Raw genomic sequence first — 144,179 nt, 5'->3', positions numbered from 1 at the left:
ACCGATCATACCTTGGGGCTGCGGACTAAAAAATTGTCTGAACGCATCGGTCAGACGGCCACCTTCTCCACCGCTCCTTCTTTGACTGACTGAAGCCTCAGCAACATATTGTCCAGAAACAGGAGTTTGTAACCTCCCAGTCTCTGGGAAGGCGTTGCACAGACCTTTCTGCAAGGCCTCCCAAAGATGTTTCATCCTCTGCTCCCTCTGCGATGGCAAGATAAGGTCCGCAACCTTACCCTTGTAATGTGGATCAAGGAGGGTTGCCAGCCAGTAATGATCCCCCTCCTTGATACCACGAATATGAGGATCCTTCCGCAGGCTTTGCAGGATCAGGGAGGCCATGCAGCGTTGGTTTGCTGGCTGAGCCATTCGGTCCGGAGTCCTCTGGGTCACTAAGGACGACATGGTCCGCAGCCACCTCCTCCCAGCCACGTACAAGTCCATGTGTTTCATGGGACTGATCCCTTAAAGACTGCTGATGATGCTGAGTGCCAAGCTCCACCTCCATACTGACACAATCCTCCTCCTCCTCATCCTCTTTCTGTGTGATCTGCAGGCACGCATGAACACTGTCTGGATAAAGGGGGCCTTGAGAGCTAAGGAAGTCCTCCACTTCCTGCCTCTGTTCTGCCTCAAGTGCCCTGTCCACGGCGCGCAGTGTGTGCTCCAACAGGTGGACAAGGGAGACAGTGTCACTGATGCATGCACTGTCACTGCTCACCATCCTCGTGGCCTCCTCAAATGGTGATAGGACAGTGCATGCATCCCTGATCATGGCCCACTGGCGTGGGGAAAAAAACAAGCTCCCCTGACCCTGTCCTGGTGCCATAGTCACACAGGTACTCATTGATGGCCCTCTGCTGCGTGTGCAGCCGCTGCAGCATGGCCAACGTTGAGTTCCACCTGGTGGGCATGTCAGAGATTAGGCGGTTCTTGGGCAGGTTAAACTCCTTTTGGAGGTCTGCCAGCCGAGCACTGGCATTATATAACCGGCAGAAATGCACACAGACTTTCCTGGCCTGCCTCAGGACATCCTGTAAGCCCGGGTACCTGCCCAAGAACCGCTGCACCACCAAGTTAAGGACGTGAGCCAAACAGGGCACATGGGTCAGTTGTCCCTGTCGGATGGCAGAGAGGAGATTGGTGCCATTGTCGCAAACCACCATACCTGCCTTAAGTTGGCGTGGCGTCAACCACCTCTGAACCTGCCCCTGCAGAGCTGACAGAACCTCTTCCCCAGTGTGGCTCCTGTCCCCCAAGCACACCAGCTCAAGCACCGCATGGCATCTTTTGGCCTGCGTACTTGCATAGCCCCTTGAATGCCTACGGAGCACCGCTGCCAGCAGAGTGACCCAATGCACCGTGAAACTTAGGTAACGTCCCTGTCCATGCCTGCTGGACCATGAGTCAGCTGTAATATGCACCTTACCGCTGACCGCCCTGTCCAGCGAGGCCGAGACATTGCCTTCCACATGCCGGTAGAGAGCCAGAATCGCCTTCCGTGAGAAAAAGTGGCATTTGGGTACCTGCCACTGAGGAACCGCACATTCCACAAACTCACGGAAGGGGGCAGAGTCTACCAACTGAAAAGGTAGCAGTTGAAGTGCTAGCAATTTTTCCAAGCTAGCATTCAACCGCTGGGCATGTGGATGGCTGGGAGCGAACTTCTTTCGGCAGTGCAGCAGCTGGGGCAGGGAAATTTGCCTGGTACAATCTGACGTCAGTGTACCGAAAGCAGATTGCCCACAAGTACTTGGCTGTGACACACCTAATTCTACACCTTCATTCCTCTCAGTGCAGGTCTCAGAGAGGACTGAAGGTATAGTGGGGTTGGATCTCAGCTGATGAGGAGCAAGGAGAGGTCCTCTTTGTTCTTTGGTGTGGGTCTTTTAGATACGCTTGCCAATGAACTGCATGGCAGGTCAACATATATCTGGTCAAGCATGTGGTCCCCAAGCGGGAGATGTTTTGGCCATGCGAGATACGCTTGAGAGATATGTTGCAAATAGCAGCGGTGCGATCTGATGCACTCGTCTCAAAAAAGGCTCACACCAAAGAACTTTTAGAATAACGTGCAGAGACAGCAGCGTCCTGCACATGCGGAGCTTTGAGGTGTGATGCAGTCAGTGTGCTGCCCTTAGGCTGGCCCCTGGAGGGCATCCTGCCTCGTTGGTGATGTGCCTCCTCCTCCTCCTCCTCCTCCCTCCTATCAGGCACCCACGTTGAGTCAGTGACCTCATCATCCCCTCCCTCCTCATCACTGGAGCAAACCTGGCAGTATGCTGCAGCAGGGGGAGCATGACTGCCAGATTGCTGTCCTTCTTGGGCACCCCCTCTGTCCGTGCTTACGTTACTGCCTTCATCTAGCTCAGTATCATCATCAGAGCCTTCTAAACTCTGGGCATCCTCCTGGAGCATGTACCCAACACTGTGGTCAAACAGTTCGAGGGACTCCTCAGAAGGACATGGTGGGGCTAGGGAAGGAGTCACTGATGCCATTGAGCCGAGGGAAGAGGCCGCGTTGGCAGCTGCTTTGCCAAACAAAGTACCCTGAGCATTAGTGAGAGAGGGTGAGGAGGGCTTGGTCATCCACTTGACCAAGTCTTCCGCATGTTGCGGCTCAACATGGCCAGCTGCTGAAAAAAAGGCCAAGCGTGTCCCACGACCACGTGCTGATGAGGATGCACCGTTTCCATGACCAGCACTGTTGCCTCTAGACACAGAGCCTGCTTGCCCTCTTTTATTGGCTTGTGACTATCTGCCTCTCCTTGTTGGCCTTCCAGACATACTAATGGCCTCTAGCTGCACTAAGCTGGGATATATATATATATATATACATATATATACTGATACTGCAGCTAGCAAAATCAACTGCCTGCCTGTAGTATGAGAACACCACCAACCTTCTACAGGTAGCTTTAGCTGAACACTGTGCAGAGGTCGCACTACACTAACGTGTAAATATTTTAGCTGCCTGCGGTAGTGATAGTATCAGGAAAACACCACCAACCTTCTACAGTTAGCTTTAGCTGAACACTGTGCAGAGGTCACACTAAACTAACTTGTAGCTTTAGCTGAACACTGTTCAGAGGACGCACTACACTAACTTGTAGTTTTAGCTGAACACTGTGAGGAGGACGCACTACACTAACTTGTAGCTTTAGCTGAACACTGTGCAGAGGTCACACTAAACTAACCTGTAGCTTTAGCTGAACACTGTGCAGAGCTCGCAAAAAACTAACTTGTAGCTTATTTAGCTGCCTGCGTTAGTGATAGGATCAGGAAAACACCACCAACCTTCTACAGGTAGCTTTAGCTGATCACTGTGCAGAGGTCGCACTACACTAACTTGTAGTTTTAGCTGAACACTGTGAGGAGGACACACTACACGAACTGGTAGCTTATTTAGCTGCCTATGGTAGTGATAGGATCAGGAAAACACCACCAACCTTCTACAGGTAGCTTTAGCTGAATACTGTGCAGAGGTCGCACTAAACTAACTTGTAGTTTTAGCTGAACACTGTGAGGAGGACGCACTACACTAATTTGTAGCTTTAGCTGAACACTGTTCAGAGGACGCACTGTACTAACTTGTAGCTTTAGCTGAACACTGTTCAGAGGACGCACTACACTAACTTGTAGCTTTAGCTGAACACTGTGCAGAGGTCGCACTACACTAACTTGTAGTTTTAGCTGAACACTGTGAGGAGGACGCACTACACTAACTTGTAGCTTTAGCTGAACACTGTGCACTACACTAACTTGTAGCTTTAGCTGAACACTGTGAGGAGGACGCACTACACTAACTTGTAGCTTTAGCTGAACACTGTTCAGAGGACGCACTACACTAACTTGTAGCTTTAGCTGAACACTGTGAGGAGGACGCACTACACTAACTTGTAGCTTTAGCTGAACACTGTGCACTAAACTAACTTGTAGTTTTAACTGAACACTGTGAGGAGGACGCACTACACTAACTGTAAATAGTCTAGCTGCCTGACTGTGGTACTAATAGGATCAAAAGAACACCAGCAATTTTCTTCAGGTAGCTGTAAATACTGTAACAACACAAGCCTGCCTGTCAGTAGCAAGATAACAGGAATGGATCTAGCTAAACTGAATACAGTGTATATATATATATATATATACAACACCTGGGATGCATATATATACACAATATACTGTAAGTGCAGCTAACTCACTGACTGTCCTGCCTAATCTATCTAACTTAAATCAAATTACACTGTCTCTCTATCTCTCAACGCCGGAACACACACTACACAGGGCCGCCGTGCAGGCGGCCTTATATAGTGTGGGGCGTGTACTAAATCCCCTGAGCCATAATTGGCCAAAGTCCCAAAGCACATAAACCCAAGGTAAGTATAGTCCTAGTTGCAATCTTGGAACACCCAATAAAACGTTAATATGCGACCGGTCTAAACATGTGCCATGTTCACCATTACCAGGAGCCTGGCGGAAAAGATGGGTGAACTAGAGATACTGTTGTACGAGGTGCTCCTATACTTACCTTGGGTTTATGTGCTTTGGTCAACCTATCACTAATGCCCCCAGTACTACCCTCTGGAATATGCTCCACGCTAACTATCTCTTCCTCTGGACCCTCCCCCATTCGCCTAGTTTAAAAACCCCTCTAACTTTTTGTCCATCTTCATTCCCAGCTGATCTGCACCCTCCTCATTTAGGTGCAGTCCATCCCTTCTATTGTACTAGTAGGTTATCGACCGAAAAGTCGGCCCAGTCCTCCAGGAACCCAAACCCCTCCTTACTACACCAGATCTTCAGCCACTTGTTTACTTCCCTAATCTCCCTCTGCCTTTCTGGTGTGGCTCGAGGTACCAGTAGTATTCCTGAGAATACTACCGTGGAGGTCCTTTTCCTCAATTTAGCTCCCAAGTCCCTAAAATCCTTCTTTAGGACACTCCATCTGCCTCTGACTTTGTCATTGGTGCCAACGTGCACCATGACAGCTGGGTCTTCCCCAGCCCTTCCAAGTAATCCGTCCACCAGATCCATGATGTGCCAAACCCGAGCACCCGGTAGACAACATACAGTTAGGCGCTTGAGGTCTTTGTTACAGATTGCCCTCTCTGTCCTTCTACCACCAGAATCTGTCTTTCCTTTCCCTTCGCTTCGCCCCCACTCTCACTGGAGGAGTTCTTCCCCAGGCAGCTAGGAGAGTCCCTCAGCTCCAGCAGTGCTGGTCCCTGATGCTGGTCACTCAATGGAGTGTACTTATTGGGATACTCCAGCCCTGGATCAGCCTCCCTGGCACTTCCCCCTCTACCCTTCCTGACTGTCACCAACCTACTCTTTCCTAGTGCTTCTTTGTCTCCACCCACCTCTGTGCTGGCCCCTGCCTGGCTCTCCTTTAATATGAAGGGACTTCTCATTGCTGACAGTTGCTTCCCCAGTTTCAGAACCTGGGCTTCCAGGGAAACAATGTGCTTACATTTTGCACAGCAGTATTCGCCCTCAATTGGATGATCAGGGAACGCATACATGCCACAAGATGTACAAAGAGTCACCTCTCCACACCCGCCGGGCATCGTACCTATTAATTTAATAAGAATTGGGGATTATACCCTGTCCAAATTACCTAACAACTAGCTTCCACTTGTGTTGCGTTACAATGTAACATATATGCATTTTAACGCAACACGTGTGAAACTCACGTCACTGCAGGACAACGCAAGTAAAGGAAAAGAAAACTTTGCCTTGTCATTACTTTTGTCTCTAACCCACAAACAGAAACAGGATGTGCTATCACAGGAAACATACAAAATGCGTAGCTTTTTAACGATTGCTAAAATGCAAATCAATGAGCATTTAAATGCACATAAAATGGATGGAAATGTACGTCCGGTCTCCCTGCATTTTACTGCAAGTCATTGTGAATTTATCCATTCTCTCCTTTCCTCACTTATCTACTGCTTTATTCTATTTATTCTACTGTTTGGACCGACTGGGGGGGGGTCCCCGTTCTACTCCCGTCAGAATGGGGATCTGTTTGTTAACATACACCGATTCCCCTACTGCCTCTCTGTGGAGCGATCGCTGGCCATGCGCATTGGCTCCGACATCACGCCGCGGGCCCCCCCGATCACTCCTAAAGTGTCCAAAGTATACCTACGGCGATTCGTGCAACTGTGCCAACCTGCCGCAGTATTATTATGGCGGCTGGTCGGCAAGTGGTTAAACCATTGGAATCTTCTGGATAAATATGACCTTATGACATCACAGAGCTAGCATATACAGATGTGGATCAGTGATGGCATCCTCAGTCCTTCCATAATGCACCATGGGTTTTCCTCAAGTTTCCATAAGATGCTTTATACAGTGCTGTGAAAAAGTATTTTCCCCCTTTCTGATATTTTTATTTTTTTGCATATTTCTCACACTTAAATGATTCGGATCATCAAGCAAATTTTAATATTACACAAAAATAACCCGAGTAAATCCAAGATGCAGTTTGTAAATTATTATTTCATTTGTTAAGGGAAAAAAGCTGTTCAAACCTGCCTGGCACCTATTTGAAAATGCAATTGCCCCCTCCCATGCTGAATCACGAATGAACTGTGATTAACCACAATTTTTTGGAAAGCTGAGTTAAATTTCACTTGCCACACCCAGGCCTGATTACTGCCAGACCTGCTGAATCAAGAAATCACATAAATAGAAGCTGTCTGACCTAAGTGAAGCACGCTATCAGATCACAAAAAGCCACACATCATGCCACAATCTAAAAATTCCAAATTTTGTTTGGGTACAGCGTTGCACGACCGCGTAATTGTCAGTTAAAGCTACGCAGTGCTGTATCGCAAAAAATTGCCTGGTTATTAAGGGGGCAAATCCTTCCGGGGCTGAAGTGGTTAAGGCCCCCCCAACACACACACACTTATATGATAAGATAAGAAAAGATATGTAGATTAACAGTGCTGACTTTCCTCTGAGTTCTATGTGCTGCACACACACTTAGAAAAGATATGTAGATTAACAGTGCTGACTTTCCTCTGAGTTCTATGTGCTGCATGCATTTTTTTTCCTCTAGTTCAGTAACTTCAGAACTCAACACAAAAGTCGGCCATAAACTTAGTATTTTTAGGAGGTCAGCAATGGCATGCTGCATGTTTGTGTCCGTTTTCTTTAAAATGACCCTTCCCTGCAACCTCCAACCTGACTTGTTGAATCTTAAAGTGATTGTAAACGATCACCTTGTAAAACAATCCATTCAGTTTAAAACAGAAATGAAAGGCAAAACATTTTTGTATAGATGAATAAAACATTATAAATACCTTTTTTTCCCTTATTATCACATTCCCTCTTTTCTCAGTTGCATAAGAGCTGGGGGGAGGAGACACAGCAGCACACTGAGCTTCCCAGTGAATGGCTGTGCAGCGGGGGCATATCAGGACATGTCTGATCATTGGAGAGCAGGCCGAGTTCCCAACATAGCTAGAGAACTGACCACGATTTGCTCTTCTGCTTAGTGTGGTCAGTTTTTAATAGGAAAGCAGGGGGACTGTTAGGAACACCGGGGATTTCGTACAAAGGAAGCAATACAAAGAGAACAGGAGACTTTCTCATACAAGTACATGGTATAGCAGGCACATATCAGGAATATGAAGTGTTGGGGTAACAAACAGTGACAGAACTAGATGTATCACGAGGCACAGCTCTATCAGTGATATGTGATGAAGTCACATATTCAACTATTCCTAGAATTTCAAAGTGTTTTTTTATCACTCCAATTGTCAAAGTGGTTCGGGAATGAGAAAGGGTGACTATGTTCCAGGGAAGGGTCATTTTAAAGATACATGCAGCATGCCATTGCTGACCTCCTTCTAAGAATACTAAGTGCATGGCCGACTTTTGTGTTGAGTTCTGCAGAAAATAAAATGCATGCAGCACATAGAACTCAGAGGAAAGTCAGCACTGTTAATCTACATATCTTTTCTAAGTGTGTGTGTGTGAAGGGGCATTTTTTGCGATACGGCACTGAGTAGCTTCAACTGACAATTGTGCGGTAGTGTTGTACCCAAACAAAATTTATGTCCTTTTTTTCCCCACAAATAGAGCTTTCTTTTAGTGTTATTTGATCACCTCTGCGTTTTTTTTTTTTTTGCTCTATAAACAAAGACAAAAAAAAAAAAAAAAAAATTTCTTCATAAGTTTAGGCCAATATGTATTCTTCTACATATTTATGGTAAAAAAAAAATCGCAATAAGCGTATGTAGCACCCTCTACTAATAGGTAGGTGCTAGTAATAGGATTTTTGTTAAATAGACTGTCAGCACAGGTAAATTTAGGCAGGCCTGTGCTACAAGCTAGGCCTGTCTGTTTTGATCTGGGGGCTGGGAGTGGTTAGAGTAGCAGTGGGTGTGGCCACCTGTGCTCTAGTTCTGAGGCGCCTCCCTTGCTTCCAGGGAGAATGTTCTGGAAGAGGGGCAGGGCCTGGAACTGGAGTGGCAGGCAGCTCATGTGGGAGTCCTGATCAATCCCCAACTGGAATTGGCAGGGGGCGGGCCTCCTATATAAGCTGAGGTAACATGCCACTGGGGACCATGGTCGGCTGAGTGAAGTGGAAAATGGAATACTAGACAGCAGCAGGAGGGCACCCCCATCGGGGGGGGGGGTGAGCCAATCGCAGGAGGAGGCCCGGGGAGAACTCTGAAGGAACATTGCCTTTACACGGTCATTGCCAATGTCCTCATCATTACACGGTCATTGATGAGGAACTCCTGGAGCAGAGGGGCAGGTGAAGCTGTCGGAACGTATGGTCCGGTCAAGTTCTCCATCAAGGACTTAGGGCAGTGAAAGGTCGTGGGTGTACCACAGTGGAGGGAAGTCTGTGAGGGAACTTTGCCTTTACATGGTCATTGGTAATGTCCTCATCAGAACATGGTCATTGATGAGGAACTCCTGGAGCAGAGAGGGCAGGTGAAGCTATTGGAACGTATGGTCCGGTCAAGTTCCTCATCAAGGACTCAGGGCAGTGGAATGTCGGTGAGTGTTACCACAGTGGAGGGCTGGATGTGCCAGGAAGTCTGTGAGGGAACTTTGCTTTTACATGGTCATTGGCAAAGTCCTCATCATTACCCGGTCAATGATGAGGAGTCCTGGATCAGAGGAGAGACTGTGGGGATATTGTGTCAAATCTATGTGGCCTGAGGGCACAGGATTTGCAAGCTGGCTAGCTGGGAACAGTAGACCACTATCCAACATGTGCTTTTAAACAACTAGGCCTCCTGGGAGAGGTGCTGCAGGCCTCTGGCCTAGTAGCAGCGAGCAACCTGAGCCAGCTAAAGGAACTATTCAGAGTGGGTCCTTCTTGCTTACAGAAGAAGATTTAACATTACTTTACTTCAGGATAAGTTTGTGCAGGAGGAGAGGAGTTCTGGGAACATCACCCTTACACTGTGAAGAGTGATGTCCTCATCCTTACACGGTAACGGATGAGGAAGTCCTGGAAGCAATAGTCTGTAGGAGTTAAGCAGAGGAGGAGCAACAGTCTGCATATTGATGCAGGAGAAAGATCATAGCAATTAAATATGCACATCATCTCTTCTGGCTCTAATTATGTGCTAATCTGTGAAATCTTTAAAGTATGAAGGCGAAATGAACTATCCTATGGGCATGCCATATACCCCTTTCCCCCAACCAAGTTATGAAATGGTGGATGTTTGTTACTAGTGGCAACTACACCGCTACACGTATATTGAATGATTTGCGCAAAAGTTATAGCGTCTACAAAATAGGGGATAGATTTATGGCATTTTTATTATTTATTTATTTATTACTAGTAATGGCGGCGATGTGCAGTTTTTAGCGGGACTGCGACATTGCGGCAGACAGATCGGATGCTTTTGACACTTTTTTGGGACCATTGACAATTATACAGCGATCAGAGTTAAAAATAGCCACTGATTACTGTATAAATGTCACTGGCAGGGAGGGGGTTAACACTTTGGGGCAATCAAGGGGTTAAGTGTTCCCTAAGGAGGTGTTTCTGACTGGAGGAGGAGAGAGATCGCTGTTCCTGATCACTAGGAGCAGTAGATCTCTCTCTACTCCCGTCAGAATGGGGATCTGTTTGTTAACATACACAGATCCCCGCTCTGCCTCTCTGCGGAGCGATCCTGGGTGGCCGGCGGCTATGCGCATTGGCTCCGACATCACGCCGCTGGCCCCCCTATCACGCCTAAAGTGTCCAAAGTATAACTACGGCGATTCGCGCAACTGTGCCAACCTGCCGCAGTATTATTATGGCGGCTGGTCGGCAAGCGGTTAAACTATTGGAATCTTCTGGATAAATATGACCTTATGACATCACAGAGCTAACATATACAGATGTGGATCAGTGATGGCATCCTCAGTCCTTCCATAATGCACCATGGGTTTTCCTCAAGTTTCCATAAGATGCCAGTCGCTTTATACAGTGCTGTGAAAAAGTACTTTCTCCCTTCCTGATTTTTTTAATTTTTTTGCATATTTCTCACACTTAAATGATTCAGATCATCAAACAAATTTTAATATTACACAAAGATAACCCGAGTAAATCCAAGATGCAGTTTTTAAATTATTATTTCATTTGTTAAGGGAAAAAAGCTGTTCAAAACCTGCCCGGCCCTATGTGAAAATGTAATTGCCCCCTCCCATGCTCGAATGAGTCACGAATGAACTGTGATTACCCACAATTTTTTGGAAAGCTGAGTTAAATTTCACTTTCCACACCCAGGCCTAATTACTGCCAGACCTGTTGAATCAAGAAATCACATAAATAGAAGCTGTCTGACAAAGTGAAGCACGCTATCAGATCACAAAAAGCCACATATCATGCCACAATCTAAAAATTCCAAATTTTATTTGGGTACAGTGCCGCACGACCGCATACTTGTCAGTTAAAGCTACGCAGTGCCATATCGCAAAAAATGGCCTGGTCATTAAGGGGGCAAATCCTTCAGGGGCTGAAGTGGTTAAGACCCCCCCCCCCAACACACACACACACTTAGAAAAGATATGTAGATTAACAGTGCTGACTTTCCTCTGAGTTCTATGTGCTGCATGCATTTTTTTTCCTCTAGTTCAGTAACTTCAGAACTCAACACAAAAGTCGGCGATGCACTTAGTATTCTTAGAAAGAGGTCAGCAATGGCATGCTGCATGATTGTGTCCATTTTCTTTAAATTGATCCTTCCCTGCAACATACTCACCCTTTCTCATTCCCAAACCACTTTGACAACGGGAGTGATACAAGACACTTTGAAATTCTAGGAATAGTTGAATATGTGACTCCATCACATATCACTGATAGAGCTGTGCCTCGTGATACATCTAGTTCTGTCACCGTTTGTTACCCCAACACTTCATATTCCTGATTTGTGCCTGCTATACCATGTACTTGTATGAGAAAGTCTCCTGTTCTCTTTATATTGCTTCCTTTGTACAAAATCCCAGGTGTTCCTAACAGTCCCCCTGCTCTCCTATTAAAAACTGACCACACTAAGCAGAAGAGCAAATCGTGGTCAGTTCTCTAGCTATGTTGGGAACTTGGCCTGCTCTCCAATGATCAGACATGTCCTGATATGCCCCCGCTGCACAGCCATTCACTGGGAAGCTCAGTGTGCTGCTGTGTCTCCTCCCCCCAGCTCTTATGCAACTGAGAAAAGAGGGAATGTGATAATAAGGGAAAAAAAGGTATTTATAATGTTTTATTCATCTATACAAAAATGTTTTACCTTTCATTTCTGTTTTAAACTGAATGGATTGTTTTACAAGGTGATCATTTACAATCACTTTAAGATTCAACAAGTCAGGTTGGAGGTTACACACAGCTTTTCCCCCGGTCCAAGCAGTAGAATAAATAGAATAAAGCAGTAGATAAGTGAGGAAAGGAGAGAATGGATAAATTCACAATGACTTGCAGTAAAAAAAGTTTTTTTTTCCTTTACTTGCGTTGTCCTGCAGTGACGTGAATTTCACACACGTTGCATTAAAATGCATATATGTTGTAACACGACACAAGTCAACACAGCATTGTAGTGTGAATAGGACACATCAAATGTATATTAAGGTTAGTCATTGGACTTAGTCCACAGAACACAGGGTTATATGTGGTTGCTTTGTCTTTATATGTCAATACCCCGAAGGAATGGAATTTTTCAGGATATTTCGCATTTGTTTGTTTTGCTTCATTGCAGTACAAGGTGTTGGATGTGTGAACCTCATCTGCCCTCTGGGATATACTATTCTTCCTCTGCACCATCGGCCTATACTTTCCACTCTCTGCTTTAAGTGAGTTTTTGAACTTTTGATTTGTGTCTCTACACACCTTTTCCGCCCATTTCAAATATGATTGTTCTGTCCACCAGATGTCTTGCTGATTATTTGTACCTTATTTGTACCTGTGTTGTCAAATTTACATGCAAAATGTGTAATTTACTTAAGACAATCATATGTGGTGTGCAGGCTCCATCTAGCGTTCCTTTTTGGTATTGCTGCAGTTCTGTTTTTGGTTTAATGTATGTGTAATTAAGGAAGTTGTCAGCAAGCAGGGAATTCTGGGTAGAATCTTAACAGGAAGTGAACCAGCCACCATTCTTTTCAACACATTTCAGGAAGCAAGACATGTCTTTCTCAATCTATCACCATCACCCCTTAGATAACTTAAAAAGTAAGTTTTTACTATCACATCTTGTATTGTATTGATGTCCTATGCCAGCACACTGGCAGACACCGGATTGTCAACAGCAGACACTTTTGTTCCAATACCTTTGTCAGCAGCTGCTGCTCTTGGCTCAGCCTCTCTACCTGGGGGACATTACACTGTCAGCAGTAATGGTCTTCGACCACCATCCTAATTCAGGAAGGATCAGGCGTACCTTGTGAAGGTGCCCTTGCGGCTCCATGTGCTATCCCTTGGCGTCCCTTCTGTCACCTGTGGACTTCTACAACCAGCACGCTGACACTTTTCTGCTTGTTCTTTCCCCATGACATGAGCTTTATTTTAGACAAGAAATATGTATTCTTCACCCATCTGTATGTAAAACAATTCCCCTGAAGAAGGAATATACCATTGTGACTACGGTCCTTTCCGAAACATGTTGGGAAATATGCATCAGCCACCCACCCCCACCAGTTCTACTTCATTTAGGTGACGGTTCGGGGTTGCTGGCATTGGGTGATAATATTCATGTATGCTCTATATGTCTTTGTTAATATTCAAACCTACTTTATATTGACTGTACACGTTGGTCTTGTCCTTTAAATATTATTATTTTATTTTTGTATATCAATAAAGTTGGCACCTTTGTTGCCTTTTATGGTTAATACTTTCTCTACCTTTTCTGCCTATAAAATCCTAAGGGGCGTCCCCTACATGCACTCTGTTGCAGACAATTTTCTCTTAATATTTTGCAGGATGTTGGCAGTATTATTGCACACCATCATGGTTTCTCATAATCTTATCTAATATTGTATTGTACATAGTTGTTTCTGCAATGTATGCTGTATTGTATGCAATGTTATACTTAGTGAAGTCTATTTCTGTTATTTGTAGTTTCACCTGGCTTGTTCTAATAAAACTGAGATCAAAGAAATATGGTATCTACAGTTATTGGGAAAAGGAGGTTTAGCTAGCTGTCCCAGAGACAGAACAGTGAAATTTTTAAGCTGACCTCTGAAGGGAAGATAAGTTGACTTCGGAAGTCTGTACAGCCCGGGGCTACGCAGTATCCATACAGTCAGAAGCCTTAAAGAAACAGGCCTGCAGCAGGCGAAGCAAGCAGCCACGCTACACAGAGACACGCTCTGTCAAGCAGCATCGACACTAGAACAGTCTCTATACAGCAAGACAGCTTCTTCCCCTCAGCCATGTCTCACAATGGGACATCTTCTTCCAAATGACGTTCACGAATAAGCTCAGCAAGGTCATCTGTCGCAAATGCAGCAGCTATCGCCCGTTCAAAAGCTCAAGCAGCAAGAGCCAGGGCCGCATTCGCAGACCAAGAGCTACAGATGAAAAAAGAAAAGGCCCACCTTGATGCAGAAAAGGTGAGACAGGAACAAGAGAGAGAGAAGGAAAGAGTACGCTGGGAGCAAGAAAGTACGCATGGAACAAGAGAGAGAGCAAGAAAGAGTATGCATGGAACAAGAGAGAGAGCAAGAAAGAGTACGCATGGAACAAGAGAGAGAGAAGGAAAGAATACGCCTGGAGGAAGAGCTAGCCCAGCAGGAAGCATCTCTGAAATTGCAGCAAGCTATCTTAGAAGCTAACATGGAGAAGCTGGCAGTAGAAAGAGACGCTGCCGCCGCCATTGCAGAAGCTGAAGCTTTAGAAGCAGCCGTCTACGACGAGCCAAGAGTAGGCAGCAGCATACCGGGTCTAGAGGAGGACCAACAAGATTCTTCACGACGCACGTCAGATTATGTCCACCAGCACTGGGACCCAAGCAGCATCCCACAACAAGAAATCAAACATAACGTCAGTGAGTCACATCAAATAAAGCAGCAACAAGATGACCTGGGAACCCAGTGCTACAAGCAAGAAAAATCTGACAGAGTGTCAGACTTTCCAGTCCCAACCAATCCTTCTACTCCACAAGGTACCCAGCCTTCATACAAACATCAAACACCAGTCTTCACTCCAAAGGTGTATGCAACAAGCCAGTACGAACTGCCAACCTTAAGCAAGTTTGAACCCAGTGCGCCTAAAGAAGAGACTTTTACCAGGTATGCCTTTACACCGCACCACAATACACCAGCAGCCTACCCCAATGTCAATCAGGCTACTGTAGACTTTGCCAAGTTCCTGGCCAAAAGAGAGTTAGTTACCCAAGGACTTGTCAAATTCAGTGATCGCCCCCAACACTACAGGGCGTGGCGATCCGCTTTCCAGAGTGTCATTCAAGGTCTAGATCTATCCTATAGGGACCAGATAGACCTCCTCATAAAGTGGCTTGGCAATGATTCTGTTGAGTATGCCAAAAGGATCAGAGACATTAACATAAACCACCCTGAGATAGGCCTTACAAACATCTGGAATAGACTGGATAGATGTTATGGCTCACCAGAGCCTATAGAAAGTACACTGTTTAAAAGGATAGAAGACTTCCCAAAAATACCTAGCAGAGGTTACCAAAGACTCAGAGAATTCAGTGACCTGTGTATGGAGTTACAAGTTGCTAAAGCAGAAGGAGACTTACCTGGCCTTTCTTATCTTGACTCTGCTAGAGATATTAACTCCTTAGCACAAAAACTTCCTTATGAGTTACACAAAAGATGGATTACTCATGGCTATAACTACAAACGAAAATACAATGTGCCTTTTCCACCCTTTTGTGAGTTTGTGGACTTTGTAGACAGACAAGCGGGAATGAAAGATGACCCCGGCTTCATTTTTCCAGTGTCTTATACCACTTCTTCTGGCCCTAAACAACTCAGAGCCCCAGTAGCAGTGCACAAAACTAACATTTCTTCCCACAGATTTGCAGATTCTCAGCCAGAGGATCAAGACAGTGACCCTACTAAGTTCTGCCTTCTACATAAGATGTCACATCCTCTTCTGAAATGCAGAGCCTTCAGGACAAAGACCATCCGGGATCGCAAAGCTTTCCTCAAAGAGAACATCTGTTACAAGTGCTGCTCTTCGTCCAAGGACTGTAAGGTCGGTGTCAAATGTATAGAATGTGACAGCACAGAGCACAACACAGCTCTACACCCAAGGCCTACTCCAAGAACTTTCCCACCTGTTCATAGGGACAAGGAGCAAGGCGGGGAGACCAAAGACTCTAGTAGAGATGCCATAGCAATCACTTCACAGTGCACTGAAGTTTGCAAAGGAAGTACAGGTGGCAGATCCTGCTCTAAAATCTGTCTCATGAGAGTTTACCCAAAAGGACGCAGGGACAAAGCAGTCAAGCTCTACGTCATCTTGGATGATGAGAGTAACAAGTCACTAGCTAGATCTATGTTTTTTGACATTCTAAACCTTAAAGGCCCAAGCAGTCCTTACTCCCCTAGGACTTGTGCAGGTACAGTGGAAACGGCGGGGAGAAGAGCTGACGGCCTACAAATTGAATCTATGGATGGTAAGACATGCCTACCCTTACCGACCATAATAGAGTGCAACCAGATGCCAGACAACAGATCAGAGATCCCCACACCAGACACAGCAGCTCACCAGACTCACTTGAATCACATAGCCCATCTCATACCAGAACTAGATGATCAGTCTCAGATAATCTTACTCCTAGGAAGGGATATCTTGCAAGTCCACAAAGTAAGAAAACTGATCAATGGTCCTAAAAATGCCCCGTATGCCCAAAAACTGGATCTCGGGTGGGTCATTATAGGTGATGTTTGCCTGGGAGGTGCACACAAACCGGCATCTGTTAATAACCTGCTCACTAGTACCCTCGAGAATGGTTGTCCTGCTCTTTTCCAACCCTGTCATAATCACATCCTCATAAAGGAGCTACCACACAACAACCCTGTACCTCTTCCCTTCCTAAGTCCCCTTTGTGACAGCAATACCTATGACAACAACCAAAGCGACTTAGGAAGCACAGTGTTCAGGAGAACAAAGGAAGACAACCAGGTAGCAATGTCCATGGAGGATAGGCTCTTCTTAGAAGTTATGGAAAAGAGTTTGGAGAAAGACGAGACTAATAGCTGGGTAGCACCTCTAACCTTTAGACCACAAAGACGACATTTGCCTAACAACAGAGAACTAGCATATAAACGTCTCACTTCCCTAAGACACAATCTTCCAGGGAAACCAGAGATGAAAGAACATTTCTTTTCCTTCATGGAGAAAATATTCCAGAATGGTCATGCTGAGATAGCCCCAAACCTCAAAGACTCAGAGGAATGCTGGTACTTACCTATATTTGGGGTCTATCACCCTAAGAAGCCAGGACAGATTAGAGTGGTGTTCGATTCCAGCGCCAAACATGATGGTGTCTCTCTAAATGATGTCCTTCTCTCTGGCCATGACCTTAACAACAGACTATTAGGAGTACTTCTTCGCTTTCGCAAGGATTCAGTCGCATTCATGGCAGACATACAGCAAATGTTCTATTGATTTCTTGTTAAAGAAGAACACTGGAACTTTCTGAGGTTTCTCTGGTTCAGGGACAACAACCCCTCTGGAGACATCACAGAATACCACATGAGGGTACACATATTTGGCAACAGTCCTTCCCCTGCAGTTGCTATGTATGGCCTCAGACACTCTGCTAGAGTGGGAGAGTCAGAGAATGGGTCAGATGTCAGACAGTTTGTGGACAAGGATTTCTATGTAGATGATTGCTTGAAATCACTACCCACAAATGAAACCACAATCAGTCTCCTCAAAAGAACTCAGGCAATGCTTGCGTGTTCCAACTTAAGACTCCACAAGATTGCTTCCAACAGTAGAGAAGTTTTAGAAGCCTTTCCTGTCCAAGATCATTCTAACGAGTTAAAAGACTTAGATCTAGGCACAGACTCACGTCCCATGCAACGCAGCCTTGGTTTGCTTTGGGACTTAAGATCTGACACGGGGGCGTGCCCGGAACCTGCATGGACACATGAACTCATAGCTCTCCTCTAGCCCACAGCTTAAAGGCCTGAAAGGGGGATTTTCAGCGACGCTATATGGGAGGAAGCAGGAGAACTAGATCCTCTAAGACCAGGGGATCGTCACAGCCACCATCTGGCTCCACTACAACCCTCCACGAGTATTTTAAAACGTCCTCCATGTCAGAGGACGAGCGGGACAAGATGGCGCCGACGGCCCCCTCTTCCTCCACGAGGCCGCAACCACAGCAGCCCATGGCAGCACCATCACCATCCCAACATACAGCGGGCCAGGCTGGGGAGATGGACGGACTGATCGGCACGAGAACTACAGCGGTGAGTCCGTCCCCACCTCACCCTGCACAAGAGAAACCTCAGAGTGCACCCTGGGACACTTTACTAGGCCTCACTGCAGCTTCGTACACGCAGTGTTCAGAGGCCTTCCCGCAGCTGCTGCGCTCAGCGTCAGACCCATTCTTGCCTCAGGGAGGAACGATCTCTCCTACCCCCTCGCTGCAATCAGGTGAATTACCCCCACTGCCGGAACCAGAGGGTGCTTGGGGCCACAGTAAAGTATTAGAGGCACAGTATGGTGGATGTACCCCCCAGCAAGTGTACTGTCCCCCCCGACTCCCCCCAACCGCAAAGGCAAGCAAGCCATGGTGCCTCCAGACCCATAGAACAGCCGACAGGTCAGACAAAATCATATGCCCAGGTGGCTTGTTCGCCGAATGGGCCCCCTATGGATGCCATGGTGGGGGTTCACCCCCCTTCTCCTATGCAGAGGCCTTTATGGGGAGACTTGCAGGCACCACAGTTCCAGTCCCAGGACTCACGGAATCCCATACTTCCCCCTGCACCCCACAGGGAATCCTCCCCTCCACGTCACCCACAACATTACAGTCCACGTTTTCAACAGCCCACCTCATGGCAAGATTGTTTTCAAGCCATCCCTACCAAGGAGGACTTTAAACTCCTCATTGAAGAAGTTAAATCCGCCTGTCGGGCGGAAATTCAAGTTATCCATACCAATCTTAAACATCTATCTGAGAGGATGGAGATGGCGGAGGAGGAAATTCAAGAGACTAAACTGGCAGTGCATCGTAGTCAAATACAAGGGGTGGATCACCATCTAATGCTCCGGAACATGCAACGCCATATTGAAGATCTAGACAATAGGGGGCGCAGAAATAACATCCGAATTAGGGGCCTAACTGAGTCAGAGGGCCCCGAAGATTTCCATGAAACCCTGCAGCTATTGTTTAACAATCTCCTGGGGGACCCCCCAAATAAACCTTTAGAAATGGATCAAGCTCATCGAGCCCTGCGCCCTAAGGGGCCGGCCTCCAGACCCCGAGACGTCATTTGCAGGGTCCACTCCTTCCCCCTAAAGGAAGATATTATGCGCAAAGCCCCACCAGCCCGCACCACAAAGAAAGTGGTATTCCAAAATACACAACTCCAGCTGTTTCCAGACCTCTCCTGGATCACTTTGCAAAAGCGAAGACTACTTCAACCCCTGCTCATCTTGCTCCAAGAGAATGACATTACATACCGCTGGGATTTCCCCTTCAGCCTTACAGCCCGTCGGCAGGGAAAATCTGCAGTTCTGCGTTTTCCGGAGGACTTGGATAATTTTTGCGACACTTTGGAGATTCCTGTCCCTCGTTTGCCTGAATGGGACCTAGTGGATTTGCCAACGTCACCCCCAATGGTTTGGCAGAAGATACCCTCAACTAAACGCCCCAGGGATAGGGACTCTCCCCGAGGATCTATTAAACCTAAACCTAAAAAAAGCTGACTGGCATGATACTTACTCCTGCCCCACTTATTATTGTTATATGCATTTCCCCTAAGGCCTCTCATCAGTTTTTTTTTTTTGTTTTCAATATTGGGCACTTTTTTTTATTGGAGACTAGTCAGTGGTAGTTTTTTTTTCGGATCACTAGTCCCCCTAGAGGTTTATCCTACTAAAGTTCCCCTTTCTTACTTTGTTTAGATAGCTTGAACATAGTTGAACTTGCTCTGAGTGGTTCTCTATGCCCCCCCGGACTGAGCCCTGGTTGGGGGCTTCGGCTGGGGGGTCCTACTGGAACTTTAGTCTGCCCAGGCCCACAACGAAACGTTTATTTCTATTTGTAACGTTAATAACCATTTTTTTTCTTTGTTCCTTCTATCCCTCTCTATCCTTTCTTTTCCCTCTCCTTCCTACTCCTCACCTCTCTTTGGCTCGTCGCGGGTTTGGGATGGACGCCTGGTCGCACTTAACCTATGGATCTCCTCGCTCTCTGGACTTCGTAGGGGTCTCCCAGCTGGACAGGCTAAGTAAACGCGTGCACACATATACCAATCACCATGGCTAGGCTCATGTCATTTAATGTTCATGGGTTGAACTCAAATAAGAAAAGACATCTTGCGTTGAGAGAGCTCAGGCGATCAGGGGCAGACATAGCTCTGCTACAGGAAACACATTTTGATAGGGGGGATGCCTTCGCCTTCGCATCCAGACAATACCCTCAGGTCTACCAAGCGTTTAACCCCTGCAAACGAGCAGGTGTGGCTATCCTATTTAAGCGGGGTTCCCCGTTTAAATGCTTTGAGTCTTTCATTGAACCAAGGGGACACTACATAATTTTGCGGGGCCAGTGGCAAATGCAGGCGGTAACTATTTGTAATATTTATGCTCCTAATACCCATCAGATACACTTCCTATCTAAGGTCTTTACGCGTTTGTTTAGGTCACCCAATGAATATTTGATCATCGGTGGTGATTTCAACCTGGCTCATTCAATAGGTCTAGATCGCCACGTAATCAACCCTACAGCCCCTCAGACCCGAGCCGCCCGTGACTCCAAACTATTTAGACAATTAACCAGACGTCATGCTTTATTTGATGCATGGCGAGCACTACACCCAGGAGATAGACAATACACATTTTTCTCTGCCCCTCACCGCATGCATTCCCGCTTAGACTATTTCTTCGTCAACAATGCCACCTTACGAGCCACAAAGACAGCTCAGATCCTACCCATTTCTTGGTCTGATCACGCCCCAGTTATTGTATCACTAGAGATGGGAACCCCTACTCGTAAACCTAGTAACTGGCAGTTAAATAACTTTCTCCTCCAACACGTTCCGTCTAGATCGGAACTAGAGACGACTTTGCAGAACTACTTCTTAGAAAATAACACTTCCAATGTCTCCCTTACAACTCTCTGGGAGGCTCACAAGGCAGTCCTTAGGGGACGGTGTATCGCGATCTCTATTTTTTGGATTATTTGGAGGACAGTGGACTTCCCAAACTCCAGGGGGCGGACCTTGTGTCACTCAACGCTCCAATTACGGAGGAAGAACTAACGGACACTATTCAAATTTTGCCTGCACACAAATCTCCCGGACCGGACTATCTCCCTTATGAGTACTACAAGACATTCCTCCCGATTCTCCTACCCTACATGTGTAGGATGTTTAATGCCTTTTTTCTGAAAACTACTATTCCCGCGGACATGCAGAGGTCATTTCTCACGTTGGTCCCCAAGCCTGACAAGGACCCTTCAGTATGTGCCAGTTACAGGCCAATCGCACTTCTAAACTCTGATTTAAAAATTTTCACTAAACTCCTCTCCATGCGATTGAATCTGATACTTCCTTCCTTAATACACAAGGATCAGGTGGGTTTTGTCCCCCTGCGTCAGGCGGGGGATAACACGAGACGAATTATTGACCTGATAGACGTGGCGAATAGGGATGGACTAGAAGCGCTGGTTCTTGGTTTGGACGCTGAAAAGGCTTTTGATCGCCTTGGCTGGCCTTTCCTGTTCGCCACATCGAGCTACATGGGATTCCGGGGCCCATTTCTGCAGGCTATTAGACATTTATACACTAATCCCTCATCCCAGGTGAAGACTCACTTTGCCTTGTCGTCGGCTTTTTCGATTGCGAGTGGAACTCGTCAGGGGTGTCCGCTATCACCGCTACTATTTGCGCTGTGTGTGGAGCCTCTGGCAGCGTCCATTCGAAAAAACACGAACATACATGGAATTCCAGTGAGAGGTAGGGAATTTAAGTTAGCACTGTTTGCAGACGATGTTATACTTACCCTGACTCAGCCTAGGATCTCACTGCCCAACCTACACGCTGAACTTGACCTGTACAGATCTTTTTCGGGCTACAAAATAAATGCAGCTAAATCTGAAGCTCTACCTATTAACATCCCAACACAGGAGTTCCAACACTTACAACAATTCTTCCCTTACCACTGGAAGACATTATCCCTGAAATATTTGGGAGTCCAGATTACTCCCTCCTACTCCACCCTATATCGAGCTAACTACCCCCCCCCTCTTTAAAACTATAAGGGACCTCCTACGGAAATGGAGGGCTTATCATGTCTCCCTATTGGGGAGGGTGGCTTCTGTTAAAATGGTTATTTTGCCAAAGCTGCTCTACCTATTCCAAACACTCCCCATCCCAGTTCCGATGGTAGAGCTGTGGAAATTTCAGGCGGACATGATACGCTATGTCTGGAATTATAAGAGGCATAGAGTATCACAATCGGTCCTGATGGCGTCGCGAATGGACGGCGGGTTGTCCTTCCCTGACCTAACTATATATTATCAAGCTGCCCAATTGCGAGCCCTGGCCTCCTGGTTCACCCAGCGTTCGTATAATAGGTGGACAGAAATTTAAAAAATATGGATGGCACCATTCCACCCGAATAGTATGTTATGGAATGCGATGGTGAAGGTAGACTCAGCTTCTGGGCCCCATGCTCCACCTTAGCTCACTCTGGCGCAAACTATCACGAGTTCATAAATTATGCTCAGAGAGGTCACCCCTTACGTCTTTCCTTTACAATCCCAGATTGCCTGCAGGTCTTACACATCAGATGTCCTCCCCATGGGCGACAAGAGATCTGTTCCATTTTGGTCATCTGGTACACCCATGCACGCGCAGACTACTTTCCTTTGCAGACCTTCAAAAAAAATTTGACCTCCCACGGCAAGTATTCTATGGATACTTGCGGATTAGACATTATGCTCAATCAATAGCCCCGGATTTACAATTCTCAGCTCCAACTACATTTGAGGGCTTGATATTGGAAGGTTCGGCTAGACGTGGGCTAATTTCCGATATATACCAGATACTAAATTCCTACAGCTTCACGGACCAGGATAAGCACGCATACATGCTCCACTGGGAGAAGTTTTTAGGCGAGGAGATTCCAGAAAACACATGGCAGATGATCTGGTCCCAGGCAGCCAAGAGTTCACTTTGTACATTGTATAAGGAGAACGCGTATAAAATCCTTTTTTGTTGGTACATGACGCCTGAAGTTCTCCGAGCCATCTACCCTTCCAGTTCGGACAGATGTTGGCGATGCCACAAAGACAGAGTAACCCTATATCATATTTACTGGTCATGTCCTAAAATAGTTCCGTTCTGGACGGAGACTCAATTACTACTAAACCGCCTATTGGGGGTGCAGGTACCTAAAGTCCCGAAACTATTTCTTCTTGGAGTGTCTGGACTGTGTGTACCCCGACACTCCAGGAAACTGCTTGGCCATGTTCTTACGGCGACGAGGTGCTTGGTCGCCCTGCACTGGAAGAAACAGGCCCCACCTACCCAAACAGATCTCTATACCAGAATAAAAGATATAGAGCTAATGGAAAAAATGACAGCCCGACTACAGGACAGATTGGAGGCACATGATAAGGTCTGGCAGTACTGGCACAGGCGAGAAGACCCATCCTAGGCTGGCGGCTGAGCCCCCCCACTCCCTCCCCCCTTCTCCCATCCTATTCCTTCTCTTTTCTTTCCCTCTTTCTTTTCTACCCTACTTTGTTTTGTTAGATTTTTATTCAGATTAAAATGGACATACTTTGGTTGACAAGTATAGGTGATAGGGAATTTGCTACTTTACTAATGTATTTGGATGAATATATTCTGATATCTACTGATCACCAGTTTGTTTGTCCGCCAGATGTACTTTGTTCCTTGCGATTTCAACGTCTTCTGTACTTATATATATTTGTACCTAATAAAAACTGTTATTTGAAAAAAAAAGATCTGACACGTTTACTTTCCAAGTAAACACAGAAGAAAAACCCTTTACCCGTAGAAGTATCCTGTCTACCATAAACAGCCTGTATGATCCCTTAGGCTTTGCAGCACCTGTCACCATCCAGGGTAAGGCACTACTTAAGAGACTTCACCTGTGAGTCACTAGATTAGGATGACCCTCTCCCCACCGACAAGAAGAACCTATGGCTAGAGTGAATGGACTCACTAACAGCTCTATCCAACCTTAAAATTCCACGACCATATGCTCCTCTGTCATGTGCTGATGTTCAGATACAAAGACTTTGTGTGTTTTCAGATGCTTCTGTTAAAGCAATTGCTGCTGTAGCTTACCTGAAAACCATAGACATTAAAGGACAATGTCACATAGGGTTTGTAATGGGGAAAGCAAAACTTGCACCACTTCCCAAACACACCATACACAGACTGGAACTTTGTGCTGCAGTATTAGCCACAGAGCTAGCTGAACTAATTGCAACCAGAGGCCCAGTGAAACTCATTCGTTCTGACAGAGGGTCTAACTTTGTAGGAGCAGTAAAAGAACTTCAAATTCCTTCTAATTTGGATGTTCTCAGAGTAGTAAGATACTTGAGTGAACAAGACTGCACGTGGATCTTCAATCCACCTCACTCTTCTCACATGGGAGGTGTTTGGGAGAGGATGATAGGCATAGCCCGCAGAATTCTTGACTCTATCTTCCTACAAGTAGGAATTGCAAGGCTTACTCACGAATGTTTAGTGACATTTATGGCAGAGGTTATGGCTATCATTAACGCCAGACCTTTGACATCCATTTTAAGTGACTCTGAAGATCCAGTAGTCCTCACACCTGCCATGTTACTCTCGCAAAAGACTTGTCTTGCCGGTGCTCCAGCTGGAGAGTTTTGTGGGAAGGACCTTTACAAACGTCAATGGAGACAAGTACAAACCCTTGCCAATACCTTCTGGAACCGGTGGAGGAAACAATATATATCTACTCTACAAGTAAGGAGAAAGTGGCACACTGAAAAGCCTAATCTTAAACCTGGTGATGTTGTGCTCATGAAAGATTGCCAGACACTAAGGAATATGTGGCCTTTAGGTTTGATAACCAAAGTACTGCCAAGCAAGGATAATCGTGTCCATAAGGTTGAGGTCAAGATCTTTCAACAGAATGAGGCTAAAGTATTCTTGAGACCAGTGACCAAACTTATTCTGTTGCTTTCTACAGAGGACTCTATTAGTGACATCACTTGATGTCAGGCGGGGAGTGTTCTGTCCACCAGATGTCTTGCTGATTATTTGTTCCTTATTTGTACCTGTGTTGTTAAATTTACATGCAAAATGTGTAATTTACTTAAGATATTAATATGTGGTGTGCAGGATCCATCTAGCGTTCCTTTTTGGTATTGCTGTAGTTCTGTTTATTTGTTTAATGTATGTGTATTTAAGGCAGTTGTCAGCAAGCAGGGAATTCTGGGTAGAATCTTAACAGGAAGTGAACCAGCCACTATTCTTTTCAACACATTTCAGGAAGCAAGACATGTCTTTCTCAATCTATCACCATCACCCCTTAGAGAACTTAAAAAGTAAGTTTTTACTATCACATCTTGTATTGCACATTGTTGTTTCTGCAATGTATGCTGTATTGTATGCAATATTATACTTATTGAAGTCTATTTCTGTTATTTGTAGTTTCACCTGGCTTGTTCTAATAAAACTGAGATCAAAGAAATATGGTATCTACAGTTATTGGGATAAGAAGGTTTAGCTAGCTGTCAGACAGAACAATGATATGTCAAAATCTCTTGTATGTTTATGACTTTTGCTCCTCTTGCAGCCACCTCAATCCCAGTGTTGTGCCCCCACGTCTTTGGGGGGGTTCCCCCCCCCCACACCATCTGAGACTGGACACTATATAGGCTCTAGCTCTGTGCATGCATGTGAGTGCTCAATACTTACGATATGTATATTCTCTTATGATTACTATATGACTTTTGTCATTAACTGTTTTACATCTTTCAACATGTATAGGATCTCCTGAGGAAGCCTATTAGCAAAACTATCCACAATAGCGTCTCCTGTATTGGGCCTATGGAAAAATCTTTACTATATTCATATATGTGATCGATTGTATCACACACTCAGATCTTGCCCCAATATACCAGTGGGAATGTAGCCTATTATATCTGATAAGTTTGGGTTTTAACGTTTTTTTTTTAAATAGTTAGCAATTTAAGTTTGTTAATAAACTTTTATTTTGTTTTATACCTTTAGAGTACTCATTTCCTTTATTTGGGGTTAAAAGTGGCAACCAATAAAGTCCATTCAACTTTTTCTTTTGCTCTTTACAAACGTGGTGTGTCTCAATTTGTACCACATAAAAAACAATTATTTATGTGCCTATGCGTTGATCTACATTTTGCAAGTACACTTAAGGCTGGGTTCACACTATTGCGAACCGCATCCAATTCGCATGTCAGGAGTCTGTGACTGGCTCTCTATGGAGCCGGTTCACACATCTCTGGAGCGGCTCTGGCACAAATTGCACAGGAGTCCTGTGCGTCTTCTGGTTCGTTTCAGGTCTGAATTCAGCCAAAAATTCACACTGAAATCGGACCTGAAACGTTGAACGGGGATGCACCGGACCTCTGCTGTGAGCTGCTTCGTGCAGCTGTGTGAGCCCAGCCTTATACACACATCAATCAATGCACTTCAGTAGTGTGAATTAGCCCTATATGTTTCTGGGGAAGGGTTAAGCAACCCTTTTTTTTTCTTTGCACTACATGGACAAAGGAATTGTCTTCATATTAGGAAGTAACAAACCAGGTAAGTAAGTCTTCTTTCCTATTCCAGGGACTTAGGCTCCATTCACACTTGTATGACTCCAAAGTTGCGCCGACTTTGGAGTGCAACTTTGATGCAACTTTGGATGGGTGCAACTTGGATCCGACTTTGGCTTTGACCAGTGATAATGGACAACTTTTGTACAATTATTGCATTGTAAGACATTCAGGTACATCGTTAAGGCAACTTTTGAGGGTTAACTTTGAAGTCTATGGCCCTATAGTTGCATGAAAGTCAGACCAAAGTAGTGCATTTCCTTTATTTGGGGTTAAAAGTGGCAACCAATAAAGTCCATTCAACTTTTTCTTTTGCTCTTTACAAACGTGGTATGTCTCAATTTGTACCACATAAAAAACAATTATTTATGTGCCTATGCGTTGATCTACATTTTGCAAGTACACTTAAGGCTGGGTTCACAGCCTTAACTACTTTGAAGTTGCTGCAACTTTATGTCGCACATACACTATATTGTCAAAAGTATTGGGATGCCTACCTTTACACGCACATGAACTTTATTGGCATCCCAGTCTTAGTCTGTAGGGTTCAATATTGAGTTGGCCGACCTTTTGAAGCTACAACAAGGTCCATAAAGACATGGATGAGCGAGGTTGGGGTGGAGGAACTTGACTGGCCTGCACAGAGTCCCGACCTCGACGCAATAGAACATTTTTGGGATAAATTTGAGCGGAAACTGCAAGCCAGACCTTCCCGTCCAACATCAGTGCCTGACCTCACAAATGTACTTTCTGAAGAATGGTTAAACATTCCCATAGACACACTCCTAAACCTTGTGGACAGCCCTAACTGAAGAGTTAAAGCTGTTATGGGCCAACTCAATATTGAACCCTACGGACTAAGACTGGGATGCCATTAAATTTCATGTGCGTGTAAAGGCAGGCGTCACAATATTTTTGGTAATATAGTGTATAAATGGGCACTAACTCCACCAATTACAGCACTACAGGAAGGCTTTGTCTAAAAGGAACCTTATGCCGCGTACACACACGAGCGGACTTCTCATCGGACTGAACTACGAAGGACTTTTAGACGGAGTTCCGACGAAACGGACTTGCCTACACAAGATCACACCAAAGTCCGATCCTTTCAAATGTGATGACGTACGACCGGACTAGAAAAGGAAGTTCAATAGCCAGTAGCCAATAGCTGCCCTTGCGTTGTTTTCGGTCCGTCGGACTAGCATACAGATGAACTTTTTTTTCGATAGGAATCGAGTCCGTTGGAAAGATTTGAAACATGTTCTATATCTAGGTCCATCGGAATTTTCAACAGAAAAGGTCCGGTGAAGGTCCGATAAAGCCCACACACGATCGGAATGTCTTCCGGAATAGTTCCATCAGACCTTTGTTGCCGGAAAGTCTGCTCGTGTCTACACGGCATAGGACACAATTACATTAATCCCACACAATATTTTGAGTGGCAATGAGTCCTGACCTCAACCCAGCCAGGTCTTCTCATCTAACATCAGTGCCTAACCTCACAAATGCGCTTCTGGAAGAATGGTCAAACATTCCCATAGACACACTCCTAAACCTTGTGGACAGCGTCCCCAGAAGAGTTGAAGCTGTTATAGCTGTAAAGGGTGGGCCAACTCAATATTGAATACTACGGGCTTTGCCATTCATTTGTAGTACTGTGTGTTGCAATTAAAAATGGTTGCCAGTGCATTTTTTGGGTTGTTGTCATGCGTTGGCAATCCTTTTATAATAAATGGATGCATGTTAACATGCTCCTCAACACAGAGTGGCCTTAGTGACTATAGTTACTACAGTTTTCACTGAGAGCTTCACGTCAACTGGTTGTTGCACAAGCCAAATATATTGCCCCTTAGATTTATTTGTAGAAAAAATAAAAGTCTGAGGATGAGAGTCATGCTTTATTGGCACTGGTTCCAGAACAATGACATAGTAATATTTCATATTTCCGTTGCTTTGAATTACAATTTAGAGACAACTGCATACTAAAATTTACAGGTTAGCAGTGCCCTTCGACACTAGAAGAGGAAATGAAAACATGTCCCATTCACGCAGTTGGACCCTAAATGTCTATAGAGATGCTGCTGTTGGTGACTCGCACTCCATACCAGCCGGCCCAGAATTTAGTGTCCTTCCCGCCATGCTGAAAAAAGATATAGCGCACCCCTGGTCCATAGTTACTGAATGTGTGTGTTACCTAAAGGGGAAGAGAAAGTAGAGAAGTCTTAACATAAAATTGAATTAAGGGTTGCTACACATACAATTTATGTAGAACAATTAATAGGAAATTATATAAAGTTGTGAGGACTTTGTGTGTGGAAGATTGCAGCTCATCTAGAACATTCTATGTCAGAGTTGCCAAGTTAAAAATCAGCCCCGTCAGTAAATGTCAGGGGTCAGAAGATAGTACCATGGTACTTGGGGGGGGGGGGACACAGCCATCCAAACCTCCCAAAAGTGTTGACACCAAAGAGACTGAGAGCTGCAATGGAGGAAAGGGTTGCTATGAGTGGTGTCAAAATATCAGAATTTCTGTTCAAACACGAGATTTTACACATATTGATGTGTCAAATGTCATCAGCAACTCTTTACGTAAAGCAACATTATGGAAGGATCTGTGAGGAATTGCAATTGGAACATTACATAATGCCATTGGCCATCACGTTCTGGTAGGATCAAGGGCTGTGGGCGAAATTCCTGTAAGATTTTCTTGTCTTCAGAAATCAGTCGGACCAACAACTCATACTGGCAGCCAGAGTCCTTCCTAGATGCATACCTGAGGGGAAGAAAGTTTCATAGGGCATTACCACAACTTTGAGTTATATAAGGAGACTACAGCTTAGGTACTATTTTTGTTCAAACTTTTAACCCTTTCGCGCCTAAGGGTAAAACAAATCTAAATGCCTAAGCACAATTTTGCAACTTTGATATGTGTTAGTAAAACTGAACATATCATCACAACTACTTTATGCATCCAGGTGGATTATACCGCATTTTATCAGTAAATGATAATGGATAATATCTCTTGATTTTTTTTTTCAAGGGAAAACTGGCCCAAAATAGTAAAAAAAATATATTTTTTGAAAATGTAGCTGTATAATTCTTGCTACTACCAAATAGCAACCTACATTAACCCCTTCCCGCCGAGCGTACGCAGATGTGTGTACTCGGCTTTCCGGGGTTATACTGGGATGATGCCCGCAGCTGCAGGCATCATCCCGGTACCATGTTGTAGAGCGGGCGTTCGGCTATCCGAGTATAACAACTGATGCGGCTAAAAGCCGCTCGGCTGTTATACCAGAGGAGCGGGAGGGGACGTCCCCCCCCCTCCCGCCGCCTCCCGCCGCTCTAACCGGGCCTCCCGGTCCACCGGGAGGCCCGATCGATGATCCGCCGCCTCCAGCGGCTGATGACAGTCTGGAACGAAGCCGTGCATGGCTTCGTTCCAGCCTTCTAATTGTAAACGCGGAAGTGACGTCATGACGTCACTACTCGGCTGCCAATGGCGCCGGTTTTAAAAAAATATACAGTGTTCAGATTCGTCGTTTTTGGCGATCTGAATACTGTGAAGTGCAAAGGAGGGATTGGAGGTCTTTTAGACCCTCGATCTCTTCATAAAGAGTGCCTGTCACCACCTACTACTGTCACAAGGGATGTTTACAGAGCAGAAGTTCAGTGTAAGAAATACACAGGAGAAAATGTATGTTGACAAAGGGAGTGTAGAGGTGGGCGGGGAGTCTACTGACATCACGACTCCACCCACCGAGCTCCAGACAACAGACCCACCCACAGAATCTGCAGTTTTTCGGGTCTCATAACAGACAGAGGGGAGACATTTGACAGGTAAAGATACATGCAGGAGGAATGTATATCCTTATAGATAACCCCTGTGGCAGTAGTTTAGAAAGGATGAGAGTGGGTTTACATGCACTTTAAGAGTTCCCTTCACTGGAACTAAGGGGCCAAGCCCAACCTCTGAAAAACAACCCCACATCATAATCCCCCCTCCACCAAATGATTTGGAAGGGTGGCCCAATACTTTTGGCAATATGGTGTAGATGAGCAAATTTGGGGTGGAGTAACTTCACTGCCCTGCACACAGTCCTGACCTCAACCCAATAGAACACCTTTGAGATGAATTAGAGCAGAGACCACTAGGGAAGGCCAAGCCCAACCCCTGAAAACAACCCCACACCATAATCCCCCCTCCACCAAATGATTTGGACCAGTGCACAGAAGCATTACATTGAGAGTTCGGGGCAATTTGAAAGACATCTGTGTGGGTGCATGCAAAGATGTCTATTGAAATCTCCCCCAAAGTCGCCAAAAGTAGTGCAGGAACTACTTTTGGGAAGCGGTGCAGTGCCGAAAAGTCGGCGTTGCATCGATTCGGACGGTGCCGTTGCCGGCAATAGGCTCCGATGTGAACGAGGGCTTATTATCAAAACTTAATCGAAGAAGCTGAAGTTAGAAGCTGATTGGATACAATGCACAACTGCACCAGATTCTGAACGCTCCATCTCCCCCACAGTATCTATGAAGCAGCTAAGTCACAATTCCCATTTGCTCTGCACAGATACAAGATTCATCCTACAACTCTCCCTCCACCAATCAGCTTATAAATTACACTTACCAGTCTGTGATGATAATGGGCGGTTGAGCTTCATCCATAATCTCAGCACTGAACCCCTCATTCTGTAGGTCAATAATCTGGGACTTCTTGCAGGTTCTGCAAAGATCAAAAGATTTTTTTTTATTCTTTATTTAGGACCTCAAGAAAATCATATACGACATGATCTATATACATTGAAAAACCTTTTTTGTCACCATAGTTTCCCGGTCGGATTCTCGTGGAAAATACTGGTGAGGGGGGCAGCAGACAGGCATGTACTGGCCATCGGGACTACCGGGAGTTTACCAGTGGGCCGATAGCCCGTTTCAGTGACTTTTTTGCCAGTGTCACTGGCCGCCGCAGCTTCTGGCTATAAAAACATGGCCACGAGATCTCCTTCTGGCTAGCAGGTCTCTTTCCCCTGTGTTGAGTGGAGAGGGGAGGGGCCTCCGACCCGGACAGCTAACCGGCATCAGTGTACAAGCGAATTGTCTACTTGTACACTGAAGAAAGATGCCGGTTAGCTGTCTGGGTCGGAGGCCCCTCCCAACTCCACTGAACACAGTCCGGTGATCGGCCGGTGACGGGTTGCCTAATGAATACTGGGAGATTCCGTGGGCACCACAGAGCTGCCATCTGCAGGCACCATCTACCACAGTTGCAGGTGGGTGGCTATGGGGTGATCTGCTGGATGTTCTGAGTATTGGGGGGGGGCAGAGCTGAGTTGAAGGTGCACATCAAGTCCTGTACTAGCGCTGGTGACAAATGACTTGGCAGGTGACAAGCTGCATCTGGTGGCAGGCGACGTGGCAAGTGACAATGTGTATCTGGCGGCAGGCAACGTGGCAATGACAATCCACATCTGGTGGAAGGTGACGTGGCAAGTGACATGCGGCATCTGGTGGAGGTGACGTAGCAATTCACGGTGGCACGACGGTGGCAAATGTAAGGCTCCATCTGGTGGCAGGCGATGGTGGCAAGTGTAAGGCTCCATCTGGTGGCAGGTGACGGTGGCAAGTGTAAGGCTCCATCTGGTGGCAGGCGACGGTAGCAAGTGTAAGGCTCCATCTGGTGGCAGGCGACGGTGGCAAGTGTAAGGCTCCATCTAGTGGCAAGTGACATGCTCAGGGCTCCCACTGATTCTGCATTATGGTGAGTTGAACAATTTCATTTTATATTACAATGTAATATGTGCATTAATGCCGGGTTCTGAAATTCCAGCCAATTAGACTGTAGCAATGTTCATGCATGACATTAGCCCTCCCATTTCACGCAGTGATTTGAGAAGGAGGAGAAAAATACAGAAGAGGATAAGTGAAATAATAAAAGAGGTGAGTGAGGAGTTAGAGCATGTTTTCAGTTAACACATTTTCATACAAAAAGCCATTTATACTTACAGTGGAATATTTACTTATGTTTTGTGCAATTACATATAGTTTATATACTGTTTTTGTGCATGTTTGCAAAATTAAAGTGGGCCGGTTTGGATGAAGTCCAGGGCCAAATTTTTGTCCCAGTCCAGCCCTGGCAGCAGACCACCTATTTAACTACTTGCTGACCAGACTGTTTCTGGCACTATTTCTTTAGAAGTTAAAATCAGTATTTTTTTCGAGAAAATTATTTATAATCCCCAAACATTATAATTTTTTTCTCCAAACATAAAATTGAAACAATCACCATTTTATTCCCTAGGGCAGTGATGGCGAACCTTGGCACTCCAGATGTTTTGGAACTTCAATTCCCATGATACTCATGCACTCTGCCGTGTAGTGGAGCATCATGGGAAATGTAGTTTTAAAACATCTGGGGTGCCAAAGTTCGCCATCACTGCCCTAGGGAATAAAATGGTGATTGTTTCAATTTTATGTCATACAGTATTTGCACAGCGGTTTTGCAAACACACTTTAATGAATTAAAAAAAAAAAACACACAATAGTTACCCCAATTTTTTTGTATAATGTGAAAGATGTTACACTGAGTAAATAGATACCTAACATTTCACGATTTAAAATTGCGCATTTACAGAGGAGGTCTAGTGCTAAAATTTTTGCTCTCGCTCTAATGTTCGCGGTGATACCTCACATGTGTGATTCTCATACCTTTTACATATGCATGTGCAACTTAAGTATGCATTCACTTCTGCGCGCAAGTATGGAGGGATGGGAACGCTTTAAATTTTTTATTTATTTATTTATTTATTTTTATTTTACTTTTTTTTTTTTTTTTTTTACACTGTCCATTTTTATCACTTTTATTCCTATTACAAGGAATTTAAACATCCCTTGTAATAGAATAAGGAGTCAAAAAGACCCCCAAATCTATCCTTTACCTATAAAAGCAAGAGATTAAAAAAAAATTATATATACAGTCAGGTCCATAGATATTGGGATGTCGACACAATTCTAATCTTTTTGGCTCTATACACCACCACAATGGATTTGAAATGAAACGAACAAGATGTGCTTTAACTGGAGACTTTCAGCTTTAATTTGAGGGTATTTACATCCAAATCAGGTGAACGGTGTAGGAATTACAACAGTTTGTATATGTGCCTCCCACTTTTTAAGGGACCAAAACGTAATGGGACAGATTAACAATCATCCATCAAACTTTCACTTTTTAATACTTGGTTGCAAATCCTTTGCAGTCAATTACAGCCTGAAGTATGGGACACATAGACATCACCAGACGCTGGGTTTCATCCCTGGTGATGCTCTGCCAGGCCTCTACTGCAACTGTCTTCAATTCCTGCTTGTTCTTGGGGCATTTTCCCTTCAGTTTTGTCTTCAGCAAGTGAAATGCATGCTCAATCGGATTCAGGTCAGGTGATTGACTTGGCCATTGCATAACATTCCACTTCTTTCCCTTAAAAAACACTTTAGTTGCTTTCGAAGTATGCTTTGGGTCATTGTCCATCTGCACTGTGAAGTGCCGTCCAATGAGTTCTGAAGCATTTTGCTGAATATGAGCTGATAATATTGCCCAAAACACTTCAGAATTCATCCTGCTGCTTTTGTCAGCAGTCACATCATCAATAAATACAAGAGAACCAGTTCCATTGGCAGCCATACATGCCCACGCCATGACACTACCACCACCATGCTTCACTGATGAGGTGGTATGCTTTGGATCATGAGCAGTTCCTTTCGTTCTCCATACTCTTCTCTTCCCATCACTCTGATACAAGTTGATCTTGGTCTCATCTGTCCATAGGATGTTGTTCCAGGACTGTGAAAGCTTTTTTAGATGTTGTTTGGCAAACTCTAATCAGGCCTTCCTGTTTTTGAGGCTCACCAATGGTTTACATCTTGTGGTGAACCCTCTGTATTCACTCTTGTGAAGTCTTCTCTTGATTGTTGACTTTGACACACATACACCTACCTCCTGGAGAGTGTTCTTGATCTGGCCAACTGTTGTGAAGGGTGTTTTCTTCACCAGGGAAAGAATTCTTCGGTCATCCACCACAGTTGTTTTCCATGGTCTTCCGGGTCTTTTGGCGTTGCTGAGCTCACCGGTACGTTCTTTCTTTTTAAGAATGTTCCAAACAGTTGATTTGACCACACCTAATGTTTTTGCTATCTCTCTGATGGGTTTGTTTTGTTTTTTCAGCCTAATGATGGCTTGCTTCACTGATAGTGACTGCTCTTTGGATCTCATAATGAGAGTTGACAGCAACAGATTCCAAATGCAAATAGCACATTTAAAATGAACTCTGGACCTTTTATCTGCTCCTTGTAAATGGGATAATGATGGAATAACACGCACCTGGCCATGGAACAGCTGAGCAGCCAATTGTCCCATTACTTTTGGTCCCTTAAAAAGTGGGAGGCACATATACAAACTGTTGTAATTCCTACACCGTTCACCTGATTTGGATGTAAATACCCTCAAATTAAAGCGGAAAGTCTGCAGTTAAAGCTCATCTTGTTCGTTTCCTTTCAAATCCATTGTGGTGGTGTATAGAGCCAAAAAGATTAGAATTGTGTCGATGTCCCAATATTTATGGACCTGACTGTCGGGTGGGATGGGATCTCTAACCCTGTGTTGAGGTCTTATGGAGAGCCAGCAGGTTGTGAGCCCAGGTGCACACAGCCCATATAACGAGGGGCTGGTGAGAGCAGAGGGTGGAGGAAGGTGAAGTGTGTGCAGCTTGCTGCTGTATCAAGACAGACCTGTGTCAGACTACATCCCTGGTAAGGGGGAACTTTGTTTCTGGAGGACTGGGAAGGTTGGGACGGCTACAAGGGCCTGTGAGACCAGAGAAGGGTCTGGGCGGCTGGGAGAGCCGAGGTGACTAGCAAGTCCAAGGAGGCTGAATGAAGTCCTGAAGTCTGGGGGACAGTAAGCAAACCCAAGGTTCTGGAGAATCCTGTTGAGGCCAGTTCAGCAGGGAACTGCAAGGCAAAGTAAGCCTAGGAGCCAAGAGGCTTGGCATTTTCTGTTATATGAATTTACTGGAGAAGAACCCCTGTGTGGGAAATCCTGTGTATAAACTTTTATTTTGTTCCTGTTAATAAAAATGGGCTGCCATGCCCTCAAACCTGATAACTGACTGCTGTGGACTCGCTATGTGAAGATGCATCTACCACTGAGCTAAACACCCCAATATTACAAATGGTGTTCGAATGCGGGCAAACAGACGGTGAAATCCGGGTCTCTGCGCCAGTAGTGAGTCATTTCAGGAACTGCTGCTATCTGTCTGTGGCAGCCAGGCGAACGGCATTGCACAGAAGTTGAACTTATGGACTGTGTTGCATACAGGCGTTGTACCTGTGGAAAGTGAGCTCAGCGTGGCCTGAGAAGATGTCTCCACCTAGGGGGGCCAGTCCAGAAGGCCTAGTGATGTGCGAGACAGTGAATGAGTAGTTCAAGCGGAATCGCAAAGAGTGGGGTGCAGTGCAAGGGGCTGAGATTGTGGCCTCTGACTATGTGAAACCCATGCTACCTACAGAGGAGGTTGGGGACTTCCTGAAAAAATTTGAAAAAATCGCTGTAAGGAGAAAATGGCCTAGGGACCGGTGGCCAGAATTGCTGCAAACCCTGTTACCGACAGTTCCAATCAATTTACCATTTGATGGATTGGGACCAGGATGACTACCACAAGTTTAAAGAGGAAATCCTTTTTAGGGGAGCTGTTCAGCGTATCATGGTCCACCAGCAATGTTCCAGGATTGGAGAGGTGTCGCCGGTAGGCCAAAGTATCCGGAAGTCTGAGAAATGCAAAGTTGTATTTTGTGGCCACTTAGAGAAAGTGGTCAGCCCAGAAAGGAGGGCGCAAAAGTCTCTATTCTGCGTGGGGTATAGCCAACCAGCTTTGGAGTGCAAGTCTCCGGTTACCCCTAGCAACAAGGGTCTTGTGTTACCTGCAGGGGGCATCAGTGGGTCTAGAAAGGCTGCAGTGTTACTCCGTGACCATATGGGGGAGTCAGCCTGTTGAGACAGCACACTCAAGTGAAAGCTATGACACCAGCTGCAGGAACTGGTAAGACTGTTTCAGTTTATGGTACTGAACCCAGTGAAGTGGGAATATGTCCAGTGGGGAGATCCGCAGTACAAATGGATATAGACTTGCTGCAGTGTGCTATCCAGAGCAGTGGGGAGGCGCAGCGTAAAGCCCAACTAGCCGCAGGGCTTAAGACTGGAAAGGACATGGGGACTCTGCACGTGCCTGCTATAATCCAGTAGATGGCTGGGAAAATTGAGCTAGGGGTGACCAAAACAGTGCTGGTGCCATGTTCCCTAGTTACAGGTGCTGCAGGGTTGCCCAGGGAAACTTCCAAGGAGCTCGCAGTGATGAAGCAGAGAGTTTCCCAGGTCGGCTATGGAGCTGCCCAAATAGGTAAGAGTGCCCCTTTACAGAGAGCGGGCACTGTGAAGAGTCGGTCAGAGGTTATGGTGGCTCATAGACAACCCACAAAAACGGCAGTGTGTCTACATGCAATGAGAATGCTAATGATCGTGCTGACAAAAGTGTTACTGTTGGTAATGTGGGTTGTAATGACATTGAAACATAGTTACATAGTTACATAGTAGGTAAGGTTGAAAAAAGACACAAGTCCATCAAGTCCAACCTATGTGTGTGATTATGTGTCAGTATTACATTACATATCCCTGTATATTGCGGTCATTCAGGTGATTATCTAATAGTTTCTTGCAACTATCAATGCTCCCCGCTGAGACCACCGCCTGTGGAAGGGAATTCCACATCCTTGCCGCTCTTACAGTAAAGAACCCTCTACGTAGTTTAAGGTTAAACCTCTTTTCTTCTAATTGTAATGAGTGGCCACGAGTCTTATTAAACTCTCTTCTGCAAAAAAGTTTTATCCCTATTGTGGGGTCACCAGTACAGTATTTGTAAATTGAAATCATATCCCCTCTCAAGCGTCTCTTCTCCAGAGAGAATAAGTTCAGTGCTCGCAACCTTTCCTCATAACTAAGATCCTCCAGACCCTTTATTAGCTTTGTTGCCCTTCTTTGTACTCGCTCCATTTCCAGTACGTCCCTCCTGAGGACTGGTGCCCAGAACTGGACAGCATACTCCAGGTGCGGGCGGACCAGAGTCTTGTAGAGCGGGAGAATTATCGTTTTATCTCTGCAGTTGATCCCCCTTTTAATGCATGCCAATATTCTGTTTGCTTTATTAGCAGCAGCTTGGCATTGCATGCCATTGCTGAGCCTATCATCCACTAGGACCCCCAGGTCCTTTTCCATCCTAGATTCCCCCAGAGGTTCTCCCCCAGTGTATAGATTGCATTCATATTTTTGCCACCCAAATGCATTATTTTACATTTTTCTACATTGAACCTCATTTGCCATGTAGTCGCCCACCCCATTAATTTGTTCAGGTCTTTTTGCAAGATTTCCACATCCTGCGGAGAAGTTATTGCCCTGCTTAGCTTAGTATCGTCTGCAAATACAGAGATTGAACTGTTTATCCCATCCTCCAGGTCGTTTATGAACAAATTAAATAGGATTGGTCCCAGCACAGAACCCTGGGAAACCCCACTACCCACCCCTGACCATTCTGAGTACTCCCCATTTATCACCACCCTCTGAACACGCCCTTGTAGCCAGTTTTCAATCCATGTACTCACCCTATGGTCCATGCCAACGCACCTTATTTTGTACAGTAAACGTTTATGGGGAACTGTGTCAAATGCTTTTGCAAAATCCAGATACACCATGTCTACGGGCCTTCCTTTATCTAGATGGCAACTCACCTCCTCATAGAAGGTTAATAGATTGGTTTGGCAAGAACGATTCTTCATGAATCCATGCTGATTACTGCTAATGATATCATTCTTATTACTAAAATCTTGTATATAGTCCCTTATCATCCCCTCCAAGAGTTTACATACTATTGATGTTAGGCTAACTGGTCTGTAATTCCCAGGGATGTTTTTTGGGCCCTTTTTAAATATTGGTGCTACATTGGCTTTTCTCCAATCAGCTGGTACCATTCCAGTCAATAGACTGTCTGTAAAAATTAGGAACAACGGTCTGGCAATCACCTGACTGAGTTCCCTAAGTACCCTTGGATGCAAGCCATCTGGTCCCGGTGATTTATTAATGTTAAGTTTCTCAAGTCTAATTTTAATTCCGTCCTCTGTTAACCATGTAGGTGCTTCCTGTGTTGTGTCATGAGGATAAACACTGCAGTTTTGGTTACTGAAGCCCCCCGATTCACTCGTGAAGACTGAGGAGAAGAATAAATTCAATACATGTATTTCTTGTAATGTCATATCTGAGAGTGAGGTTGGTAATGTGCTCACTACCAATGATGGGAGGAGTATATTTCCCATGACAGGCAGAGGCACAGGATTGTCCATGAAAGTCTCATGGGGTCTCCATGTGTTGGAGTCAGAGGCTGTCCAGGATGGCTCTGGTGCTATGCTGGTGGAACAAGGGGGAACTAATTCATACAGTGAGAGTGTGTGGGCACAGCCCCACAACCCCAAGTGTAACCCAGTTGGCAAGGGGTTAATTCAGCCTATAAAAACCTGAGAGTTTAAAGCTAGATGTGTTTGTAGCGCCACCAGAGCAAGGTGGTCAAAATAAGGTATTGCACATTGCCTTGGTTGAGGATGCAATCTCTCAGTATGATATGGGTAAAAAAAATAGTGTCACAATGTGAGGTAGATGGAAGTGACAAGTGTGCTGTTCTGGCTAGTGAATCCCAGGTTCCTGTGGGGCCTTCTAGAGCAGGTGATGCAGTGTTGTGGAGCACCGGTGATAGAACCACAAGGCACTGGGTTGATTAGTGCAAGGAAGCACTTGCGGCACTAGGCCAACTAACAAGGAATTACGAATCAATCATGTCTAACAAAGGTGTGGACAAAACACCTGCTATGCCAAATGGAGGGATCACAGAATGGCCGGTGCTCAAGGGTACACCAGCCCCTGCAAAGGCTAATGACCTCCAGTCTGAAGGAACTGTTCTGGGCACAGGCATGGCAGATGGGTTGTCCACAGCCCAGCAACTAAGTAATAGCCAGTGTCAGGGTGACAATGTGACTATTGTTGACCTGCAGAGGCTCATTGTTGAGTTGGAGGGGAAGAGGAGACATGTGGCTGACAATGCTCCAGGGGAGCAACAGGCAGTGATGGTGGGTACCTCCAAGGAGGTGAAGGTCTCTTCCAAGGTCTCAACTTCTCAGACTACAGTGGATGAGCCCAGGGCCGGGACAAGGGGTGGGCAGGAGGGGAAGCTGCCCTGGGCACTGTGGTATCATATGAGGTAGGGGGGCACCACAAAGGGATTGGGGGGGGAGATTTGTGTTAGGCGGAGGAATTTGGGGGACAGCAGGGGGTAAGAATAGTTCTAGGAGGGGAACTGGAGAGGGATTTGTGCTAGGAGGGGGAATTTTGGAGGTTTTTGCTTGAAAAGGTGATATGGTAAAAGGGAAAAAGATTTTATACTAGGAGGGGACATTTTTTTTTTTTGGGGGGGGGGGTTGTGCTATTAGGGATGATTCAGGGGTATTTGTGGTAAAAGGAAAACTTTGGGAAAGGGATTTGAGTTAGGATGGGGAATTAGGGGAAGGGAATTTCTGCTGGGGGGATTTTGGGTGGGGGAGCAGAGGATTTGTGCTTGCAGAGGATATTTGAGGGTTAGGGGATTTGTGCTAGGAGGAAGAACTTTTTTTGGGGAGAGGGGATTTGTACTGGAGGCATATGGGGAGAGACGATTTTAGCTGGGGGGCATAGGGAGGTAAGATTTTGTGCTGGGAAGGAGAGAAATTCAATAGGGGGGGTTGGATTTGTACTTGGAGGAGGGGGAATATTTGCTTAGGGGGTAAGCATGCAGATTAGTGCTCGATTGTTTGGGGGTGAGGGATTTTTGCTGACACATAATGCCCATACATCTTAGGGGGGCGCAATTTGGTATGTTTGCCCTGGGCTCTAGATGACCTTGTCCCAGCACTGGATGAGCCCCTCCATGTCTTGGAGGAGGGAAGGGTCCCTAAAAAGGTCACAAATTTAGACATGGAATGTATAGAAATACCGGAAACTTTACTTGAAATGCTGGACACTCACTGTACACTTGGGTGTCTCCATCACGGTCGGACCAGGTGGTGCTGCGTAGCACCAAGGGGTGGAGCCAGGTGGTACAGGCGGTAAACCTTGCCCAAGAGTGGAATTGGTGGGGCCAATGTTTATTAACCGTTTGGCACAGGATCTCCCAATTCCTGGTTGGGGTACTTCCAGTACTTCCAGTTGTTGATTGGAAGTCGCTCAGGGGAACTGTTGGAGATATCAGAGGTCTCTCCGCCTGGTGCTGTGATTGAGAACACCTTTGCTGGTGCGGTCCAAGGTGCGACTGAGCAGTGGTCAGTAGAGGGCGCAGATACTGTCTCACCTGCTAGACCTCATGAAAAGGAAGGACCCAGAATGGACGCGGCAGTAGTGGAGATGCTTTCTGTCACTGGCCAAGAGGTACAGGTTAAGGTACCCGGAGACACTGTGGGAGAAAGTGCTGAAGGTATTGGTTGCTGTAACAATGTAATGTGTACACCAGTTGGCATTATCGCAGTAAGGAATGATTTGTGCTTGGGTCAGTGTCATTTGTTAGGACAGCCGCCCATGGATCGTTGGACAGTAGATGAGGTGGAGCTTGGTGATAGTTCCCTGGAGCATAGTCACTCGCCTGTGTGTGGTCCCTCCTCAGGATGGGTCCTAACAAACTCTGAAAAAAGCACTGATGGTATCGGAAGTTGAGATCTCAAAATTGGTGATCTGATAATGATTGGTGCTGTTAATAATGACGTGGTTGCCGTGGACAACCAGAGAAGGGTATTAGGACCTAATAGTGAAGGTTAAAGCTGATGTCAGTGAGTTGAAAGGAAGGACCAGGGAAAGCAGAGTTTCCCCAAGAAAAATGAATAAGCCCAGGGACCCAAAAAGAAGAGGGAGAAGGCTGAGTATAGAGAAATGTAGGACCCTGTTAAGATCCAGGGTGGGACGTACCTGGAAGCGCACCCAAAGAAAAAAGCCTACGTGGCTGACAGCCAGCACAGAGGTGTCCCAACCATGATGGGTGCTGGTGTTCCTCCCTCCAGATTGAAACAAAGGGGTGGATATGTAATAGTGAGAGTCCCTGTCACTGTGAAAAGGGATGGAAAATGGACACAGAGTCTGCATGTCGGCAGACTGCAGTGCTACAGAGCATAGCTTTGAAAGAGAGAAAACTGTTTTGGCAGCTTTCTCCAGGTTTTGCTATGTTCGGATGGGGCTCTGTAGTTTGGAGATCCCGCAGAGATTTGGGTGGGATGGGATCTCTAACCCTGTGTCCAGGTCTTATGGAGAGCCAGCAGGTTGTGAGCCCAGGTGCACACAGCCCATATAACGAGGGGCTGGTGAGAGCAGAGGGTAGAGGAAGGTGAAGTGTGTGCAGCTTGCTGCTGTATCAAGACAGACCTGTGTCTGAAAAGCTGTCTGCCCTGTGTGAGACTACATCCCTGGTAAGGGGGGACTTTGTGTCTGAAGGACTGGGAAGGTTGGGACGGCTACAAGGGCCTGTGAGATCAGAGAGGGGTCTGGGAGGCTGGGAGAGCCAAAGCGACTAGCAAGTCCAAGGGGGCTGAAGGAAGTCCTGAAGTCTGGGGGACAGTAAGCAAACCCAAGGTTCTGGAGAATCCTGTTGAGGCCAGGAGTAGGTCGGTTCAGCAGGGAACTGCAATGCAAAATAAGCCTAGGAGCCAGGAGGCTTGGCATTTTCGGTTGTATGAATTTACTGGAGGAGAAGCCCTGTGTGGCAAATCCTGTATATAAACTTTTATTTTGTTCCTGTCAATAAAAACTGGCTGCCATGCCCTCAAACCTGATAACTGACTGCTGTGGAATCACTATGTGAAGATGCATCTACCACTGAGCTAAATACCCCAATATCACTATATATAATTCTTCCAGCCTGGACTGCAAAATACATCATGGCGTCTCTCTGGTCCTCCAAAGCCATAGAGACGATCAAGGATTGTTAACTCTTTAATCATCTATGGGAGCAGCTGGCTGCACTGCCGGATCATTTCTCAGATGAAGTGGTGGAAGTGGAAAGCCCGAGAAATGCTAGCGAGCTTCAGAAGGGTGGGGGGCGGGGGGTTTGTTGATGTCCCCTTCCGCCGATTCGGAAACCGTTCCAGCGGCTCATGAGCCGCTCAGACAGGTTTCATGCTGGCCTCCTGGAGAAAAAGTACCAGGAGTTATGGCTCAGTCTTAGTTTGTAGGGTTCAAATTGGGTTGGCCCACCCTTTGCAGCTATAACAGCTTCTGGGAAGGCTGTCCACAAGGTTTAGGAGTGTGTCTATGGGAATGTTTGACCATTCTTCCAGAAGAGCATTTGTGAGGTCAGGTTTATTACTAATAATTCATATATAAAAACATCTTGGTAGCAGTGACCATAACAAGATTTAATTTAATGTTGGCTGTAAGCAACAAACACATACGGGAAATATAAAAACGCCTTAACTTTAAGAGCAAAATTTCCAAGGATCAGGGCTGCTCTCCAAAACCTACTGTAGACTGGGAGGGAATATTGGCATCGATGAACAGAAATGGGAAATCTTCAAAAAGACTGTATGGGAACTCACTGCAAAGTACATTCCCACGGGCAATATATTTAAAAAGCTAAAAATAAAACCTATGTGGCTCACGGCCAAAGTTAAAAAAGCTATACATAATAATAAAGAGCTTTTAAAAATTATAAAAATGAAGGAACACTATCATCATTTAAAAGTTACAAAGAATATAACTGGGTACTAACATTTAAAGGTAAAGTTGATCCAGGGAATATCAGATTGCCTCTTGGGGGGGGGATCAGAAAGGAATTTTTTTTTTTCCCCTGCTGTAGCAAGTTGGATCATGCTTTGCTGGGGGAGGGGTTGCCTTCCTCTGGATTTAGGCCCCTTTCACACGGGACGGATCCGTGTTGATCCGCCCCGTGTTTATCCGCTGCTCAGCGGGGATCGCTCCGCTTTCCCCAGCTGAGCAGGCAGATGACAGGGTGGGACCCGCACACTGTGCAGGGACCACCCTGTCAGATCTCCGCTCTCCCCTATGGATTTTCTTCCGTCCGCAGAATCGGACGAGAGCGGAGCCGGACAACATCGGGTGTTAGCGGATGTACATCCGCTGACACCCGCTATCCCATAGGGATGCATGTATGTCCGTATTTCATCCGAAAACGGATGGATGAAATACGGACATACGGTCCGCATGTGTGAAAGGGGCCTAAGTGTGTGTGTGTGTTTGTTTTTGTGTTTTTTTTTTTTTTTTTTTTTTTTTTTTTTTTTTTATTGGTTGAACCAGATGGACTTGTCTCTTTATTCAACCTAACTATATAACTATGTTTTCTATCAGGTTGAGTACAGCACTGTGCAGGCCGGTCAAGTTCCTCCACCCCAAACTCACTCATCTATGTCTTCATGGACCTTGCTTTGTGCACTGGTCCAAATCATTTGGTGGAGGGGGGATTATGTTGTGGGGTTGTATTTCAGGGGTTAGGCTTGGCCCCTTAGTTCCTGTGAAGGGAACTCTTAAGGCGTCATTAAGAGTGCTCCCAACTTTGTTGGAACAGTTTGGGGATGGCCCCTTCCTGTTCCAACATGACTGCACACCAATGCACAAAGCAAGGTCCATAAAGACATGGGTAAGTAAGTTTGGGGTGGAGGAAATTGACTGGCCTGCACAAAGTCCTGACCTCAACCCGATAGAACACCTTTGGGATGAATTAGAGTGTAGACTGCGAGCCAGGCCTTCTCGTCCAACATCAGTGCCTGACCTCACAAATGCGCTTCTGGAAGAATGGTCAAACATTCCCATAGACACACTCCTAAACCTTGTGGACGGCCTTCCCAGAAGAGTTGAAGCTGTTATAGTTGTAAAGGGTGGGGCCAACTCAATATCGAACCCTACGGACTAAGACTGGAATACCATTAAAGTTAATGTGCGTGTAAAGGCAGGTGTCCCAATACTTATGGTAGTATAGTGTATCTTTATTATTACTCCCAGGAGACTGAGAATTGGTTTGTTTCTTTTGGGGCCAATCGGAAGAGAATGTTGGTATTGTTTATAATTTAGCAAGTAAAACAGTCAGCTCAGGGATCTCCAAACTACGGCTCTCCAGCTGTTGCGGAATGACATGTCCCATGAGGCATTGTAAAACTCTGACATTCACAGACCTGACTAGGCATGATGGGAATTGTAGTTCCGGAACAACTGTAGGGCCATAGTTTGGAGACTCCTGAGTCAGTTCCTCCTTATGTACTGGAGATGAGGAGGAGGAGGCTTTATGTAGTCCAGCAACGGATAACTGGGCAGGGCTGACACTTGTTGGAATTTCAGTGTAGTAGACACAGTTGCAAACTCAAACAGGCCAATAGGTACCGAGCGCAGAGATGTATTCAATGGATTTTTTTCCCCAGAGTTCAACCATCCCATGTGCCATTAGAAGTATAAAATGAAGATCTAAAAAACAGTTTACAGCATTTTTGTGTTAATGAAGGAAAATTGGCCTTACTGGTAAGAGGTTACAAAGTATTTTTTGACCGTTGGATCTGGAAAAAACTGTCCTGCATCTCCAGGTAAATCTTCAATCGTCCATTTATCACCACCATCTTCATCTATGGTCCAGTATTTAAAATCCTCTACAGCGGGGAACACAGAATGGGAAAACACATGTAGTTTAGACAACAAACAGCAAAATTAAAGTCATGTTTCTGCCAAGGCTGTCATAATAAATGTTATAATATAAAATTGATATTTTCCCATTTCCGTCTTTCAGGACAGCACTATAGAGAGGACAGCACCATAGAGAGACCTTGGCTCCTCCCCTCTTGAGGAAACACCGCCTTCAATTTCAGGATTTTATCCTCACCGGCCCCTCAGTTCTGGTGTTTCCTCCGGTGGGGAGACATCGCTAGGGACCAATAGCTAATGCAGAGGCTTCTCAAACTGCTCCCGGAGATTCCTGCACCAGCCACCTCAAAGGTAAGGGGAACCCTGGGGTGGTCTTCCCTTAAGCCCTTTCTGTAAAGCTCCACAGGTGTTTGTTCCCTCTGGGGGTGGGGGGGGAGTTGGTAACCAGGGAAAATTAAAAAAAAAAAAAAAAAAATCAGAGAATCTATCCACCAGCATCTCCACAGAGGGCCACCAGGGGTGGTGGTTGATCCTGGGAAGAGCACCCCTGGTGGCCCTCTGGAGATGCTGGTGGATAGATTCTCTGATTAATTTTTTTTTTTTTTTTTTTAATTTTCAGAGCAAATCTGCAGAGAAAAGCAAGTCACCCCATAATCCCAAGAAAAAATGTCCTTCATGCAGAGCCACGTTGGGGGAGTCTTGGTCCAAACCACTTTGTAAGGAGTATATTGAGGGGTTACTAACGGAGCAGTCTGTGGAAAAGTGTTCGGATCTAGCAGCGTCCGTCAAGGAACTTTCTAGCACTGTGCAAACTTTTAAAACCCTTTTTTCTAGTTTTCAGTTGCCACAGCCCCAGGTCATTTCTCCACCAGCACAACGGAGTATTGCTCCAGACTTAATGGATGCTCCCTCTGGGAGTGGAGAGAATCCAGGAGGCGCTAGACAGGAGGTTGAGGAGGAGCCTGATAGCGGTTCTTCAGACCCCCAGGGGGAGTCGGAGGGAGAGGAAGTGGATGGGGAATCAACAACAGCCTCTCGCTATAAACTTTCGCTGGAAGAAGTGGAGGAGCTTTTAGGAGCTATCCATACCACTTTAGGAATCCAGGAGGAAAGGAAGAAATTATCTCTCCATGACCAGATGCATAGGGGCCTGGGAGAGCATAAAAGGAGAGTGTTTCCGGTCCATGAGGTTTTGGTTGATGCCATCAAAAGAGTGGCAGGACCTGGAAAGGAAGCCTTTCTTTTCCAGAACTCTGAAACGGAGATTTCCCTTTTGCTGAGGAGGAGGCGTTGGTATGGAATAAATCTCCTAGACTAGACACGGCCTTTTCTCAAGTCTCCAGACATACTGACCTGGCTTTTGAGGACATGGGGGAGCTCCCAGATCCCATGGACAAGAGGATTGACTCCCTCTTGAAAAAGTCCTGGGATTCCTCTCTGGGTAACCTCAAGCCTGCCATGGCGTCCACAGTGGTGGCACGGAGCATGTAATATTGGTTGACGCAGATTTAAGCACACATAGAGGCAGGGCCATCTAAGGAAACGATCCTGTCATCTTTCCCTATGCTCCTTAAAGCGGTGGCTTATCTTGCGGACGCCTCGGCAGAATCGGTGCGTATGTCCGCAAGATCGGCAGCATTATCCAATTCAGCAAGGAGAGCGTTATGGCTTAAGACATGGCAGGGAGATACCGCATCTAAAGTTAAACTTTGCGGAATTCCTCTCACAGGGGACTTGCTGTTTGGACCTGGTTTGGAGGCCGTCTTGGATCGGACAGCCGACAGGAAAAAGGCCTTTCCTTTTAAAAGGAAATTTGCAGAGACTAAAAGGAAGTCTCGCCCCCGGAAGAAGTTTGACCCCCCAAAAACTGAACAGAAAAAAGGTTGGGGTCAAAAGGGCAAGGGACGTGGGGGAGCTATTTTTCGCCTTCCTGAACAGCCCAAAAAGGCCAAGTGACGGGACCACAGTGGGGGGAAGATTGGGGTGCTTCCTCCCACAGTGGGAGACGATCACCTCCAACCAATTTATTTCTGGGATCATAAGAAGAGGGTACCGGTTAGAGTTTGCAGATCCTCCACCACGCAGACTCTTGGTCACCACGCTGCCAAAATGCACAGAAAGGTCATCAGCTCTTCTTTCCTCTCTGCAAGAGTTGGCGGAACAGGAGGTGGTTGTACGAGTCCCAGAAAGCGAGACAGGCAAAGGCTTTTATTCCCACGTCTTTGTGGTCCGCAAACCGTCGGAAGTTCAGGCTCATCCTAAACCTGAAGCCTCTGAATGTCTCGCTCACCTACAAGAGGTTCCGAATGGACTCTATCTACTCGGTAAAGGCGCTCCTTCCCCCGAACTGCTTCATGGCATTGGTGGACTTGAAAGATGCCTACCTACACATTCCCATCGCAGAAGGGTGTCAGAAGTTCCTCAGGCTGACAGTGAATACCAAAGAAGGGACATTTCACTTCCAGTTCAGGGCCCTTCCCTTCGGGATATCCCCCCCCCCCCCCGTATCTATACCAAGGTTATGGTGGAGGTCTTAGCTTTTCTGCGGCTCAGAGGCATCTCAGTAAACGCATACTTAGACAATCTACTCCTCTTTGCCTCTTCTCGGAACAGTTGTCGTGGGATCTAAAGTCAACAAGAGACATCCTGGAGAATCTAGGATGGCTCTTGAACCTGGAGAAATCCAACTTGGTACCGTCTCAAAGGGTGGTCTTTCTGGGTTACGTGTTGGATTCAACAAAGGAGAAAATCTTCCTTCCATTGGAAAAAATCCAGAAGGTGGACAGTGCAATGTTGCTACTCCAGGGCAATCATCAGTTATCTGTAAGGAAAGCTATGTCAGCTTTGAGTTTACTGACCGCATCCCTTCCAGCAGTGCAGTGGGCAGGATTACATTTTCGCCCTCTACAATTATTCATCCTGAGGGTCTGGAATGGCAGTCAGGGGTCTTTGGACTCCCTGATAACGGTACCGAGTCAGGTCAAGAGGTCCTCTGGTGGTGGAGAAGGGGGGCCAATCTTTCACAAGGTCTGGATTGGGTCCTACAAGTGTCCAAAAGTATCACGACCGATGCGAGTGGCACAGGTTGGGGCACGCATCTAGATTCCCATATGGTTCAGAGTGTCTGGCCGAGAAGGGACGTAACAAGGTCCTCGAACTGGAGGGAGCTGAGAGCCATAGCCTTGGCACTCAGAGCATTTCAGGGGGCACTCCAGGGGCAGCATGTAAAAAGTCAGACCAGACAACTCCTCAGCGGTAGCCTATATAAACAGGCAGGAGAGTACCAAAAGCAGATCCCTGTGGGTCCTCAGAATCTATTCTCAAATGGGCCGAAACAAATGTCCTGTCCCTTTTCGGTGGTGCATTTGAAGGGGGAACAAAATCAGGTGGCTGATTTCCTCAGAAGGAGGTTGCTGAGAGAAGGCGACTGGGTTCTGAACCAGGAGGTCTTCGAGGCAATATCTCGAAAGTGGGGAAGGCCTTGTGTAGACCTTTTCGCTTCGAGAGAAAACTGGAAGACACGTCTTTTCTTTTCCCTGAACAGATGGGACAGGGCACTTGCAGTGGACGCATTGGCACAGAGCTGGTCTTTCGCCGGGTGTTATGCCTCCCCCCCCGTACTGATTCCAGCGGTACTGAGAAAATTCCAATTAGAAAACACAACGCTTATTCTAACTGCTCCTCACTGGCCCAGGAGGCCGTGGTTCTCCATTCTAAGGAGTCTAGCAGCGGAACTTCCCTGGTTTCTGCCAATCCAGGAGAATCTTCTTTCTCAGGGGCCAATCTTTTGTCCTCAGGTGGAGAGGTAGAGCCTCGCAGCTTGGCTACTGAAAAGGAATTGCTAAAGGGCAAGGGTTTCTCAGATCGTTTAGTGGAAACCCTCCTAAATTGCAGAAAGAGAAATGCAGGTTATCTACCTGAAGACGTGGAAACGTTTCAATAGCTGGTGCACAGAAAGTTCCTTTTGAAGTGCGCAGTCCCATAGCAATATTAGAATTTCTGCAATCAGGGGTGGAAAAGGGGTTAGCCCTTAGCACCCTAAAAGGACAAGGATCTGCTCTGAGCGTTTTTTTGGAAAAACAGCTAGCAATAGACCCGTGGATAGTTAGGTTTTTTTTTTATGCCTTAAGCAGGCAGAGACCAGTTAGAGTCTCCTCTTTCCCAATGTGGGATCTTTCTTTAGTTTTACAGGCCTTTACGGTGGAACCTTTTGAGCCGTTAGAGGCTTGTACATTAAAATGGATCACCCTCAAAACGGTGTTTCTGGTGGCGATCACTACGGCAAGGAGAGTGAGTGAATTCGAAGCCCTTTCTATTAGAACACCGTTTTTCCAGGGGTTTCCGGACCGTGTGATTTTTAGAACTGATCTGGCCTTTTTGCCAAAGGTGACCTCGAGTTTTCATAGAGGTCAGGAAATTGTTTTGCCCACCTTCTGTTCGAATCCTGTGAGGGAACAGGAACTTATTTTTCATAAATTGGACGTTTAGAAGGTGTGTCCTTCAGTACTTGCAAGGTACAAAACCATTTAGAAGGTCTGAGTCTTTTTTTTGTATTTTCAGGAATTAGAAAGGGCTGCAGAGCCTCTAGGCGTACAATAGCCAGGTGGTTAAGGTTAGCCATTATCCAGGCTTACGTAGTCAGTGGGTTTGAGCCCCCCGGAAGGCATTAGGGCACATTCCACCAGGGCAATGGCGACTTTTCAGGCAGAGTGGGCTGGTGTGTCTCCGGAGCAGATCTGTAGGGCGGCAACGTGGTCCAGATTTGACACGTTCGTGAGGCACTACAGATTGGATCTACTGTCAGCAAAAGACCAGGCTTTTGGTCGTAAAGTTCTGCAGGCAGTAGTCCCACCCTAAGGTAAGGTGCTCGCTTATACTCTCTATGGTGCTGTCCTGAAAGACGGAAATGGAAAAATCGGAGTTACTTACCGGTAATGTCCTTTTCCAGGAGTCTTTCAGGACAGCACAGATACCCACCCAAATTTTTGGGGACATTCCTGAAGAACTCATCGCAGGAGAACGTCAGGTAAGATTTAGAATATTATGAGGTGTTCTTGTGTCTCCCCAGCTTGCCGGAGGTCCTCTGGAAGAACTGAGGGGCCGGGGGGACGGTGAGGATTAAATCCTGAAATTGAAGGCGGTGTTTCCTCAAGAGGGGAGGAGCCAAGGTCTCTCTATGATGCTGTCCTGAAAGACTCCTGGAAAAGGACGTTACCGGTAAGTAACTCAGATTTCCCCCTCCGTGCCTTTCTGCTGCTAGAGGTCCTCAGTCTGATGGCCATCATCATTCCTCCCACTTCCTCTGAGCCCAAGTCATCCTGGATCTATCCCCAGCCTGTGACTGGACAGTGAAAGAAGTCAATCTCTGTCTCCCCTCCAAGTAAATGGAATTATGTAAAACACAGAATGTTGAATTTGGGCTTCAACGTTCATACACTACAACATTGAATTGATACTAAAGTCTCTTTTTTTTATTTTTTGTTTAAAAATAACAAACCTGTTATACGTTCCTGCTTTGTGCAGTTGTTTTTGCACAGAGCAGCCCGGATCCTCCTTTTCTCAGGTCCCTCGCCAGCGTTTCTGGCCCCTCCCACCTGCCAAGTGCCACCACAGCAAGCGGCTTCCTATGGGAGCACACAAGCCCCACCCCCACTCTCCTCATTGGCTCACTGACTTTTTTTATTGACAGCAGCCAATGAGGGAGCGTTCCAGACAGCCAAGCCTCTTGTGCAACATTGCTGGATCGAGATGGGGCTCAGGTAAGTATTAGGGGGGGTCTAAGGGGGGCTGCTACACACAGGTTTTTTATCATAATGCATAGAATTTATGAAGTGTCTTTAGAACCACTTTAACCACTTCAGCCCCGGAAGATTTTACCTCCTTCCTGACCAGAGCACTTTTTGTGACTCGGCACTGTTCGCTTTAACTGACAATTGCGCGGTCGTGCGATGTTGCACCCAAACAAAATTGACGACTTTTTTTTTTCCCCCACAAATAGAGCTTTCTTTTGGTGGTATTTGATCACCTCTGCAGATTTTATTTTTTGCGCTATAAACAAAAAAAAAGCGACCATTTTGAAAAAATAATATTTTTTGCTATAATAAATATCCCCCAAATATATATAAAAATTTTTTTTTTCCTCAGTTTAGGCCCATATGTATTCTTCTACATATTTGTGGTAAAAAAAAAAAAATTTCAATAAGCGTATTAGTTTGCTTCTACAAAATAGGGGATAGTTTTATGGCTTTATTATTATTATTATTATTATTATTATTATTATTATTATTATAAATTTTTCTTTTACTAGTAATGGTGGCGATCTGCTATATCATAAATTTTTTTTTTATTTTTTTTTTGTGACTGCGACATTATGGCGGACACATGGGACAATTTTGGGACCATTGGCATTAATACAGCGATCAGTGCTATTAAAATGCATTGATTACTGTAAAAATGTCACTGGCAGGGAAGGGGTTAACACTAGGGGGTGATCAAGGGGTTAATGTGTTCCCTAGTGTGTGTTCTAACTGAAGGGGGGAGGGGACTGTGTAGGGGAAGCGATAGATCGCTGTTTATACTCTGTATGAACAGACGATCTGTCACTTCTCCCCTCAGAGAACTGGAAACTGTGTGTTTACACACACAGATCCTGGTTCTCCGTGTCTCAGAGGCGATCGCATCAGCTCGGTAGGCGTGCAGCGGGCACTCGCGCGCCCCTAGTGGCCACAGGGAAAAACGACATAACATAACGTCGCTTTGCCCAGCCGTGCCATTCTCCCACAGTAAAACTGTGGCAGCTGGTCAGCAAGTGGTTAAAGTGTTACTGAACCCACAACTATAAAATCCGTCTGTATATGCAGTAAAGTATGCTTGTTATACTCACTGTGGAATCTAAGGGGTTAATCCTCTGCATTGTGTAAAAAGGCTGTTTGATCCTGTCCCCCCTTCTGATCCTCCCCTTCTTCCACTGTCTCTAATCCATCTCCTGATAGTACAGAGCCTAGGGGGCACTCTGCACATGCTCAGTTTGGTGTGTATCGCTAGAGAGTATTTTATTTTTTCTTGGGAAGTGCATGTGATCAGCACAGGGCCAATCGGCACACTCTCCAGACAGAGGGTCAGGGGTCCTGCAGGCTGATTCTGCAATCGGTGGAGAATGAAAACTCCTTCTAAAAGCTTTAACCAGACACTGAATGAAGTCTCAAGACTGCTAATGAGAAAAAGTATTTAGCAGTTTACTATATTTACTAAAATAATTGCATTTCCATGTTCTGTGTACTATGGGAGACCAGATATAGTGAATGCAGAGTCCTGGGTTTAGAAACACTTTAAGGCTACATTCACACTGCAGCAATCCAACGATTTCCAGTGTGATTATGTTGTGCAACTTGGATGTTTGCATATTCTTTAGGGCCAAAATGGTGCTGGAATCACACCGATGTAGTACAGGAACCTCTTCCAAAGTACGCCATGCTGAGTTGCATTGGGGCGAACGGGCACCATTAAACTATGTGAATGCCATTGTCATGCAATTCTGTGCAACTCAAGTTGCATCTGAAATTGCACTGTGTGAACAGAGCCCAATAGAATTAGGAAAAAAACTGGCATGCAAATTTCCTTGCACACCAGTGTCATATATAATCATGGTAATTTGCTATGTTTTAGTAAATAATGTAGCGCTATGTGTAAAATTATAACTATAAAGTGCAAATCTCTAAAATAACTAAATAACTTACATATAAATGAATAGTCCATAAAATGAAGAACTAAAACATGAAAAACTCTTCTTTTGATCAGTGTATCCACACAAGTCCACCACAGTGATTGTTTGTCCTCACAAGGAGTGCACACCACCACCAGTAAAAATGCGCGATCACCTCCCAAATGAGTCAAAATTCCTATGCGGATCTCCCCACGAGCTCTTTGCTCTCACTTCCTCTTCCCAATCAATGGTGAGTAATCCAGATGGCTCTTTTCTTAATGGTAACTCAGCTCATTAATATCCAAAGAAGCGGATCATCTCCCAGCTTGGTTCAAGATTCCATGAGTTCAGGACATGTAAATAATAAGTATAGAGACCATAGTGTTCTCCGTATACAAATTTTATTCAAAGCCCCCAAATAGACAAGTTGCACTTACAAAATAAAAACTTTAAAAACCTCCAGAGTAGCACCGCCGTGTCCACATACACAGTGCTTGGCTGGACGTGACTATCAGCTCCTCCCTTCTAGACGCGTATCGGCCAATCACAGGCCTTCCTCAGTAGGATTACCCACCATTGATTGGGAAGAGGAAGTGAGAGCAAAGAGCTCGTGGGGAGATCCTCATATGAGTTTTGACGCGCATTTTTACTGGTGGTGGTGTGCACTCCTTTTGAGGACGAACAATCACTGTGGTGGAATTGTGTGGATACACTGATCACAAGAAGAGTTTTTCATGTTTTATTTCTTCATATTTTTTTTTTTTTCATTTTATGGACTATTCATTTATATGTAGGATTTATTTATTTTAGAGATTTGCACTTTATATTTATAATTTTACACATAGTGCTACATTTTATTATTTACTATCCATTTTGAAATTAGTGTGGTGTAACACTTGGAATGTTTAACAGCTGTGCACGTTTATTATTAGGTTATCTTATTTAAACATCACAATATTAATTACTTGTGGCGCTGATTGTTTCATCTTATAATTTGCTGTGTTTATTTCCTGTGATCATCAGCTCCACCTAGAGGCAATGATGTGATATTTTCTGGATTGAGGTATAGACCCCCCAACTAATAACACAATATAGGCGTTAAAGACCCAATACACATCAATTACAATCTAATGAAAACACCGCCTATTAGGGTAGTGTGGTTTTTTTTTTTTTTTAATGGAATACAAGGGGGGAGGGGGGTAAACATGGCTTTTTTTTTTTTTTTTTTTTTTTTTTTTTTTTTTTTGTGTAAATTTTTACATACCACAAAGCATGAGAAACAGTCTAATCATACAAAACAAAAACCAAAAGTGATGGGTCTGCAGAGATCTCAGGATTATTGTGTATTTGTATGTACAGGGAAACAAACCTCAATGGAGAGGAACCTCAACACAACCCTACAAAGTGCTTATTTTGTATCCTTACAAATACAGTAATCACCTGTATATCAAATAACATTGAGCTCTTCATGTAACTAATCACATTTTCTTTCATACACTCAATCAGGAATAACAATCTCACCTACAGCGCATGGATTTTTGATCAAGTTGTTCACGCTAGATAGAAGAAAATTATTAATAATTACTGGTGAAAGATTACTATTAAAAACATCAGAAAATATTAAAACCCAAACAGACTCCAAAAAACACAAACTACCGTATTTATCGGTGTATAACACTCACTTTTCTCCCCTTAACACGCGTGTGTGTGTTATACGTCAATATAGGCTGCCTCGGAGGGGAAGGAGGCAGTCATGCCCAGTCCCGCCCCATGGATGGCTCATAGTGTTGATGTCCCGGCATTGGACCGCTGTTCTGTCCATCGTAGGAGCCGAGCTAAGGGACGGGACTGGGCGTGACTGCGAGCCGAGTACACAGGAGTTCCGGCTCTGTCTATCCCGGCATAGACAAGGCTGCAGATGGACACGGATCAGCCTGCAATTATGGACAAGGATGTAGATGGGCACTGATTAGGCTGTAATAATAAGCAAGGCTGCAGATGGGCACTGACCCTTATTTTGCTTCAAAATTCTTTAATTAAAATTTAAGTTTTTTTTTCCTAAAACTTCCTGCTTAAAATTAAGGTACGTGTTATACGCCAATAAATACATTATTTAAAAAATGTATACAGCTCCTGTTGGCCACACAGGTATCAATTAGAAGTTTGTGAAATTGGTCAATTTCCCCCCTCACCTTCCAGGACAGCTACTTGAGAAATTATCAGCTCCGCCCTCTACAGGAAACACAAATCAGAATTTAAAAGGCCCCTCCCTTTCCTCTGACCCTCAGTTGTTTTGTGTTTCCAGTCCCTCCAGGAGCACCGACACGTTTTTTGTTTTCCTATGGTCTGGTAACTGTGGTTGGTGGACCCCCCCCCTTCTCTGGGTTCATCCAGGACTAGTTGTGGCCAAGTCCTGGATGATGGTCTGTACCAGAAGGGTTCCCTATTTCTAAGGGTTACTTGCCTTTGGAAATGGTGGCAACTCCCTTCCTTTCCCCAGCGCTGCTGTGTGGAACTGTGTCCTCCTAAATGCTTCATTCTGGTGTACCAATATGGCGTCAGGAGGACGTCCGGTGATGCAGCAAGATGGCACCGGAAGTCACATGACGCACTTCCGGACGGAAAATGTGCTGGCGGACTTTCTGAGCAGGGTAAGCATCAGTTCCAGCGGTTGGGAACTACATCAAGGCACGTTCCAGGAGGTGGTGCTAAGATGGGGTCTCCCCACAGTGGATCTTTTTGCCTCCAGTCTCAACAAGAAACTACCGGCGTTCTTCTCTCTGGAGAGACAGAGTCCTTGGGGACGGGTGCACTGTCCTTCCCTTGGGACTTCAGCCTGGCCTATGCCTTCCCTCCTTTTCCCCTTTTGCCCCTGGTGGTTCGGAAAATTATTCAGGACAGAGCAGAAGTCGTTCTGGTGGCCCAGGAGGAGTTGGTTCTCCTCTCTGAAGGCCCTATCTGTGTATCCTCCCTGGCCCCTTCCAGTTCGAAAGGATCTACTCCATCAGGGACCGGTATTGCATCCAAACCCTCAGACCTTCCATTTGATGGCCTGGAGGCCGAGCAGCGCATCCTACAGTTAAATGGATGTTCAGAGAGGGTTATTCATACTGTCCTGGACAGCTGGTAAATTGGTCACAAGAAGAATCTATGGGAAAGTTTGGGAAACTTTTATTTCCTGGCAAAGGAAATCTGGTTTAGATTCTTTTTCCACTCCCTGCATTTTAGATTTTCTGCAGGAGGGAGTGGAAAAGGGGCTCTCTGTTAACACCCTAAGGGTTCAGGTTGCTGCCCTATCTTTATTTTCAGAGAGAAGACTAGCGGTAGATCCCTTAGTCAGGAGGTTCCTTTTAGCCAGATCTAGGCATACTCGCAGGATCCTCAAACATGTTCCTCCCTGGGATCTGTCGTTGGTATTAAATGCACTAACAAGGGCTCCTTTTGAGCCTTTGCATGAGGCTTCCCTGAAAATGATTTCTTTGAAGTTGTCCTTCCTTTTGGCTATTACGTCAGGACGAAGGATTTCTGATCTAGAGTCTCTTTCCTGTAAAGATCCCTTCCTGAGGATTTTAGAGGACAGGGTGGTGATTAAACCCGATCCACTCTATTTACCCAAAGTTTCTTCCAACTTTCATAGGTCCCAGGAGGTAGTCCTCCCTAGTTTCTGCACCTCTCCCAAAAATGCGGAAGAGGAAAGGTTTGGTCTTTTAGACGTAAAGCGATGTCTTCTACTTTATCTAGAAAAGACCAGTGGGTTCCTCCCAAATGTTAGTTTTGTTCAGTGGCCCCAAGAAGGGGTCCAAAGCATCTAAAAGTTCTATTGCTAGGTGGATTAGGGGAGCTATCTGTGAGGCATATAAAGCGTCAGGTCGCACCCCTCCTTCTAGAATTGGGGCCCATTCAACGAGATCCATGGCCACATCATAGGCAGAAAGAGCGGGAGCTTCATGGGAAGATATCTCTAAAGCTGCCGTCTGGTCCTCCTCTCATGCATTTGTCAAGCATTATAGAGTTCAGATGCTTTCCAGCCAGGACCTTTCCTTTGGTAGGAAAGTGCTTCAGGCTGTCGTCCCTTCCTAAGGTATAATATCTTGCTTATCCTCTCAAGTAGCTGTCCTGGAAGGTGAGGGGGGAAAACCCCCGTTAGACTTACCGGTAATGGTATTTCTAGGACAGTGTCTATATTCCCACCCTATTCTATTTTTTCACTGGTCAGCTATGTTTTCCTGGTGGTGGTGTGTTTTATGTTTTCTATTTTTTTCCTCTGCCGAGTGCACCTTCGGTGGAGGTTACTTGATCTTCTAAACAACTGAGGGTCAGAGGAAAGGGAGGGGCCTTTTAAATTCTATCTGATTTGTGTTTCCTGTAGAGGGCGGAGCCAATCATCTCTCAAGTAGCTGTCCTGGAAGGTTCCTGGAAATACCGTTACCGGTAAGTCTAACGGGGGTTTTTTCTTGGCTGAAATTTTGTGCAATAGTACTGCTTGGCCCTCTGATTGCAGTAGTTTTGGTGCAGTTTCAGTAATTGCGCCACACCTACAGGACGTAATAGAAGTCTATGACAAAGAGCAGCTAACTCCCAGGAAAGCAACAAGGACAGGAAAACTTTGCTTACTGGACGAAACTTTCTTGGAGAGTGATCAGGGGATTGCACAGGCTGTGTGTAACAGTCATTATCACTCATACTAAAGGAATTTTTTTTTTTTTTTTTTTTTTTCCATTAAGAAACATGTTATACTTACCTGCTCTGTGTAATGGTTGTGCACAGAGCGGCCCCGATCCTCCTCTTCTCGGAGCTCCCAGCTCCTCCCCACAGCAGTGTGTCCCTACAGGAAACCACTTGCTATGGGGGCACTTGCCTTATAGGCACACAGAGAAGGATTCAACCCCATCCCTGGCTCCCTCCTCCCTGGCTGTCATTAACAACAGCAGGAGTCAATGTCTCCCACTGCTGTGTCTGAGCCAATAAGGAGGGGAGAGCCTGGAGAACAGTTGCTCTCATGCACATCGCTTGAGATGAGGCTCAGGTAAGTTTTGGGGGGAGCTAGCTGCAGACTGGAGGTTTTTTTTTTTTTTTTTTTTGGTACAAAACCTCCAGCCTTTAGGATAACTTTAACCACTTGCCACCTGCGCTATAGCAAAATGATGGCTACAGCGTGGTCGGCCAGTTCTGGAAGGGTGTTATAGGACATCCTCCCGTGATCGCACTTTCTGCGCGCTTCCTGGGGTGCCCATCGGGAAGTGTCCATGATCACTGTGTTCATTGGACACAGCGCATCGCGGATCAGGGTACAGGGCCAATCACAGCGCCCCTTTTCCACCAGCTCCCTCCTTTCCTCAAACCGATACCGAGATGCCCACTGACTTCAGCTCCACTCCGAGCACTGCTGAGGGAGGGGCCGCTGACATCAGCTGGGAGGAGAGGAAAAGATCTCCGGCGGGTCTCCAGCGGGTCACGTGAGCGCCCAGCGGTGCTGTAAATAATGTATTTATCACAATAAATAAATAATCTTTTTACAGAACGGATTACATGTTTTTACAAGGACTTTAACTAGGGCTTATTTTCGGGGTATGGCTTAGATTGCAGCCATCCCTGAAAATTGTTTTTTGAAGCACCTGATTAGAGCCAGAGGCCCTAATAGGCTTTAAAATAGGGTGGGCTCAGGACGCAAAGCATTGCATCTGGAGCCCACCCAGGTGTGTTGCAACAGCGAATGAATATTCACTGTTGCAACACTGATCCTACTCCCAGCCAATCGGCAAGCGGGTGTGATACCCATTACCCGATTGGCTGAAAGGACAGGTGATCCTATTGGGCGCCTAGGAGGAGGGGAGGAGATGCATGGCAATAGCGAGGAGGAGTAGACACAGGAGCCCACTGCCTGATGTCCACAGAAGCCCCTATTGCTTTACCTCTCACCTTGTGACTTACAATATTGCATTCTGATTACTAGGGGAGAGAAGATTGAGGAAATGCTTCCTCCTGCCTGCAGCACACTGATGACATCAACTTATCCTAGGAAAAGTCACTGACTGGAGTTCAAGGATGGCTTTTTAAGAAAAGGTGGTGTTTCTGAAACATTACCGAATATAATATGACTTATCAGAAATGTATTCATGCAGGCTTGTAAAGTTACTGCCAAACCTTCATCTGATAATTTCCCGTTAAATCTTTGTAGCCTTGAGCTCTAGATTTTCCAAATCTGGTTCTGGCTGAGAATCACTGTTCAACAATGTTCTCTACTTCTCCCTATCCTGCATGGTGTGTGCACAGAAAATAGACCCCATACATCGTGTGTGATCAGGTCAATGGTAATCTCACCTATTTGTTGTCCACATATTTGCAGTCACAGTCCCCGCAGCTGAACAGGATCTCGCGTCCACTATGTAAATGAAATAAAAGAGAATTACAATCAGCATGCAAAAAAAAAAGGAAGAGGTATTTTACAAAGTCCATACATACAGAATAATAACAAACTTTGAGAATGCTGCTCCCAGCTCTGAAATTTGGGATACACACGCTTTCACATAGTGTGGTCTTAGGGCTTGTTCACAATAGTAGTGCTCTCTGAAGAGCGATCCCCATTTGGATTGCTCTTCAGCAAGCATTTGACAGGCAGTGAGGAGGCATTATAGGTAAAACAGCGCTCAAGATAAGTCTCTACTAATTCCACCACCACTGCACACTGAGGAGTGCTGGCCCTGTACACTGCAGAAGTTTCAATGTGAAGAAAGTCTGGATGGCTACACTTCCATAAAATCACCTTTTATTAATCCGTATGTCACAAAGACAATCCACAGCACATAGAGGGATATAGAGCAACAGCTAATGCGTTTCACACCATCTACGGTGCTTAATCATAGCTCAAGTGATAAGCACAAACACACTATACACTATACTGTATGTCCAAATAGCAAAATAATACAGTATGTGGAAGGTTGAAAAGATCTGGACAGCCCACACCGGGATAAATAGATTAAATTCTTCTTTTATTCATGAAACAGGATCATAGGGTACATAAAACACCGTTGGAGTGGTACAGCACAACAGCTGACGCGTTTCACACTTACACAAAGTGCTTACTCAGCCAGCATGGTCCCAAGACAGGAAAGAAGTTGTCCCAAGAGACCCAAAAATGGCGTCTGCCCCTTAAGAACTCTTTCCCAGCTTGCACAGCGGTGGACCACCTCTGCTGGGTTACTTCTGAGAAAGAAGAGCACTCAATACACTTCAGCCTGTTGCTTTTCAACACTGGCCTGTGGTGACAACGACACCTACAGACAACAATGTGGAACTACACGCAACACAACCAATGCTGGAACAGAAGCTAATTTAGCCATAGATTAAATCTGAACTATATACAGAACAGGTAACCCCCTAAATTTACATGCAAGCGCCTGATCAACAGGAGAAGGGCACTACACAATCCCTGCGATCGCTAAGTTTTTGGTGGTAGGGTTTTGATACAGTCGCTAATAGTCAGGAGCTTTTTTCCCTGTGAGTCTCACTAGTGTACCCCTAAATTTAGAGCCCAAAATGCAAATCGAAGGTACACTAGTGAAGAGGCCTACACGTTTCTGAGCATGACAGATAGTGAAGAGGAAGTCACTCATCTGTCAGATTCAGGCTCAGAATACGATCCTGTAGACGACAGCGGCTCCATGACAGATAGCTCTGACGACAGAGTTGTGGTCCCTGCTAAGGTCAGGCGTACCAGACCCCGAACTTCTTCTGTCCTTGATGTGCAAGAACCGCAGGTCCCTCGTATAGAGCAGAGAAATACTAGCGCCGCTATTCCTTCTGGTGAACTGGCAAGCACGAGCGGCCTAGTACACCCTGGTCGTACAACCAGCACTGCAGTATCACGTGGTGACGTGGCGGGTCCCATAAGTGCAGTTCAAGCTGGCGAGGTGGCAAGCACAAGTAAAGTCCCGCTGCCACCAAGAAGACGAACACAGGCCCGTCGTGTCCTTAGCGCCCTTCCTGCTGCATTCATCAATACTAATTGGGAACCCACCACTTCTGCAGCACCTGTACTTCCCCCATTCACTGGCCAACCCGTCATTCAGGTGGAAACAGTTGATTTTACGTCACTGGATTTTTATTCGCTGTTTTTCACCGAAGATCTCTATAGATCTATTGTGGACCAAAGCAATTTGTACGCTGGTCAACACATCGCCGCTATTCCCCAGTCCTCCCTTGCCAGAGATTGGAGACCAATTACGGTCTCCAAATTTAAGATCTTTCTGGGCCTTTCCCTCAACATGGGCATAAATAAAAAGAGTGAGTTGCGGTCATATTGGTCCACTGACCCAATTCACCATATGCCCGTGTTCTCTGCCTCCATGACCAGGGCAACAATGTCCTCGTGGAGACCCTGAATACGATCGGCTCTACAAAATTCGGCCCCTCGTAAACCACTTCAGCCAACGTTTTGCAGACTTGTTTACTCCCCATCAAGTTGTCTGCATTGATGAGTCTCTGATGAAGTTTTCTGGCCGCTTGTCTTTCAAACAGTACCTTACCAGCAAGCGTGCCAGGTACGGGGTCAAGATGTATAAGCTCTGTGACAGGGCCACAGGCTATACATGTAGATTTATGGTTTACGAGGGCAAAGATAGTCACGTAGAGCCGACAAACTGCCCTGACTACATAGAATGCGCTGGCAAGATTGTGTGGGACTTGGTGTCACCCTTATTCGGAAAGGGATACCACTTGTACGTGGACAATTATTACACGAGTGTGCCACTTTTTAGTCACCTTTTTGATCATCAGATTGGAGCATGTGGCACCGTGCGACCTAATCGCCGGGGCTTTCTCCAGCGGCTTGTAGATCCCCGTCTTAGGCTGGGGGAGAGAGCCTGCTTGAAGTGTATTAACTTGCTCGCTATGAAGTGGAGGGACAATAAGAAGGTTTTCGTTCTCACCTCCCTTCATGCAGACACAACGGTCCAAATTACTACGGCGACTGGTGTTGTGGAGTAACTCCTCTGTCCACGAATATAACCAAAATATGGGAGGGGTGGACCTCAATGACCAGTTGTTGGCGCCGTGCCTAGTTGACCATAAGGCCAGACGCTGGTACAAAAAAGTGTCTGTTTATTTATTTCAATTGGCTTTGCTGAACGCTTATGTGCTATACAGAGCTTCAGGACAGACCTGGATCCTTCCTTAAATTCCAAGAAGAGATCGTCAGAGCCCTTCTGTTTCCAGACGGTGTTCCACCTCACCTTACCCAACCAAATGCAGTAAGCTGGCTGCATGAGAGGCATTTTCCTTATGCCCTCCCGAGTACCCCTACCCAACGAGCCCCCCAAAAAGATGTCGTGTCTGGAGAAAGCGCGGATATAGGTGTGACACCCGGTATTATTGTCCCTCCTGTCCTGACAATCCTGGTCTTTGCATCGGCGAATGTTTTGAACACTACCATACACTAGTTGAGTATTAGCTTAGGGTACTGCACAGACTAGGCACACTTTCACAGGGTCTCCCAAGATGCCATCGCATTTTGAGACCCGAACCTGGAAACGGTTACAGTTACAAAAGTTAGTTACAAAAAAAGTGTAAAAAAAAAAAACCAAAAAAAAGTAAAAAAAAAACACAAAAAAATATATAAAAAAAACAAAAATAGTTGTCGTTTTATAGTTCTCTCTATTCTCTCTATTGTTCTGCTCTTTTTTTACTGTATTCTATTCTGCAATGTTTTATTGTTTGTTATGTTTGCTTTATAGGTATGCAATTTTTTTTTTTTTATACTTTACTGTTTACTGTGTTTTATTGTTAACCATTTTTTTTTTTTTTGTTTTCAGGTAAGCCATTCAGCTGCAGAGCGGAATAATTTATCTTGACAGCAACAGCGTTTGCTCCCACGATATATAAAGCCGTGACTCCAGGGCTGTGGGAGGTGATTTCACCACCACAGTTACATACTTCAGCATATATGCCGAAGCGTGGGGGCAGCAGGGGCGGAGGAGCAATTTGCTCCTACCTTTTGCGGGAGGATGCCCCCATGCTTCGACATATATATATATTTTAGGCAAAGGTTGCGTTTAAATGTACTATTTTTTTTTTTTTGTTTTTTTGTATCTGCTTTGCAGGTATGGTAAGTCTTACTGTTACTTTGTTTTTTTGTTAACCATCATTTGCTTAGCAGGTACGCCATTCAGTTGCAGCGCGGATTTATTTATCTTGACAGCAACAGCGTTTGCTCCCACGATACTTAAAGCCGTGACTCCAGCGCTGTAGGAGGTGATTTCACCACCACAGTTAAAAAAAGAGCATATATGCCGAAGCATGGGGGCAGCAGGGGCGGAGGAGCGATTTGCTAGTACCTTTTGGGGCGGATGCCCCCATGCTTCGGCATATATAAAAGGTGCATGTATACCCATCATGAGAAGTGGGTGGATGAACGGAGGTATTCTAATGGTGGGCATACCCACCGATCAATCTCTCTTTTTCGTTTAGCCCACAGGCTGCATGAAAAAAAAGTTTACAATATTTGCCCAACAAGACCAGCAATGTACTGGTATGTTGCTGGACTTTGAGTGGTTATACCAGAATGATGCCTGCAGGTTTAGGTATCATCTTGGTATCATTCTTTTCAGCCAGCGGTCGGCTTTCATGTAAAAGCAATCCTAGCAGCTTTTACAAGCAGTGGGAGGGAATGCCCCCCACCAACTTCCATGTTTTTCTCTGGCTCTCCTGTCCCAACAGGGAACCTGAGCATGCAGCTGGTGATTCAGCCAGCTGACCATAGAGCTGATCAGAGACCAGAGTGGCTCCAAACATCTCTATGGCCTAAGAAACCGGAAGCTATGAGCATTTCATGACTTAGATTTCACCGGATGTAAACAGCGCCATTGGGAAAGCATTTTATCACACCGATCTTGGTGTGGTCAGATGCTCTGAGGGCAGAGGAGAGATCTAGGGTCTAATAGACCCCAATTTTTTCAAAAAACAGTACCTGTCACTACCTATTGCTATCATAGGGGATATTTACATTCCCTGAGATAACTATAAAAATGATTAAAAAAAAAATGAAAGGAACAGTTTAAAAATAAGATAAAAAAGCAAAAAATACAAAGAAAAAAAAAAAAAAAGCCCCCCTGTCCCCCCCCGTCCCCCCCTGCTCTCGCGCAAAGGCAAACGCAAGCGTCGTCCTGGCGTCAAATGTAAACAGTAATTGCACCATGCATGTGAGGTATCACCGCGAAGGTCAGATCGAGGGCAGTAATTTTAGCAGTAGACCTCCTCTGTAAATCTAAAGTGGTAACCTGTAAAGGCTTTTAAAAATGTATTTAGTTTGTCGCCACTGCACGTTTGTGCGCAATTTTAAAGCCTGTCATGTTTGGTATCCATGTACTCGGCCTAAGATCATCTTTTTTTATTTCATCAAACATTTGGGCAATATAGTGTGTGTTAGTGCATTAAATTTTAAAAAGTGTGTTTTTTTTTCCCCAAAAAATGCGTTTGAAAAATCGCTGCGCAAATACTGTGTGAAAAAAAAAAAAAAAAATTAAACGCCCACCATTTTAATCTGTAGGGCATTTGCTTTAAAAAATATATAATGTTTGGGGGTTCAAAGCACAGTACGGTTATAATCGCTTATAGGTGAGCTGTTCAATCCTCGCTCCCTTGTTAATTTACGCCACATATCCATTTATCCCCCATGTTTACTTCTCACTTCTATCCTGGTTGTTTGTTTTCACCCTCTTTTTTTTTTTTCCCTCCCCTCCTTCCTCCCCCTTTCCCCCATTCCCCCTTCTCTCTTTTCTCAGCTTCCTTTCTCTCCCCTTTCCCCCCCCCTCTCCTCCTTCCTCCTCCCCCCCCCCCCCCCCTCTTTTTCCCCCCATTTCTCCCTTTCCTTTCCCTCCCCTTTCCTCCTCTTTCCCTTCCCACTTTTATCATCTCCCTCCCTTCCCCTTTTTCCCCCGTTCCCCTCTAACCCCACCATCTCCCATCAGCCCTGCAACCCCTCCCCCTTCCCCCACCACCCCTTCCCGTTTCCCTCCTTTCCCTCTTTCCCCTTTCCCTCCCTCCCTCCTTTGCCCCCCTTTCCCCCTTCTCCCTTCTCCCTTCATGGATTGTGACGTTTTACACCAGTTTTGTGTATTATCATCATATATTGCCTTTTCATTTAGACTCATACCCGCATACATCCTCCTTGTTTGCCGCGGGGGGAGCCTCCAGTTCGGGCTAGTGGTTTTACACATAGGCCATCTCTGCAGCCTGGTGAGCAATTCAATAATGATTCTTTTCATTATTTTTGTATAATCTGCTGAACTTTACTGTGTGCAGTTTTGAATATCATGTGTTCAATCTATGCCTTATTTCATTTATTTATCTTACAGAATAGTCCTCCTGAAGAAGCGGTCATCCGCGAGAAACCAATCAATTTTGAGAATTGTTTCAATAGCAGATTCTTTCTAGGAGTACCCTGAGTATTTGCTCTTTGAAAATCAATTTTTCATAATTGTTGTTTTAATATACCCTGTATGTTGTCTTTTATGTAACAAATCATTTTTTTTATATTATTCATTTGTTTATTATTAGTACCGAGATAGTCCATCACAATTTCTTGAGTTTTGGGATTAAATTTATGGTCAGCCTCAGCAACTACCCCATCTTCTCATTCTCATCCCCTCTAAACTATTCAATTCAAATTCGTTCTATTCAAGATTTACATTTCGAAAAAGACAGTTATATTTATATTTTATTCTATTCTATTTTACTACATTCTTTTATATCATGTTCCTTTAATTTCTATTAACTTCTATTTTAATTTCTATTCTATTTTATTTTATTCTATTTATTTTATTTTCTATTCTTTTTCATTCAATTCTATTCCTTTATTTGATATTTTCTATTCTTTTCTATTCTTTTATTTCTATTCATTTATTTTTTATTCTATTTACTTATTTTCTATTCTATTTTCTTTGTTTTTACTCTATTCTTGTATGTTCTGTTCTATTTTATTTTCTTATCTATTATATTTTCTATTCCCAAATACTATATTCTTTTCTATTCCAAACCTTTATTTTCTATGATATTTTATTCTATTATTTTCTTTTTTTTTCTATAGAAATAGGAGGGAGACAGTGCTTCCTCTAAGAAAATGGGATCTTTAATGAAGACATCAATGTCTGTTACCAAGGTAAACACATTTCTATTTTTATTCATCACTAGGGATTTGGAGACATTTATCTGTTTATGGAAACAGTCCAATAACACTTTTTTCCCCTCATATATTTCTTTTTTTCTGTTTTGTTTTACTCTATTCTTTTCCATTCCTTTATTTTCTATTTAATTTTATTTTCTTGTTTTCTGATTCAATTTCAAAGTAATTTTCAAATTTGAATTTCAGCTGAATTTTGTTTTGTTATTTCGGATTCATCTAACTCCCATGGCATTAGCCGCACCCGAATATCCGGCCTCTCGGCGGGCAGGCCTTGGAGCTGAGCGGCCACGTATTTGCGTGCATTAATACAAATAGAGCTGTGCTGAGAGCGCGCCCTGCGCCTCCTGGCATTCTAAATCCTTTAAGGGGCTGCAGGTGCTGGCTCCAATGGGTTAAATTAGTTACTATTGTAATTCGGAAATTCTGATAAATCCTGCAAATAGGAGGGGGGCAAGCAGAGGTGACCAGTGCAGTGATGGTGTGTGGTCATCTGTGTGAGGGAAGGAAGGGAGCGCAAAGTTAACCAGTGGATGGAGGTGGTGCAGAGGTGACAAGGGGATGGAGGTGGGTGCAGAGGTGACAAGGGGATGGAGGTGGGTGCAGAGGTGACAAGGGGATGGAGGTGGGTGCAGAGGTGACAAGGGGATGGAGGTGGGTGCAGAGGTGACAAGGGGATGGAGGTGGGTGCAGAGGTGACAAGGGGATGGAGGTGGGTGCAGAGGTGACAAGGGGATGGAGGTGGGTGCAGAGGTGTCAAGGGGATGGAGGTGGGTGCAGAGGTGTCAAGGGGATGGAGGTGGGTGCAGAGGTGACAAGGGGATGGAGGTGGGTGCGTAAAGAGGTGACAAGGGGATGGAGGTGGGTGCGTAAAGAGGTGACAAGGGGATGGAGGTGGGTGCGTAAAGAGGTGACAAGGGGATGGAGGTGGGTGCGTAAAGAGGTGACAAGGGGATGGAGGTGGGTGCGTAAAGAGGTGACAAGGGGATGGAGGTGGGTGCGTAAAGAGGTGACAAGGGGATGGAGGTGGGTGCGTAAAGAGGTGACAAGGGGATGGAGGTGGGTGCGTAAAGAGGTGACAAGGGGATGGAGGTGGGTGCGTAAAGAGGTGACAAGGGGATGGAGGTGGGTGCGTAAAGAGGTGACAAGGGGATGGAGGTGGGTGCGTAAAGAGGTGACAAGGGGATGGAGGTGGGTGCGTAAAGAGGTGACAAGGGGATGGAGGTGGGTGCGTAAAGAGGTGACAAGGGGATGGAGGTGGGTGCGTAAAGAGGTGACAAGGGGATGGAGGTGGGTGCGTAAAGAGGTGACAAGGGGATGGAGGTGGGTGCGTAAAGAGGTGACAAGGGGATGGAGGTGGGTGCGTAAAGAGGTGACAAGGGGATGGAGGTGGGTGCGTAAAGAGGTGACAAGGGGATGGAGGTGGGTGCGTAAAGAGGTGACCAGTGGAGGGAAGGAAGGGAGCACAGAGGAAGTCATCTGTGGTTGAAAGAAGAGGGTTGAGCAGAGGTGACCAGTGGATAGTGGCGGGAGAATTAGTGCTAGAAGAGAAATTTAAGGCAGAGTAGGAGAGGGGATTAGGGGTAAAGGATTTGTTATTGGGAGGGGTAAATTAAAGGGGGGAGGATTTGTGATAGGATTGGGGTGGAAAAGATTTGTACAGGGGAAGGGGTTTGGGAGGGATAATTGTGATATGAGGACGGATTTGGGGGGGAGGGGGAGATGAGGATTCGTGCTCGCAGGGGGGATTGGGGAGATTTGTGCTAGCAGGGGGATTTGGAGGAGGCAGGGGAAGAGGATTTATGCTAGGAATGGGGTTTGGGGTAGAGGATTTGTGGTAGGAGGGAGGATTTGGAGGGGGAGGATTTATGCTAGAATGAGGGTTTTTAGGAAAGGGGAGAATTTGTGCAAGGAGGAGAGATTTAGAAAGGAGGGGGGGGGGGGGGTTTGTGCTAAGAGGAAAGATTTGGAGGGAGGATTTGTGCTAGAAGGAGAAATTTGGAGGGGATAATATGTGCTAGGAGGGGGGATTTATGGGAGAACTTTGTGCAAGGAATGGGGATTGGAGGCGGAGGATTCATTCCAGAAAGGGAATTTAGGGAGGAGCATTTGTGCTAGAAGATGGGGGGGGGGGGGGGACGATTTGTGCTTGGAGGGGTAGTGGTGCTAGGAGGATGGATTTGAAGGGGGGAGGGAGATGAAGATTTGTGCTAGCAATATTTTTTACTTTTTGCTATTATAAATATACCCCATAAATATATCGAAAAACAATTTTTTTCCTCAGTTTAGGCCGATGCGTATTCTTCTACATATTTTTAGTAAAAAAATCGCAAAAAGCGTATATTGATTGGTTTGCGCAAAAGTTATAGCGTCTTCAAGATAGGGGGATAGTTTTATGGCATTTTTATCGTTAATTTTTTTTTTTTAGTAATGGCGATTTTTATCGGGACTGCGACATTATGGCGGACACATCGGACACTTTTGACACTATTTTGGGACCATTGTCATTTATACAGCGATCAGTGCTATAAAAATGTACTGATTACTGTGTAAATGACACTGGCAGGGAAGGGGTTAACCACTAGAGGGCGATCAAGGGGTTAAGTGTGTCCTAGGGAGTGATTCTAACTGTGGGGGGGGCTTCAACACACTTGACAGTGATCACTGCTCCTAATGACAGGTAGTAGTGATCTCTGTTATGTCACAAGGCAGAACGGGGAAATGCCTTGTTTACAAAGCTATCTTCCCGTTCTACCTCTCCGTGACACGATCGCGGGCACCTGGCGGACATCGAGTCTGTGGGACCTGCGGCCACGTTCACAGAGAACACGGTGGGTACGAGCTCACCGTTTCTTTAACGGGACGTACCTGTACCCCCTTTTGCCCACCAGTGCCATTCTGCCGACATGTATCGGTGTTCGCTGGTCGGGAATCGGTTAATAACCTGGCTTTTTTTTTTTTTTTTTGCGATACGGCACTGCGTTATTTTAACTGACAATGTGGCGGCCGTGCGATGCTGTACCCAAACAAAATATCCTTTTTTCCCTACAAATAGAGCTTTCTTTTAAAAGGTGGTATTTGATCACCTCTGTGGTTTATACTTTTTGTGCTATAAAAAAAAAAAATTTGAGAAAAAAAATTTTTACTTTCTGTTATAATACATATCCATTAAAGATGTAAAAAAAAATCTTATTTCTCTTAGTCATCTTCCAGGACGGCACACCTGAGAGATGAGAGGCTCCTCCCTACAGGAAACACAATCAATTGACAGCTGTTTTAAGTCCCCACCCTTCCCCTTGATCCTCAGTTTGTTTTTTTCCAAATGACCCGAAGCCTGGCTGGTGGTCTCCCCCTGGGAGCCGGACCAAATGCCTGGGAAGCCTCTGGGTCTGGCCGGATATATTTATCCTTCTTGGGGGGTTCCCCTATCCTTTCCTCAGGGGGGGCAGCAGAAACTGGAAGAGCCCCCCCCCCCTCGAGAGCTGAAGGCCCCTTGGTAAAGTGGTGTCCCCAGAACTTCAGGGGCCATTATCCTGTCTCCCCCCCACCCCCCCCCCCCTCCCTTACCTGTCCGGGTGTCCGATCAGACAGAGGTGCTGGCCGTCGGTTCTTTCCAGGGGGAGCATGTCCCCCGACTCCTGGGCCCCTGGTAGCTCACGTGGGCTGCTGGGGAGGGCCCCGCCTGAACGACCCATTCTTACCCAGAAGGGAAGGCTGAGAGTCAGCAGGAGCAGGTACCCACATCCTCCTTTCGAGGAGGCACCAGTTCGCTACGGTGGATGTCTGCCTAAACCACCTCAGATGGGAATGAGGAATGTACGGCATTGCCCCCCCCCCCCCCCCATGTGTATATACTGACTGGTACAGTGCAGGACACAGCCTAACCTTGCAGTTCCCTAAAGGGACAGCAGTTGGGGGGGGGCACTTTACCGGCTATCCTCCTTGTGTGTGGACCATAAGGATGGAAAAGCAAGCCCGGTGGCAAGAAGACGACAACGGTGAGTACTTTCCTTTACCTTGGGAATTTAGCAAAATCCCTAATCCCAGCCAGATGGTTTCTGGGCATTTGAGATGATCTCCCCTGGGGTCTGGATTCAAATAGCCCAGAAGCTTCTGCTAAAAACACCAGCTACAACTCCATCTTACATCAGAGATGCTGTATGGTGGACAAGTGGTGCAGAGGAGCGAGTGTGCCTAAACCACCTCAGATGGGAAAGAGGTAGGTAAGGCATTTCTTCCCCTTCCACCGGTATTTACTGAGTGGTGCAGTGCAGGACCTGGGGTCTCCATAACAAAATAGCCCAGAAGCTACTGCTAAAACCACCAGCCACAGCTTCCTCTTATAGCAGAGACACTGTGGTTATCACAACAGTAGGTTGCCAGCCTCTCCCTACATGTCCGGTTGTGGGACATTAGTAGGGATGAATAGAGCGAAGGGGGGACCTGGTAGATACAAAGAGTTCCTTACAGGTCAGGTATACCACTGTGCAATGGTTGAAGGATTCAGGAGTAAGCTCCCCTGGTCAGCAGGTGCTCTAGGTTATATGGCCCTATTAGCCCAGCTGCTATTAATCTGAAGTTGTTCCAAAATGCTTAAAAGCTGACCTAACTTTCAACAATGTGGCAGGGACCAAGCTTCTGTGTGGCACAGTAGGGGTTCCCTTGTGACAGATCCTCCTTTTGGGGGTTGCTTGCTATGGGTAACTTTTCATAAGCTCCAACCTCCCACTCCACCTTTTACATTGTGGTTATATTATAGTGCAGGAGGTAAGAAAAACCTTTTTGTTGGTTTGGGCTACAGTCCACTCAGTGACAGATCTAAAGGCGATTTACCATAAATTGATTCCTATATCCTTTAACCGGTTCCCGACCGGCACACGCCGATGTACGTCGGCAGAATGGCACGGATGGGCAAATGGACTTACAGGTATGTCCATTTGAATTCCCTGCCGTGCCATTGCGTGTGTGCTGCCGGCGGCTAGCACGCGCGCCGGCCGGGAGCTCCGTGAGTCGGGTTGCGGGTCCCGCGGACTCTATCGCCATGGGGATACCCGCGATCGCCTCACGGAGAGGACGAACGGGGAGATGCTGATGTAAACAGCATCTCCCCGTTCTGCCTAGTGACAAGTGTCACTCGATCTCTGCTCCCTGTCATCGGAGCAGAGATCAGTGATGTCACACACACAGCCCATCCCCCCTACAGTTAGTAATCACTCCCCTAGGACATACTTAACCCCTCCCCGCCCCCTAGTGGTAGGGTTGCCACCTCATCCCTTTAAATCCGAACACATATGAATTACACAGGTTCTGTGGCTGATTAAGGTGGTAATTAAACTCACTTGGTGCCTTATCTGCATTAAATTAGCCTCAGAACCTGTGTAATTTATATGTGTTCGGGTTTAAAGGGATAAGGTGGTAACCCTACCTAGTGGTTAACCCCTTAACTGCCAGTGTCATTTACACAGTAATCAGTGCATTTTTAATCGCACTGATCGCTGTATAAATGACAATGGTCCTAAAAATGTGTCAAAAATGTCCGCCATAATGTCGCAGTCACAATAAAAATCGCTGATCGCCGCCATTACTAGTAAAAAAAAAAAAAATTATTAATAAAAATGCCATAAAACTATCCCCTAGTTAGTAAACGCTATAACTTTTGCGCAAACCAATCAAACGCTTATTACGATTTTTTTTTTTTTTTTACCAAAAATATGTAGAAGAATACGATCAGCCTAAACTGAGGAAAAAAAATGTTTTTTTATATCTTTTTGGGGGATATTTATTATAGCAAAATGTAAAAAATAATGCTTTTTTTCAAAATTGTCGATCTTATTTTGTTTATAGCGCAAAAAATAAAAATCGCAGAGGCGATCAAATACCACCAAAAAGCTCTATTTGTGGGAAAAAAAGGACGTCAATTTTGTTTGGGAGCCACGTCGCACGACCGTGCAATTGTCAGTTAAAGCGACGCAGTGCCGAATCGCAAAAAACGTTCTAGTCAGGAAGGGGGTAAAATCTTCCGGGGCTGAAGCGTTTAAGGATTTTCTGTGCAAACATATGCAAGAGCTAGATACATGATTGCTTGTTTAAGGCCTGCAGGTAGCTATTTACAGTGGGGACAGAAAGTATTCAGACCCCCTTAAATTTTTCACTCTTTGTTATATTGCAGCCATTTGCTAAAATCATTTCAGTTCATTTTTTTCCTCATTAATGTACACACAGCACCCCATATTGACAGAAAAACACAGAATTGTTAACATTTTTGCAGATTTATTAAAGAAAAACTGAAATATCACATGGTCCTAAGTATTCAGACCCTTTACTCAGTATTTAGTAGAAGCACCCTTTTGATCTAATACAGCCATGAGTCTTTTTGGGAAAGATGCAACAAGTTTTTCACACCTGGATTTGGGGATACTCTGCCATTCCTCCTTGCAGATCCTCTCCAGTTCTGTCAGGTTGGATGGTAAACGTTGGTGGACAGCCATTTTTAGGTCTCTCCAGAGATGCTCAATTGGGTTTAAATCAGGGCTCTGGCTGGGCCATTTAAGAACAGTTACAGAGTTGTTGTGAAGCCACTCCTTCGTTATTTTAGCTGTGTGCTTAGGGTCATTGTCTTATTGGAAGGTAAACCTTTGGCCCAGTCTGAGGTCCTGAGCACTCTGGAGAAGGTTTTCGTCCAGGATATCCCTGTACTTGGCCGCATTCATCTTTCCCTCGATTGCAACCAGTCGTCCTGTCCCTGCAGCTGAAAAACACCCCCCTAGCATGATGCTGCCACCACCATGCTTTACTGTTGGGACTGTATTGGACAGGTGATGAGCAGTGCCTGGTTTTCTCCACACATACCGCTTAGAATTAAGGCCAAAAGGTTCTATCTTGGTCCCATCAGACCAAAGAATCTCATTTCTCACCATCTTGGAGTCCTTTAGGTGTTTTTTTAGCAAACTCCATGCAGGCTTTCATGTGTCTTGCACTGAGGAGAGGCTTCCGTCGGGCCACTCTGCCATAATGCCCCGACTGGTGGAGGGCTGCAGTGATGGTTGACTTTCTATAACTTTCTCCTGACTGCATCTCTGGAGCTCAGCCACAGTGATCTTTGGGTTCTTCTTTATCTCTCTCACCAAGGCTCTTCTCGCCCAATAGCTCATTTTGGCTGGACGGCCAGCTCTAGGAAGGGTTTTGGTCATCCCAAACATCTTCCATTTAAGGATTAAGGAGGCCACTGTGCTCTTAGGAACCTTAAGTGCAGCAGAAATTGTTTTGTAACCTTGGCCAGATCTGTGCCTTGCCACAATTCTGTCTCTGAGCTCTTCAGGCAGTTTCTTTTGACCTCATTTGCTCTGACATGCACTGTGAGCTGTGTGTGGCTTTCCTAATCAAGTCCAATCAGTATAATCAAACACAGCTGGACTCAAATGAAGGTGTAGAACCATCTCAATGATGATCAGAAGAAATGGACAGCACCTGAGCTAAATATGAGTGTCACAGCAAAGGGTCTGAATACTTAGGACCATGTGATATTTCAGTTTTTCTTTTTTAATCTGCAAAAATGTCAACAATCCTGTGTTTTTCTGCCAATATGGGGTGCTGTGTGTACATTAATGAGGAAAAAAATGAACTTAAATGATTTTAGCAAATAGCTGCAATATAACAAAGAGTGAAAAATTTAAGGGGGTCTGAATACTTTTCGTCCCCACTGTACCTCCAGGCTAAATTGGTGACCAACTTTTCTAGAGGTCTTAAATTGGTCTCTAGGGCTGGGCTCATTGAGACTTTAGTTTCTGATCAGCCCCACCTGTGTGTGAGCTGGCTAGCATTTGCTCAGTCTACGGAGGTAAGGTAGGACAACAGCTACTATAGTAAGGTGTCCAACCATTTTAGGATTTGTTCCTTCACTGGGGGTGAAGTGTTAGTATCTACAGCCCAGGCTATGCCTATGGATCAAATTGCCCTGTTTGGTTATTTCATAAAGGGATACACCATGACTTTGGTTGCACACCAGTAGACCTCAGTAGTGAAGGTTTGTCCTTGATGTTTTGTGGCACAGCAGAAATACACATTGATATTTGTGACATTTCTGCTCATAAGGGGTATATTGCTGTACATCAGAAATGCACTGCACTGAAGCTTGTTTGTTGTCCTTTATATCCTAAAGGTACTGCTTTGTTTGGCTACAGATCAGAAAAATACAACCGGGAAGGTGGTCTGTACTTTCTGGTCTTGTGCCGCATGGTGGAAATGCACATCATTGAGTCTTGTGACATCTCTGCTCATATCTGTTATATTGCTGCACATCAGACATACACAAGATTGAGGTCTGTCTGGGGTTTGTGTCCTGTATTACTGCCTTATTGGTTGCTTATTAGAAAGGCAGTAGTGAAGATCGATGGTCCTGAATTGTTGGACCACATAGCAGAAATACAAATTGAACCTGGGCCAGGGGTAGTACTGGTACTGCCTTTGGTAATCGGTGCAGCACCACAAAGTGGCGTCGTGCTGACAGTGCTATTAACAGCAAAGGCTGACGATTTTAGGCATGCGATTTGACATGTTGATTCGCATGCCAAATTACTTCAATACGGATGTGCTATCTCTATTCAGATTGTTATATTGTTGCACATCAGACATATACAAGATTGAAGGTTGTCTGTCCTTTATGTCTTACATATACTGCCTTATTGGCTGCATATCAGAAGGGACACAACAGTGAGGTTACTTGTCCTTTTCTGATTTTGTTTTTGCTGCCTCAGCAGGGAAACACATTGAGGGTGGTGGCGTCTCTGCTCAGTATTGGTATATTGCTACACATCAGACATACACAAAGATTGAAGATTGTTTGTGTCCTGTATGTTCTATATTTACTGCCTTATCGGCTGCATATCAGAAAGGTACAGCAGTGAGCGATGTCTTTTCTGTTTCTCATTGTTCTACCTGGATGCTTCTTATGCCGCGTACACATGAGCAGACTTTACGGCAGACTTTGCTCGGCAGACTTTGCTCGGCGGACTTTTCGACGGACTTTACGACGGACTTTCTGAATGAACGGACTTGCCTACACACAATCCACCAAAGTCTGTCGAATTCGTATGTGATGACGTATGACCGGACTAAAATAAGGAAGTTCATAGCCAGTAGCCAATAGCTGCCCTAGCGTGGCTTTTTGTCCGTCGAACTAGCATACAGACGAGCGGACTTTACGACCGGACTCGATTTCGACGGATTAATTTAAAACCTGTTTCAAATCTAAGTCCGGAATATGGCGCTACCCTATGGTGACCCAACTTAGATTTATAAATTGGGAATAAACCCCTGGCTATACAGGTAATGCACAACTTGATATATATATAGGCGAGCAAAGGGAGTAGTTTGTGTGTATAAAAATGATAAAAAACAACAACAAAAAGTGCATCAAAACTGAACCACAAAAAAACACATCAAGTAATACACCCTATTATATGTATATACCCACTAGAAGTGCAATTATTATAGATTAAATTTTGTATAAGTGCATGTCATATTATAAATAGGAACCGCTAAGTTGCAACTGAGCTGAAACACAAAAAACACTCTATCAAGCGAAACAATAAATCATACCAAAGATGAAATCAACAGTATTAAGTATATGATCAGTGTTCCAATGCACTGTAAATACCGGTGAGGTTAAATGTTAATCAAGTACTGAACTTAACCAAAATATTCGTGTGAGTGTGTAATTATATAGATAAACCAAAATATTCGTGTGGGTGTGTAATTATATAAATAAACCACTAATTAGTCCAATATGCATTATAATGTCCAAACCGGGATACCAAAAGTATCCTCCCACAGTGTGCAGTCCAAAGAATATTTATAAATATATAAAAGATGTAGAAAACCGGTGACTTCTGTGCTCATATGAGCTTGGTGACTTCAGGTGCTCCCCCAATGTTTCCCCACTCACCAGACGTGGTCACCCCTGCAGGGGTAATGGGCATAGAGTGGGTAGCTTATGATGGGTATTCCCTTAGATGTTCCCCCTTTTATGCTCCGCTCCTCCGCCGGCTTCCACCAACAATCCGATGCAGCCCTCCGGGCATTCGTTGCAGACCTGGACCCCTCCACGATTTAGCACCATCAATCAATCCTCTCCTCCATGCAAAAGAAACAGGGGACTTCCGTAGTGAAGTATGCTAAATTTATTTAAAATTGTATTCCATACAGCGATAAAATCCAACAAGACCCAGTGCAGCACGGCCGTAAGCAAGGTTGAGTCCAGGAAGCCAGTCCTAGTGCGGGCGTCCCAACTTGCGTTCCAGCCAGAACTTCCGGGTGTGACGTGTGAGCGTGACTCGCCCTTACGTGTTTCGTCATCTTATACTCAAGTAGGTCCCATTGGGAACTAATTAAGGGAAGGCTGCAACCCTCTAACTTCCTAAGCGTGGATTTTTAATATAATCAAATCTAAGTCCGTCCAACTTTTGAGAAAACAAAGTCCGCTGGAGCCCACACACGATTGAATTGTCCGACCAAATCCCGTCCGCCGGGCAAAGTCTGCCGTAAAGTGTGCTCGTGTGTACGCGGCATAAGGGATACACAGCAGGGGGTTGTTTGCTGCACTCCTCCAGGGAGATACAACATTGGGGACCCCTCGCTTGTTCAACCTGAAAATTGCAAGTTCCCTGCGACCGGTGTAATCTTGAGGTCTGTGGATCCAGAAAGCAGGGTCTGCTTGGTGGCGCTGCGACCTGGAGTTGCACAGACATGAATGGTACCCATTGGAAGCCATAGTGTATGACTTTTCTCTTGCGTTTTTGCGGTCCCAGGTTGCAGGTTGGGTCGCACAGGTGTGGGAGCCCTAAGCTTGTCCCTTCTGGTTGAGGTTTTGCTAAACAGGAATAGACATCATGAAGTTATTGCCTTACTTTGCAGTACACCAGAAAGATCGCAGCTAGGAAGGCTGTCTATTTTTATGTTGCTGCACGGCAGAAATACTCAAAATTAAAGCTTGTTGGTGCTTTCTGTTTCAGATTCCCTTGCCTTACTGCACTTCAGAAAAACACAATGCCGCAGGTTGCTTGTGTCCTTTCTGTGTTGGTTCTATGTGACTGCACTACAGAACTGCATAACAGGAAAGATATTGTCTTGTGTACCATATTGATCTTATAACTGTATTTGGTGGTTCGTCAGAAATACGCAACATATATGTTTGGGTCTTTCTGTCTTATATTTATGGCCTTGTTTTGCTGTACATCAGTAAAACTCCACTGTAAAGAGGGTTCCCGTCCTTTCTGTATTTATATCAGTTATGACCTAGCTAGCTGCACTTCAGAAACGCGCAGCATTTAGGGTTTGCATGTGTCTTAATGTTTTTTACATATTGGCCGCACATCAGAAAACCAGACTGTGAGAACTGTTTGTCTACATTGAAGTTCAGATTTGGGTCTCTCCCATATTTGATATGCTGGTTTAGCTAGCCACACTCGGATACACAACATTATTGTCTCTGCTTGTGTCCTGTCTGTCTAAATCTATTGTGCTTTCCCCACAATCTATGATCTTTTTTAATTTGTGATATTAATAATGCATGTATCACCTTTTGTATTTCAGCCCTCTTTTACGTGGAGGGGCCAGGAGTTCTGGCTGCAGACATCACATGTCAGAAAGCCTCAGCCCCTTACATTCAGGAATGAATTTCCTAGGGTTGAAGCCCAGCAGGGTTATAGGACACTGGAGGAAGGCGATAAAGAATCACCCTGTTTAGTAAGAACTTGTTCAGAGGAGTATTATGGCCTGAAGATGAAGTATAAAGATGTATACCCGACCGAATAGGTTACGGCTCGGTGCATGGCCTTCATCTCGCCCTTCTAGCAGAACTAGATGTAGCAGTATAAGTGTTATACTCCTGCTATGGACTTTACTTACGCCTGAGTGCCTACTTCAGGAGAATAAAGCCCCAGAGTGGGCATGCCTTAAACCCAGGAATCAAGCCTCTGTTAATCTGTTACCCTTAAGTAGGCTTCCCTTTAGTCTTTGCTGAGGTAAAGATAAAAATGAACAAAAAAGGTTGTCTGTTAGGGGCCCACTTTTTTCTTTTTTTTTTTTTTTTTTTTGGAAGTTTTAATTCCCTGAACAGGGTAGTGTTAAGACAGGCCCTCTTATGCCGTGTACACACGGTCGGACTTTTCGGCTACAAAGGTCCAACAGCCCGTCCGACGGACATTTGGCGGACTTGCGGCAGACTTTCTAACGAACGGACTTGCCCACATACGATCACACAAAAGTCTGACGGATTCGTACGTGATGACGTACACCGGACTAAAATAAGGAAGTTGATAGCCAGTAGCCAATAGCTGCCCTAGCGTGGGTTTTTGTCCGTTGGACTAGCATACAGACGAGCGGATTTCTGGGTCCGGTGTAGTTACGACGTAAAGATTTGAAGCATGTTTCAAATCTAAAGTCCGTCAGATTTGCGGCTGGAAAAGTCCGCTGAAAGTCCGGGGAAGCCCACACACGATCGGATTGTCAGCCGGCTTTAGTCTGTCGGACTTTTGTAGACGAAAAGTCCGACCGTGTGTACGCGGCATTAGTGATCAATGTAGTGTCCTTGTCTTACAACACAGGTCTCTGATTAATCTTTAGGGGTTCTAAGTAGCACCTACAGGCACAATAGGCCATGGTTGTTAGATGTGTGAGACAGGTAACATTGCTAACCTACAAGTTTAACCTGTTTTTTGATTCCATCTTTAAGAGCCCACTCGACCTAGATCCTGCATCCGAAGCGGAGAAGGCGGGGACATCGGTGGAGTAGACCTGCAGATCAGCCGCATGATCCAGCTAAGATACCTTCATCAAGCATATGGAGTGGAGGTAAAACTCACTGCAGAACCAAGGTTCGCCAAGAGGGTCTTGCAGTGGTCCCACCCTAAGGTAGGCCTGAGGTACTTGATTATCCTCTCAGGTGTGCCATCCTGGAAGATGACTTATGCCCCGTACACACGGTCGCACATTGATCGGACATACCGACAACAAAATCCTAGGATTTTTTCCGACGGATGTTGGCTCAAACTTGTCTTGCATACACACGGTCACACAAAGCTGTCGGAAAATCCGATCGTTCTGAACGCGGTGCCGTAAAACACGTACGTCGGGACTATAAACGGGGCAGTGGCCAATAGCTTTCATCTCTTTATTTATTCTGAGTAGGGATGAGCTTCGAGTTCGAGTCGAATTCATGTTCGACTCGAACATTGGCTGTTCGCAAGTTCGCCGAACAGCGAACAATTTGGGGTGTTTGCGGCAAATTCGAATGCCGCAGAACACCCTTTAAAAGTCTATGGGAGAAATCAAAAGTGCTAATTTTAAAGGCTTATATGCAAGTTATTGTCATAAAAAGTGTTTGGGGACCCGGGTCCTGCCCCAGGGGACATGGATCAATGCAAAAAAAAGTTTTAAAAACGGCCGTTTTTTCAGGAGCAGTGATTTTAATAATGCTTAAAGTGAAACAATAAAAGTGTAATATTCCTTTAAATTTTGTACCTGGGGGGTGTCTATAGTATTCCTGTAAAGGGGCGCATGTTTCCCGTGTTTAGAACAGTCTGACAGCAAAATGACATTTCGAAGGAAAAATTCCATTTAAAACTACCCGCGGCTATTGCATTGCTGACAATACACATAGAAGTTCATTGATAAAAACGGCATGGGAATTCAACACAGGGAAACCCTGAACCAAAATTAAAAAAAAAAAAATGACGTGGGAGTCCCCCTAAATGAACCTGAACCGTACCAGGCCACATGCCCTCAACATTGGGAGGGTGCTTTGGGGTAGCCCCCCAAAACACCTTGTCCCCATGTTGATGAGGACAAGGGCCTCATCCCCACAACCCTGGCTGGTGGTTGTGGGGGTCTGCGGGCGGAGGGCTTATCGGAATCTGGAACAGTCTGACAGCAAAATGACATTTTGAAGGAAAAATTCCATTTAAAACTACCCGCGGCTATTGCATTGTGACATTGCGGCAGACAGATCGGACAATAAGTGACACTTTTTGGGGACCAGTGACACCAATACAGTGATCAGTGCTAAAAAAAAATGTTACTGTATAAATGGCACTGGCATGGAAGGGGTTAACATCAGGGGCGATCAAGGGGTTAAGTGTTCTTCTAGGGAGTGCTTTCTAACTGTGGGGGGGTAGACTGACTGGAGGAAGAGAGACATCTGTGTTGCTCATTAGCAGGAACACGGATGTCTCTCTTCCTCTGTAACAGAACACTGTTCTGCCTCTCCTACGAATGGTCGCGGGTGGCCATCGTGGCGGCCGGACTCGCTGATTGGCTCCCGCTGTTTCCAATCACAGGGTAAGCGGGTCTCTGTCAGTGCACGCGGGTGCGCCCCAGACTCAGGAAGAGGAAACAACGTACGGGTACATTGTTTCGCGCAGCCTGGCTGCCCTGCCGCAGTATATGTATGGTGGGCAGTCCGGAAGCGGTTAAAAAAAATTGGCACCTGCGCTTATCAGCCCTTTTTATTAGCAATACAGTTGAAGTGGTCATAAAGACACAAGGTTTTTTTTTTTTTTAACAGATATATATATAGTGTAGCGCTATGTGTATGGGTAGATCAAGGTGAGATGTTAGAATCGGGCCAACTGACAATGGCCAGAAAACAAGCAAAAAATTAATTTAAAAAGGTGAGTTGAAAAAAAATTTGATTGCACAAATACAAATTTATGTACGGAGCATAATAGAAAACGCCTGTGGTAAAGTGAAAACAACAAACACAATATAAATCAACATTAAATAAAGTCCATGTAAATAAATTGTGTCCTTAATGGAAATCGAAAAAAGGCCACCACCAACAGTCTCTGAGGGTAGGTTGATGAGAGCAGCAACAGGGTGTTACTGGTGGGTGAAACGGAGGAACACCAAATCCAATGTGACATCTATGTATGTGTCAGAACCACCACCATAACATCTGAAGAGGCTTACCGGACGTAGAGGACTTGGAAAGACATACGTCTTGCAAGTCACAAAAAGCTTAATTAGCCACCGGGGCTAGCAGGGTGAAAACATCAGTATCCAAAGCTTCAATAGGTGAGGAGGAAAGATCTATAGGCAGCTTCGACCGTCCAGAGGTATCAGCAAACCATCCGGATGTATAATTGGAACCATGAGAGAAAAAAGACTCACATGGCGTGATATCGTTTTAAAAGGCATGCATTTATTAAAACAATAAAAGAAAAGCACTCACATGGTATACGATCATAAACAGCTAAAATGGTATCGGATGCGGTGATCATAAAAGGTCCACCCACAGCTAAAATGGTATCGGATGCGGTGATCATAAAAGGTCCACCCAGCTAAAATGGTATCGGATGCGGTGATCATAAAAGGTCCACCCTGGCTAAAATGGTATCGGATGCGGTGATCATAAAAGGTCCACCCGCTAAAATGGTATCGGATGCGGTGATCATAAAAGGTCCACCCCAGCTAAAATGGTATCGGATGCGGTGATCATAAAAGGTCCACCCTTGCATTCTGTGCTTACCTTAGCCCTCTCTTGATCCAGTGATGTCCATAAGAGCCTTGCCTCTCCGGGGACTGGCACTCCTGATTGGCTCACTGGCTGTGATTAACAGCCAATGGCTCCCACTGCTGTCAAAAGCCAATCAGGAGACGAAGGGGGTTGGGGCCAAGACACGCAGAGCAGCGGCTTGGCTCGGGTACCCCCAGAGCAAGCTGCTTGCTGTGGGGCCCCCCAGCAGGAGGGTGGAGCCAGGTGTGCCGGGGTGGTCTGCTCTGTGCAAAACCACTTCACACAGCAGGTAAGTATAACATATTTGTTAGTAAAAACAAAAACCAAAATCAAGGCTTTAATATTGCTTTAAAGGGGCCCCAAAGTCAGTTTTCTTTTAACTTAACCACTTGCCGACCAGCTACCGCAGTTTTACTGCGGCAGAATGGCAAGACCCTTTTGTCACCAGGGGCACATGCAGCCGCAGCGTGTACCCGGAGCCGATGCGAGTGCCCAGAGGGTGCAGTGACCGCCGGGCACCCGCCATCGCTCATGACAGAGCGAGAACCGGGATCTGTGGGTGTAAGCCCACAGATCCCGGTTCTCCCAGGGGAGTGGAGACTGATCGTGTGTTCATACTAAGTATGAACACCAATCTCTTTCTTCTAGTCAGTCCCATCTCACCCCACAATATCGCAGTCCCGGTAAAAATCGCTGATCACCGCCATTACTAGTAAAAAGACAAAAATAAATAAAAATGCCATAAATCTATCCCCTATTTTGTAGATGCTATAACTTTTGCGCAAACCAATCAATATACGCTTATTGCGATTCCTCTTTTACCAAAAAAAAGTGGGATATTTATTATAGCAGAAAGTGCAAAATATTGTGTTTTTTTTCAAAATTGTTGCTTTTTTTTTTTTTTTTTGTTTATAGCGCAAAAAATAAAAACCGCAGAGGGGATCAAATACAACCAAAAGAAAGCTCCATTTGTGGGGGAAAAAAAAGGACATCAATTTTGTTTGGGTACAGCGTCGCACGACCCCATAATTGTCAGTTAAAGCGATGCAGCGCCGAATCGCAAAAAATTGGCCTGGTCATTGAGCAGCCAAATCTCCCGGGGCTGAAGTGGTTAATGCATTCCCTGCATTAGAGTAAAAACCACCCCACTACCTGTTCCCCCATGCCTAAACACTTACCTGCTTCCTCTCTCCGATTCAGTACTGTCCCAGCCACCGCACACCGGTCTTCCTCGTCTCACAAGAGGAACCTCCTGTCAGTCAAACACCTGTGAGAAGGGGGTTTGACTTAATAACACTGTGTGTCTGGACTTACACAGCCCTGATTGGGAGAGAGCCCGCATGGGTGCCCCCATAGCACATGGCTCACCAAGGGGGCACAGAAAGGAAGGAGCAGACAACACCAGCGGAGCACCTCCAAAGAGGAGGCAAGGGGGCCACTCTGTGCAATATTGCTGCACAGAGCAGGTACGTGTAATTTCTTTTTCATTTTAATATTTAGAAATTGACTTTTCAATCTTTACAATCACTTTATATTAAACAAAGAAACATTTTTTTTTTTTTTGTTTGTTTTTTTTAAAATTAAAGCTTAATAAAAAAAAAACATGTTTTAAAGCCCCCTGCCACACACACACACACACACACACACACACACACACACACACACACACACACACACACACACACACACACACACACACACACACACACACACACACACACACACACACACACGGGGCATCGGGTGCACATGTGTAGAAAACTATAATTATGCCAAGCCTATTATGTATAGCCAAGTGAGAGTAATAATTCTAGGGCTTTCATTCATAGTTAATAAATAAATATAAATAAATATATATTAATTTTTTTATTTAGTATTAACTGATGAACTGTAAAGGCTTTCAAAGCATCACCTATGGACAGTTTTAGGTTCTTTTGCTATTTCACAGGCGCACCCAACTTTGGAGCTTGACACATTTGGTATTGATTTACTCAACACAATCTTATTTGTTATACTTTACCAAAAATTGTTTTTGTTTTTTTTTGTTTTTTTTCTACTTTGTTGGCACTAAAATTAATATGAATGTATTTTCACTGAGACTTTATAAAACAGTAGCACAATAATTGTTGCTATAAATAAAATTGCAATTGTATTGGGTTTTCATGTAAATATTGTGTATTTTAACACGTGTGTACAACATGACAAAAAAAAAATAGATAAATCTGGTAGCGAAGGGGTTAAAGTAAAAGAATAAAGAAATAAAAACCAAAATTCATTGCAGCAGACCCATATAAAGAGTTAAGCGCCATGTATAGTGAAAACATTGATTTAAAAATAAAAATGCCACACCCTTTCCTTTTCCAATCTAAAATTCAAAATCAAAATTTTGAACAGACAGTAACACACTGTTTAAAATTGTAGAAGTTACCATTTTCACTTTTTTTTTTTTTTTTTACTATTTTTACTACTTTTTAGTATAGTAAACTTTCAAAGCAATGAAATGCACCAAAAACATGAAAAAAAAAAAATCAAAGATAAAAGATGTAAAAATCTTTTAACTTTTTTGGGGGGTATTTACTTTTGTGTTTTTATTTTTGTTTTTTGTTGACATGGCATGCGTGATCATCAAAAAAAAAAATCACTACAATACAGTGCACTTTTCCAGGACACGTACGATTTTCACACCTTTTCTCTTTTATACCTGAATTCCCAACAAGCTACATCCAAAAACAGCAAACATTTCAGACAAAAACGACGCTCGTGTGTCAAACAAAACTCTTTAAACAAACCTTAACCAAACTTAACTCCTCCATTTTCACTTTCTATATAAACTCTTCATCATTATCATCATCAGCTGTGATCAATCATCATCATAATCCTCAATCGTCACATCTAATAGGGCGTCTATTCATCAATGTTTTAACCTAAAATTCCCACATCCATCACACAAGATTCCCACATTGCTAAGTAGTAGACGTGACCTCCCTGATTCTCCCCCTAGAAACCCCTGGATGAGGGTTGTGTAGATCCAGTATAAGAAGAACTGGTTCCAGTTACCTGCACTGGGAGAAGAGGATGTGTGATCTCAGCGATCTCTCTGTAGACTGCGGTCCGTTGGTGACAGTTATATACACACACTGACTGGGGGAGGAGGGATTTTACGGGATATAGAAGCTTTGACAGAAATGAATTCTGCTTTCACTCTTTATGTCATCTCTAATGTCAGATCTCATACATGTACCAAGATTATATACAATGATCCCCACATTACTGAGAGATCAGATCTCATACATGTACCGAGATTATATACAATGATCTCCACGTTACTGAGAGATCAGATCTCATACATGTACAGAGATTATATACAATGATCCCCACATTACTGAGAGATCAGATCTCATACATGTACAGAGATTATATACAATGATCCTAACATTACTGAGAGATCAGATCTATCATTATACAATGTACCCACAATACACAACTCATCCAATATTAATCGCGGAAAATGAACAAATCAGGATTAATCTATATGTGAGGGATTATATGCTGGGTGTAGTTCTCAGTATCTGTTCTTATTCTGCACATGAAGCACTATAAATACTATATCTCCCCCTCAGTGCTCCATCAGCTGGAGCCTGCCCCCCCTGCCAAGCTAATGTCTCCATTGCTGGTGCTATTTTGTTGAAGTTTGCCCATATACACAGAGTGGAGTTGGTCTTCAACAAAATGGCGCCCAAAACCCACAACTATGGCACAAATGTTATTTGTGAATGAGATAAACTACACTGAACGGACGGGTGATATGAAGAGGGGGAGAGGGAGAGCCGGGAGGAGAAGAGAATCAAAGTCAAGGTCTGCCTGAGCCTGTCCTGTACCCGAGCAATGGAGGAGGTGAGGTCAGTTTGACAGCTCCAGCCAGGCCACACAAAGTCTATGGGGGGGTCACTGTGGTAACCAGAGTCCCCCCCTCCACATCATACCCTTTACATCAAAGTCTGAAGGATTCCCCCCAGTGCAAGGAAGAACTATGTGGACCCTGATGTAAAGGGGAACTCTGTTGTGAAGAGGAATGCTGCAGACCATGATGCAAAGGGGAACGCTGTAGACTCTGATGTAACAGGAGGGGCCACCTTATATCAGAGTTTCCCTTTTACACTTGAGTTCGCAAAATACCCCCTTACATCATGGTCCGCAGCATTCCCCTTTACATCAGGCCCTGCAGAGTTCTACCTTACACTTTAAGGGGGAACCCTGTGGACTCCGGTGTAAAGGGGAATGCTGAGGACCATGATGTAAGGGGGACCATTGTCACCAGAGCCCCGCTTACAGCATTACCCTTAGCATCATAGTCCGCCACATTTCCCTTAACATCAGGATCAACAGAGCCCTCCTCTTCATCAGGGTACACTGTAAGGGGGAACCCTGCGGGCTCTTATGGAAGGGAGAATTTTATGGACTATGATGTAAAGGGGAATTATGGAATCTGACGTAAAGGGGAATGCTACAGACCCTGATGTAAGGGAGAGCTCTGATGTAAAGGGGAACTCTGCGGACTGTGATATAAAGGGGAATGCTAGCTAGGACAAGCTGGTTGTACAGAAGTGAATCTACCTAATCGACTTTTGTACAACCACCCTGTTGGGTTTTTCCTGATCGAACAGTGCTGCCAACTATAGACAGCAGCACTGATGACTGTATTCTGATAGCGGGGAAGTTTTCCAGCTGTCAGACACAATAACACAGCGGGAGTGATTCCCCCATCCACCTGGAATGTGTGGATGGGGGAATCAGGTCATAATGTACAGGCTGCCTAAAGCAGGCCATACATTATGCAAGCTTCTTTCTTTCCACTGTGAGTGAAAGGAAAGAAAATTGCTTGTTTCTCCCCCATCAACACATTTATTTGATTGGGGAATCCCTCCCATAGCGTTATTGTGTTCTACCAATGGGGAGCGCAGGGAGCCTTCCTTGCTGGAAGTACACAATGATTAGTGTTGCCAGTTTATAGCCAGCAGCACTAATTGTTTGTGAAAAACCAGACAGGCTGGTAGTACATAAGTCGATCAATGGATCAACTTGTGTAAAACCAGGATACCCATACATTGATAAAAATGTGACAGTTCCCTGCTGAACCCACCGAGTTTTGATCCATGTATGGCTGGCTTTAGGCTTGAATTAGACACTTTTTTTAAAATCTGAATGCCTTGTGCAGTTAAATTATAGCCTTAAATGCTGGTAAAATGGGATAATTTTGACCAGGGCCTGAGGATGGGCACTACTATTTGCTCTTAGAATTTTGTTACCAGCCATTTCTTTTCTAAAGAGTGTCATTGCTATTAATTTATCAGACATAACAAAAATATCCACATCAAGAAATTGAATTCTCTGAGCCTCAAATGTGCTTGTAATCTTCAAATTTAAATGGTTGTGTCCCAAAGCCTGCTTGAATTCTGACAATTCAAGAGGCGTACCTGTTCAGATCATTAGTACGTCATCTATGTACCTGTGCCATGATAAAATGTGGCACAGGTACATAGATAAGGCCTCATCAGAAAAAAAGTTCACATTCCAAATCCCCCAAGTACAGGCTGGTATACGATGGGGCACAACATGTCCCCATCGCAGCCCCTTGTACCTGGAAGTAAGAGGTAATTGGTACACAGGAGCATGGACACATGTTTATTTTTATTTTTTTCTTCAAATATAATGTTGGTAATAAATTCTGGTAATATGTGCGTTTACAGTTTTTTTAATATTTGTTTTATATTTTAAAATTGCACTTCTGTTTGTGAAAAAGCAATACTTTTGTTTGTTTATGAAACTTGGTTTTATTTATTAAGCCGTAATCTATCACAATGGCTAAATCTGTGTCTGTAGTGCATGTTCAACCCTAAATACCATAAATAATGATATATTATTTGATTTTACTCCAGGAGTATATCATGATTTTGGGAATTACAGAGAAATGTTTAAATAATGCATTACAATTTAACTAAACTCATTAGATTTTAGTTGACTAAAATGTACTGGAGATTTTAGTTATCTAAAATGTAGGAGATTTAAAAAAAAAAAATCTAATCCAGTATTTTAGTCCACTAAAATATGACTAAAACCAAAACAATTCAGGTGACTAAAATACGACTAAAACTAAAATTGCATTTTAGTCAATAGGTTATGACTAAAAGTAGAAAATGGTGTAATACCTCGTGCCACAAAGTGAACAAACAAATAAAATCAAATTATAAGTAAACAGAATATACGTGAAAATTGCTCAAACAAATAAAATCAAATATAAGTGAATAGAATATATTCAAATATAAGTGAATAGAATATACGTGTGAATTTCTGCTAGACCTTTAGTGTACAAAAAAATGGGTATAAATGTAATAGTGATCAGCGCAAATTCCTATAGTTGGATAACATACACTGAAATGATTATACCTCAATGAGGAATATTAACCGCCTTAACGATCTCCCTGGAGATTTGATCTGTCCCAGGGAGATTGTTAAGGCAGTTTAAATTCCTCATTGAGGTAAGAGCTCTGGAAGCATTAGGTTCACATAAAGATCACATATAGAAGAATCATTGATTACAAGATCTGTTTTTCACAAGAGTTTGTAGATCACAGGAATTTTGGCACATTGTTTGAAAGGGGCTTTCTTTCACAGCAATTGACCGATCGTTGTCATTATCATTTTTGTGCATTTTTTGATGGATTTTGTCACAGTAATCATTTCAGTGTATGTTATCCAATTATAGGAAGTTGTGCTGATCACTATTACATTTATGACTAAAACTAAATCAAAATTTGACTTCAAATTTAACCTCCTGACCAGGCCATTTTTTGCGTTATGACACTGCGTTACTTTAACTGACAATTGCACAATCATGCGACGCTGTACCCAAATAGCATTTATGTCTTTTTTTCCCCACAAATAGAGCTTTCTTTTGGTGGTATTTGATGACCTCCTACGTTTTTGTATATTGCGCTATAAACTGACATTTTTAAAGAAAACCCCAACATTTTTTTACTTTCTGCTATAAAACATATCCAATACAAAAATGTGAAAAAAAAAAGTCTTCATCAATTTAGGACAAGATGTAGGGGGGGGGGTGGTTTACTGACACTTTAACCACTTCAGCCCCGGAAGATTGGAAGATTTGGCTGCTCAATGACCAGAGCATTTTTTGCGATACGGCACGGCATCGCTTTAACTGACAATTGCGCGGTCGTGTGACGTTGTAGCCAAACAAAATTGACCTCCTTTTTTTCCCCTCAAATAGAGCTTTCTTTTAGTGGTATTTGATTGTCTCTGCAGTTTTTATTTTTTGCGCTATAAACAACAACAAAAAAAAAAGACAATTTTGAAATAAAAAAAAATATTTTGTACTTTTTGCTATAATAAATATCCCCTTTTTTTTTAAAAAAAAAAAAAAAAAAAAGCTGATTTTTTTTTTTTTTTCTCAGTTTAGGCCAAAATATATCCTTCTACATATTTTTGGTAATAAAAATTGCAACAAGCGTATAATTGGTTTGCGCAAAAGTTATAGCGTCTATAAAATAGGGGATAGATTTTCAGCATTTTTATTTTATTTTTTTTTTTTTTACTAGTAATGGCGGCGATCTGCGATTTTTATCATGACTGCGACATTACGGCGGACACATCGGACACATTTTTGGGACAATTGACAATTATACAGTGATCAGTGCTATAAAAATGCACTGATTCCTGTGTAAATGTCACCGGCAGGGAAGGGGTTAACTGTGTTCCCTGACTGTGTGTTCTAACTGTAGGGGGAGGGGACTGACTAGAGGGGATGACAGATCATAGTTCCTAGCTATTAGGAACTCTGTCTCTCTGTCTCTCTGTCCAGGTATTTGTGTGTTTACACGCACACGTCCTCTGCCTCTCATGCCCGCAATCGCTTGTGGCCGGCGGTCATCGCCCACGAGGATCGGCACCCCCGCAGTGCAGTGGGCGTGCCTGCTATCCCGCTTAAAGGAGCAGACATACAGCTACAACGACTCGCTGGAACATGCCGACCTGCCGCAATATAATGACAGCGGCAGGTTGGCAAGCGGTTAAGGACTGAGTTAAGTTAAAATAATTTTTTTTTTTTTTGCTAGAAAAAAAACCCCCAAACATTATACATATATATCTTTTTTTAACACCCTAGAGAATAAAATGGCGGTCGTTGCATTAATTTCTGTCACACCGTATTTGCGCAGTGGTCTTACAAGCGCACTTTTTTTTTTAAAAAAATACACTTTTTTGACTTAAAAAATAAGACAACAGTAAAGTTAGCCCAATTTTTTTTTTATATTGTGAAAGATAATGTTGCGCCAAACATCCCTTGTAATAGAAAAAAAAGCATGACAGGTCCTCTTTAATATGAGATCTGGGGTCAAAAAGACTTCCGATCTTAGGTTTACACTAAAATGCAATAGAAAAAAAATGTCATTTGAAAAAAAAAAAAAAAAAAAAAAAATTTCTTTTAAGAGCATTGGGGGGAAGTGACGTTTGACGTCGCTTCCGCCAGTCAATGCTATAGAGTGGGGGCCATGTTTCCCTCACTCAGCAGCCAGTCAAGCAGGGAAGAGGACCCGATTGTCTCCGCCGTTAGCGGAGGCTCCGGTAAGTAGCGGAGACGACCGGAGCGTGGTGGGGGGCCCTCTCCCACCCCCCCCGATAAAAGTGTGGTGCTCAGATGTATTGAAGATCTGCTTTAATCATTCAAAAGGATATTCCATTATCGTTTTTCAAGGACTGTGATCTCAGCTGTGGGTGTTGGAGGATCCTCATTACTTCAAAAAGAATTACAACCTGTACCTGTCTCTATTGGGCCTTTAACCGAAGAACAGTCTCCTCATCTCTCCTTCCGTTCCTATTAATCTACTAAACAAATATTTACTTTGTGCATTAAATTGTCATTTGTTTTGTGCACTGGATGAAGTGTATGTTTTAAGCAAATTTTAAAGTAAAATCTCTGTGATATTGCCTTCACAGGTGAATCAATACAATATATAGACGTGTAGCTTCATACTCTCTCATCTGAAGCTGCACTTTTGACATAAATTTGCAGTTTTGCAAACACAAAGCCTATTGTTTAGGTCACAAAACCTCCCATTGAAGTAGACATTTGAGCTCAGGGGGAAAACAAGCCATATTATAAGCTCCATTTGTGAAAACAAAATACCTACTAAGACCCTTTCTGGGAAATACTGGCTAGTGTAGGCAATTGTTTAATTTCTCTTAGTTGTTAAACACAATGCAGAATATGACCCACAAAGACCAGCCTATATGTTCCACAGAAGTGAAGAGGCTTTGTCTGAATTCACAAAAAATTCAGATTCAGATAAAAGAAGACTTGTGCTAAAGCTCCTGCGTTCGGTGTAAGAAACTTTTGCAAACTGTTCACATTATAATTAGGAAATTGCTGGATGTTGGAGAAACAAAAAGGCACCACATCCGTTAATGGAAAAGATTTTGTAAAGAGAGGATAGTGGGAATTTAAAGGTGCCAAGGACCGATCAGAAACCAATATATACATAAAAGAAAATCGTAGCAAAAAAAGTGTATATCCAGGCCTATAATACACCACTCAGCGCCACAGACCTCAAATACTCATCCAGAACATATGTATAGGAAATGGCATAAATAAATTAATTAAATATAATACATATCATCCAAGACCCCTAAAGGGTGTGGGTATACAGCTGCTGTTTAAAAAACAATAAATACTAACAATAGTATAAACACTACACATTGATATTCAAGGAATAGTCATACACTAAAACAGCGCTAATGTTGAGCAAATAGGAAGAAACATGTGTGGCCAACTACACACAAAACAGCATCCATAAGAGTAGTGCAGTATCAATAGTGGTTCAAAAGTTGTTCAAAGTAGATCATAGAGTATGTCAAACGTGCACCATCCACCGATCACTCCAACTCCACCGTACGTGAACAGACTCCCCTCAGGGGGTTAAACTTACCAGAGTTAAGTATATTATAAGCCTCCAAAATAAGAAATATCCTGGGCCTTATTAACATAGCACTTCTCCAGGTGATGGGTAGATGGAGGGGGGGGACAGGGGGGATCAACGCCCTCTGTTGAAGTCCGGATATGACGAAACGCGTCAGAGCGTGACCTACACGACGCCGGAAGTGATGCGTGCGCTTCATCGTGGTGGACCCGGAACGAGGAAGTGTATTCCACTCCTTGATTGTTGAGACGGCAACCGGAGGTCCTACGGTGCAGTGCATGGCGATTTTCTTCCTTTCTGCTTGACTGCCTATGTCTAGTACGTAGTTACTGATGGGGGGTTTATGATGTGATGGGTGTGGTTTATTAATAAATGGAATTACGCTATGTGCGCTCTCCTTTGTTTTTATTCCTTTGGAGCCCCTGAGGTTCCCATGTCCGACTATCAATTCCTGGAATATCCCTGAATCATGTTATTGGTTATTCCTGCAATTATATTGATTATACTAATAATAATTAAAAAACTCAGATCCATGTATGAGAATATTAGGCTAAAAAAAATTTAATATAAAACAGGTGCTTAAATTTCAATGGGGGATTTTTAAAAACCATTCCTATATCGTACCTGAACAAGATTGTTCAGTCGGCTAAAAGTCATTAATGAAACAGTTGAGGTCTAATTCAATGTTAAGCCCCCTCGGGGTGAGACTTTTAAAAAGGAATATCCATTCCGTTTCTCTGCGTGATAGGTCCCTTACTCTGTTTGAGCCCCTCCATGAGGGGTGTACCACATCAATGCCACAAAATTGCAGCAGAGATGGGTCCTGTTGATGTTTATCCTTAAAGTGCATGGATACGCTATGGTACTTGTATCTGTTTTTTATGTTGGTCAAATGTTCCTTGATACGGATCTTCAATTGCCTTTTAGTTCTACCAACATAATACAGACCACAGGGGCACCACATAAGGTAGACAACATGTGTTGTGGTACATGTACTAAATTCTTTGATCTCAAACCTCTCTCCTTCTCTGTTGGTGACACTGGTGATGCCTCTATTACTAACCTTCACTGTTTTGCAACAGACACACCTCCTACAGCAGAAAAAACCTCTAAAGTTAAAAGATAAGGACCTTGGATTTTGTGGCTCCAGAATCTTTTTTACTATTTTATCTCCTATACTTGGGGCCCTCCTATATATAAATCTCGGTTGGGCTGGTAAAATTCCTCCCAAGTGTTTGTCCTTACAGAGGATGTACCAATATTTTCTAAAGATGTTTTCAATTTCCTTATACTGACAGTGGAACCCAGATATAAAGCTCAATTGATGTTGGATGTCCCCTTTTGCCACTTCTTTTTCCTTTAAACATCGTTCTCTAAGGATTTCAGCTATTTCTTGTGTAATTTTGGTTAGTATATCTTCCTTATAGCCCTTCTGAATGAACTTCTCCTTCAAGATATCCGATTGGGTCAAAAAATCTTCCTTCAAAGTGCAATTCCGACGGATCCGCAATAGTTGGCCCTTCGGGATATTTTTTATCCAAGATGGATGATGTCCACTGGCCACAGACAAATAGCTATTGCGGTCCGTCGGTTTGAAATACACCTTGGTTTTTAACGTGCCATCAACTTTCTCTATAGTGACATCTAAAAAATTTATTAATGACTCACTAACTTGGTAATCCAATTTAATGTTGTTTGTATTCCTATTTAATTGTGCCAGGAATATTTCCAAAGATTCCTTGGATCCCTCCCATATTAACAAGATGTCATCAATAAATCTTCGATAGAAGATCAACTGAGGCCTATTGATATTGAACACGCGCCTATCCTCCCATTCAGACATAAACAGGTTGGCGAGGCTGGGGGCATACTTTGCCCCCATTGCCACGCCAACCTGTTGGGAGTAGAACTGTTCATTAAACCAGAAGTAATTGTGGGACATCCGAGGGGGCTTAACATTGAATTAGACCTCAACTGTTTCATTAATGACTTTTAGCCGACTGAACAATCTTGTTCAGGTACGATATAGGAATGGTTTTTAAAAATCCCCCATTGAAATTTAAGTACCTGTTTTATATTTAATCTTTTTTAGCCTAATATTTTCATACATGGATCTGAGTTTTTTAATTATTATTAGTATAATCAATATAATTGCAGGAATAACCAATAACATGATTCAGGGATATTCCAGGAATTGATAGTCGGACATGGGAACCTCAGGTTACTGTGTGGCTAACGATTTGATCTAGGTTAAGAGATATAGTCAAGTAGTATTTTAACCAGTATGTTTTTAGATTTATTCAAGACTAGATTAGAGAGTATCTGATTTTAGCTTTGATATGTTAATCTTTGTCCAGCCATATTTATTCTTTCATTTTTGATAATTTTTTATCAATTTTTTATCTGTTTACTTTGGAAATATAATATTTTTTATTTTAGTCTAAGTTTTCCCATTCATGTATAATACCACTTTGCATGCATTTTTTAAATCATTTGCTTGTGCTGATATTTAATTTTAAACACCAATGAGTTGATAATAACAACCTGATTGGTTAGCCTTTGTAGCGTTTTAATATATGTGGTAGAATGATATTGCATATTTTAATTTTTTAGCATATAAAGTAGTTTGAAAAACATGTCAGGATGGTATAATGTTGTTAAATGACCCACTGTTCTGTGAGATTGCCAGCAATATGGGTGATTTAATAGAGGGAGGCCGACAGTCTGATTTCGCTGCATAGTTGTATTATAAACTACAGACCGGCCGGTATGAGCAGCAGGGGTTTGCGCTCACGGGGACACTCTGACTGCGCAGGCGCGGGACACACAGGTTGCGCTTGCGCACTGTGACTTCCCTAGTTCAATAGAGAGGAGGGGAAAATATAAAAGGAGATTGATGCTTTGAGCGGCCTATCCCATGATTAAGCTACAGACGTAGCGAAACATGTCGGGGGCGTGGCCGAGCGGAGATTGAACACCACATACTAGGTGACAGGAGGAAGCGACCTTTGAGGTTTGCCTAACACGGGAGACGGTGGGTCCGGTGGACGAGCGAGCGAGGAGAGGGTGAGAGAGTCTTCTGATACGCCAGCTGTGGCAGGGTCCGCCGTGACCGCATACCCCCTAGGAAGGCTTGTCTAGGTTGCTGTGTTGATATTGCAGTGTGCAGATTGCCGTGGATTTGTGCTGTGCTTTTATAGTGTTTTACACAATGTGAGTGCATCTTTTGAAGTGTTATTTGAAGTGTGCGATATTAAAAGTTTTTACGTTATCACACTATTGGGAGTTTTTTTTCATTCTTATATGGAACAAACCTCTGGATGGAATACACCTAACCCCTACTGGTAGCCTGGATACTCCTATGTTTGATAGCCTCATACGAAAGTGGAGGCAGTGAGAGCTGGTGAGAGACTGTCTATTGGGAGAGGGAGCACTGAACACATAGGTGTGGTGGAAAGTTCCATTTAACTTCAAGAATCACTAAGGACTTGCTGTGGCACAGTTGGTGTTTTTTATTGAATCACAGACTTTTTTCACACATATGTGTGCATTTTTCACAGACTTTATTTTTTACATATTAGTCACTTTGTTAATGTGCAATACGTACATGGTGCTATTTACTTTGATGTTGTATATTTATTAATTGGAGAAGGAGTGACACATATAATTTTGGTATTATCAGCACTGAGTCACTTTAGGTATTATATTTATTTGGTGTTTTTATTATTTTTTTCACTTTTGTTTACACTTGTAAAAATGTGTTCACTAGAGTAAGATTTTTTGCACTGTATATAGTGTTAATACAAGTGTGTCTAGGATAGCGCCACATTTTTTAATTCTTCACGTGGGGTGTAGTACACCAATGGCACGTCACAAGATTTGAAAATATTTGTTATATGTGCATATTTTATTTATTTTAATAAAATTTGTGATTTTATTCTATTTGGCCTCTGCCTCACGCTGTGCCTGTAATGTCTGCCTGTTTTGTTTTTTTTTGTCAGATTTTTTGTCCTGTTTTCCCTTTGGTTTGAGCAGGGTTTGGCGAACATCAAAGAAGTTTGAATGCTGAATCTGAACCCCACTTGTATTCAATGTCGTGTGTACAGGGCATAAGGCTCCATGCACACTGAGCTTAAAAAAAGTCTGTTTTCTCAGGAGTAAAAAAACGCTCATACAGAGCATTTTTGTACAAAATTTAGACGGGTTTTGGAGAGTTTTACGTTTTTTCTGCCATTTGTCAACCATTGTATTAAACGAGAGCCAATTCTGTCAAAGTTTTAAAAATGTAAATTTTCCATTTTCTGGACTAATAGGTAAGTAGGTCTCAAAAAAAGCCTGTGGGTGCTCGCTGCCCTGGAACATGTACTAATGCATCAAATAAAAATGTTAACTTCTATTCGGCCAGGAGCAGTGTTTTAAATTGCCCCCAAATTGCATTTCCTTCCTGGCTTCTTTTATTTAAAAAGAAAATGGCACACAGACCCAAAAGGTCCCCCAAAATGCATAGCAGAACCTTAGGAGAGGTCTTTGTGTGCCGTTTTTATTTTTGATAAAGGAAGCTGACAATTCATTTTCATTTGTTGGCCATCTAACCATCTAAACTGTTTGATTATCTCATTTGCCTAGAGCCCCCCCAAAAATGCATATCAGACTCTTTGAGTCTGGTATAAATTGTAAGGAGGTCATATCAAGCAAAAAAAAATTGAATGAGGTTCCACAGGAAATCCATACTAGACTCTTAATCTGAGCGTGCAGCCAGTCTAGCCAGGAAAGCAGCGGGGCAACCATGTGCCCCCTTTTGAACCATACAAGGCCACGTGCCTTCAATATGGGGGGGTGGGGGTGGTACCTTATCAGGAGGAATCCCCTGGCAAAATACCTCATCCCCATGTGGATAGGGACAAGGGACTCTAACCCACAATCTTGACCAGAGGTTGTGGGAGTCTGTGGTGGAGGAGCTTATCAGAATATGGGAGCCCCCTTTTAGCAATAAGGGGGTTCCCAGATACCACACCACCTTTGCGAATGAATAAGGGTACATAGTATCCTAGTATCATTCACTTAGAAAAAAAAACAACCAAACATTTGAAAAAAAAATACAAATCTGAAAGTCCCTCATTGTACATTCATATTAATCACAATACCTGCCATCCACCAACTTGATGATCCCAGCGGTACTGCAACCGAATGATATCTCCCCAAGCTTAGCTATATAAGGGAAGGGACTAGAACAGTGGTGACATCACTGACCAAATATGGCCATGGCCATATTTGGTCAGTGTCATTGCCTAAACATGTCTAGTAGCTATATTTGAGCAGCAACGTCACCACTGCCCCCATCCCTTTGGTTATGTGGTAGGGAGTCTGGGGTGATGTCAACAGCTCCTAAGGACAAACCGGGTGTAATCACCTGATGGTTCCTTAGCAACCAATAAAATCAGGAAGCTGTTCTAAATAAAAGTTGTAGAAATACCACTATATATGATGTGATGGGGCTGAACAAACAAAACTTTCGGTGTTCACCCAAACAGCCAAAGTTGGGTCCGAACCTAGATTCACCCCTTTTGAACATTTCTGAGCTCACCCTTTTCACACTGCCTCACAGTACTTGCGCGGTACACAACTACAGAAAAACAGTATGAATCATGGGATTGAGAAAAATACAGAATTGGTTTGGGGAAGAAGTTTGGGAGCGTAATCCTTACAAGTTTGTTGTTTATCATTTTTACGTGGAGGCCATGCTTTATCTGCAATCAGATTTGTACTGTCTTTGCAAACATTTTGTTTGCTTCCCCTCACATTACGACTAGTGACATCAGGATAGTATATGAGCTTAACGCAGGACAGTGGCATAAAAGGACACAGCAAACAGAAAAGCTGACAGAGTCACATCGTGCTGGCATGCAAATCCACACGGTATCTTTAGAAAGCGATTGTTTTCATACAAACTGGAATTCAAACATGTTTGCCTTTGTTCATCTCCGCTGCATGGTGGATTGATGGAAATAATAGTTTACATAAGAAAGATTTCGTATTTTCTTTTCAGCTCATAAAAATGATCCCCTTGCTATGTTTGGTGGACATTATAACCCGCTGAAAGCATCTCATTAAAGTGAATGGGGCCATGCTGCAAATGCCTCACAACTCCGAGCACATAGTTGCAGCACAGAAACATTGCCAGAACCCCACAAACATATTTTATATATATATATATATATATATATATATATATATATATATATAGTGGGGACGGAAAGTATTCAGACCCCCTTAAATTTTTCACTCTTTGTTATATTGCATTTTCTAAAATCATTTAAGTTCATTTTAAGAGAACAACATTTTAAGGAAGAGAACAACAGGAACGGTCTGCAGTGAGATCTAGCTGCACAGGTTACAGTACTGAATATACTGCAGCAAACTGAATCAATTGCCTGTCTGTAGTATATTAGGAACAGAACAACAGGATCGGTCTACAGTAAGATCTAGCTGCACAGGATACAGTACTGAATATACTGCAGCTAACTGAATGAACTGCCTTCCTGTAGTATATTGGGAACAGAACAACAGGAACGGTCTGCAGTGAGATTTAGCTAAACTGGATACAGTACTCAATATACTGCAGCTAACTGAATCAACTGCCTGCCTGTAGTATATTAGGAACAGAACAACATGAATGGTCTGCAGCAAGAACTAGCTGCACAGGATACAGTACTGAATATACTTAAGCTAACTGAATCAACTGCCTGCCTGTATTATATTAGGAAGAGAACAACAGGAACGGTCTGCAGTGAGATCTAGCTGCACAGAATACAGTACTCAATATACTGCAGCTAACTGAATCAACTGCCTGCCTGTAGTATATTAGGAACAGAACAACAGGAACGGTCTGCAGTGAGATCTAGCTGCACAGGATACAGTACTCAATATACACTGCAGCTAACTGAATCAACTGCCTGCCTGTAGTATATTAGGAACTGAACAGGAACGGTCTGCAGTGAGATCTAGCTAAACTGGATACAGTACTCAATATACACTGCAGCTAACTGAATCAACTGCCTGCCTGTAGTATATTAGGAACAGAACAACAGCAACCGTCTGCAGCAAGATCTAGCTAAACTGAATACAGTATACTGAATATACTGCCTGCCTATAGTATATTAGGAACAGAACAGGAACGGTCTGCAGAAGATCTAGCTGCACAAGATACAGTACTGAATATACTACAGCTAACTGAACAACTGCCTGCCTGTAGTATATTAGGAACAGAACAACAGGAACGGTCTGCAGTGAGATTTAGCTAAACTGGATATAGTATACCCAATATACTGCAGCTAACTGAATGAACTGCCTGACTGTAGTATATTAGGAACAGAACAACAGGAACGGTCTGCAGCAAAATGTAGCTGCACAGGATACAGTACTGAATATACTACAGCTAACTGAATGAACTGCCTGCCTGTAGTATATTAGGAACAGAACAACAGGAACGGTCTGCAGTGAGATCTAGCTAAACTGGATATAGTATACTCAATATACTGCAGCTAACTGAATGAACTGCCCGCCTGTAGTATATTAGGAACAGAACAGCAGCAACAGTCTACAGCAAGATCTAGCTGCACAGCATACAGTACTGAACATACTGCAGCTAATTGAATGAACTGCCTGCCTGTAGTATATTAGGAACAGAACAACAGGAACAGTCTGCAGTGAGATCTAGCTGCACAGGATCCAGTACTCAATATATACTGCAGCTAACTGAATCAATTGCCTGCCTGTAGGATATTAGGAACAGAACAACAGGAACGGTCTACAGCGAGATCTAGCTAAACTGCATACAGTATACTGAATATACTGCAGCTAACTGAATGAACTGCCTGTCTGTAGTATATTAGGAACAGAACAACAGGAACGTTCTGCAGCAAAATGTAGCTGCACAGGATACAGTACTAAATATACTACAGCTAACTGAACTGCCTGCCTGTAGTATATTAGGAACAGAACAACAGGAATGATCTGCAGTGAGATCTAGCTAAACTGGATATAGTATACTCAATATACTGCAGCTAACTGAATGAACTGCCTGCCTGTAGTATATTAGGAACAGAACAACGGGAACGGTCTGCAGTGAGATCTAGCTGCACAGCATACAGTACTGAATATACTGCAGCTAACTGAATGAACTGCCTGCCTGTAGTATATTAGGAACAGTACACCAGGAACGCTCTGCAGTGAGATCTATCTAAACTGTATATATATATATATATATATATATATATATATATATATACAAAGCCTGGAATTTTTATACAATTTTTATACAAAGCTAACTGAATCAACTGTCTGCTCAATCTATCTAAATGAAATGAAATGACACACTCTCTCTCAACGCTGGAACACACTACACATGGCCAACATGCAGGCGGCCTTATATACTGTGGGGCGTGTACTTAACCCCTTCCCGCCGACCGTACGCACATATGCGTACTTGGCTTTTCGGGGTTATACCGGGGTGATGCCTGCAACTGCAGGCATCATCCCGGTACTGTTGTTTACAGCGGGCGATCGGCTACCCGTGTATAACAACCGATGCGGCTCAAAGCCGCTCGGTTGTTATACCGGAGGAGCAGGAGGGGACATCCCCCCCCCCCTCCCGCCGCTGTTACCGGGCCTCCCGTGCGATCGGGAGGCCCGGTGTCCAATCGGGTACTTTCGGCAGCTGGGGGCGGGCTGGAACGAAGCTGTGAGCGGCTTCGTTCCAGCCTTCTTGTTGTAAACGCGGAAGCGACGTCATGACGTCACTTCCCGTTTACTCGGCTGTCAATGGCGCCGAATTTAAAAAAGTACACAGTATTCAGAATTGCCGTTTTCGGCGATCTGAATACTTTGAAGTGTAAAGGAGGGATGGGGGGTCTTTTAGACCCCCCCATCCCTCCATAAAGAGTACCTGTCACCACCTATTACTGTCACAAGGGATGTTTACATTCCTTGTGACAGCAATAAAAGTAAAAAAAAAAAAAAAAAATTTAAAACACAATTTATAAAGTAAAAAAAAAAAAAATAAATTAAAAAAAAAAAAAAAAATTTTTAAAGTGCCCCTGTCCCCGCGAGCTCGCGCAGTGAAGAAAACGCATACGGAAGTCGCGCCCGCATATGTAAATGGTGTTCAAATCACACATGTGAGGTATCGCCGCGATCGTCAGAGCGAGAGCAATAATTCTAGCCCTAGACCTCCTCTGTAACTCTAACCTGGTAACCGTAAAAAAATTTTAAAGCGTCGCCTATGGAAATTCATAGGTACCGTAGTTTGTCGCCATTCCACGAGTGCGTGCAATTATAAAGGGTGACATGTTTGGTATCTATTTACTCGGCGTAACATAATCTTTCACATTATACAAAAAAATTGGGGTAACTTTACTGTTTGGATTTTTTAAAATTCATGAAAGTGTCCCTTTTCCAAAAATTTGCGTTTAAAACACCGTTGCACAAATACCGTGTGATAAAAAATATTGCAACAATCGCCATTTTATTCTCTAGATTCTCTGCTAAAAAAATATATATAATGTTTGGGGGCTCTAAGTAATTTTCTAGCAAAAAATATGGATTTTAACTTGTAAACACCAAATTTCAAAAATAGGCTTAGTCATGAAAGGGTTAATCCCCTGAGCCATAATTGGCCAAAGGCACCCTACTTTTGGCCAATTATGGCCGTTTGCTTACGGCGCTGTAATTGGCCAAAGCATGCGCGTCATCGTGAATGCTTTGCCAATCATCAGCCAGCAAACCACTGCGATGACGCAGTGCATTATGGGCCGTGACGGCCCATAATGTTTGATCTTCATCGTACGATCGAACAGCCGATGTTTGAGTCAAACTCATGTTGGACTTGAACTTGAAGCTCATCCCTAGTCATGAGATATAGTAGAGGTAAACATGAAAGGTGAGGAGTGAGGAGGAGCAAAATTGCATCCCTTTTGTGTGGCTTTCAGGTGCTCTTGCCAGCAGGCTGAGTGGTGGGAGGTTGAAAGCCTTCACAAGCATGTGGTACCCAATTGGCTGGTGTTTTTTCCATGCTTGATCGGCTTGAGGCAAAGTTTTTTTCAAATTGCAACAGTGCGGTCGGCTGCCCAGACAGCTGAGCTGTGGGAAGTGAGCTGGGAGATAACAGCTCCACAAGGTGATGGAATAGGGTGGCTGCTCTCTACTCTTCCATGATGGTTGCCTCATTGGGGTTGTACCTCATCATCACCATCATCTCCTCCATCCTCCATCTTTACTGGAGCCAACTTGGCAATACGCTGTGGCTGGGGGAACATGACTGCCAATTTGTTGTTTACCAGTGTTCTCCCCCCTCTGTAGGCTCATGTTCCTACCTTCCTCAACTTCAGAACCAACATTAGAATCAAGTAATGCCTGTGGATCGTCAAGGTGCAAGTGGCATACGCTGTGTTCAAATAACTCAGCTGACTCCTCCATACATGATGCTGGGGCAATGGCAGGGGTAGCCATGGACAAGGAGGCAGAATAAGCCACTCTGACAGCTGCAGTGGACTGTGCACTAGTCTTTGCTTGGGTGATAGAGGAGGAGGTGGATGAGGATGGTTTAGTAAACCAGTCCACCACCTCCTCTGCATGCTGTGGCTGGATAGTACAGGCAACATCACTAAACCCAAATGTAATAAAGATGTGGTAATGTGTATGTGGATGCACTTTAATTAATTGAAAATGGTGTTTGGTGCACTTTAACTTGAGTACTCACTACACAGACATACTCCACTATACTGTAGTAACACTGCACTGATGCACTTCAATATACTTATTTAAAACTGCACAAACGCACTTCAATATACTTATGTAAAACTGCACTAATGCACTTCAATATACTGCCATAAAATGACCCTGAATATATATTAATATACTGCTGTAAACGTTAACTAACGCACTTCAATATACTGCAGTAAGAGTGCACTAATGCGCTTCACTTCAATATACTGCAGTAAAAGTGCCCTGACACACTACTATTCTGCAGTATAACTGCCCTCACACACTAAACTAACACTTCAGTAAAAATGAACGGTCGCATTACACTCACGCTGCACTATCACTATATTTATTTATTTCAGATACTTATATAGCGCCGTCAATTTACGCAGCGCTTTACATATACATTGTACATTCACATCAGTCCCTACCCTTAAGGAGCTTACAATCTAAGGTCCCTAACTCACGTTCATACATACTAGGGACAATTTAGACAGGATCCAATTAACCTACCAGCATGTCTTTGGAGTGTGGGAGGAAACCGGAGGAAACCCACACAGGCACAAGGAGAACATGCAAACTCCAGGCAGGTAGTGTCGTGGTTGGGGTTCGAACCAGCGACCCTTCTTACTGCTAGGCGAGAGTGCTACCACTACACCACTGTGCCGCCCTTTTATATTCACACCACACTGATAATTTGCACTGACAATAGAATCACAATAGCACACTATAGCACATTAACCCACTAATAACATTGAACAGAGCCCTGTTCTTTCTATTGCCACTCCAATATCACACTTCAAATGGCTAATCTCTGGGAAGAAACCTATTATAGTGTGGGGTGAGACTATGAGCAAAGAGCCATGATTGGAGAGAGTCATCGTGACTGTGCCCTGATTGGACAAAGCCTTCATTGCTTCAGCCAATCAGGGCATCCAACGCACTGTGTGGCGCACAGTGCATTGTGGGGCATTCGGTGGGCCAAAAACGGTTGAACGCTACCGAAATTCCGGTGTTTGCCGAACTCATGCTCAGGCCAAACCATTCGTCTAACACTAGTGGCAAGAATTTGAAAATATGGGAGATACTTTTCATTACCTAACTGAAAATATATTTGTGACAGCTACATCTTTGTATTAAAGAATAGGTAGCACTTTTTATACAGGATTCAGTTCCTAATGGGACAAAGTAAATGAAGTAGTTTGTCTTATCTTCCTAGGTGCCCTGTAATGCTAGCTGTGGTGTCAGACAGGGTGCCCCCTCTTGCTGTGACACAGCATCTAGCAAGGAACCTGCTGCTTTGCTAGTGAGCACCTGTCTTTGGCCTTGCTTACTTGGGCAAGCATCAGGAAGAGGAATGTAGAAGAAGGTGAGGCTACTTTGCTCCATCGGGAACTAAATACTGTAAAAAAAAAAGTTATTTTTAAATACATTTTGTATTTTGGGATTATAGCAGGACTTCAGGCAAACAGCTAAATAAATAGATGATATACATACCGTATATAGGGGAGTTGTTTTACCTGCCAAAGGATTTGTACATCCAGTCCTTACATTTACATAGATCGGCCACAAAGAACAGGCCAGTCTGGCATTGCAGTAGACCTGATTTTTCTGTTTCAGTTTAATGGCGCTTACAAGTCTTGTCCTTCCCTCAGTCTCTGAATAGAGGTAAAAGAAAAAGCAGTGGACTGATGAGCTTATCTCTGTTACCTTGTTCTTTCCTCCTATTAGCACGCTGCTTGTAAACATGCAAGTACTGCAGCAAAATTGATAGGTTCCTTGTGCTGCTTCTCCCTCTCCCACTCTGAGCTCCATGGTACTGGCATTGCAAGAAGCTGATACCAGCTCAAGTACAAGTGCTTACACTACTTTCTTTAAAAAAGAATACATTTAAAGAGCACTGTCATCTTGCCTTTTGGGGGCAAAGTGACAGTATGTTTTTAAAGCCCTCCTCCCTAAAACCCCAGATACCTTGTCAGCACTCTCCCTTGACTCCTGCCTCCATTGCAACTGGCATTAAAGTCCCCAGTACAAATTGCTGTCAGGGAGAGGTGAGGTCATTACCTCTGCCATGTGCTTGGATCTAGGAGATCACATGCTCACCCATACAGTGGAACCTTGGATTACGAGCATAATCCATTCCAAGAGAATTGGAGAGGTCTAGCTCTGATTTTGGAGGGAGTGTGTCAAACATCTCCAGAGGAACCACTGTTTCCACACACAGAAAAAAGGTTGCTCTCCAACATTCTGGCAGAGGGTAGGCTTCTACTCAGGCTGTGGGTGCTTTCTCATCTCTACCTATTTAGACAATTGACCGACTGTTAATCTTCTTTTCTCCACTTTTTCTTTCTATATTTGTTTTGTCGTCTTCTGATTTTCATGGATCTCTTTTTACACACTAGATGAACAAATAACGCATAAAAATATAGATAGTAAGGCCAGCCTTTGCCTAACACCCAGCTTTAAGCAACCCATCAGGAAAATTAATTCTGGCAAAAATAATATCCTGCCAATGAAAAGAAGGATTACTTACCTTTCCTTTAACTTTTGAAGCACATTCCTCCTCTGAAGTCTGCTGAGTAACTGACACTCATGGAGCGTCTTGTGCCCCCACTGCACTCATTGATTCTGGCCTTCGACTTCCACTTTACTATTATGTTCTGTAGTGATATGGAGGTCAGAAGGAGAAACCATTGTGAGCTGCAGGAGATTCTTTTTTTCCCAACACCGATTTTTTTCTGAAGGTAGCACATTTTTGTGTATTGAGGCTCATTGCAGCATGCTGCCTTAGCTAGCTAATTCAAATTGAATCGGCTGCAATGCTCTTAGTCACTGGCTACATTTTTTTGCAGTGCACTGCAAAACAATCTTATTTTTTTTAAATGTAATTTTATGTTTGTTAGGTTTCTTTCTTAATTTATGTTTTTTTTTTTTTTCAAAATTATTTAATTTAAAAACAGGGAAGAGACCCCCACGGGTCGACGTATTACAGGATATGACATTTGAACAATATATTATCCATTTACAGGTATATCGAGTTTTATTGGTATTAACATTCCAAATTGAACAACATATTTAACCTTGTGATGTAACGTGGTAGAAATAAGCAAAATACTGTGTTTGAGAGGTAGTTCATGTGTCCCCCTGTAGGTTCCCTGGTATCTCTTCTGCTAATTAAGTATGCAATAATATCAGAGAGAAAACCTTCCTAAAGGGGGGTTACTTGTGTCTCGGTTTCAAAAAGAAGTATGGTGTCGACAGCCCGTGTTTGTCCAGTCCCAAACTTTTCCTTTTTTTATCAAGAAAAGCTCCTTTACCTGGAATAATAGAGAGTTGTAAAGGATGATAGATTAGAATCTGAGAAAGAGATAAGAAGAAAAAAGGGGGGGGAATGCAGGTGCATGGGGGGGGTGGGGGGGGGTAAGGTAGGGTGCACGATGTGGTCCCATAAAACTAGATCGTCTGGAGGTTTTTACCGTTATCATCTTACTGGGGGGTATACGGATAAAGAAGAAGGTGTGTCATTACACAGTTCCATTTCGTTCTCTCAGAGCCTGTCCCTCATTTGAGAATATAAACATGGTCCACATTTGCCATGTTTTAGTGAAAACTTCTTGTCTATTCTGCGCTATGAGAATAAGGTCTTCCATATGTCTAATTTCTTCTACCTTTGTCAACCATGAGGAAATTGTCGGTGGGAATGTAGATTTCCAATGCAGTGGAATGCAGGCTCTGACCGCGTCTAATAAATGTCTAATCACAGATGTTTTGTATGCTTTCTCCGGGATGTTAGACGCATGTAGGAGAAAGAATGCCGGGTCATCTGGCATGGTGCGCTCTGTAAATTTTTGAGCAACTTTGTGCACCGTGCGCCAGAAATGGTCTAAGACTGGGCAGGACCAGAAAATGTGTGTTAGCGTTCCTCTATCCGCCCCGCAATGCCAGCAAAGGTCTGACGTCGCTGGGAAGAACTTGCGGAGCATCACTGGTGTCCTATACCACCTGGACAGGAGTTTGTAGTTTGTTTCCTGTATCTTAGTACATATGGAAGATTTGTGTGTAAATCTAAGTATGTGTTGGCGTTTAGTTGTATTAAAGTGACAGTTCCCGTTTAAGCAGTCCCGGAGGTATAAAATCTGTTTGTGTTGTGTTGAGGAGACCGTAGGCTAAAGATCGGGTGTGTGCTATAGTTCCTGAGGTGTTACAGATTTCCTCTAATGTTGTGAGAGATTGGTCACTATCTGCTGGTGGTTTCAGGGAATGCAAAAAATGTCTCAACTGTCGAGATCTCAGGAAGTCCAGACGAAATGGGCCCGCAGGGTCAGATAGTTCTGCTATAGTATACCTTCGTCCTGCCCTACCAAAGTGGGCGGCCTGATGTCTGCCCGTCTCGCCTAGCCTTCGGAAGACCACGTCCCGCACTCCCGGCATGAAAAGGATATATAGGCGAGTTGGGGGAGAATACAGATGATTTAGTAATGAGTTGTGCACATACCTTTGTCGTGTTCCCTATCAGTGGGTGTTGTTTGGTTTCAATCGGTGGGAACGAGTAGCACCATGGGGCCCTATTGAGGGGGATCTCGCTTTGATTTTGTTCCAGTTGAGTCCATAACTTGGACCCCTGATGGCGGCACCAATCTATTAGCCTCCCCAGGTGTATAGCCTGATGGTATGTGCGTACATCTGGGACAGCAGGGCCACCATGCTGTTTGGGTAATGCTAGAAGTTTTTGTGGGAGACGTGGTCTTTTCTTGGCCCAGATGAACTCTGTGAATGCGGTTTGTATCTGTTTGAAATAAGATGTTGGGATATGGATAGGCAACGTTAGCATAAGATATATAAATTTCGGTAAGATCATCATTTTTAAAATGTTGCATCGACCTATCCAGGAGTGTAATCCCGTGTGCCAATTGGTCAGCAGGGCTTTGATTGATTTCAATAAGGGTGGGAAGTTGAGATCGTATATACGTGCAAATGACTGTGGAATGAGTGTACCTAAGTACTTTAAGGCGTTTGTCGTCCGCTTCAGTTTGATGCTGGATTGAAGGTGTCTGAGTTGTGATTGCGGTATCCCTACGCTCATCGCTTCCGATTTAGAAAAGTTAATTTTCAGGTTTGAGAGTGCCCCATATGTCGCGAATTCCCTTAGCAGGTTCGGGAGGGAGATCACTGGGTTAGTAAGCGAAAACATTAGGTCATCGGCATAGGCTGACACTTTGTGATGTGTTTGGTCTATCTTCACTCCTGATATGTCGGGATTCCTTCTTACGTGACAGAGGAATGGTTCTAGGGAGAGGGCAAAGAGTAGAGGGGATAACGGGCATCCCTGTCGTGTCCCGTTGGTGATCGGGAAGGAGTCCGATATCACTCCATTAGCTCTAACCCTGGCCGACGGTGTCTCGTATGTCGCTGAAATCCATCTCATCATGTTGTCACCTAGGCCAATATGTCGTAGCGTAACAAACATGAAGGCCCAATCTACACAGTCAAATGCTTTCTCTGCGTCTGTGCCTATAAAGACACTAGGTGTTTTGGTGCGAGTGACTGTGTGTAGCAAATTCAGGGATCCCCCCCCAGTGGAGATGGCGGGTACTGCATGTTACAGCCAGCATCGAGGAAACAGAGCTGGAATATAACAATCAGAGGAGGTATGACCACGATGTAAGAAAACTAAAGGATCCACCCAGCGGTGACGGCGGGTACCGCATGTCATAGCTAGAATTGAGGTAAGAGTCCTGTGAGACCTGACAGCTAATGGAGCCACAATAGGAATATTGAGAACAACTACCTATACCTGGTCTAATACACACAGAATTTGATAATCCTCCATTCAAAACTATCCTTTGGACTTCCTATTATTGTTCCTTAAATTTGTCTAGGTTTTATACCATTTAAAGTGAACCTGCATTGAGCACAGTCACATAAGGTTACTCATCACTGTCAATGATTGATGAAGAACACTGTGATTTTATATAAGGATATTATTACCGCAAAAAAACTTTTTTATTTTATTATTGTAGATAGACACTGGATGCATCACTTGTTTTAATATTTACAGCAACAACTAATTACTCTCCTGAAATACTTAAACGTATGAATTTGACACTATTTACTTATTATTATTATTTGCGCGAAATCACTTTATTTATTTTGATGTATCATATGTTGTGGTAATGTGTGCAATGTGGATACTTTGAAGAGCAGTAGTGTCAAAGTGGCTGAAGGCTGTTTAAGGCGGTCAGCCTCCAGAGATTCCGTCTCCATAATTTACTACCTGTCAGGGCCTGGATCTGCAGCGTCTGGCAGTAACTCTTCTTGCTGGACAGCTCCCTATCTGATCCCTTAGACAATCTTGCCTGCACCTTGGTTCTTGTAAAACCTCAAACTCTTTGCTCCTCCAATGAAATTCCTGATTTAAGCCTTACCTTTGCACTTCCTGTTTGTCAGATTATTGTGCTCTCTTCAAAAACTGGCTCTTGTTTTTTTTTACATTTCACTGTCTTTTTGGTGAATGAGTAGGGGTAATATGTACCCGATACGCATTCACATAGATATGGGGGCCAGGGATCTGGGGGCCCCTGATAAGCCCCCTGCCCAAAGACCCTGACAACCACCAGCCAGGGTTGTCGGGAAAAGGAACGTGTCCCCATCAACATAGGGGCAAGGTGCTTTGGTGTGGGGGGGGCACAAAGCATCACCTTGCCATGTTGAGGGCATGCGGCCTGGTATGGTTCAAAAGGGGGAGCACTCGCTCATCCTCTCCCTTTCCTGACCTGCTGGGCTGCATGCTTGGATAAAGGTCTGGTATGGATTTTGGGGGGGAGCCCACGCCATTTAAAAAAAAATTTTGGCATGGGTAGGGTCCCCTCCGAATCCATACTAGACCCGAGGAGCCTGGTATGGACCTGGGGGGGGGCAATTTTTTTTTTTTTACATTCAGCTGTCAACGGGAAATCCCACTGACAGCTGATGACTCATAGGTTGTTAAGAAAGTGGCGGCCAGCTTCCCGGCCCCTTCCTTAGCAACCAGCTATATATAGTGTTTGAAGTTCAGTTCAGTCACTTTTTTTTTTGTAAAAAACGGATGTCAGCAGATATGAAAACAGATGTTAAAATTGACAACCATATCCGTTTTTGATCTGTTTGTTTTTACAAAGAAAAAACGTAACTGAACTGAACAAAGCAATGGAACGTCCAGCCTTACCCTGATTTTTTTTTATAGTGTGAATATTTTAGGTCTCATTCATTTGTTCTTTATAAATGTGTGTATTCTTGAGTGATTTGCACATTGGCAATTCTTTCTTGGATTTTGACACACTCCTATTCATGCAAATTTTGTGATGAAAGAGAAATCAACATGGAAGGAGGAATCTCCCCTGCTGGCTATTGTATTCTGACAGCAACAGCTTCTACAGATGTCAGAATACCTGAACAAATGATAATTTTCCACCCTGCTCCTTTGGTTTCTCAAACAAAGTGAGTTGGGTGGTACCATTAGGGCTACCCATGGCTCAAATTTCATCCAATTCATCAGGAATTGGCCAAAATTCAAACTATGTATGGCTAGCATAAATCCAACCATAATGACCTTCGCAAATGTATATGTGTGCATAAAGGTTTTGGAGGACCTTTCCATAATTTTGCTTGCAGAAAAAGGCAAATCACTGCTCATCTTTGAGGATAGCCTGATCATAACTTTAAACAGAATTTTGTGTGTGGGGGTTCAGCGTTATATAATTCCTGTCCTTTAGAGGTACCATCCCCTACGTAATACATACAAAAATGCAGAAATTGTGTGGGACTTTTAATGTACCCCCTTGGGTATAATATAAGCAAAGACAAACTGATTATGTATAAAAACATAGCATTTTTATTGAAAATATAACAAATATTAAAAGGAAGTTTTAAAAAAAAATCCACAGGTTAGACATCCAAGATAGATTCTTTCCTGGCCTTAGGATCCGTTTATTGGGCCAACGCGTTTCACGGGCAGTCCCACTTCATCAAGGCCTCGGATCTTATTAAAAAGTACTGTAACAATATACGTAAACACATATAAGACAGTAGTTATTAAATGGCACATTACATCATTGTGACATATATTATCATTACCAAACAATCAAAATCAGTGCATGTCATATCCACCATGAATGCAAAAAGGATGGATAAAATCCATATTATATAACCAATAGGGATGGGCTATCTGTTCGGGTCGAACATGCGTTTGACTCAAACATTGGCTGTTCGCCCGTTCGCCGAACGGCGAACAATTTGGGGTGTTCGCGGCAAATTCGAAAAGCCGCGGAACACCCTTTAAAATGCTATGGGAGAAATCTAAAGTGCTAATTTTAAAGGTTAATATACAAGTTATTGTCATAAAAAGTGTTTGGGGACCTGGGTCCTGCCCCAGGGGACATGTATCAATGCAAAAAAAGTTTTAAGAATGGATGTTTTTATCAGGAGCAGTGATTTTAATTAGCACTTTTTTTAATTAGCACTTTTGATTGTTCATGTTCGTGTCCCATAGACATTAACAGTGTACGAGTGTTTAAACTATTTTTTTGCCTGTTCGCATGCTCTGGATGCGAACCAAACAGGGGGGTGTTTGGCCCATCCCTAATAACCAAATATAGCTTTTCTCTTGGGGGCTGGGGGTAGTCTCAGGGAACACCTCCCTACCCCAATTATCCATTATTTGAGGTATATATACTGTGTCTTGATGATGGTATAAACTATGGTCCGCCATCTTGACCATATGCCAGGCTTGATGTGGGAAACTTGTTACAGCATAAATAGGTAAGCTATAGGACAAAGGAGACATTTCTTTCTAAATGTCCTTTAATATCCCTTTCCAAACGCTCAACACTATTCAATCATTTTTTATTTTATGGACCTACATCTGATAATCTTATACTCTTCTTTATCTGATTTTATTCTTTGTCCTTGGGACATAAGAGAACATATATTTCCCCCCTAGGAGGTTTGGGTAAGGATACCCCAGTACCCATCCCTCCTCTCTTGTCTCCTTCTCAATTTCCCCTCCCCCCCTTTTTTTCCTTCCCTCTTCCCCTCTTCACCCCCCATTCCCTCTCTTTGCCTCCCCACTTTTTCCCCTTTTGTACGTCTTGTTTCCCTTTCCCCCACCCTATAACCCCTTCCCCCTTCCTTCTCCCTTGTGCCCCCCCCCTTTTCCCCCTACCCCCCTTCCCCCCCTTCTTTCCCTTCCCCCCTTCCCCATTGAATGTATGTTTAAATCTTGAATTCTATCATTCAGATTAATATCATTCCCAATTTTAGGATGTGGAATATTCATTTGAGGGTCTGGTTGGTTCCCCACGGGCCTGGCAGGCTTTCGATCACCAACAATTTGTTATGTTTATTGCTTACAGGTGATTATGTCTTAATCTTTATATCACTATTATATCTGTGATAAAGACTATGTCTCAACCTTTATATTGTTGTCCTATCTTTGACAAACATCAATATTTGGTTATATAATAGGGATTTTTATCCATCCTTCTTTGCATGGTGGATATGACATGTATTTATGTTGATTGTTTAGTTAATGATAATATATGTCACAATGATGTAATGTGCCATTTAATAACTATTGGCTTATATGTATTTATGTATGTTGTTACAACCACTTGCTGACTGGCTCCTGTACATATACATCAGCAGTTTAAAGATGGATAGCTCAGTAACGGCAGCAGCTGCTGCCACAACCAAGGTATCCATCTTTTGAGCCGGTGGTCCTGTTTAAGATAATGGTGGTCTCTGCGGCGGATTCGCTGCGAGATCACTGTTATCGACGGCGGGAGAGGGGCCACCTCCCCTCCCGCCGTTCTCCCGCGCCCTCCGCCGCTTACCAGAGCTGTCGGCAGCAGCGGAGGCGATCGGGACCTGTCTGTGGCTGGGTATGGAGACGAGTGAGGGAAAGACTATAGCAGGGCGGAAGCGACGTAAAAACGTCACTTCCGCCCATACGTCTTAAAGGGCCATTTTTCTGTTGTCGTTTTTTCAGATGACACAATTTTTATCTTTTATTGCATTTAAGTCCAAATATGAGATCTGAGGACTTTTTGACCCCAAATCTCATATTTAAGAGGACCTGTCATGCTTTTTTTCTATCACAAGGGTTGTTTACATTAAAAGTGACCCAATTTTTTTTTTTTTTTTTTTTTTTTTTTTTTAAGTGAAAAAATAAATAAAATCAAATAAGAAAAAAAAATTTTTTAAAATTGCCCCGTCCCGATGAGCTCGCGCGCAGAAGTGAACGCATACATGAGCAGCGCCTGCATATGAAAACGGTGGTCAAATCACACATGTGAGGTATCACCGCAATCGTAGCGAGAGCAATAATTCTAGCCCTAGACCTGCTCTGTAACTCAAAACATGCAACCTGTAGAATTTTTTAAATGTCGTCTATGGAGATTTTTTAGGGTAATTGTTTGACACCATTCCACGAGCGGGCGCAATTTTGAAGTGTGACATGTTGGGTATCAATTTACTCAGCGTGATATTATCTTTCAAAATATAAAAAAATTGGGCTAACTTTACTGTCATCCTATTTTTTTATTCCAAAATGTGATTTTTTTTCCAAAAAAAAGTGCGCTTGTAAGACCGCTGCGCAAATACGGCGTGACAGAAAGTATTGCAATGACCGCCATTTTATTCTCTACGGTGTTAGAAAAAAATATATAATGTTTGGGGGTTCTAAGTAATTTTCTAGCAAAAAAAAATTGTTTTTAACTTGTAAACACCGAGTCTGAACAAGAGGCCTGGTCTTTAAGTAAGATCCGAGGCCCTGATGAAGCGGGACTGCCTGCAAAATGCTTTGGCCCTATAAACGGGTCCTAAGGCCAGGAAAGAAACAGTCTTGGATGGCTAACCTGTGGATTTGTTTTTAAACTTCCTTTTAACATTTGTGATATTTTCAATGTTTTTTTATATATAATCAGTTTGTCTGTGCTAATATTATACCCAAGGAGGTACATTTAAAGTTCCACATTATCTTAATTTTAGTAAATCAGGGCATTCATCTATTGTATTTCACAACATGTAGTTGATTGCAGGATATTTTCAACCTAGGTAGAGTGGCAATGGCCTTGTTGCATATTTTATTTTTTTCTTTTAAAGGATGCAAGTTTCAGGAGTTTTTTAGCTATGGATCACATCATGTTGCTATTGGAACAAAATACTTTTTTTTTTTAGACTAATGAATAGGTGATGCTGAATTATGAACTGCAAAAATGCAACCAGTGTCAATAAATGATTTGCTTTCTGCTTTTATGAATTTGTTTATGTTTCTTTTTAGGGAAATAACAAAAATGACATCTATATTTTTAGCCTCGCTGTTCTTCTAAGCAGTGTGTTGGTGTATAACAGCATAGGCACCATCGACCAGGACGCCATTGACAAATTAAAGTATCCTTTTCTAATAGGCTAAAAATAAATATTACACTGAAACCAGTTAGTAATACATCCTTACATTAATTTCTTTAATTGCAAGAGTGTAACTATCTGAATTTGACTGGGTATCCATCCTTTTGCTATCCCTGTACAACAAAACTCAGACAATTTTTTTAGAAGTCATGGATCTACTTAATTTGTAAAAGATTGGTATTTAGGAATAATTTCTTTTTTTTAATGCGTTTTGTTCAGGTGAGATGTGAAAATTACAGAATAATTTTTTAATAATTGCGGAATAAATGAGTACTCTGCAACTTTTAATTTAGCTTTCAAAACACCAAACTGGAGGAGCTTTCCATTAGACACGATATCTCCTACCTTCTTGATGGCAAATTTGGTCTTGATCACTGGGTCTTGGTATGCAAAAAATTGTGGCAACTGAGGATTCTTCCACAGTGGTGTATGTGGAGAACTTTCGGGACAGTCTACAGCTTCAGCCCTACTGGTCACCGCCCATGCCCTGATAGTTGCACGCATAGTACTAGTAAAAGGGTACGAAGCCCTGCTTCCTCGTAACTCTAAATGCATCAGTGCCTTATAGAAGCCAACAATGGACACCCCTAAAGCAATGGCTGTGTCATCCTCCGGTACTGTGAGCCTCCTATGAGTGAAGACCAACTGATCTGCCAGAAAATAGCGATAAAAATTAGGGACCGCCAATCCCCCCTGTTTCCACGGCTGTTGCAATACCTGAAGTTTTGTCCTGCGATTATGTCCCTGCCACAGGAAGGTGCTAACCAACCATTCTCTGCTCTTAAATATATATCTCAGAATCTTTAGGGGCAAATTACGAAATATATACAGAAAGAGAGGCAAAAATTTCATTTTCAATAAATTGACTTCATCTCTGGGCGTAAGAGGGAGATTCTGCCAGGCTTGTAGCTTATGACGTGACTGCAAGAGCAATGGAGTGACATTTAATGTAATGAATTCAGATACTGAGTTGGAAATATGGAGACCCAGATATTTGACCCCATTAACCCGTTGTAAGCGGCAGTCTATATGGACCCTACACGTTGGAGATGAGGTCCTAAGAGGAAGGATTTGAGATTTACCCCAATTAACCTTCAGGCCAGAGAATAAAGCAAAGGCATTTAAAGAAGCTAGAGCTGCCTGTAGAGATGAGTCAGAGTCACGTAAAAACAACACCATGTTGTCAGCATAGAGCGCCGTCTTTTCTGTCAGGCTGCCCACCTGTATCCCCTATACTTCAGGAGAAGCTCTCAGTGCTACAGCCAGAGGTTCAATCAATAAGGGGAATAGACCAGGAGACATAGGGTAACCTTGTCTAGTACCCCTGCCCACTAGAAAGAAGTCCGACAGCAGACCATTAAGTTTGATGGCCGCAGTCAGATTCTGGTAGAGAATACTAATCCACCGCCTAAACTGAGGACCAAAACCAAATGTTTCCAATACTATGGTCATGTTTTGCCAGTCTATGAAGTCAAAGTCCAACAGGTTTATTGAAAGAAAGCACATAACGCATCCTTCCACCATAGGGCAACCCCACTAATTAATTTAATCCATCCGAAACTTACTCATAGATTACTCCACCCTGAGTAATTGTCCTCCATGATCAAACTCGGATGGGTGAAAAATGTTAGAGGGGTGGACCTAAGGCAAAGGACACAATATGGGGTATCTATCAATAAACCTATCAGACTTTTGTGATGTAATCAGAGTAAGACCCTTTTCTTTAGAGTGTCTTACACGGAGTAGGAGCAGGTCCCTATAACAAGAACGCTGGAAATTTTTTCATCATTTCTTGTTCAGTGAAGAAGCTCTATAATTTTTGATTTTCTCTAACAATGATCAACTAGAGCCTTTCCCTAAGCCTTCCTGTAAACCCTTCCCCTCCATTCAAAACAGGTTTTCCTAGAAATACCGTTTAAGCTGTTTATAATGCTAAAGGTGCATCTTATACCTTTTGGACATCTTCATGAAGCCCCAGGAAGGCAATTTGGCTGCCTTCTATTGAAAAGGCTAGGATTATCATGGCAGTACAGTTTATATTAGATTCCTCCAAACTCTTCATCTGCCTACTTGTGCTGGGTCAGCGACCAACAAGGTGTTGGGGCCATTGGATTAGGATGATAATCAAGCATATGGCATTTTCTTGGGAAGGCCAACAGTTGCAAATTACTGTTCAACAGCTAGTGCCAGTGCCTCACCAGCCACCCAGATACACACAGGTTACATATTCACAAGTTACATATTAATTTGACCAGCATAAGGACTTGTTTAAGGATATATAAACAGAGTTCAAACCACACGTGAGGTATCACCCCAAACGTTAGAGCAAGAGCAATAATTCTAGCACTAGACCTCCTCTGTAACTCTAAACATGTAACCTGTAAAAATGTTTACAGAGTTGCCTATGGAGATTTTCAAGCAAAAAATTGGGCTAACTTTAACAAATCTTTTTATTACGTTTCTCGACAAACAAACAAAACTAAACAGAAAAAAACATCATACACATTGAGCCAAAAATATAATAATACAGTTTTAAAATTTAATATAATGATTATTAATCCAAAGGGGAAAGGATAAAAAAAAGAAAAGAAAAAGGGGGGGGGGGGATAAACATTACTTCCTTCTTTCCCTGATGACCCCAAACATTTCTCATATGGGAGCACACATATTATAAACCATGGCCTCCATGGGCATTCAATGCTGTATACGGTTTGTCCAACCACTTTGCCCACACTTTATCCTACTTACTAGGACAACCCCTATTCATGTAAGTATTTCTATACAATGGAAGATTATTATTTACCGGGCCCTCGCAATTGTGAAGGATGGATGTGTGCCTGTACACTGTCTCAATGTTAAAGACTGTGAGTTAACCGTGCCTGGGAATACCTTGCTGGCCAAAGTTTATGTGTCTGAAGTGGATATGCCTCGACGAACGAGCTTCACGCTACAGCCAGATAGGAGGTCAGCCTGGACCTATGCTGTAGAGGTCCATCAACAGGAAACCCCGACAGCAGAGTGGAACGGTCGAGTGATCATGGCTCGGATGGGGGTGGACTGCAGACCCTGACTCCAGGACAACAGAAGTTGCTGGAAGACACCCTTTGGGAATTTCAGGAGGCATTCTCGAGACATGATGAGGACTTCGGGTGTGCTTCCGCCATTGAACACGAAATCCCCACCGGCGATGCTGCCCCAATCAGGGAACGTTACCGGCAAATCCCACCTAAAATGTACCAGGAGGTGAAGGATATGGTGGCCAGCATGTTGGAAAACCAGGTGATCCAGGAGAGTCAAAGTCCGTGGGCTGCTCCGGTAGTCTTGGTGTGGAAGAAAGATGGGAGTCTCTGGTTCTGCGTGGATTACTGGAAGCTGAATGCCCAGACCGTTCGGGATGCCTACCCACTTCCGCAGATTGAGGAGTCATGCAAAGTTCTTCTCGACTCTTGACCTGGCCAGTGGGTATTGGCAGGTACCAATGGCCAAGAAGGACAAAGTGAAGACGGCCTTCATCCTACCTATGGGACTCTATGAGTTTAACCGGATGCTGTTTGGCCTGTCCAATGCCCCAGGAACATTCCAGCGTTTGATGGAGCACTGTCTGGGGGATCTCAACTTCGGTATTGATGTACCTGGACGACATAGTAGTGTTTGGGGCCTCATTTGAAGATCACCTCCAGAAGCTGCGACAGGTCCTAGGACGGGTGCGAGACTTTGGGCTCAAGATCAAGCCCAAGAAATCTCAACTGTTTAAACAGCAGATCGAGTATTTGGGACATGTGGTCACCCAGGAGGGGGTAAAGCCGGCCCCCAGCAAGGTGGAAGCCATCCAGAACTGGCACCAACTGCATACACTACGATAGGTGCGAGCATTTGTGGGATTGGCCGGCTACTACAGGAGGTTTAAACCCAAGTTTGCTCATTTGGTGGGCCCATTAAACGAGTTAACGAGGCACTGCGGGGGGCCCAAAGAATCGTCCCATCGAGTGGGGACCCCGGCAACAAGAGGCCCTAGAAGCAGTGAAGCGGGCGTTGACCAGTGCCCCAATTCTGGCTTATGCGCGGTTTGACACCCCATTCCTGCTGTACACTGACGGGAGCCTACATGGCTTGGGGGAGGTGTTATCACAAGTCCAGGATGGACGTGAAAGAGTCATTGCCTATGGCAGCCGGTCTCTGAGGTAGTCGGAGCGCAACCCTGACAACTATAGTTCCTTTAAATTGGAACTACTGGCACTGGTGTGGGCCATGACCGAAAGGTTCGCGGAGTACCTGACAGGTGCAAAGGCGACCGTGATGACAGACAACAACCTGTTAGCGCATCTGGACAATGCCAAGCTTGATGCGCTGGAGCAGAGGTGGTTGGCTTGACTTTCTAAGTATCAATACCGCATCAAGTTTCGGTCAGGAAGGGAGAACGGCAACGCCGATACACTCTCCCGAGTCCCTGTTGGGTTGTCTAATCGGAATTTCCGATGAGGAGCTGGAGGACACTGAAACTGCTGACCTTGGTTGAGTACCCATGTTCCAGGACGTGGCACATTCAAGTGGGGTGGTGCCCGGAATGCCCATGCTGCTAGGCAAGACGCTGGCTGATTGGGAGGGAGTCCAGAATGGCAGCCCAGACCTGTGGAAAGTGAGAGAATGGGTCCGGACTAAGATCTGGCCTCGGCCAGGGGAGCGGGCCCGTCTGACTCCAGAGGGCCAAAAGTTGTGGGATAAGCTGACTGTTACCCAAGGCCTCCTGTGTCGGACCATATACTTACAGTCAGAGCTGCAGTACAGGCATCAGATTGTCATCCCCATGTCATGGGGACCGGAGGCTGCCCGGGAGGCTCATGAAAGGGGAGCCCATTTCGGGAGTGAGAAAACATTTAAGTGGCTCCAACGACTGGTATACTGTCCCAATCTGGCAGACATGGTGGCTGAGGCGTGTCTTAAGTGTCGACTCTGTGGGTTGAGCAAGAGTACTGAACAGCGGGCTCCTGTTCAGGCCATCCGGACCTCAGCGCCCCTAGAGCTTCTTATGATCGATTATGTACAGATTGGGTACTCTACCCCAGGGCACTCGTACTGTCTAGTCATGACAGATCATTTCACTAAGTATGTGGTGGCTGTACCCACCAGAGACCAGACGGCAGAGTCGGCCGCGGATGCGGTCTGTAAACACTTTATACAAGGTTTTCGGGTGTCCTCAGAGGATACATTCAGACCAGGGGGCATGTTTTCAGGGTACTCTGATGAATGAGTTGTATCAACCAGGCCCGGACTGGCCATAGGGCAGACCGGGCATTTGCCCGGTGGGCCGGGGCCGCCTGCTCCATGGCCTGTTAATGATCAGGCCGCACAGCCGGAGGTAAGCGGTGACCGCGGCCTGACCATGGGCAACACAGGCCGCGGCCGCCACTCACCTACCGCTGTGCTGTGCCTATGTCATCTCTGGCGGCTGCATGGGCTGAGCTGTGTGTCTCTCTCACACACAGCTCAGCATCAGAGCCGCGCTGACAGTTCCAAAGCCGCACTTCTCCTCCAGGCATGAGCGTCCGCACGGTGGGGAGAGCTGCAGGCTGCTGTGACGATATTCCCCCCTTGCCCCCCTCCTCTTCTCATGTCAGCAGCAGGGGAAGAGAAGACTTTCCTGTCTGTTCGTTTTCCCTTCCCATTGGCCACAGCAGAGGGCCAATCAGAAGCAACTAGAGGGGCATCATGGGAAATGTAGTCCCAGAGATAGGTGGCCCAATTGTTCTCAGCAGGGAGCAGACTACAGTCCCCAGCATGCACTCTGCTGGGGTGAAAGAGAAAATCCGGAAACAAGCTAAGGAGTGCTTGTAGCAGCTACTACAGGAGACATGGAAAACGAAACCACCAGAGAGAGCCATGCTGTACCCGCACCACGAGAGAGAACCACGCTGTACCTGCACCACCATAGAGAGCCACGCTGTACCCGCACCACCAGAGAGAACCACGCTGTACCCGCACCACCAGAGAGAGCCACGCTGTACCCGCACCACCAGAGAGAGCCACGCTGTACCCACACCACCAGAAAGAGCCACGCTGTACCCGCACCACCAGAGAGAGCCACGCTGTACCCGCACCACCAGAGAGAGCCACGCTGTACCCGCACCACCAGAGAGAGCCACGCTGTACTGCACCACCAGAGAGAGCCACGCTGTACCCGCACCACACCACCAGAGAGAGAGCCACGCTGTACCCACACCACCAGAGAGAGAGCCACGCTGTACCCACACCACCAGAGAGAGAGCCACGCTGTACCCACACCACCAGAGAGAGAGCCACGCTGTACACGCACCTACAGAGAGCAGGTCAGTGTCACTGGGCCATGTGGGCACAATAGGAGACAGACAGTACTGGCATTGTATGGCCACAATAGGTCCGGGACACTGTAATATAAAGGGGACTGCACTGTAATCATTGCAGTGCCCTTTATAGTGCAGTTCCCTTTATATCACAGTGCCCCTGCACATTACAGTGCAGAGGACCGACATCAGCCACCCCCGCGAATGTCTACTGACCCCCCCCCAGTCCCTGGAAAAGTTGGCTGCTCAGTCTATTTTTTGTCCCAGTCCGGGCCTGGTATCAACTGTATGGCATCAAACGTTCCCGCACCACCCCGTATCACCTCCAGGGGAACAGGGCGTGCAAGCGGTTAAACCGCACCTTGCTTCAGATGCTACGGGCGCTGGAAGACAACCAAAAGGCTTGGTGGCCCGAGTACCTACCTGAACTGATGTGGGCCTATAACAGGGTACACAGTACCACCGGTTACTCCCCACATATGCTCATGTTTGGGAGAGCCGGACGGGAGATTGAAGATCTCCACATGCCTGATCCGATGGAGCCATCACCAAGAAATACCACTGCATGGGTGCAAGAGCATCACTGCCGGCTGAGAGCAATCCACAAGGTTGTGAGGGAGCACCGGGGACAAGTGGTACACCCTAACCCAAGAGCAGTGCAGAGCGATGGGTTTGCCCAGGGTGATCGAGTGATGGTCAAAGCTAAACGGCCATCTGGAAAGTTGGATGGGCGGTGGGAGGCGGTCCCTTACACGGTGAAGAGGAGGGTAGACCCTGCCATCCCGGTCTATGAGGTAGGGCCAATAGAGACTGGAGGGCCTTCATGAAACTTGCACCGTAACATGTTGAGACGTTGTAATTTTGATGAGCCTGTGCGCGTGGAGGAGATGCCTCCTTCTGCTCAGGGTACAGAGCAAATACCCTAGGAGGAGGAGGAGGAATGGTGGGTTGTCCCTGCCCCGGTACCCACAGAGGCTCCAGCCGTGACAAGTTTGCCACCCAGGGAAAATGTTGAGCAGTCAGCAGCCCCTCCCCCATAGATATGTCTGACGTCCCCAGTGCTTCTGAACCTATCCCTCTTCGAAGGTCAACCAGACCCAATGCTGGTGTGCCACCACAGCCCTATGCACAGAATGAGTTTGTATGGGGAGGGTTGCCGAGGAGGACAACCTCTAGTGGGGTGGCATGTAAGATGGGAAGCAGCTCTCCTTGTCTGAACACTGTTTAACCACTTGCTTACTGGGCACTTAAACCCCCCTCCTGCCCAGACCAATTTTCAGCTTTCAGCGCTGTCGCACTTTGAATGACAATTGCGCGGTCATACTACACTGTACCCAAATGAAATTTTTATCATTTTTTTCCCACAAATAGAGCTTTCTTTTGGTGGTATTTAATCACAGCTTGTATTTTTTTTTTTTTTGCTAAACAAACAAAAAAAAGATGGAAAATTTTGAAAAAAAAAAATCACATAGTTTGTTATAAAATTTTGCAAACAGGTAATTTTTCTCCTTCATTGATATGCGCTGATGAGGCGGCACTGGTGGGCACGGATAGGCACAGTTAAGGCGGCACTGATAGCCACAGTTAAGGCGGCACTGATAGGCACAGATAAGGTGGCACTGATGGGCACAGATAAGGCGGCACTGATGGCCACTGATGGGCGCTGATGGGTGGCACGGATGGGTGGCACTGATGGGCACTGATAGGTACCACTGATGGGCGGCACTGATGGGGGGCACTGATGGGCACTGATGGGCACTGGTAGGTGACACTGATGGGCACTGATAGGTGGCACTGATGTGCAGCACTGTTTTTGTGGCACTGATTGTGGGCGCTGATGGGTGGCACTGTGGGCGCTGATTGGTGGCACTGTGGACACTGATGGGTGGCATTATGGGCACTGATGGGTGACGCTGGTGGGCAGTGGTAGGCAGCACTGCTGTCTATTGCTAGGTGTCACTGGCAGGGGACATAGATGTTCGCCGTGATCGGGACTGATGTCCCTCTCACGGCCGCCGCTGATCTGCTTTTTTTCCCTCTTCATGCTGTCAGCGTGAGGAGAAAAAATAGCCGACTACCCGTTCTGTTTACATCACATGATCAGCTGTCATTGGCTGACAGCTGATCACGTGGTAAGTGGTCGGGACCGACCCCCTACTCCGATCTGTGATCAGGCCGCTTGTGCACGGGACGACGTCAATAGATGTCGTCCCGGCAAAGCAGGTCTTCGCTGTTGCCGTCACTCGGCAATAGAGCGGATCTGAACTGGTTAAAATAAAATATTTAACTGTCATTCTGCTATTTGGCCACAAGATGACGCTGGTTTTCCTGACACAGCTAACAGGCAATTTGGACAGAAATTCATGAGCGAGAGAGAGGAGCCAGCAGGCAGCCGTTTTGAGAAGGAGCTGGTTCTGAGGACTGTGTGCAGAGAATCCTACAGCATCCAGGTGTGGGAGCAGACCTCAGTGACCAGAACTGCAGCTGAGTGAAGCTACTTGTGTCCAAGATCCTGATCCTGTCCAGAGGAACGAGGAATTGCTTTGCAGGAACACGGATGAGAGCTGAGGAATAAAACAACATACACTGCGGGAACGCATACTTGTTGGAGAGACATTTTGTTCCGGTCAGAGTCACCAGCGGATGCAGAGCAGACCCGGGTCGGTAAGATCGTGCACGAACCCCATTACTTTGTTGGCGCCTAGGGACTGAGACCAGGCCTATAGGTAGTTAGTAGGGTCTCTGTTTGTGTCAGGCCAAAATTGTTGCTACTGTTCATTACCGGGACTCCATAACCTAGAGTGGCATGTCGCAATTGGAGAGCTGATGAACCTTCTACAAGCTCAAGGCAGACTGGCGTTGTGTTCAGGAGGAATACACAGACGCATTATATGACACCAGTTAAGGGAGGAGGGGAATACGGTAGAGCTTTGTAAGTTTGTAAACTGTTGTGCTGCACCGCAGGCTAGCCCACACCACACACCCATACAGTTATTCTTGTGTTGTTCTTAGGGTATTAACAGGTAAGGTGTGGCAGTTTAATCGTGCCCGACAGTAGGCAAATTACTTGTATTTCTCCTGCATCCTACGGAGGGCGCCGTGCTGTGCAGCACAAGGGTCTCAGCCTTCTGGCTGCGTGTCTGTAAATTTATTGTATTTTCCCAGAATTGGTGGTTGGGTTCTTTACCACGTTTAAGTAAAATTCAGTTTTGACAAGAGGTGGTGGTGGAGTTGTTTTCCTCGTTCGTGACTTTGCTGTATCCTGGGGAGCCCACCCCGGTACACGTTCTACACAGGAAGAGAGGAGTTCTGGGAACATCACCCTTACACTGTGAAGAGTGATGTCCTCATCCTTACACGGTAACGGATGAGGAAGTCCTGGAAGCAATAGTCTGCGGGAGTTAAGCAGAGGAGGAGCAACAGTCTGCATATTGATGTAGGAGAAAGATCATAGCAATTAAATATGCACATCATCTCTTCTGGCTCTAATTATGTGCTAATCTGTGAAATCTTTAAAGTATGATGGCGAAATGAACTATCCTATGGGCATCCCATATACCCCTTTCCCCCAACCAAGTTGTACCCCCCAATAAACAAAACCAGCAAAAGACTGTTCATGTGTCTGCAATTGATATATGGGAGTCTGGCAGCGGGGTGAAATGGTGGATGTTTGTTACTAGTGGCAACTACACCGCTACACGTATATTGATTGATTTGCGCAAAAGTTATAGCGTCTACAAAATAGGGGATAGATTTATGGCATTTTTATTATTTATTTATTTTTTACTAGTAATGGTGGCGATGTGCGTTTTTTGGTGGGACTGCAACATTGCAGCAGACAGATCGGATACTTTTGACACTTTTTTGGGACCATTGACATTTATACAGCGATCAGAGTTAAAAATAGCCACTGATTACTGTATAAATGTCACTGGCAGGGAAGGGGTAAACACTATGGGGCGATCAAGGGGTTAAGTGTTCCCTAGGGAGGTGTTTCTAACTGTGGGGGGAGGGGACTGGCTGGAGGAGGAGAGAGATCGCTGTTCCTGATCACTAGGGACAGTAGATCTCTCTCTACTCCCCTGTCAGAACGGGGATCTGTTTGTTAACATACACAGATCCCCGTTCTGCCTCTCTGTGGAGCGATCCCGGGTGGCTGGCAGCCATCACTGCCGCTGACCATGCTCACTGGCTCCGACATCACGCCGCTGGCGCCCCCTATCAGTGTCCAAAGTATACCTACGGCGATTCGCGCAACTGTGCCAACCTGCCGCAGTATTATTATGGCGGCTGGTCGGCAAGTGGTTAAACCATTGGAATCTTCTGGATAAATATGACCTTATATGACATCACAGAGCTAGCATATACAGATGTGGATCAGTGATGGCATCCTCAGTCCTTCCATAATGCACCATGGGTTTTCCTCAAGTTTCCATAAGATGCCAGTCACTTTATACAGTGCCATGAAAAAGTACTTCCCCCCTTCCTGATTTTTTTATTTTTTTGCATATTTCTCACACTTAAATGATTCAGATCATCAAACAAATTTTAATATTACACAAAGATAACTTAAGTAAATCCAAGCTGCAGTTTTTAAATTATTATTTCATTTGTTAAGGGAAAAAAGCTGTTCAAACCTGCCCGGCCCTATGTGAAAATGTAATTGCCCCCTCCCATGCTGAATCATGAATGGACTGTGATTACCCACAATTTTTTGGAAAGCTGAGTTAAATTTCACTTGCCACACCCAGGTCCAATTGCTGCCAGACCTGCTGAATCAAGAAATCACATAAATAGAAGCTGTCTGACCTAAGTGAAGCACGCTATCAGATCACAAAAAGCCACACATCATGCCACAATCTAAAAATTCCAAATTTTGTTTGGGTAGAGTGTTGCACGACTGCGTAAGTCCTCATGCACACGGACGTTTTTACAGCTGCTTTTTTGAGCTTTTTTTGCAGCTTAAAAAGGCCTGTCTATGTTAGTCTATGGCTTCATGCCCACCTAGGCGTTTTTGAGCTGCAAGTGGCATAGGCGTTTTTAAGCTGTAAAAAAAACCCAGGACCAGTGGGTTCTGAAAGACGTTTTTCAGCTGTAAAAAAGCTTGAAAAAAAAAAAAAATTTTTGAAAAAAAAAAAAAAACACTCAAAAACGTCATTCACCAACGGTTTTTAGCGTTTTTGATCCATTGAAAAAAAAAAAAAAATTTTTTGAAAAAAAAAAACGCTCAAAAACGCTAACGTGGAAAAATGCTCAAAAACGCTCAAAAATGCTAAAAAACGCTATTGCAAAAACGCTGAAAAAAGTAAAAAAAAATCACTGCAAAGATACTGGCGTTTTCATAACGTTTTTTTAACAGCCTGTGTGCATGAGGGCTAATTGTCAATTAAAGCTACGCAGTGCCATATCGCAAAAAATTGCCTGGTTATTAAAGGGGCAAATCCTTCTGGGGCTGAAGTGGTTAAGGCCCCCCCCCCAACACACACTTAGAAAAGATATGTAGATTAACAGTGCTGACTTTCCTCTGAGTTCTATGTGCTGCATGCATTTTTTTTCTCTAGTTCAGTAACTTCAGAACTCAACACAAAAGTCGGCCATAAACTTAGTATTCTAATGCCCCGTACACACGGTCGGACATTGATCGGACATTCCAACAACAAGATCCTAGGATTTTTTCCGATGGATGTTGGCTCAAACTTGTCTTGCATACACACGGTCACACAAAGTTGTCGGAAAATCCGATCATTCTGAACGCGGTGACGTAAAACACGTACGTCGGGACTATAAACGGGGCAGTAGCCAATAGCTTTTATGTCTTTATTTATTCTGAGCATGCGTGGCACTTTGTGCGTCGGATTTGTGTACACACGATCAGAATTTCCGACAACGGATTTTGTTGTCGGAAAATTTTATAGCCTGCTCTCAAACTTTGTGTGTCGGAAATTCCGATGGAAAATGTTTGATGGAGCCCACACACGGTCGGAATTTCCGACAACAAGGTCCTATCACACATTTTCCGTCGGAAAATCCGACCGTGTGTACGGGGCATATGAAGGAGGTCAGCAATGGCATGCTGCATGTTTGTGTCCATTTTCTTTAGATTGATCCTTCCCTGCAACATAGTCACCCTTTCTCATTCCCGAACCACTTTGACAACGGGAGTGATGCAAGACACTTTGAAATTCTAGGAATAGTTGAATATGTGACTCCATCACATATCACTGATAGAGCTGTGCCTCGTGATACATCTAGTTCTGTCACCGTTTGTTACCCCAACACTTCATATTCCTGATTTGTGCCTGCTATACCATGTACTTGTATGAGAAAGTCCCCTGCTCTCTTTATATTGCTTCTTTTGTACAAAATCCCCGGTGTTCCTAACAGTCCGCCTGCTTTCCTACTAAAAACTGACCACACTAAGCAGAAGATCAAATCGCGGTCAGTTCTCTAGCTATGTTGGGAACTCGGCCTGCTCTCCAATGATCAGACTTGTCCTGATATGCACCCCGCTGCACAGCCATTCACTGTGAAGCTCAGTGTGCTGCTGTGTCTCCTCCCCCCAGCTCTTATGCAGCTGAGAATAGAGGGAATGTGATCACATATAATAAAGGGAAAAAAAGGTATTTATAATGTTTTATCCATCTATACAAAAATGTTTTGCCTTTCATTTCTGTTTTAAACTGAATGGATTGTTTTACAAGGTGATCGTTTACAATCACTTTAAGATTCAACAAGTCAGGTTTGAGGTTACGCAAAGCTTCCCCCCCCCCCCCCGGTCCCAGCAGTAGAATAAATAAAATAAAGCAGTAGATAAGTGAGGAAAGGAGAGAATGGATGAATTCACAATGACTTGCAGTAAAATGCAGGGAAATCGGATGTACATTTCCATCCATTTTATCTGCATTTAAATGCTCATTGATTTGCGTTTTAGCACACGGTAAAATACTACGCATTTTGTATGTTTCCTGTGACAGCACATCCTGTTTCTGTTTGTGGGTTAGAGACAAAAGTAATCACAAGGCAAAGTTTTTTTTTTTTCCCTTTACTTGCGTTGTCCTGCAGTGACGTGAGTTTCACACGCGTTGCATTAAAATGCATATATGTTGTAACACGACACAAGTCAACACAGCATTGTAGTGTGAATAGGACACATCAAATGTATATTAACCACTTCAATACCAGGCACTTATGCACCTTCCCGCCCAGACCAATTTTCAGCTTTCAGCGCTCTCACACTTTGAATGACAATTACTCAGTCATGCTACACTGTATCCAAACAAAATGTTTATCATTTTCTTCTCACAAATAGAGCTTTCTTTTGGTGGTATTTAATCACCACTGGGTTTTTCATTTTTTGCGATATAAGCAAAAAAACAGCGAAAATTTTGAAAAAAACGTACTTTTTTTTAGTTTCTATTGTAAAATTTTGCAAACAATTCATTTTTCTTCATAAATTTGTGCCAAAATTTATACTGCTACATATCTTTGGTAAAAATAACCCAAATTAATGTATATTATTTGGTCTTTGTGAAAGTTATAGAGTCTACAAACTATGGTGCCAATCACTGAAAATTGATCACACCTGATGTACTATCTCACCTGAAGGCCTATCTCATTTCTTGAGACACTAACAAGCCAGGAAAGTACAAATACCCCCCAAATGACCCCTTTTTGGAAAGTAGACAGTCCAATGTATTTACTAAGAGGAATGGTGAGTTTTTTGAAGCTGTAATTTTTTCCCACAATTCTTGGGAAAATTAAGATTTTTTTTTTTTTTACACAAACTGGTCATATTAACAGGTTATTTCTCTCACACAGCATATGCATAATTGCAACTACACCCCAAAATACATTCTGCTACTCCTCCTGAGTATAGTGATACCACATGTGTGAGACTTTTACACAGCCTGACCACATACAAAGGGCCAACACTGAAGTAGCACTTTCAGGCGTTCTACAAGCAGAAAAAGCACATATCCTTTCTCAACCACCTATTACACTTTTGAAGGCGCTGGAGCACCAAGACAATTGAATTGTCCACAAAATGACCCCGTTTTGGAAAGCACACACCCCAATGTATAATCTATGAGGCATAATGAGTCTTTTAAACGGTTCATTTTTTTCCAAAAGTTTTTGGAAAATGTGGAAAAAAAATGAAAATGCATTTTTTTTTTACACAAAGTTGTCCATTTATAAGATATTTCTAACAAATAGCATGTACGTAGCAAAAATGACAACCCAAAATGCATTCCTCTACTCCTCCTGAGTATGGCGATACCACATGTGTGAGGCTTTTACACAGCCTGGCCACATACAAAGGCCCAACATTGAAGTAGCACTTTCATGCATTTTACAAGCATAAATTGCACATATCCTTTCTCAACCACCTATTACAGTTTTGAAGGCCCTGGAGCACCAGAACAATGGAATTATCCACTAAATGAACCAATTTTGGAAAGCACACACCCCAACGTATAATCTGTGAGGCATAATGAGTCATTTGAACGGTTCATTTTTTTCCAGAAGGTTTTGAAAAAAGTGGAAAAAAAAATTAAAATGCATTTTTTTACACAAAGTTGTCCATTTATAAGATATTTCTAACACATAGCATGTACGTAGCAAAAATGACAACCCAAAATGCATTCCTCTACTCCTCCTGAGTATGGCGATACCACATGTGTGAGGCTTTTACACAGCCTGGCCACATACAAAGGCCCAACATTGAAGTAGCACTTTCATGCGTTTTACAAACATAAATTGCACATATCCTTTCTCAACCACCTATTACAATTTGAAGGCCCTGGAGCACCAGGACAATGGAATTATTCACAGAATGACCCCATTTTGGAAAGCACACACCCCAACGTATAATCTATGAGGCATAATGAGTCTTTTGAATGGTTCATTTTTTTCCAGAAGGTTTTATAAAATGTGGAAAAAAAATGAAAATGCATTTTTTTTACACAAAGTTGTCCATTTATAAGATATTTCTAACATATAGCATGTACATACCAAAAATTACACCCCAAAATGCATTCCAATACTCCTCCTGATTATGGCGATACCACATGTGTGAGACTTTTAGACTGCCTGGCCACATACAAAGGCCCAACATTGAAGTAGCACTTTCAGGCGTTCTACAAGCATAATTTCATTTCTCAACCACCTATTACATTTTTGAAGGCCCTGGAGCACCAGGACAATGGAATTGTCCACAAAATGACCCCATTTTGGAAAGAAAACACCCCAACATATAATCTATGAGGCATAATGAGTCTTTTGAATGGTTCATTTTTTTCCAGAAGTTTTTGGAAAATGTGGAAAAAAATGAAAATTTTTTTTACACAAAGTTGTCCCTTTATAAGATATTTATAACGCATAGCATGTACATAGCAAAAATGACACCCCAATATACATTCTGCTACTCCTCCTGAGTATGGTGATACCACATGTTTGAGACTTTTACACAGCCTGGCCACATACAGAAGCCCAAAATCCAAGTAGCACCTCCAGGCATTCTAGCAGCATTAATTACACATATCATTTTCTGACTACCGATCACATTTTTGAATGCCCGTCATATTTCTAACACATAGTAGGTACATACCAAAAAACAAAAGATTACCTGTGGTTTTAGAAGTGCAGTGGTCCACAGAGGAGAGCATCGGTCCAGGCAGCAGGCAGGAATGAGGTCAGCGACAGCAAAAGCAATCATCCAGGCAGCAGGCAGGAATACTGTCCATAGTTCGTACAGGCAGAGATACTGTCAGCACAGCCAGAGCACAGCAAAGCACAGCCAGAGCACAGCCAAAGCACAGGTCCAGGTAGCAGGCAGAGGTGTCCTGACAGAAATACTGTCCAAAGTCAGTAGAGGCAGCAGGCAGATATATGGTCAACACAGCCAAAGTATTGGTCCAAACAGCAGGAAGAAACATGGTCCATAATGTCATGGGTCTTTACAGGCAGCAATATGGTCAGCACAGCCAAAGTATTGGTCCAGGCAGCAGGAAGGACCATCAAGCTTAGGGCCAGGGGGACAGGGGTAGAGGCTTCTCCCACCCAAATCACTTTGAAGCCTCCAGGCAACCAGACCCTGTTCTGGGAGCACAGAAAACGAAAAACTGTTTTTCTCTACTCAGAACGCTATTCTGAAGTCCCTCACATATGTGAGACCCATGTGTACTAAAATAGACGGCCAAAAGATCAGTCCAAGTGGCAGGCAAAAACATGGTCGATTAACAGGCCAAGGTCGGTGCACGTGGAAGTCAGAAACGTTGTCTAAATCGGCAGGCAGAGGCAGAGGATGGATGTATGATAATTTTTGAAGCAATCTCCGATGCACAGGCCAGATTGGGAGGGACATTGGGGACAATAATAGCTGGTATCTCTTCTTACTCCTCCTCTGCTGCATACACGGCATTTGGCGACTTCTTCCAGATTCTGTGGGGGGAATGCTATAGGGAAAGTGTTGCTCGTGAAGTCGACTTACATTATCCGAGCGAATGCTTCCTGGGGCGGGACCTTGTTGGTAAATGAGGGCAGTGACGATATCTTCAATATACTTGAGGTAGGTGACTTGTTGGTTTTGAGTTGCTTTTTGGTAGCAGACAAACGAATTAAAAAGGGCCATGTGAAACAGGTGAAAGGCAACTTTCTTGTATCAGTAACGGGACTTTCTGTTTGATAAATAGGGCTGTAGCATCTGATCGTTTAAATCCACCCCCCCATATACATATTGTAGTCGTGGACACATTCGGGCTTTACAATGGGGCCGCGTCTTCTTTGGATCTCCACCACGGTGTCATTGTGGATGGTAGAGAGGATGTGGACATCTTTCTTGTCCCTCCACTTCATGGCCAACACCTCCTCGTTCCTCATGAATGCAGATTCTCCGTGTTGTAATTTTTTGGTCAACAGATTTTGTGGGAATCCCTGTTTTTTTTTTTAAGGTACCACAAGCCAGGGTTTTTTTTACTGTAAAGATGACGAAAAAGGGGCAGGCTGGTATAATAGTTGTCGACATATAAATGGTATCCTTTGTCGAACAGGGTGTATGCCAGCTCCCAGACAATTTTACAACTGGTTCCAATATATGTGGGGCAGTCACGGGGCTGGAGCTGGGAGTCTTTGTCTTCATAGATCCGGAATGTGAAGACATATCCAGTGGCTCGATCGCAAATTTTTTTTTTTAACTTCAGCCCATACCTGGCTCTCTTGCTTGGTATATACTGCTTGAAGTGCAGTCGGCCAGTGAAATGTATGAGGGACTCGTCCACACAAATTTTTTGGTCTGGGATGAAAACTTCTCTAAATCGCTGGGAAAAGGAATTGATTAGGGGGCGTATCTTGTACAATTTGTCATGGTTGGGATGATCTCGGGGAGGGCACTGTGAATTGTCATTGAAGTGGAGAAAATGCATAATCATGTCATATCTTGTCCTAGACATGACAGCGGAATATATGGGCATGTGTTGGATGGGGTTGGTGGACCAATATGCATGGACTTCGTTCTTTTTTGTAAGCCCCATATTGAAAGTTAGGCCCAAAAACAATTTAAATTCATCCAGTGTGCAGTGTGACACATCGCCACTGGAACATTGGGGTTGGCAGCAATAAATTGGGATGCATACAAATTAGTTTGATCCACCATATTCTGCAGAAAATCTTGTGGGAAAAATAAAGAAAAATAATCGAATTGAGAAAAATTTGTAGTGTCGGGCTGCACACCTGGCTGTGCGGAGAAAGGGGGGATGATAGCGGATCCTGAGTTGGCAGGCAACCATAAGGGGTTTGCCAGGGCATCAGGAAGGTAGGACTGGAGCTGGGTTCTTTGGGTTGGGCGGGTAATTCCAGTATTTGTACTGGGCTCCTCTTCCTGGGGTCTGGCGCTGCTGGTGGTGGGCAGATCTTGTGACCTTGGTCCTGATCTTTTGGGAGGGACGGTTTCCTCCGTGGACTCGGACTCTGATCCACTATCCTCCACTGGCTCGTATTCCTAACCAGATGATGTGAGCTCCCCGCTGCTCTCATCATCCGACATGGCAAGAATCTCATATGCCTCCTCAGGTGTGTAAACCCTTTGGGACATTATGGCAATACTAATTGGCGGGCCTGTGTAATGGTGCTGCTGGTCGTAGTGGTACCGATTGAAGTATTAGTGGCAGGCCTGTGTGGTGGTACAGATAGCGGTACGGGTGGTGGTGGTACCAATGGTGGCGGTACGGGTGGTGGTGGTACCGATGGCGGTACAGGTGGTGATTGCAGTACCGATGGCGGTACAGGTGGTGGTGGTACCGATGGCGGTACAGGTGGTGGTGGCAGTACAGGTGGTGGTGGCGGTACAGGTGGTGATTGCGGTACCGGTGGCGGTACGGGTGGTGGTACCGATGGCGGTGCAGGTGGTGGTACCAATGGCGGTACGGGTGGTGATGGCGGTACAGGTGGCGGTATGGGTGGTGGTGGTACCGATGGCGGTACTGACGGTGGTACGGGTGGTGGTAGTACCGATGTCGGCACTAGTGGCAATACTGGTAGCGGCCTGTGTGGCAGTATAGATGGTGGGCCTGATGGAGGTACTAGTGGCGTTACTGGTGGTGGTACCGATGGCGGTACTGGTAGCCTGTGTGGCGGTACCGATGGCGGTGGGCCTGTGACAGATGGGCTGATTGACAGATGGGCTGATTGACAGATGGGCTGATTGACAGATGGGCTGTGTGACAGGTCCTCTTTATTGGGGGGGGGCCGTGTTGTGCACAGTACAATACGATAATGTCAGACAGACACAGATTTCACTCACTGATCCCTGCTCTTTCCTCACACGATCGGTGTGTGAGGAGAGAGCAGGGATCAGATGGTAACCGCTAGTTAATGTTTACATTTGTGACCGGCTGTGATTGGACACAGCCGGTCACATGGTAAACAGCCAATTTCATTGGCTGTTTACCCTGATTGGGGAAGTGCTGTGTCCAAGGGACACTCGCCTTCCTCGATCCCTGCTCTGCATGCCTTCGGTGGCGCGCACGGAGCGCGCCGCCCAGTTTGTTGTGACAGGTGATCGGCTGTGACTTTGACACAGCCGATCACGGGGTAAACAGCCAATGAAATTGGCTGTTTACCATGATTGGGGAAGCGCTGTGTCCGAGGGACACACGCCGCCCCCGATCGCCTCGCTGCGCGCCGGCATGTTATCCTGCTGGACGTCATATGACGTCCAGTCAGGATAACGCAACCACTTCCCAGACGTCAATATGCTATTGACCGGGCGGGAAGTGGTTAAAGTTAGTCATTGGACTTAGTCCACAGAGTTATATGTGGTTGCTTTGTTTGTGGGGGTCTTCATATGTCAATACCCTGAAGGAATGGAATTTTTCAGGATATTTCGCGTTTTTTTGTTTTGCTTCATTGCAGTACAAGGTGTTGGATGTGTGAACCTCATCTGCCCTCTGGGATATACTATTCTTCCTCTGCACCATCAGCCTATACCTTCACTCTCTGCTTTAAGTGAGTTCTTGAACTTTTGATTTGTATCTCTACACACCTTTTACACCCATTTCAAATATGATATGTCCAAATCTCTTGTATGTTTATGACTTTTGCTTTTCTTGCAGCCACCTCAATCCCAGTGCTGTGCCCCCACATCTTTGGGCTGTTTTGGGGTTTTTTCCCTCCCCTCGGCATCTGAGACTGGACACTTATATAGGCTCTGGCTCTAGCTCTGTGCATGCATGTGAGTGCTCAATACTTACGATATGTATATTCTCTTATGATTACTATGTGAGTTTGTCATTAACTGTTATACATCGTTCAACATGTATAGGCTGTCCTGAGGAAGCCTATTAGTGAAACACGTAGAGATCCCCAATAGCGACTCCTGTATTGGGCCCCACCTATGGAAAAGTCTTTACTATATTCATACATGTTATCGATTGTATCACACAATCAGATCTTGCCCCAATATACCAGTGGGAATGTAGCCTATTATGTCTGATTTGGTTTGGGTTTCAACTGTTTTTATGCTATGGAATAGTTAGCAATTTAAGCTTGTTAATAAACTTTTTTGTTTTTTTATATATCTTTGGAGTACTCATTTCCTTTATTTGGGGTTAAAAGCGGCAACCAATAAAGTCCATTCAACTTTTTCTTTTGTTCTTTACAAATGTGGTGTGTCTCAATTTGCAGCACATAAAAAACAATTATTTATGTGCCTATGCGTTGATCTGCATTTTACAAGTACACTTAAGGCTGGGTTCACACTATTGCGAATTGGATGCAGCTTTCTTTTCGCATCCAATTCGCATGTCAGGAGTCTGTGACTGGCTCTCTATGGAGCCGGTTCACACCTCTCTGGAGTGGCTCCGGCACAAATTGCACAGGAGTCCTGGTTCTGGTTCTGGTTCGTTTCAGGTCTGAATTCAGCCAAAAATTCGGACTGAAATCAGACCTGAAACGTTGAACGGGGACACACCGGACCCCTGCTGTGAGCCGCTTCGTGCAACAGTGTGAGCCCAGCCTTATACACACATCAATCAATGCAGGAAGGGTGGGTTAAGCAACCATTTTTTTTCTTTGCACTACATGGAAAAAGGAATTGTCTTCATATTAAAGTTGGATATTAGGAAGTAGCAAACCAGGTAAGTAAGTCTTCTTTCCTATTCTAAGAACCTAGGCTCCATTCACACTTGTATGACTCCAAAGTTGCGCCGACTTTGGAGCACAGCTTTGATGCAACTTTGGATGGGTGCAACTTGGATCCAACTTTGGCTTTGACCAGTGATAATGGACAACTTTTGCACAACTATTGCATTGTAAGACATTCAGGTACAACTTTAATGCAACTTTTAAGGGTTAACATTGAAGTCTTTGGCCCTATAGTTGCATGGAAGTCGGACCAAAGTAGTGCATGAACTACTCTGAAGTTGCTGCAACTTTATGTCGCACATACACTATATTATCAAAATTATTGGGATGCCTACCTTTACACGCACATGAACTTTAATGGCATGCCAGTCTTATGCCCCGTACACACGGTCGGATTTTCCGATGGACAATGTCCGATCGGAGCGTGTTGTCGGAAATTCCGACCGTGTGTGGGCGCCATCGGACATTTTCCATCGGATTTTCTGACACACAAAGTTGGACAGCAGGAGATAAAATTTTCCGACAACAAAATCCGATCGCGTCAATTCGACCGTGTGTGGCCTGTTCCGACGCACAAAGTGCCACGCATGCTCAGAAGAAATTCCGACACGGGACAGCTCGTTCTGGTAAACTTAGCGTTCGCAATGGATACAGCACTTTCGTCACGCTGCAATGTAAAAAATGGTTTAATACAGCGCACTCTCTTCTTCTTTATAATGTGACAAGAATTAAGTAGTTTTGCTGCTCATATTCACACACACTTCTCACAAACTTTTGTGTTTTTTTAGTGGGATTCCCTGAATATATTGTTATTAGTTGTCACATCTGACAGTTTTATATTTTTTATGTTTTTTTTATTTTGTTTTTAAGCCTTTTTTTTTCTTTAATGTTTGGATTTTTTCCAAGGCTGATCTTTGTTCAATGTTATTTTTATTTTTACTCCAGAATATTTTTATGTGTGTTTTGTGTGGCAAGTTACCCCAACACCATTGATATCTTTTATTATTTAATCTCAAGGAGATTGTTTGTTGTTGGTGTCCCTTGTTCATTTCACATTGTATATTAGAAATGTACCTGAATCCTCACAAACAAACTGTCATTTTTGAAGTAAAACACATAGGAGAGTATAATTCAAAACAAAAATCCTTTATTAAGGGATCAGAACCAAACAAAGAGGAAGGCAACACTGGATCAACAGGAGAAATTAGTGAAGCCTGGGACCCCCACAGCAGACATCAATTCTTCAACATCAAAACTGGTGGCCTGAGGAGTCCATATGTAAGGGAGGGCAGTCTGGTCCAGAATTCGCAGAGATCCGGATAGCAGCAGATGACATCTGTGTCCCCAGGCTGTGGTACCACAAGAGGCTGCATTTTTTGGCCGACCAGACTGGATCCAGGGTCCGCACTGTCTGGTCTTCCTTTCACACTTCCTTCCGGGCTGTGGAGATGTGGCAGGAGGAGGAGTAGGACCTGGAGGAGGAGGAGGAGGACTGGGGGGACCTGGAGGAGGACTGGGGGGACCTGGAGGAGGACTGGGAGGACCTGGAGGAGGACTGGGAGGACCTGGAGGAGAGGGAGGAGGAGGAGGACCATCCCAAAGCTGTGTGTGAGGTGTAATTTGGCCCCTCATACCTTTCTCCAGAGCCTCTGATATGAGGGCCTCACACATGGCTTTTTGGCCCTCCTCCATCCTCTGCATTTTATATGCTATGAAGGCAGCAATATTCTCCTGCCTGGTGTGGGGTGCTCCCAGGACCTCTGTAGCCCTCCAAAAGAATCTGATAGCCGCCTCCTCTAGGGCACTCGTCCTACTGCCACTTTCTCTTTTCAGGGGGGGTGGAGGGACCTTGATATCAGCCAGCCGGCTCGGCCCGGCCACCTCCTGGCTGAGACTTCCCTGTGTATGAAAAAGGGACATAGTTGTAATGTTTTGCATCATCAATCACAATCCTAAATTAGTACTCCAAACTAACATCTAGTTAACATCATTGATTGGACAAGCAGAAATATTTAGAGGAATGCTATACCTGGCTCAATCTGGGCTCCTCCACATGTTGCCTGGAAGGCCCAGGTTGGGCGTCAGAAGCCTCAGCCGGGGGGGAAGGAAGCGTGGAAGGAAGACTGGAGAGGATTCAGTCTGGCCTGCCAGAAAGTGCAGCCTGTCGTAGTACAACATCCTGGGGACATAGATGTCATCTGCTGCTCCGGATCTCTGTGAATCCAGGACTTTCTTAGATATGTGCTCCTCAGACCACCAATGAAAATCTTTAAATAAGTGATGTCTGCCGTGGGGATCACCTGCTTCACAATTTCACACAATTGCTCCAGTGCTGCCTTCCTCTTTGCTTGGTTCTTGAAATGGGGGTGGGTAATCTCCCACAGACAGGGCAGCTCACTTAGCATATCAATGAATAGTGACATGAAGTCAGTATCTCTCATTAAGATATCCATGTTCACTGCAAGACACAACACAAGACAAAGCCTAATGTCAGACAAAACTCTCCTAATCTTGTTACAATATAGGCCTCAATCTAGAAGCAGTATAGGCACAAGTTTGTCTCTTACCTTCGTTCTTACGATCGGCGCGTCCAATGCTCCTTCCTCCGCTCACAGATCGTACGTAATACGCACGCGTGTTACGCTTTATACACACTGCGCATGCGTGTAACTCCGCCCGCCCCTGACGTTCTTTCTAGTGTATTCCCCGCCCCTTTTCGTTCGGCGCAGTGGGGGAAGAGCATGATGGCAGAGTTACAGCAGGTGCAGGCTAATTATAGCAACGAGGAGGAGGAGGAGGAAAGGCCGGATCCAGGCACGTCCCGATCCAGAAGGAGACGTTTTAAGGCCACAAATATGTCGTTTGGGGAGATGTTGGAGATGGTACACATCATGAGGAAGTCCGACTATGACGGAAAATATGGGCCTTACCCCAACCCCAACATCCGAAAGGCAAAAATCATTGGTAAAGTGGTCAGGAGTCTAGAGCGGAATTTCGGGGTACGAAGGTCTAAAGATCAGCTCAGGAAGCGGTGGTCGGACCTGAAGTTGAGAGAGCCAGAGCAGTACCGAAAGATCCGGAGAGTGCTGCAAAAAAGTAAGTAGTTGTGCTGTGTTCCTATTCTTTCTGTCTTTATTACGTTCGTTCTGCTCCATATGCTTTTATTAATTGTAACGTTTAAAAGGGCAACTTTAATGTTCATGGGCCCATTATTCGTTCGTATCAAACATTTTTATTTCGGCCTCTAGAACACCATTGTTTAGGCCATATGCATTTTCACACATTTTTTGGGGCCTACTTGGATGACAAAGATTTGTTTGTGTAGATGGGTTTGTTACTAGAATGAAATGACAACTAGATTGTGTGTAAGGAGAGGACACCGAGCAGCTGTTTTCACATCTGGACACTGGAGCACTAGTGTGGGACCCCAGAACACCATTTTTATTAGGGGGGCACACAGGTGCTCCAGTGTATACTATAGGGGGGGCTACATCTGTGAAGCTTGTACCAAACAGGTACAGTATTGCAGCTTGACAAAGGGCAATAAAAAAAATATACATCTTGGAACTCTGCTAAAATAGACAATTGTACCCCACTTCCAAGCAATGTTTCCTATTTCTAGTTCTGCCATCAAATATCTGTGTGCTAATTATACCATTTTTGTTTTACATAGGGGAGAAAAGACTCGGAGGACAGCCCTCTTCCGAGGAGACCACAGACCCCCCACCTATGGAAGAAGGTGAAATACCCCCAAACGAAGAAGAAGAGCAGGAGGAAGAAGAAGACGTGGTGGAGATTGGCACCACAACAGGTGAGTGTCTGCGACCACAGGCTCAGGTAAAAGAGATGGATGGTGGCAGATTTTTGAGACCTTTTTTTTGTTCTTTATCTCTTTTTAGGTGATCGTGATGTGAGGGATCCCGAACGCTTTACTTCAGAAAGTGCCCAGATACTTATCGGGGAGATCATGGGGTGTAATCTCCAATTGCAAAACATCCAGAACCAAATCAGTGATGTTATTAAAAAAAATTATAACATCATTGATGTTTTGGGGCGAATTTAAACCCCACAAAATCACCTGTTTTATTAATGTGGTCCAATCTTCCAAAAATTTTTAAAATGTTTAGAAAAGCCAAATTTGGAGGATGCACACAGTGTGCCAACATGTGCTATCTGCCATCACGGGAGATCAATGGACGCGTTTTGGGGGTGCAACACCTTCCTCAATTCTAAAGTCGCATTGAGGAAGGGCTTTCTCCCCCAAAACACGTCCCTTGATCCCCCCTGATGGCAGATAGCACATGTTGACATTCGTAAATTGGTGTGCATCTTCCAAATTTGGCTTTTCCAGGGGTGATTTCCCCCCATCTGAACGCTAGATCAAACCCAGTTCCTAAATACTGATGTCTGATCTAGCCTTCAGGTTTTACCTAATGTGAACTTTGTAAGTTCAAGTTTTTTGGCTTTCTTGTTGGTTTTACACAGGCCTGTTTTATCTGAAATGGATATTTTGATTTTTCATAATGCTACTGCAAACATTGTTATACAACAAACATGTTGGTTTGTTTTAAAAACCTTTGGTAAATGCGCATGTGATTGTGCAGGTATAAAAAAGTGCCTTACTCAAGAATGTGTGGATTATTGTCTCAACACTACAACACTTTTGGGGTGATGTAATTGTTGTTTTATGCACAAATGGGGGTTATTTCCTAAGGGCAAATCCTCTTTGCACTACAAGTGCAGGTTCAGTGCAGTTGCAAGTGCACTTGTAGTGAAATGTGTTTTTGCATTTAGGAAGTACCAGCTAACACTGTTTTTTATAAGGTTACCCAATCACGACATTTTCTGCACTCAACACATTTCTGTCAGGGTCAGCTAAAACAAACACAAGCAGTAAATGTCCACCAAGAATTTCTTTTGGTTGTTTTTTATTTGAAAAAGGTGTCACAGATTGTCTGGCATATTGATAGCCCCCCTACCCGCAAAGAACTCCAGGTATCGTAACCGGACATCACGGGCATTCAGGGAGGGCAAGCCAGGACGGCCACTTTCAAGTGCCGTCATTGTTGATGTATTTGGGATTCCGGCCTCAGGCCCAACTGAGCCAGCATAGTTGGCTGAATGTTTTTGTAGAAAATTATGGAGAACACAGCAGGCAAGTATTATATGGTTCAGTTTATACTCCGCCATATGGATGGGTGTCATAAATAATCGGAACCGGCTGGCCAGGATTCCAAATGTGTTCTCCACCACTCTTCGGGCTCTGGCCAGCCGGTAATTAAAAACCCTCTGTTCCGGGGTGAGGGTCCTCATCGGGAATGGCCGCATCAGGTGGTCCCCCAGCGCAAATGCTTCATCAGCAACGAACACAAATGGGAGACCTTCAACATTGTCCTCTGGAGGTGGCAAGTCCAAGCTGCCATTCTGGAGACGCCTGTAGAACTCCGTCTGGGCGATGACTCCACCATCGGACATCCGGCCATTCTTCCCCACGTCCACATACAAGAAGTCGTAATTAGCCGACACCACCGCCAACATCACTATACTATTAAACCCCTTGTAATTATAATAGTACGACCCCGAGTTGGGTGGTGGGACGATGTGGACGTGTTTCCCATCAATTGCCCCTCCGCAGTTAGGAAAGTCCCACCGCTGGGCAAAGTGGGAGGCCACAGTCTGCCATTCCTGTGGCGTGGAAGGAAACTGTTGAGGAAAAAACAATAAACATTACTATTTTTTCACAGAAACCTGGCAAGCAGATTAGACACAAACATTATGGGTCAACCTCCAGATAGCATTTATTAAGGGGAATTTAACAACAACAAAGTATAAGGTACACCTATCATATTCCCCCTCCCCCCCTCATGGGCCATTTCTAACATTATAGGGGGGGGGGAACTCTTGGACAGGTAACCCTCTTCACTTCATTGAGAGATGAATGCATAAATACAGGGTATTACTTGGAACAGCCCCTCCTTAGTTACACTATTGGCAGCCCACTGGACAGGTAAGAAGTGTCATAATACAAAGATATAAATACACACTGTACACATTTGAGGACATTTGGACATTCTGCTATGACCTATCAAGATCATAATAGGATACAAGAACTTTAAACAGTAGCATTGGAAAGTATACAGGCAGGCCCTTGCACTACATGCTTTGGGGAATTAATCCATAAATCTGAGCACTAAAGAGGTGGGTATAGTGTGTATGGGTTTGGCAAAGTCAGCAGATAGATGATTGAAGATAGAGAATTGGGATCAGCTGACTTAGCAGTTGGGGGAGGGAGGGTTACAAAAAATTTGGGGACACCACAAAAAAAAGCCTCTGCCACTCTGCCTGAATTTAAATAAAAAATAACATTTCCAAACATTTTGAGGGGTGTTTGGGGTAAAGCACTACTATGGAGCTGCTAAAATACATTGTTAAGTGACTACATGAGGTGAATATAGGGCAGGAGACACCATGCTGGGGAGGTTATTGAAGGGCAAATATGTATGAAGGACCTAAAATAATAATTACATAAAAATCCAGCATGCATGAGAACAAAGGGGACATTCACAGCATATTACAATCATGGTAATTATGGAATGAGGGAAGAAATACAATATATTATCAAACATTCAATACAATAAAATGTGATATAAAAGGATAAAAATCTTACCTTCATATACTCCTTCTTCAGGACCTGTATGATGGCAGAACAGGTCTCTGGGATAATGATCCCCAGAGCCTGGGGGGAGATGCCTGTCGAGAACTTCAAGTCCTGCAGACTTCTCCCTGTGGCCAAATACCGCAAGGTAGCGACCAACCTCTGCTCCGGAGTGATGGCTTGCCTCATGCAGGTATCCTGCCTGCTGATATAGGGGGTCAGCGAAGCCAACAAACGGTGAAATACGGGGTCCGTCATCCGGAGAAAGTTCCTGAAATCATCAGGATTATTCTCACGGAGCAAAGGCATATGACAGAACTGGTCACGCTGAAGCAACCAATTCTTGGTCCATGAACTCCTCCCCACCCTGTTCATGGACTGGACTTGTGTCAAGGTCAGGACCCCAACACCAAGCCCCCGCACAGCACGAACTCTACGAGGAGTACGCATACGAAACATGGCTACAAAATGGTCGGCTGCTCAGAACGAAGTAACAGAACGCACTGAAGAACAGCAAGGCCTGTGAAGAGCGACCTGAAAAACAGCAACGAGTGGACAAGATCGCACAGAAAACTCCAATACGAACTGACTGCACGCACTGAAGAGCAGATACAAACCCACAAGCACAAACTGAACGTCAGAAAACGATCTGAAAGCCACGAGTCTGAAAAAGCGCGAATCGTCTCTCACCAAACTTTTACTAACACGAGATTAGCAAAAGGAGCCCAAAGGGTGCCTCGCTTGGTTCTGAACTGGCCTTTTCTAGTCTCGTTGTATGTGCTTGACGTCACCGCGTTCTTGGCGATCGGAAATTCCGACAACTTTGTGCGACCGTGTGTAGGCAAAACAAGTTTGAGCCAACATCCGTCGGAAAAAATCCGAGGATTTTGTTGTCGGAATGTCCGAACAAAGTCCGACCGTGTGTACGGGGCATTAGTCCGCAGGGTTCAATATTGAGTTGGCCCACCCTTTGCAGCTACAACAAGGTCCATAAAGACATGGATGAGCGAGGTTGGGGTGGAGGAACTTGACTGGCCTGCACAGAGTCCCGACCTCAATGCAATAGAACATGTTTGGGATGAATTAGAGTGGAAACGACGAGCCAGACCTTCTCGTCTAACATCAGTGCCTGACCTCACAAATGTACTTTCTGAAGAATAGTCAAACATTCCCATAGACACACTCCTAAACCTTGTGGACAGCCTTAACAGAAGAGTTGAAACTGTTATAGCTGCAAAGGGTGGGCCAACTCAATATTGAACCTTACGGACTAAGACTGGGATGCAATTAAAGTTCATGTGCGTGTAAAGGCAGGCATCCCTATACTTTTGGTAAAATAGGGTGTACACACGATTGGAATTTCCGACAACGGATTTTGTTGTCGGAAAATTTTATCTCCTGCTCTCCAACTTTGTGTGTCGGAAAATCCGATGGAAAATGTCCGATGGAGCACACATACGGTCGGAATTTCCGACAACACGCTCCGATCGGACATTTTCCATCAGAAAATCCGACAGTGTGTACGGGGCATTAGACTGGGATGCAATTAAAGTTCATGTGCGTGTAAAGGCAGGCGTCCCAATACTTTTGGTAATATAGGGTATATATGGGCACTAACTCCACCAATTACAGCACTACAGGAAGGCTTTGTCTAAAAGGATCCTAAGACACAATTACATTAATCTCACACAATATTTTGAGTGTGAATGAGTCCTGACCTCAAACCAGCCAGGTCTTCTCGTCTAACATCAGTGCCTGACCTCACAAATGCGCTTCTGGAAGAATGGTCAAACATTCCCATAGACACACTCCTAAACCTTGTGGACAGCCTTCCCAGAAGAGTTGAAGTTGTTATAGCTGTAAATATTGAATACTACGGGTTTTGCCATTCATTTGTAGTACTGTGTGTTGCAATTAAAAAGGGTTGCCAGTGCATTTTTTGGGTTGTTGTCATGCGTTGGCAATCCTTTTTTAATAAATGGATGCATGTTAACATGCTCCTCAACACAGAGTGGGCTTAGTGACTATAGTTACTACAGTTTTCACTGAGAGCTTCACGTCAACTGGTTGTTGCACAAGCCAAATATATTGCCCCTTAGATTTATTTGTAGAAAAAATAAAAGTCTGAGGATGAGAGTCATGCTTTATTGGCACTGGTTCCAGAACAATGACATAGTAATGTTTCATATTTCCGTTGCTTTGAATTACAATTTAGAGACAACTGCATACTAAAATTTACAGGTTAGCAGTGCCCTTCGACACTAGAAGAGGAAATGAAAACATGTCCCATTCACGCAGTTGGACCCTAAATGTCTACAGAGATGCTGCTGTTGATGACTCGTGGACCATACCAGCCGGCCCAGTTTCTAGAGTCCTTCCCGCCATGCTGAAAAGATATATAGCGCACTCCTGGTCCATAGTTACTGAATGTGTGTGTTACCTAAATGGGAAGAGAAAGTAGAGAAGTCTTAACATAAAATTGAATCAAGGGTTGCTACACATACAATTTATGAAGAAAGGGGTTACAATTAATAGGAAATTATATAAAGTTGCCAGGACTTTGTGTGTGGAAGATTGCAGCTCATCTAGAACATTCTATGTCAGAGTTGCCAAGTTAAAAATCAGCCCCGTCAGTAAATGTCAGGGGTCAGAGGATAGTACCTTGGTAGGGGGGGGGGGGACACAGCCATCCAGCCCTCCCAAAAGTGTTGACACCAAAGAGACTGAGTGCTGCAATGGAGGAAAGGGTTGCTACGAGTG

At 44.4% G+C, this 144,179-nt stretch overlaps 1 protein-coding gene across 1 annotated transcript; it reads right to left on the bottom strand.

Moving 5' to 3' along the window:
* Nucleotides 1-28,377: 28,377 nt before the first annotated feature.
* LOC141148352 (F-box only protein 6-like) lies at nt 28,378-84,746 on the bottom strand. The gene is made up of 7 exons (XM_073635743.1): nt 84,673-84,746; nt 59,252-59,312; nt 54,452-54,486; nt 45,110-45,236; nt 31,117-31,212; nt 29,127-29,259; nt 28,378-28,680 (listed from the first exon to the last, which is right to left on the bottom strand). Exons 2-7 carry the CDS (start codon nt 59,266-59,268, stop codon nt 28,546-28,548), a joined length of 543 nt encoding a protein of 180 aa, XP_073491844.1. The 5' UTR covers nt 59,269-59,312; nt 84,673-84,746; the 3' UTR covers nt 28,378-28,545.
* Nucleotides 84,747-144,179: the final 59,433 nt, after the last annotated feature.

This window comes from Aquarana catesbeiana, linkage group LG06, assembly GCF_042186555.1.
Source record: "Aquarana catesbeiana isolate 2022-GZ linkage group LG06, ASM4218655v1, whole genome shotgun sequence".
Classification (NCBI taxonomy): Eukaryota; Metazoa; Chordata; class Amphibia; order Anura; family Ranidae; genus Aquarana; species Aquarana catesbeiana.
Note: the sequence above shows the minus strand (reverse complement) of the source record. Positions and strands in the feature narration are given on the sequence as shown.

Excerpts from the sequence above, each read along its gene's own strand:
- LOC141148352 (XM_073635743.1), bottom strand. Across the intron at positions 45,237-54,451 it reads CAAAAATCCATGCGCTGTAG|AGGATTTTAAATACTGGACC; the intron begins GTGAGATTGTTA and ends TCCCCGCTGTAG. Across the intron at positions 28,681-29,126 it reads GTGATGGCCAATGGCATTAT|GTAACACACACATTCAGTAA; the intron begins GTAATGTTCCAA and ends CTTCCCCTTTAG.